This window comes from Lactuca virosa, chromosome 1, assembly GCF_052849685.1.
Source record: "Lactuca virosa cultivar CGN04683 chromosome 1, Lactuca_virosa_CGN04683_v6, whole genome shotgun sequence".
NCBI classification, from domain to species: domain Eukaryota; kingdom Viridiplantae; phylum Streptophyta; class Magnoliopsida; order Asterales; family Asteraceae; genus Lactuca; species Lactuca virosa.
Genome location: NC_136426.1, coordinates 48,815,559 through 48,959,737, shown reverse-complemented (window position 1 = coordinate 48,959,737; position 144,179 = coordinate 48,815,559). Strand labels below are relative to the sequence as shown.

General features: G+C 36.6%; 6 protein-coding genes across 14 annotated transcripts; 1 reads left to right on the top strand and 5 right to left on the bottom strand.

The window, feature by feature from the left end:
• Positions 1–827: 827 nt before the first annotated feature.
• LOC145124339 (serine/threonine/tyrosine-protein kinase HT1-like) lies at positions 828–3,530 on the bottom strand. The gene is made up of 3 exons (XM_079059677.1): positions 2,620–3,530; positions 1,391–1,846; positions 828–1,278 (listed from the first exon to the last, which is right to left on the bottom strand). The coding sequence occupies exons 1-3, from the start codon at positions 2,989–2,991 to the stop codon at positions 1,042–1,044; spliced, it is 1,065 nt and encodes a 354-aa protein (XP_078915803.1). The 5' UTR covers positions 2,992–3,530; the 3' UTR covers positions 828–1,041.
• Positions 3,531–69,717: 66,187 nt separating this feature from the next.
• On the bottom strand, positions 69,718–75,649 carry LOC145124224 (CASP-like protein 4A3). Of its 2 annotated transcripts, none has more exons than XM_079059572.1 (3): positions 75,125–75,649; positions 70,303–70,438; positions 69,718–70,084 (listed from the first exon to the last, which is right to left on the bottom strand). In XM_079059572.1, exons 1-3 carry the CDS (start codon positions 75,598–75,600, stop codon positions 69,890–69,892), a joined length of 807 nt encoding a protein of 268 aa, XP_078915698.1. In that variant the 5' UTR covers positions 75,601–75,649; the 3' UTR covers positions 69,718–69,889. The 2 variants fall into 2 exon arrangements, with proteins under 2 accessions (XP_078915698.1, XP_078915637.1); XM_079059511.1 differs by lacking the exon at positions 75,125–75,649 and adding an exon at positions 71,210–72,003.
• An 8,686-nt stretch (positions 75,650–84,335) lies between these two features.
• On the bottom strand, positions 84,336–88,025 carry EX2 (UvrB/UvrC domain protein (DUF3506)). The gene is made up of 11 exons (XM_079058823.1): positions 87,611–88,025; positions 86,975–87,091; positions 86,831–86,896; positions 86,638–86,744; positions 86,460–86,541; positions 85,685–86,383; positions 85,471–85,597; positions 85,239–85,390; positions 85,087–85,161; positions 84,898–84,990; positions 84,336–84,778 (listed from the first exon to the last, which is right to left on the bottom strand). Exons 1-11 carry the CDS (start codon positions 87,908–87,910, stop codon positions 84,677–84,679), a joined length of 1,920 nt encoding a protein of 639 aa, XP_078914949.1. The 5' UTR covers positions 87,911–88,025; the 3' UTR covers positions 84,336–84,676.
• A 149-nt stretch (positions 88,026–88,174) lies between these two features.
• EMB1687 (ribonuclease P family protein / Rpp14 family protein) lies at positions 88,175–90,392 on the top strand. 8 transcript variants are annotated; one of them, XM_079059347.1, is made up of 5 exons: positions 88,192–88,303; positions 88,492–88,511; positions 89,610–89,810; positions 89,935–90,072; positions 90,158–90,392. In XM_079059347.1, the coding sequence occupies exons 3-5, from the start codon at positions 89,633–89,635 to the stop codon at positions 90,301–90,303; spliced, it is 462 nt and encodes a 153-aa protein (XP_078915473.1). In that variant the 5' UTR covers positions 88,192–88,303; positions 88,492–88,511; positions 89,610–89,632; the 3' UTR covers positions 90,304–90,392. The 8 variants fall into 8 exon arrangements, with proteins under 8 accessions (XP_078915120.1, XP_078915473.1, XP_078915221.1 ...); XM_079059095.1 differs by having other exon boundaries at positions 88,492–88,569; XM_079059051.1 differs by having other exon boundaries at positions 88,200–88,303; positions 88,486–88,569.
• Positions 90,317–93,594, bottom strand: LOC145123685 (E3 ubiquitin-protein ligase SIS3-like). The gene is made up of 10 exons (XM_079058919.1): positions 93,329–93,594; positions 93,196–93,234; positions 92,795–92,861; positions 92,637–92,710; positions 92,334–92,472; positions 92,146–92,238; positions 91,982–92,056; positions 91,647–91,766; positions 91,219–91,332; positions 90,317–90,972 (listed from the first exon to the last, which is right to left on the bottom strand). The coding sequence occupies exons 1-10, from the start codon at positions 93,355–93,357 to the stop codon at positions 90,517–90,519; spliced, it is 1,206 nt and encodes a 401-aa protein (XP_078915045.1). The 5' UTR covers positions 93,358–93,594; the 3' UTR covers positions 90,317–90,516.
• Positions 93,595–95,427: 1,833 nt separating this feature from the next.
• LOC145113668 (uncharacterized) lies at positions 95,428–123,458 on the bottom strand. Its single transcript, XM_079049730.1, has 4 exons — positions 123,378–123,458; positions 103,558–103,618; positions 100,502–100,586; positions 95,428–96,070 (listed from the first exon to the last, which is right to left on the bottom strand). Exons 1-4 carry the CDS (start codon positions 123,456–123,458, stop codon positions 95,428–95,430), a joined length of 870 nt encoding a protein of 289 aa, XP_078905856.1.
• Between the last annotated feature and the right edge of the window lie 20,721 nt (positions 123,459–144,179).

The window sequence follows — 144,179 nt, the reverse complement described above, 5'->3', positions numbered from 1 at the left end:
ATGAAATGTTAATCAGCACTAAACGAGATATACATTTGGCTCTTAGGCAATAACAAAAAAATGAACACAAAAGGTGTTGGTAAATCGAACCTAGCAGGACAATTTTTATAGAAAACCAAAATAATTATCATGCTAAGAGCCAAATGATATTACAAAATGACCATTTTTATAGAAAACCAAAATAATTATCATGCTAAAAAATGGTCATTTTCGAACTCCATTATCATTTTCTAATCATATCATGAAAATCATATTATATTATGGCGGATAAAGATAAATGAGACTTGGCATTGGTAGTTTATTTGCTTCCAACTGTGCACTTTTACCCAAATGAATGTCAATTCATTATGAATCCGAATGGTTTTTGAGTCAAATTTATTAAAGCTATACATAATACACGGTGAAGAAGATGGGCATTGGGAGTTTAGGATAGTGTTATTAGAGAAATCATTAATTTGCAAGATAGAGATGTCAATGTAGCTTCTTTCGTGTGAACGGTGGTTGGTAATTGATCTAATACTCAGTTTTGGAAAAATAAGTGGAGGGGTGACAAACCTTCTTGTGAATTATTTCCTAGACTTGGAGGTTGAGACAATTCAACATTTATTTATTGATTGTCATATGATTAAGACAGTGTGGGATAATTTCCATTACCCGGATTCAATATTCTTCCATCGGTGAGATATTAATTTTTTTTTTTTTGGAGATTTTGAGATGACACTCTCTTCGATTCTATTAAACATAAGAAGGATGTTATTTTTTCAACATCATTTATCCGCACAACATTTAATGGTAAAAGAAGAAAGTGGGCCATAGACAAAATAATGTTACTACTCTCAAACCACAATATTCAAATTGAATAAAGGAGGGAAGGCATTGTATGTCTCCTTGCACATAATAATAAAAATAATACTAAGATAGCTTGCACTCATATATACCGAACAATTTGACCATCTTAAAATAAAGACAATTAAATAATACCTTGCAAATTCTCATCATCACCCATGATTGATGCTAATACTCATAGGAACATCTTAATTATCATCTTGTTGAAGTAGATTTATGGCGCCTCGGGTAGCATGTCAAGAAAGTCCGATCATCACCAGGTTCATATGTTGCAAGGAAGTCAGGATCTTGCTCAACTGATGCTGCATATCCTTCCAACACTTTGACTATTTCATCAAAACCAGGCCTCTTATCTGGTTTACTAGACCAACAACGCCTGATGAGTCCACAAAATGCCTTTGGACATGAAGCAGGCAATGGGGGTCTAGCATTCTGCAGAAAAAGAAGAAAATAAATGTTTGCTAAACAAACCAAACATTTCACAAAATAGGCCTTGATACATACATACATACATGAATATGCTATATATGATGAATAAAGATACCTTTTGGCATACTGCAAATGCAGCCTGTTCAGGAGTCATGTTGTCAAATGGTGTCAAGGCAGTTAAAAGCTCCCACATGACAATGGCAAAACTATAAACATCGATTTTCTTTGTGTGTTTCTTTTCTTTAATCATTTCAGGAGCCATCCATCGATAAGTGCCTGTAAATCCCTTTACACTTCCACACTGAGATTCTAAACAGGAAATACCAAAATCTGCTACTTTTACACACATATCTTCACCAAGAAGTAGATTTTCAGATTTAAGATCTCTGTGAATTATACCCTGTGAATGAAGATATTGCATTCCCCTTGCAATGTCAATCGCCAACTTCAAAACTAAGTTGGGATGCAGTGAATATGGCTCCTGTTGATGAAGATATGCCCTCAGAGAACCACCACAAAGATACTCATTGATTATACAGAACACTGGTGGTTTCTTACAGGCTGCAAAAAACTGCATCACAACAGGAAATTAAATGCTGCTTATCAATTATCAACATAAATGTAATGTTATTATGTTGCTAATTTAGAATACTACAAAATATAAAGGGTTCGTAACTAGAATCAGAATCGAACACTTGTGTTATATATCATCACCCAATGAATTACCTTTGATGTGACGTGTCAACAGACTGAAGGCACACGTTTTGACCTTTGTATTCTCTTATAATGGGGCCCAACTTATGAGAATAAACAGCTGGCACTGTCTAAATTCTATAAGTCTTAATCTTGGATTTAACAAATGGCAAATGCCAACCACTTGAAAATATTATCATTTTAATTTGTTTTATAGAAAAACATGCATTCGTTTTCTTGAAAAGAATAATAATGATTTTGAAAGAATGGTTGGCGATTTCTCTACTAACATATCACCCCAAATTCATAGCCACATGACCACATCAAGTTTACATTCTACTTAACTAATACTTACTTCCATATATTCTCATTCCTGGTAATTACAATTCAAAAATGGTGCGTTTGGTTTTGGTAGCCATAAACCTAATCAGAAAACAAGTGAATCTGTTGGTTATTGATCTTGTTTTAACTGTTTGCAGCAATAAGCTTGCACTAACAATCATAACAGATAATGATTCAAAACCCTTCAAGTTCTTAATCTTAAATATGTTCTTGTGTCCTCAATCCTCATATGATAAAGTCAGAAATAATCAAAAGAACAAGAAACGCAGAGATTTACATAATTACACTACAATGAGAGTATGTACTTACAGTGATGATGTTGGGATGTTTGAGACGAAAAAGCATGTCGACCTCAGAAGTGAATTGTCTTTCTAACATGGAAGCCAAATCGCGATCTTCTTCAGGTTGACTGATAAGCTTAACAGCAACATCATTTTGCTTATAAACTCCTCTGTAAATCCTACTGTGCTTTCCCATGGCGAATTTATTCCCAATAAACAACTGTGACATATCAGCACTCCATTCCAGTTCTTCCTCTTCTTCCCCTTTCGCTTTAATCTCACCTCCAGTCGACACTAGATACTTCGACCATGACACGGCTCTCTTGTATTCCCCAAGGGACAACCTCCTTTCCAACTTCCCATTGTTAGAAATTTGCTTAAACCAGTTAAATCTCTTCATAGCTTAGGTTCATTAAAAACAGATATCAAGCACGTCGTAGTTAAAAGTAACAAATTTTGCAAATTACAACAAATATTACAAGCCACATTTGTAATTTTCTGTTCATCCTCATTACTGGCCAACCGAATTGGCTACCATTCAGGTGGCTGAAAAGTGTTAAATGTGAAGAAAAAAAATCCAACAAAAGCAAAAGACGAAAACAACTGTTGATTTAGATAGCTAAAAAGCTAGGTATGCATCGGTGTGCGTACGAGCTTCGAGATATGAAAAAACTCTCTTTTTCAAGTTGTCTGAAGCTGGATCTTCAGTAACGACAGAATCTACGTAAACGATGAAACGAAGACGAATTACAACGGAAAACATGAATTTATAAACTTTCGGATGGTAAGTAAACAGATTAAGGTCTTGGTAGTGAGTGAAGAGCAGAAAATAAGAGACATAGATAGGGAGAGAGAAGGTGGCGGAGGTGACGGCGGCCACCGGAGAGAAAGAAATCCGGTTGAAGTGTGTCTTTCACTTGGTGGTTTTAACAATCATAACGTGGGAAGATCAACCTCAAAGGAGACAAGAGGGGTATTGCCCATTGATTGTGACGTCTAACTTTTTCTTGAATTTCCTATTTTACCCCTCTTTATTTCAAGATTCCAGATCACCGGTTTCGGTTTTCGTTATGCAATGACCATACTGCCCCTTCTAAGTTCAACTACTCTTTCCATCCAGACTACAATTTTTTTGACACGTATATTATTCTAGGAAAAATGACTTTTAGAAGTGTAATTAAGTTTATATCATTTAAGTTTAATGAAAAATTGTAAATTACGTGGCTTTCATCGTAGGCAGCCCGACCCTGACAGTGGACAATCCGACCGGTCGTCCAGGGCCTATGTCTCTAAGGCAGCGTTTGGCAGTGGGACAATATTGGACTGGATTGGACAGAACTGAATTGAACTGGACAGAACTGAACACAAAAGATTGTATGTCTAACGTTTGGTGAAACTTCGAAAAGAATAGAACAAGATGTTAAAATTACCAAATTACCGTTAATATAAATAATACGAAATGATTAACATTTATTATAAAACTAATAAAATTTAAACTGATTGTTTAAATCATGCCTTTTATTTGTGTCTTTTCGATTGATAATTCAATTTGAGTGTTTCAATAAACTTTTCTCAAATCAAACATAAAAGAAATCCAATGAGACCTGCATTCTAACAAAGAAAAATATACAGCAAACTTTGAGTTGTACATATAAAATCTTTGGATTCAAAGACAAAATTTGCTTAATAACAAATTGTGAGTTGTCAACAAAATACATATATATTAAAAAAATAAGTTATCAACTATATTAAACGGTGAATTATCATTAAAACCTCAAATCCAAATTGAAAAAAAAACGTGTCGCACAATTGCAAAGCCAATGAAAGACTTAACAACAAATCACAGAAAGGTACTAAGGTTTTATCAATAAATCACAAATCGAAGAACTGCAGAAGTAGATAACTGTAAAAAAACCCAATCAGTCTTCTCCTTCTTCTAAATCTATTCCAAAAATTTAATCGCCGTTTTTGAAACCTAATCGACAAGATCAAATGTCAACTTTTTGGAATAATTAATCACAGAAATCTCAAGGAAGAAGAAAATGCTTCACGATTTCCTAGAAAGCAGTTGATGGATTAGCATTTCTATTGTCGTACCAGGTGAACTCGTTTTAGGGTATGTCCGGAGAAGACACGTGTATACTAGACCTAGATGTAGACAAGCAGGATGAAAGGAAATTTATATATATAGCAGACAATGATCGATTGAGAGAGGCAATGTATGAGAATTTGTGGAGGTTTAGGCTCTGCATATGAACGTGAGAGTAGATGATGAGATGGCATTTTAGTCTTTGAAAGGAGTAATTTATTTTGTCCATCTCGGTTCCACCCTTTTGGGTGGGACTAAATTTACCAATTTTAGTCCCATTGACCATATTCTTGTTCCATTGACTTTTTTTCCATCCATACCAAACACTATATTAGCTGGTTTTTTTATGTTCAGTCCTGTTCTGTTCTACCTGCCAAACAGTACCTAAAGGGCCTAAAATTCCTAAAATATATAATATAATTATATAAAGAAACAAAACTAACTTATCTGAAAATGTTAAATATATATTTTTTTAAATTAGTTGTTTTTGTAATGTTTTGATCATATTTGTGTTTTTTAATAGTAATAGTGAATTTTATAACGGTACGTCTATTTTTTATTTAACTTTTATTATATTTATGATTTTGAGGCCCATTTTTTTTCGTCATGGACTCATTATATCTTTGGGTCAGCCCTGATTGTAGGAGAGTAACTAAGTTTTAATTTTGTTTAAAAAACACCACTCAAGTTTAGCCAATACAAAAAATGGCAGCGAAATAAGGTCTTTATACACAAAATATCATCCAAATACACGTTTTGTTTAAATCACATCTTATGGTAACCAGTTGCGTCACATAAGTGGTTGACTTGGCATATATATTGTGTAGTTGGCATATTTAATGCTTAGTTGACACATTAATTGACGTACATGACAATACTTAACATATAACCCTCTTAAATGAAACCAATTACCGTTATACCTATCTTGATTTCTACTTTCTTTTCCGCTTCTTCTTTTGTGGTTTATCCTCTAAATCTATGATCTCTAACTCAAGTACCAACATTTCCATATCAAATGGGACATTGATGATATAAATCCTTGTAAATATGGCTACCTTTCTCAAAATTAAAAATCATCCATGAAGGCTAATCCTTTGTAGAAATTTTAAGGTTTGTCATAACTTTTTAGTGATTGTATCTAAAAGCTTTATCATGTCCTTCTAAAAATTTATTGGTTATGTGAAATGTTTTTTTTAATACGAAGGATCCCAAGAAGAAAAAAATATGATTTTTGGAAATGGGTTAATGAAGAGTCAGTTGGTTCCAAAACTCAGTCCAGTTCCTTTTGATTTGTAAATGTTGGTGCTTGAGTTGGAGATAATAGATTTAGAGGAAGAGGCCATGGAAGAAGAAGTAGAAGTTGTTCATGAGAGGTATGTCCCTAATTCGTTTCATTTAGAGGGGGGGGGGGTATATGTTGATTAATGTCCTACATGTCAATTAATATGCCAAGTAAGCATTAAATATACCAACTAAGCAATATATATGCTAAGTCAGTTACTAAAGAGTTACCATAAGATGTGATTTGAACAAAACGTGCACTTAGATGGTATTATGTGTATATAGCTCTTACTTCATTGATATTTTTTGTATTGGCTAAACTTGAATGTTGTTTCTTGAACAGATTCGAAAACTTAGTTACTATCCTACGTCATTTTCCTTATCAGTCCAAGCCATGCAATTCATAATTTTCTGTAATTTTTTAACCGATAATATTATCCCAATATGTCGATTACCATAAGGTGTAATTTAAACAAAACATGTATTTTGATGGTATTTTGTGTACAAAAACCTTCATTCACATATATTTTTTGTACATGCTAAACTTAAATGATATTTTTTGATTAATTTTGAAACTTAATTACCCTCCTCAATCATTTTCCCGTTATTTAATTATCAAGTGAACATCAAATTTATTCCTTTTTGGACATTCCTTAAAAAAAATCTTCAAATATACTAATGACAAAAATATACATTGATTTATTAAACACGTAATCTAAAAATTGAAAACCAATACAAGTATGACAAACAATACGGATAAAATGATCGAACTTTTATTTTCAACTTTTTATCTAAATAAAGTTAGAAGACTTATGAACGGCATATAAAGAACTTGTGATGAGCCACTAACTAGGTCCCCAAAATCAACTTTTCAAGATTTCGAGTCCTTTTATTTTGTTTTAATTTAATTCATTTTTTCATTTAGATCAAATTTTATGAAAGATATTCATCAATTGTGTTGTAATCTACTCTAAATTTCAATTATTTAGTAATTTATTTTAAACTTTGACACTAAATGTATTTTTTAAGTTTATAAGCAATTATTCACAGTTTGGGTTATAAATGACATGAATTTTATAGATTAATGAAATTCTATCGAATTTACATGAAAAACAATTTCATAAAAAAGTTCAAAAAGGTTTCAAATTCGTAAACCGATTGAGTTTTGAGAATTTTGTAACATTTTTTGTCTCTGGCCTAAAATACAGGCTTATCATTATAGTGATATTAATATTATAATAAGTTGGTTATATGTTCATGTATCAAGACTAACAATTTGCTTGGAACATAGACAAAAACATTAAAGGACTTATTTGATTTAAATAAGGACCAAATTTTCCAAAAAAGAAAATTAACCAAAATTGCAAAAATGTACTATAATATTTTGGGACCATAAATGTAATTTACCTTCATACTCATATTTGGGAATAGAAACAAAAGGAAAAGGGTAGAAACGGAATAAGAACGAGTGAGGGTACAAAGGTAAAAGGGCAAGGAAAGGCGCGTGGGGCAGGGGGTGGGTGTCGGACAGTGCCGTATCCTCATTCCGTATACGGCCTTTCTCTCTCCTGCTTTATTGGGGTTGTAGCCAAATCTTGTACTTCTGTCAATTTGGATTCCAGGTCTTTTTTTTCTTTTTTTCTCTATTTTTATTTTCAACAAATCAGCGACACCAAATATTAGGCCTAACAATTGGGTTGGGTTCGGGTTGGTCACAGGTTGACGGTCAGAAAACATAAATTCAACTCAACCCATATAATATATGAGTTGACGGGTCACGGGTTGATGGGTTGGAAACTTCAACCCAACCCAACCCATATAACCCGTTTAAGTATATAGGTTCGCGGGTTCACAAGTTAATGGGTCAAACCCAACCCATATAACCCGTTTAATAAATAAACAACACATTTTAAAAAATGAGGTTTTTTCAACATAAATTCATAAAATGATTAAAGTAATTAACATAAAAAAAAGGTTTTCAACATAAATTCATAAAGTCAATAACATCTAAATAAAAATAAAAAAGTAAAACATTCATAGAAAGTGGATGTGTTCTTCGTTGAAATAACGACATGTATTTTTTCTTTTTCTGATTAACGAACCGCAAATGCAGATTAGTCGCATACGAATACGGAAGGAATACAATAATACGGAAAATTACGAATAAAGATTGAAATCAAATTTAATTTATATATATATATATATATATATATATATATATATATATACGGGTTGGCGGGTTGACCCGCGAACCCAAATAGATAACCCAACCCAACCCATGAAATAAACGGGTTGGTGGGTTGGCGGGTCAAAAATCTCAACCCAAACCCGTTTATTTTCGGGTTGGGTCGGTGTCGGGTTACGGGTTGGATCGAGAGTTGTCATCCCTACCAAATATATGGTATATTTGATTTAACTAATTTAAATATCTTCATCAAATGTTTCCGGGTTAATTACTTAAAACTCGTTGTATTTATTTATTTAATTTTGATGTTTTCTAAGTTTAGGTGTTATATATATATTTTTGAAAATGATAATTTGTAATTTTAACAAATTTTCATTTGGTTTATATTTAATTATATTTTTATATTATTTACCAGTAAAATTATTTTGGTATTAAAAAAATATCATTACAATTGGTTATTGCAAGTTATACATATATTTTTTAAAGATAAACAATAAATTCACTCATAATTTATGTATACAATCACAAAAGTGTCTAAATATAAATAAATCTAAATAAAAGTAAAATTTTGTTATCTCATTTAATTATATTGCATAATTGATTTTGATTAATATAAAAAACAGATTAAAAATAGACTTACGAATTTTTTTTTATAAAAATGAATATTTATTAATTAATAGAGATTTTCAAAATATTATTTACCAATTTCATTTTTATGAAATCTTTTTCTTATACTGATGAAAAGCAATCAAGCAATTAAATGTGAGTTTTAGTTTTATTAAATTTTTTAATATTATTTAAGTTTTCATAAGAAAAATGATAAGTGGACAGTAAATATCAAACATTTGAGTGAGACACAAATATCTAACAAAGAAAAAAGAATTGTTCTTAAACTTTTTGAGATTTCAACAAAGGGTAGGTATTTTTATGTATAACTCAAATATTGTGACACCCTCAATCTCTAACATCTAATCTATAAGAATTATCAAAATTTTATTTACAAATGCGGAAAATATTCTAGAATTTAAAATTTTTTACTTCCCAGGTTTAATCGATTAAACATCATATAAATTTATATAAATTGAAGAATATAAAAATAGCATCTTACTTAGAGATGTCAGAAAGTCTCATAGGACCCCAAACCCGTGGGGTCTCGATCCCATATGGAGAATATTTGTTAAACAATTGGGGGCAGGGGTGGAGGCAAAGTTAAATCTCGTTTTAATTTCGGGGGTGGGGCGGGGGTAGGTAGTCCTTTCCCGAACACCCCATGGGGGTCCCGGTAATATTATATATATATATATATATATATATATATATATATATATATATATATATATATATATATATATATTATAAATATAATAAATAATAACAACGATTTTAAGCTTCAAAAAGTCAACAAAATTCATGTTTTTAAGTTGTTAGTATAACGTTTTTAAGATGTGATGACATTTTTGTTTTTAACATGTAAAATTATGCTATAAATAACTAGTTTTAACCCACAAAAATAGCTTCTTTATGCCCCAAAACAACTTCTTTTATCCCAATAAAAAATATCCCAAAATTAATCGGGGGTAGGGAAACAGGGGCGGGGGGTAATCCAGGAATTTGGGGGCGGAGCGGGGGTAGGGAGGCTAAATTTTGGAGACGGGGGAATGGGGAAATTTTGGGGGTGGGGGCAGGGGATGCAATCCCCGTCCCATTTGCCCCCGTTGACATCCTTAATCCTACTATCTAAATCTTGATCTTGTGCTCCTGTCATTTCTTCTAGTACCACGACTGCTGAATACCTGAACCTACAAAAACATAAATCTATTCTACATTAGACACTAGGTCTGGTGAGTTATCCTTCTATCTTTTATTACTTTCTTTCTCGTAATTATTACTCGTCCTCACAGACACTCCTCTAGCTCATCTCATACTCTGCGCATATCTTAACTCTATCTCTAACTTTATCTCTTCCCAACTCTGCCTCTCATTCTCTATTCAATCTCATCTATACTCAGCCTAATATACTTTGTTATATATCATTTTTGTTAAGTCTCATTCACTTTATATATCTCTACAAAATCTTATATACTCTTTATATATCTCATTTAGTATATCTCATCTTGGCTCAGTCTCATATGCTCTGTATATCCCGTCTCATACCCAGTCTCGTATACTCTCTCTCTCTCTCTCTCTCTCTATATATATATATATATATATATATATATATATATATATATATATATACTCCATCTCATGCTCAATCTCATATACTCTATATAACTCATCTTATACTCAGTATCATACACTCTGTATATTTCATCTCAATTAGGTCTCGTATACTCTATGTATATCTCATTTCATTCTCACTCCCGATGTAACACCCATAAAATCACAAGAAATTTAAACTTATTAAAACCAACCCAAATTCACAAATTGTTTACAAACATAGTTTTCAAAACATTTCGAACATTAGAGTCTCCCAAAATCATAAGTCATAAACAAGAGGATGTGTACGGTCACGCCTTTGCCTTTCCGCAGTCATCCGAAGTACCTGAAACATAACTCAAAACTGTAAGCCAACGCTTACTAAGATCCCCCAAAGTACCAACACATAAATAGATAGCATATACAATAACAACATGTTGGGTCCAATCAACCATCGGGTTGGAATACCCCCAGACCCAGTCAACCATCGGGTTGGAATGCCAATATACTATGGGTCCACTCAACCATCGGGTTGGAATACCCTAGGCCCAATCAACCATCATGTTGGAATGCCAACCTACAACGGGTCCTGTCATCCTCGGGATGGAATACTGTAACATCCGAGTCACCAGGTATTTCCGTTGAATTATTTAAGTGTTTAAATATGGAAATATTGTGAGAAGGACCGTACGCTGGGGGTACATAGTGTACCCACGGCATACACGAGCGAGGTGCGAAGCGGGGGGGGAAGCCTTGCGTACGCTGGGCGTAACTTGTCCAGTTGCAAACCCTAAAATTTTAGGGTTTGCACCATATATAAAGACATTAACTCCGTCCCAGACCTCATTCCCTCAGCCTCCACTGTCCCTAAAGAGTAAAAATCGAACCCTAGACCTCTTTCATGCTTTGTGAGCTAATTTGGTGCACTTTTGGGTGATTTTTGGTGGTTTTGAAGAGAAAAAAGTTTGAAGAAGGAGCAAGGACATGAACAGAGCTTGTAGATCCAGGGGATTAGTGTAAAACCCTAACCTCGTGATCTATCAATCGATTTCACTATGATGGTGCGGAGTCCCAATCTAGTGAATGATGCAAGATGTAATATGGAATAAGATGTGACAACCCGAAACTTTGTCCGTTTCCGTTACGCGAGTTTCGTTAATAAAATCTCGAATTTGTTAACTTTTCCGTCAAACTTCTTGGTTTTGAAAATAATCTAGTTATGTATACAATTAAATTATTTACGTGTCGGAACCAAAAATTGCGCAGAAATCCGAATATCTCGAAAAAAAATCAAGCATTTGCGGTCTAAATGAGATTACGACCGTAAACGTGTTTACGGCCGTAAACTCGTTTACGGTCGTAAACCTGTTTACGGTCAGTGAAGAGTGGACCCCCCACAACACCCCTATAAATACGATGCCTCCACCTTCATTAGAACATTTCTGGCCAAATACTCTCTCCTTCTCTCTCTCTCTCTAAGAACCTTAACCGTAAACACTCAAAACGCCTTCAAACTTCAGAAATCATCGAGAAACCACGTTTGGGTCGCTTTGGAACGTCTCAGGGCACTCATCTCTTCGAAATCAGCACCCAGCTCTAGTGTTCTTGAGTTTACGGTCAGCCTTCAAAAACCGTAAACTCTGTTCTTGAGTTTACGGTCCGAACCTTCAGAAACCGTAAACTCTGTTCTTGAAGTTTACGGTCCAACCTTCAGAAACCGTAAACTCTGTTCTTGAGTTTACGGTCCAAGCCTTCAAGAACCGTAAACTCCTCTTCGACCGTAAACACCTTTTAAGTGGTGTTTTTGACTGAAAACTCACCTTCTTCGATTCGATCAAGTCCCGGTAACATTCCTCAACTGAATTCTAGTGTACCTCTAACATGTTATCTAACAAAATCGCTAATTTAGATACAGATACATATTTATTTGATAATAGGATTCCGTTAAGTGTCGCGGGCAACAACTCGAGGATCTTCATTTCAGTCAACGATTTCACAACAAGAACTGTGAGTTCATACCCCTACATTTTCCGTATTTTTTTAATGTTTTCAGGGGGGGAATACAAGCTAATCATAAATGTTTTCAAAACTTATGCAAATCTCATATGTTAACCCTTTTGTACTATGTTGAGCATAAGGGACGTTTTCACAAAAATTTGCATAGTTTTCCGGACACGCTATTCACTATACATGCAAACTATAATCGGTATAGTTTGGGATTTTTCTAAACATCACGAGTACAGAAACTTTCACTATTAAACATATGCACGAAGACAGAAATAGTTTACAGTTACATCACCACTTTATCATGGTTTTTCATAACTATAATTATCATTATATACGGTATACATTCGGATTTTCACTACGGTAGAACGCTACTACACTACATGTAAACTAGATTGTACGATATTGTGAGGCGCTACTTCACTACTGTACCCTTAGGTGTACAGGGATAAATCCTACCACTGTATAACCAGAGTCTCCTGGAGGGAGAGCGTGAGATTTGTGAATAGATCTATTCGGGACTGACAATCCCACATCTGGACTGCTAGCTACAGTTAGGCGGGCACGCCTGAGATGTACAAATGTCATTTAACTCGACGCCTGAAGAACGTTGGAAAGGTCTCTAGTCATATCAAGCATGGTTATACGACTCACAATATGTATAAATCACTTTTAGTTTACAACTTAACACTCTTCAACAGTTCTATTTTTTTTACTAAATAGAACTGATACACACTACGTATTCTGGCTAAGGCCAGGGTTTTTCAAACAGAACCGATTATGCAATGGTTTCACATACAAAATACTTACACTTCATGATTAGTTTTAGCTAGTCACATGAGGTAGTATTTTCGCATATCACTACAGTTTTCAGTAACGAACATTCATGGTTTTACCCGAAATCGATAACGCTACCTTTTCACTAAAGAAAATATCGGATTTTCTTGGAAACATACAGATATTCATGGTTTATTACAGAACTGATAACACTACATTTTCACTAAGGAAAATATCGGATTTTCTTGAAACTATACAAATATTTTCTGAACTCATCAACGATTTTCACTACAAACCACCGCTTATGAACTCACCAGCTTTATGCTGATACTCTTTTAAACTGCTTGTATTCTCAGGAAATCAGTAGACAGGTATCTGCTGGGTTTTTGAAGAGTTGAAGCAATAAGAGTTAAATGTTTATATTCATACAAGTTATATGATGTAATTCAATCCAGTTTCAGAATTGATGTAAACATTTTTACTTAAGTATTCACTGTAATGGTTGTGTTGCTATGATTGCTGTTATTCATTGGTTGTGATGCTATAAATGACGTCCTCCGCCCCGGAGCGTTTCCGCCATCCGTTTCGGGGTGTGACAGATTGGTATCAAAGCCCTTGTTTATAGCGAACTAGTATACCGAACCTTACGTGGTATACAACTATAAACACTAAGGGGCCTAAGTGCTCTACGCTAAAAGTATACTTTCAAAATATAAAGTATTTTTATAAAAGTATACGAGCATGCATACATAACAAAATTCGTGTCGTTAGTAGAACAGAACAAAAGTATTTGGATGTTGGAACACTGCGGTTAAACCTGGGCAGTTATGTAATCATGTCTAGGGTGAATATAGCCTGATTAACTATATTCAGTCGAGACATGACCAACATGTGTTTGGGAGTGACTGTGGTGCTACAGCGGGCCTAAAACTTACCAAAATCATCTCACATAAAATACTATAGGAGTATTTTCGCTAGAAACAAACTCAGTATACAGATTCACTCTAAGTGTTGCTACCTCTCCTTCCTTAAGCGATAACTTACTTGTATTAGTAACCTTTCTGCGTTTATCGCTCGGTAGAATACTTTCATTATCAGGATGAGATATATTTTGTTTTTATATCTCGAGGACTTACCATCCTCTTCTTCCTGATTGTTTCTAGAACAAGATGTCTCCTCGACCAAGACCCATCAGAAGGAACGACGACACTCCGCCACCACCACCACCCCCTCAATTCGACCCTGTCATGTTCCAGGCAGCAGTTACAGCCGCCGTGACTGCAGCAATGGCACAAGTGAACGCTGGTGGGACTGGAGGTGGAATCGACCCCCAGAGACAAGATGGAAGTCAGGGACATCAAAAAGAGTGTTCCTACAAGGACTTCATGACTGCGAAACCCAAGTCCTTCGACGGAAATGGAGGTGTTATCGCCCTGACTCGATGGTTCGAGAAGATCGAATCCATCTTCGAAATTTGCGTTTGTTCTGAAGCAAACAAGGTGAAGTTCGCCGCCTGCACCTTCACCGACAGAGCCTTGACCTGGTGGAATGGTCGGGTCAAAACCCTAACCCTGCCAGTGGCTAATGCCATGGGTTGGGAAAGACTGAAGGAACTCATGCTGGCTGAATACTGCCCGAGGGGCGAGGTGCAAAAGTTGGAGCACGAACTTTGGAACTTGAAGATGAAGGGTTCTGACATTGCTGCTTACACTGCTAGATTCTGTGATCTGGCACTTCTCTGTCCGGGAATGGTCACCCCGGAAAGCAAGAAAATCGAGATGTACATTTGGGGACTGACACAACCAACAAAAGGAAATGTCTTGGCTGCGAGGCCGACCACATTTGAAAGCGCCAAGGATCTGGCACAGACTCTGATCGATCATGGAATCGATCTGGATGAAGTGGCAGCTGTCTCTGAACCACAAAAGGAAAGCGGTGGGAAGAAGAAGAAGTTTGGTAACAAACGAAAGGGACAGTCTTCGCAGGAGCCCTCCAAGAAACAACAAATAGTGGCAGTTCATGATGTTACTGCTCCTGCTGCTGCTCCCACTGCCGTTCCAACCACCCAATCCCCTACCGGTGGTTATGCTGGAAAACTACCTCTGTGCAACAAGTGTAACTTCCATCATCACTGACCCTGCCGTGAGCTGAGTTGCAACAACTGTGGAAGGAAGGGACACACAGTTCGATACTGCAAGACACCAGCTCAACCAACCAACCAGGCTCCGGGAGCGGGCGCTGGTCAAACTTGTTATGGATGTGGAGAGGCTGGGCACTTCAGGAGAAACTGCCCCAAGGCAACAACTGGTGGCAATGCAAGGAGAGTTCTAGTGATGGGCCAGGAGGAAGCAGTTGTTGATCCTACCGTTGTTACGGGTACGTTCCTCCTTGACAACTCTTATGCATGCATTCTCTTCGATTCGGGTGCGGAGAGGAGTTTTGTTAGTCATACATTCAAACATCTAATCAAATGTAAATCCCAACCTCTAACCAAAACATTTACCGTCGAGATGGCTAACGGAAAGAAGGAGAGCACTAACGACATATTCATAGGCTGTACTCTTACCCTAGACAATTATTCTTTTCCTATCAATCTTATGCCTGTGTCCATCAAGAGTTTCGACGTCATTATCGGCATGGACTGGCTAAGCTCCAATCGTGCTGATATTCTTTGCTTCGAGAAGGCTATTCGTCTCAATCTTCCCTCTGGCGAAGCTCTCATGATTTACGGAGATAAGCCTAGCTCGAACCTCCGTATCATTTCATGCATCAAAGCTCGGAAGTATCTGCGAAAGGAGTGCCATGCATTTCTAGCTCACGTTATAGACGTGACGCAAGGAGTTAGAGACCTCGAGAGCATCCCCGAAGTCTGTAACTTTCCTGATGTTTTTCCCAAAGATCTCCCAGGAATCCCTCCCGAACGCCAAGTCGAGTTTCGTATCGACTTGATCCCCAGAGCAACTCCCGTAGCTAAGTCTCCTTACCGTTTAGCGCCAGCGGAAATGCAAGAATTATCCAGTCAGCTCAACGAGCTGATCAGCAAAGGATTCATAAGGCCGAGTTCCTCACCCTGGGGAGCTCCGATCTTATTCGTGAAAAAGAAAGATGGATCCTTTCGGATGTGCATTGACTACCGAGAGCTGAATAAGCTGACCATCAAGAACCGATATCCCTTACCCAGAATCGACGATCTTTTCGACCAACTTCAGGGAGCCAGTTATTTCTCAAAGATCGATCTGAGATCAGGGTACCATCAGTTGCGAGTTCATGAGAATGATGTGCCCAAAACAGCATTCCGAACTCGCTATGGATACTACGAGTTTGTAGTAATGCCCTTTGGTCTAACCAACGCACCGGCAGTATTCATGGACCTGATGAATAGGGTGTGCTGCCCTTTCTTAGACAAGTTTGTGATTGTGTTCATCGACGATATACTTGTCTATTCGCGGAGTGAGAATGATCATAAACAGCACATAAGGCAGGTGTTGGAAACATTAAGGGCAGAAAAGGTATACGCGAAATTCTCGAAGTGCGAATTCTGGATCAGGAAGGTGAATTTCCTTGGACACGTGATTAGCAAGGAAGGAATACACGTGGACCCTTCCAAGATCAAGGCGATTGAGAACTGGTCTGCACCAAAGACACCCACAGAAATCCGGCGATTCTTGGGTCTCGCGGGCTATTATCGCAAGTTCATCCAGAACTTCTCCAGAACCGCTAAGCCCTTAACTAGCCTGACGCAAAAAGGGGTAACCTTTAGTTGGGGAGTCAAGCAAGACACTGCGTTTCGAACATTGAAGCAGGCCCTATGCAACGCACCTATCTTGTCCCTGCCCGAAGGGACAGAAGACTTCGTTGTCTACTGTGATGCATCCAATCAGGGCCTAGGGTGTGTGCTCATGCAGAGAGGAAAGGTCATCGCCTATGCCTCGAGGCAGTTGAAAACACACGAAGTCAATTACACAACTCACGATTTAGAGTTGGGAGCAGTGGTCTTTGCGTTAAAGATCTGGAGACACTATCTCTATGGAACCAAGTGCACTATCTTCACCGACCATAAGAGCTTGCAACATATTTTCGATCAAAAGGAGATAAACATGAGACAACGGTGATGGGTAGAGTTACTCAGTGACTACGAATGCGAAATTCGCTATTATCCCGGAAAGGCCAATATGGTAGCAGATGCCCTCAATCGAAAGGAGTATTCAGGACATAAGGTGAAGGCACTAACAATAACCATCCATTCCCATTTAACCGCGCTAATCATAGAGGCTCAGCTGGAAGCCTTAAAACCCGAGAACGTGGCAAATGAGTCACTGCGAGGAATGGACAAGAACTTGGAGGTCAAAGGAGACGGAGCGTACTATTTCATGAACCGGATCTGGACCCCAAAGTTCGGCGGGTACAGAGAGGTTGTCATGAATGAGGCTCACAAGACGAAGTACTCCGTTCATCCAGGTTCGGATAAGATGTACTTGGATCTCAAACAGCTCTATTGGTGGCCAAACATGAAAGCAGAGATCGCTACCTTCGTGGGCAAGTGCCTGACTTACGCCAAGGTGAAGGTCGAATATCAGAAGCCCTCAGGTCTACTTCAACAGCCAGAAATACCTGAGTGGAAGTGGGAAAGGATAACCATGGATTTCATCACCAAGTTACCCAGATCTCCGAGTGGGCACGATGCCATCTGGGTAATTGTCGATCGATTAACGAAGTCCGCCCACTTCCTGCCAATCAAAGAAAACTTCAAGATGGAGAGACTCACCCGAATCTACATTCAAGAGATAGTTCGCCTTCATGGGGTACCTGCATCTATTATCTCCGACCGAGATAGCAGGTTTACCTCGAGATTCTGGCAATCACTACAGAAGGCTCTTGGAACTAAATTGGATATGAGCACGGTTTATCATCCGCAGACTGATGGACAGAGTGAGAGAACAATTCAGACATTGGAAGATATGTTGAGAGCCTGCGTTATCGATTTCGGCGCATCATGGGACGCTCATCTTCCTTTGGTTGAATTTTCCTACAACAACAGCTAACATACCAGCATCAAGGTTGCGCCGTTTGAAGCCCTCTATGGCCGTAAGTGCAGATCCCCTCTGTGCTGGGCTGAGGTGGGTGACACGCAGCTAGCCAGGGGCCAAGCCCCCGACAGTACTCTCACTGGTCCTGAGATCATCCGAGAAACAACTGAGAAAATTATACAAATCCGAGAACGACTGAAAGCCTCACGAGATAGACAAAAGAGCTACGCCGATAAGAGACGAAAACCCTTGGAGTTCCAGGTTGGTGACCGTGTCCTTCTAAAGGTCTCACCCTGGAAAGGCATGATACGTTTTGGGAAACGTGGAAAGCTAAACCCAAGGTACATTGGACCGTTCGAAATCCTTGCTAGGATCGGTCCCGTGGCATACAAACTTCAGTTACCCCGAGAGCTCAGCAACATCCATCCTGTCTTCCATGTGTCGAACCTAAAGAAGTGTCTGTCCGATGAGACACTTGTGATGCCTCTCGACGAGATTGAAATCAACGAGAACCTCAACTTCGTGGAAGAACCTGTCGAAATCATGGATCGGGAAGTCAAACGAACGAAACAAAGTCGCATCCCGATAGTGAAGGTTCGCTGGAATGCCAAACGGGGACCTGAATTCACTTAGGAGCGCGAAGATCAGATGAAACAGAAGTATTCGCATCTTTTTCCTAATCCATGATTTGTATTCTGCGTTCAAATTTCGGGACGAAATTCCCTCTAACGGGGGGATGATGTGACAACCCGAAACTTTGTCCGTTTCCGTTACGCGAGTTTCGTTAATAAAATCTCGAATTTGTTATCTTTTCCGTCAAACTTCTTGGTTTTGAAAATAATCTAGTTATGTATACAATTAAATTATTTACGTGTCAGAACCAAAAATCGCGCAGAAACCCGAATATCTCGAAAAAAAATCAAGCATTTGTGGTCTAAATGAGATTACGACCGTAAACGTGTTTACGGCCGTAAACTCGTTTACGGCCGTAAACCTGTTTACGGTCAGTGAAGAGTGGACCCCCCACAACACCCCTATAAATACGATGCCTCCACCTTCATTAGAACATTTCTGGCCAAATACTCTCTCCTTCTCTCTCTCTCTCTAAGAACCTTAACCGTAAACACTCAAAACGCCTTCAAACTTCAGAAATCATCGAGAAACCACGTTTGGGTCGCTTTGGAACGTCTCAGGGCACTCATCTCTTCGAAATCAGCACCCAGCTCTAGTGTTCTTGAGTTTACGGTCAGCCTTCAAAAACCGTAAACTCTGTTCTTGAGTTTACGGTCCGAACCTTCAGAAACCGTAAACTCTGTTCTTGAAGTTTACGGTCCAACCTTCAGAAACCGTAAACTCTGTTCTTGAGTTTACGGTCCAAGCCTTCAAGAACCGTAAACTCCTCTTCGACCGTAAACACCTTTTAAGTGGTGTTTTTGACTGAAAACTCACCTTCTTCGATTCGATCAAGTCCCGGTAACATTCCTCAACTGAATTCTAGTGTACCTCTAACATGTTATCTAACAAAATCGCTAATTTAGATACAGATACATATTTATTTGATAATAGGATTCCGTTAAGTGTCGCGTGCAACAACTCGAGGATCTTCATTTCAGTCAACGATTTCACAACAAGAACTGTGAGTTCATACCCCTACATTTTCCGTATTTTTTTAATGTTTTCAGGGGGGGAATACAAGCTAATCATAAATGTTTTCAAAACTTATGCAAATCTCATACGTTAACCCTTTTGTACTATGTTGAGCATAAGGGACGTTTTCACAAAAATTTGCATAGTTTTCCGGACACGCTATTCACTATACATGCAAACTATAATCGGTATAGTTTGGGATTTTTCTAAACATCACGAGTACAGAAACTTTCACTATTAAACATATGCACGAAGACAGAAATAGTTTACAGTTACATCACCACTTTATCATGGTTTTTCATAACTATAATTATCATTATATACGGTATACATTCGGATTTTCACTACGGTAGAACGCTACTACACTACATGTAAACTAGATTGTACGATATTGTGAGGCGCTACTTCACTACTGTACCCTTAGGTGTACAGGGATAAATCCTACCACTGTATAACCAGAGTCTCCTGGAGGGAGAGCGTGAGATTTGTGAATAGATCTATTCGGGACTGACAATCCCACATCTGGACTGCTAGCTACAGTTAGGCGGGCACGCCTGAGATGTACAAATGTCATTTAACTCGACGCCTGAAGAACGTTGGAAAGGTCTCTAGTCATATCAAGCATGGTTATACGACTCACAATATGTATAAATCACTTTTAGTTTACAACTTAACACTCTTCAACAGTTCTATTTTTTTTACTAAATAGAACTGATACACACTACGTATTCTGGCTAAGGCCAGGGTTTTTCAAACAGAACCGATTATGCAATGGTTTCACATACAAAATACTTACACTTCATGATTAGTTTTAGCTAGTCACATGAGGTAGTATTTTCGCATATCACTACAGTTTTCAGTAACGAACATTCATGGTTTTACCCGAAATCGATAACGCTACCTTTTCACTAAAGAAAATATCGGATTTTCTTGGAAACATACAGATATTCATGGTTTATTACAGAACTGATAACACTACATTTTCACTAAGGAAAATATCGGATTTTCTTGAAACTATACAAATATTTTCTGAACTCATCAACGATTTTCACTACAAACCACCGCTTATGAACTCACCAGCTTTATGCTGATACTCTTTTAAACTGCTTGTATTCTCAGGAAATCAGTAGACAGGTATCTGCTGGGTTTTTGAAGAGTTGAAGCAATAAGAGTTAAATGTTTATATTCATACAAGTTATATGATGTAATTCAATCCAGTTTCAGAATTGATGTAAACATTTTTACTTAAGTATTCACTATAATGGTTGTGTTGCTATGATTGCTGTTATTCATTGGTTGTGATGCTATAAATGACGTCCTCCGCCCCGGAGCGTTTCCGCCATCCGTTTCGGGGTGTGACATAAGAACACGATGATTAATCTTCAATGCACACTATTATTGATTAATAGTCGGGTACATAAGATTCACAATTACACTCTTGGTGCTCTTTGTCTTTCTAGAACACGATATGTTCCTTGGAATAATGAACTGATCAACCAAACAAACTGACTCATATAACACTATATATACCTAGACCTAAATACAAAGGCCCAACCCAATACCCAAAACCGAAATCATCTTAAGCCCATCGAAATCACATGGTGATTTCGGTCCAAACACATCCGAGATCATGGAGATTTCGGTCCTAAACCGAAAACTATAAAAGCATTGAAAAGCAAAGTATAAACCACAAATTTATGTCCTAACAGTCTTCCCCTTGGTTTATAGCTTTCTTTTCTTTTCAAACTTCCTTGATCTTGACTTTAAGCTATTTCTAGATCTTGACTTTCAACTCTTTCTTGATCTCTTCACGACTTGATAAGAGATGCACATATGAATCTTCTACACGAATAACTCCATCTTTAGTAGTTGGACTTCTTTTGAAATTTGACTTTGAACGCACATTGGGTATAGTGGCTTCTTGTATAGGTTCTTGAAAATCATCACTTTCAGCTTTGAGAAACTTCAGAGATAATAACAGAGAAACCGATTCTTTTGGATCACTTCAGCAAGTTCAGAGATAGCAACAAATTGATTGAGGAGGCTTCAATGCAATTCTTCACATAACTTCAAATACAGCTTCACCTTGCTTATGGGGTTGAAAGATTGTGTGTTGAAAAATAATCTTCACTTCTTGTTCCTTCGAATGAGTGTTCTTTGTCGATCACAGATGCTTCTTGAAAGTAACCACGACTAAAAATCCCCAGTGGATCACAGAGTCATAATGACCCTTCTCACCACAATTGTTCAAGGACCCAGCCTTGGCTCAGATGGAGACTACTCGCAGTATCTGTGTGAACAAGGAGGAACGCACTGCGATTTATTGAGTATCAGAGAACCACTCGTGGCTATTTTTGATGTTAGCCCTTGCATATCCTTGATCAAAGATCTCAATAAAGTTTTTCAAGTTAACAAGTTAACTTGGCCCTTGGCGAGACGTTCATCGATAATCGTGCCTTGCGAGGTGCATCGCCCTAGTGCCTAAACCGTTACTTCCTTTACCTGCGAAGAATGTATCCGAGAATACATTTTAGTCTCCGCAGTTTTGCATGACAAAAGATTGTCAAGACCCTGGGCGGGATGTTCAACGATATCTATTTCCCTGTTGGGTGAATCGCCCTGGTTTCATGACAGTTCTTAGGTAAAGATAACTGACAAGACCAATCTTGACACTCTGTACAGTTTCAGGCTTTTAATTCCTTAAATACGACAGTTCTTTAAAAGATACTGCCTAACTGACAGTTTGTACAGTTTCAAGCCTTCAATTCCTTGTGAAAGCAGTTTGAAGTGTAATGACCGTCAATTCCTTTCCACGTTTCTTCTCCTTGATCAGAAAATTCCGATACAATCTCCGTGTGTCTTTTCTTCCTTTGAATTCTCCTTGAGTCTCTTCTTCCTTTTGAATTCTCTTTTTAAGACAAACAAAATTTTGAGATAAAAACAAAAATAAAAATAAACTTAGCACACAATAAAACAACTAAGAATAAAAATAAAATTAAAATTAAAATACGCTCAAAACTATGTTTTCGGATTTTTTGATTTTTCTGAAGAAAAACAGAAATAAACATATTTTTGGATTTTTGATTTTTATGAAATTTTTTGTTTTTTTGTTTTTTTTTAAATTCACCCCCTAAATTTGTGCATAGAGGAAAAAATATGAACAAATTTAACAAAAACAAAAATAAAATACAAAATGTACAAAACAGAAACTTTTGGGATCAAAAGTTGTCAAGCAATTTAATATCATTTTTCAACACACACCTGCATGAATAGCTCTGGTCAGTCACCAATATTGTGGTCCACTTAAACACAAAGGATATTTGCAATTTGGACAGATTATAAGTGACAAGACATTGCAACTATATTCCTAAATAGACCATTTAGCTGACGACGACCAAAGATATTTTTGTCCACTTAAATTCAACAGCGAGATCTACAGTCAACCTTTAGTCTTGGAGCAATTCAATTTTAAGCGCACTAGAACGTGTTCCCCACTTCACGACATACCCTAGCAATCACAGAATTCCAAAGAACTCTTTACTTTAGGTGAGTGTTCAATTATTTAAGAGAGAAAATAGATATAGAGATGCATATGTTGTATCCCAGGCCGGATCTCTTCCAATCATGCAGAGGGGACAACATATGACTAACATAGATAGAGGGATAGAGAAATAGAAAGATGCATATGTTGTGTCCCAGGTCGGATCTTCCGATCACGCAGATGGGACATCATATGACTGGCATACATAGATAGAAAGATGCATAGAGAGAGAGAGAGATGCGTATAAATAGAGATGCATATGTTGCATCCCAAGTCGGATTTCTTCCAATCACGCAAAGGGGGCAACATATGACTGACATAGAGGAAAAGAAAGAAAGCAATTTCACACAGACCTACTTTATCAGAACCCCCCAGTCAACCTATCAACACCAGAATTAAGGACATAAGTCCGTACGTCGAAGAAGTGTTGAGCCACAGTTCTAGATGATAAGTAACTTTAATGTATCTCGTAGGATCCCCTGTTTATCTCATTGCTCAATTTATCCAAGCGTCATATGGTCAGTCCAAATGTAACTATCTAAGTCCAGATTTGTTAACACTGTCAAGTTCTTTCATTGTCAAAAGTGTCTAGTCCTTTCATTTTGAATCCTTCGTGCCTACCAACACATTGAACACAAAGTCTAAACAATTTAGGTTCAGTGCATTACACGTATTTCAGATTGCTCTTTAACACTAAACTTCATATCACTTCCCAAGAGCACTTACGAAAGAAGACATATTTTGGAATTTTTGATTTTAGAATTTTTTTTTTATTTTTGATTTCTCCCCCTAAATTTGTGCATGGGGAAGAAAAGAAATAAAATAAATGCGCAAATTTAAACAAACAAAAATAAAAAGTTAGTCATTGAAACAAATTATTTTAAGAAAAACTCAGAAGAGTCGAGAGAATTCAAACCGTAATTAAGCAATTTAAGTTGCATCCAGATGACCTGAGAACAGCAAGATAATACAGCAGCATATTCAGCCTCAGTTGTGTTTCAATTTCGGAACGAAGTTAATAAATTCAAGATTCAACATGCCGTTAAATACGATCCCCATTTGTGATCCTTTCTTTCTTCCTTCCCGCAAAGGACACATACCCTCACTTAAAGTTCGGAATGTTGTGCAGTTGAGAGATGTCTCCTATAATGTGTTTGGAACAACTATTATCAACCTACCGAAGTCTAATGATATTCCTCCATAGTTGCTCCAGCGCAGAGAGCAGGATTAGTTGGTCTTTGGAACCCAGTCCATTTTGAAGCTGGGTCTACCATTACTATCTACACAAGATACTCTTTCCCATGACATATCCTGTTTATCAGACACATAAGATGAAGAGATGTTAGAATTATTAGATGAGTTAGGAGTGTGAACTTTTGGTATCCATCTGTAGTCCGGTTTAACCCATTTTTTGTTTGATCGGATGGATGCCTCAACACTCATTTTAGAGCTTGAAACTGATCGCCGATATGACTTCTACCTAACCGATCTTGGTTTAACTGAACAATCTCTTGAATTTGGCATCTTGTCCGACATTCCCTTCTTGTCCTTGGGAGTTTGATTCTTGGCCCTTTTAACATTCCAGTCACCATTGCGTGGATGTGACCTCGATGGCTTTGTTTTGGAAGGTCTCCCCCTAGATGCGTTCTCCCAACCTTGTTGTAGTAGGGAACATACGAACGATGTGGGAAATTTCTAGCGATGTGATCGGGAGTCCCACAGTTAAAACAAGTATGTATTTTCATATAAATAAGGTTGTGAATTGGTCCTTGTCCAAATGAAATTTGTTTCAAGGGACTTCCACAGGAACAAGCACATGAACATTTACTAGACTGTTTAACCGACTTTTGTGGCTTTAATTTTTCAATAGTGGGAGTATCATCATCACAAGATTTTAAATCATTTTTAGCAGAACTAGAATTATTATGGTTCTGCTCATCTCCATCTTGTACAGTGACCTTATCTGCACATGAAGTAGAAGCATTAGAATCGTTCACATTATAATCATCTACTGTCTCAACTATAGCAGGTTTTCCATACTATAGGTGTGCTTCCCATGCCACTTTTTCCTCAGTTAAAGGAGTAAAAATGTAGTTATCATTAAATGGAGGATGAACACTATCATACCCTAGACCCTTTTTGTCATTCCATCTAAGTTGTTTTTCAATCATTGTTTCAACTTTATTCTTGACACATCAAATTTTTTAAAATTAAAATCTGCATTTTCAAACTTAATTTTCAATGTGTCCAGCTCGGCAGTTCGACTAGCAATCTTTTCTTGAGCATAATCATAATGTTCACATTTAATGTTGTATTCCTCCTTAATTCTTTTTAGGTCTTTGGTTTGGGCCTCTAATTTTTCTTTTAAGGGCTTTTGGGCCTTTCTCAGAGTATATCCTTCATATTTGAGGTCCTCAATTTCCCTAATTAATAACTCATTATGTTCACGGTATTTATTTATTTTGTCTTCACAGGATTGAGAACATGAGGTTTCACTTACCTTGGTGATTGAAGAACTCATTATTCACCAAAAAGAGTAATTTACCAAAAAATAGATCTGATTGTGTAGCCAATAAAAATGCCCTTTGACTTGAAACCTTGAAAGTCAAACTTTTTATCCAAAGAATAACCTTGACCGAGAACAAGGCTTCTAGACCGAGAACAAAAATTTCTACACCGAAAACGAGGTTACTGGACCGAATACGTGACTTCTGGACCGAAAACTAGGTTTTAGGCCGAGAATGCGAGGCCGAAGTCGTGGACCGAAGACGCTTCACCGAGAAGGCGAGGTTGGCCGAGAACTTAAAAACCGAGAAGAAGAACTGACCGAAGTCTCACACCGAATACTCAGACCGAAAATGGAAGATCGTACTGAGAACTTGCTTGACCTAACCGAGAACGAGGGCTGCCACCGAGAACTGCGAGGCTGCAGATCGAGAACGAGTAGCTGCTTGAGATCTCGCAAACCCTAACCGAAATCAACTGTTGGCCGCCGAGATCTCGCAACCCTTGACCGAAGACCGAGGCTTGCCGCCGAGAACTTCTAGGGTTTGACCGAAGACTCCCCAAAACTTGCCAAAAACATTTCTAGGGTTTGACCGAAGACTCCCCAAAACTTGCCAAAAACACGAATTTTTTAGATTTTTAATGCCTAAATCGATCTAAACTCTAAAATATTGAAGAACACGAAGAACAAACAGCCAAAATTTCGTCAAAAATAAATCAAAAACACCAGAAACTCCAAGAAATGTTTAAAATCTTTCCAATTCGATTGATATCGATCCAAGCTCTGATACCAATTGTAAAACCCTAACCTCGTGATGTATCAATCGATTTACTATGATGGTGCGGAATCCCAATCTAGTGAATGATGCAAGATGTAATATGGAATAAGAACACGATGATTAATCTTCAATGCACACTATTATTGATTAATAGTCGGGTACATAAGATTCACAATTACACTCTTGGTTCTCTTTGTCTCTCTGGAACACGATATGTTCCTTGGAATGATGAACTGATCAACCAAACAAACTGACTCATATAAAACTATATATACCTAGACCTAAATACAAAGGCCCAGCCCAATACCTAAAACTGAAATCATCTTAAGCCCACCGAAATCACATGGTGATTTCGGTCCAAACACATCCGATATCATCGAGATTTCGGTCCTAAACCGAAAACTATAAAAGCATTGAAAAGCAAAGTATAAACCACAAATTTATGTCCTAACAATTAGCACAATTTCTGACTTATTTGAGGTATCAAGCTTCAAACTTGACCATTGCATGCTTAGTTGTAGTTTTGGGGTGTTTTATTGATTATTTTGACTCCATTGTTGAGGTTTCTTGTGTCTTGGTAGTTCCAGACCATAAGAGATGTCCTTTTGGGCTCTTGGAAGTAATTAAAGTCATAAAAATTGGACCTTGATGGTTAAGCCACAACCATGCAAGTATTTGATGGTCACAAAGTTTGTTTAAGGACTTAAATCATGTTTTAACCCCATCTATGCATGCAAAGACATAAAGTTTGTAACTTTATGGATTAGGACGTATTAAAGGACCTGGATCTATGTTTTAGACGTTAGGACTTAATGGATTAAGTCACAAAAGGATTCTTAAGGAAGTTGGCCAGTACGTTGGGCGTACACCCTGGTACGCTGCCCGTACTGGGTCAACTTCTCGCTTCTGGTCAAGGCCAGCGTACGTTGGGCGTACGTGCCAGGTACGTCGTGCGTACGCATACAGAGTGATGAATATGGGTTTTTGGGCCTTAGAAGTTTGGGCCTGGATTTTTAGGCCTCATGTCCCACTATGGAGTAAAGCCTCTGGGCCTAGAACTGAGATTTATGGTATTGGGCCTTTTGGGCCATAATGGTGATGGGTTTTAAGCACTATAACAATCCTATGGTGCACATACAACCCTAATGCTTTGGATCTAAGTTTTCTCAAGTTATACATGCAATTTTCTTTTATCCAAAGCATGAACCCTAACTAGCATACAATTTTAAGATTTACAACTTAAAACAAGTTAGATGAATACCTCTTTTGTTGTAGCTTGTAGAACTTGGCCTTTCAAGAGCTTAGTACCTCAAATGTGATACCTCAAATAAGTCACAAACACCAAGAATAATGGAGGATTATGAGAGAGAGGCTAGGAGGCACCAAAACGGCTATGGTTTCTTCTTGGAAGTTATGGTCGATTTTGGGAGTGCTAGGGGTTACATTTATAGTGTGGAATTCCTAGGGTTTCAACTTGTAAACCCTAATTCATTCACTTAGGCCTTTAATCCATTAACTCATTTGATAGCCCTTTGGACCAGCTCTTCATGGACTCTCATATAGATTTAGTCCATCCCTAATCAACATGGATCATTAGCCCAAACTATATGTATCACTGATTTACCTAATCAGTCCCCGTTAATTTAATCAGTCTCTTTTGATCACTAAATTAATTCCAAATTAATTCTTGATCAATACCAATTAAATAACATGATTTCTCAATTAATATATTATTCTTATAATATATTAATAAATCACAAAAAAACCTTTTTCTCAAATATACATCCTATCAAATTACTCCGGTGAAGGCAACCCAAAAGCACCATGCTACTATCGGGTCAAGTACATACCAATTATAGTTATGGGCTTAGACACCTAATCCAACAGTCTCCCACTTGGATAAGTCTAATAACTATAACTGCCAATGTAACTTCAAAATCCGATTAACAATCGTAGCTCTCAAAAGCCGTTGTCAAACTCTGATATTATCAGTAACACTTCCTTTAGATAAGGGATCATATATTCCTCCATTCTACAAGATATCGTATGGACATGAGACATGGATTATAATCATTCTCTGTCCATATGTTGTTTCTCGATTTCTGATTTATGACGACTGACAACAGACTACAATTGAACACATCAACTTAGTCTAGGCTTGGCCAAGCGCTTAGGGTGTCATCGCTAAATCATCGAGGGGCCCACAGATATCGCTTTTATCCCACTTTGGTAAAAGGAACGGATAAATTTCAACTCATATACCTGTACTATTTACTCATCAAATCACACACAACAATATGTTTTATAACATCAAGTTACTAATGCGTTTACGTATTATCAATGTGCAACCGACTCGTAAACAACAACTCATATGTCTCCATTTCAAGAATATAAGATATTATCGTCTCACAAACACTCATGATAAAATCCACGAAGTGATTCAAGTGAGCGTGGGTTTAATCCAATACTCAATTTCTTATTTCAGGAGTACTCATGAACACTGCAGCAAACATTTGCTATGTCTAAGCACTTAGACAATCTACAGTCGGATTCATGACAGTTTTACCTCATTAATTACTTCCAAAGTATGATTGACTGTGGATGTTTGAATAATCTTATTATTCGGGAAGTAAAACATGCGAAGTGAAACACAAGAATAATCTAATCCAATATGGTCTCAAAACTTTTGAATATAAATAAAACACTTATTATTTAATCACCATATTAACTAGACCTTATTCATTGTATAATGTTTCGACTAATCAACTTAACACTTAAATTAAAATAATAGTCATCCCATGCTCCAAGCACGCATACTATGTTTATCTATGGTCCTTCCTTTGTGAAATAGACCAATTGAATACATTTCCAATAATGCTCATTCCACAATTTCCTAATCCTTACAAGTGTAAGAATATAAAATTTTTGCCACTAATAGAATGTGTTAGAGTCTTACCTTTCATGCAATGATCTTTTTTTAATGTCGAGGCTCCAAAGTCATAGAGAATTAGCCAACGATATTACAAAGCGTTCCATTGGAGATTGTTACAAGACAATTCCTCGGAAATGAAGTCTCACATTCAAGGTACATTCCTTGAACATCCTTCTTGCATAAAAGTTTCTAACTTACACATAGGTTCTTAACATCCAACACCCATTATGGAAATATTCCCATAATTGCCATATGACTATCCATTCTCAATAGAATCCTATCTATTCAGAATTATATCAATATTGTCCACCCATTAATATACTTCCAACTGTCTGCAAGCAACCAATATTTGGCAAACCTTAGATTGTCCTTTGACGGTTGTTTAACAACCTTAGTCACATTAGGTTCTATTCCTTTTTCCCTCTTAATGCTCTAGGCATTTGGAAAAGTCAAAATAGGCAAATATTATAGCATATGCAATCGATCCTATACCCGAAGCATATGGGATACGATTCATAATGTCTTACATAAAGACATGATACGTAACCAGTCTCTTGCTAAAATATTTCCATATACATAATTTCCTATGTTGAAACATTTCAACATGATATTCATATATGACCATGACTAAGTTTGATTAAAATTTCAATCTAAACTTTTAGATTCGAAACAAAGTATAATTATCCTCTACCTTAGTATAGCAAAACAACTTTTCAAACTCCGCAACTTTGCAAATCAAAACTTTGTTTTCTATAAATAGTATTGCTAACTCGCAACACCTATCATAATGATCATGCTCCCACTAGCACAATAATTATGTCCTTACTAGCATAACACTTATGCTCCCACTAGCTTTGACATGTATCCAGAAATCAGCTGAACTTCTAGAAATCAATACATATTGACTTTCATACCAAAGTCCTGATTTCTGATACACGGTGCTTCGACAAGTCTTTATCTAGACTTCTCAAGCTCATACACCATTCATTAGACAGCACAAGTGTGTGTTTAAACCTTTCAGAACTTAAAGCAATAAGTCTGAATGTTCAAACTATTTGCCATTTCTCACAATTCGAACTATGAAAAGGGATGCCGTAATCATACTCGAATTTGAGAATGCAATTACCACAACTGCTTACTCTAATGATATCCTTCAAAATCTACTAGTGAAAGTGTTTCCTCACAGTCATTTTCATGATGTAGAGAGAAACCTCTTGCCACTTAGATTTTATGGTGTATGTGTTCTTGTCCATGTGAACTTGTCATTTCGAACCACTATCACAAGACAATGTTTATGACAAATTCAAACTCATATGGACTGAACCTGCTTCTTCTTAATTTCTTGCCTTCCGGCAGCACGAGGGCCTACCATTGCTTCCAAGTTGTTGACCAGCTCACCCATACCGATCAATGTGCTTTCACTGATCAAGGTGCTTTACCTTATGCAATCAAATGAGAACTCATAGAACTCACATGCATAGTTAACTTATCTGGAATGAGCACAGAAACAAGAATATGTCTACACGATAGGTTACAAACCTCAAGTCGTGTGCTAGTGACAATTGACAAACAATAGGTTTATTCTTGATTAGTTCTTGAAACTATTCAAGACCATTAAGAATCCCACTGACCTCTTGACATATAAGATTCTCTGTTAAGAAACATTCCTTGACAAACAAATATTCAAGAGTTAGTGTGGGATCTTGTCAAGATAACACTTCAGTTAATTGGTCTTAGTTGGTCTTTGTTTTAACCTAAAACATCACAACTACCAATTACAAATGTGCAAAAGTAAGAAGACATTTCTACTCCACATTTTATGAGGCGTTATAACCTACTTAGAACATATCACTCAAGGTACAACTTGGAGTAACTTAGAGTACAATTCTAAAACTCGAATTTGGAACGAAGTATGATTCATCTTATTGATTTAACCATTTTCAAAAATTCCTGATTCATCTTCTTAGCCATACAAGTGCACTAAGGTGTCCTTAGAGGATCAATTTGTGACATGGTTCCATAATCAATAGTATGATCATAAAACACGATACTAAAGTACTCTCTTTTCCTTTCAGATTGGAGAAACTTTTATCTTTCTGCCTAATTTGATTCTTCTTATTCGTTCAACTATACTTTGAATCTTTTAAATGTATCAGAATTATACTTAATCTTGTAAGCATAATCATATTTACTAAGCTTTCAGTAAATCATGACGAATAAACTTTATCGTACTTTGTGGTGGACCTGACCAGTTCACATCAATGCGTACTAGATCCTTTCATCTTTCACTTGACTTACATATATATGTAAACAAGGAATTAGTCCCAATTTCCCAAGTACCAAGGTTTTCATACATCACATAATTCAAATCATATGATTCCAAGTTTCTGTCCAATTGAAACTTGGGCGATGAGAATATTTCCTTACTTAGAAAATTATGACACTACCACAATCGATATAACTAAGAATCAAACCATTTTCAACATTGCTATTAATAGAAACATACAAACAACAATTTTCATAGATGTCATTGCAAGGAAACATAAAATTAGAGAAAATCAAAATTTTCCTTATTTATAAAATGCGGAAAACTTGTCCTTACAACGCAAATTCATATGAAAACTATGTTACTAGACATTCCTAAGCAATCTATCACAACTCCGAAGCAGCAGCTCAAAAATCTGATCATCGAACCATGCAATTGAAATCCATCTCTTCACGATCAGACTCAGCTCACTCTTCCTTTAAGCTTCCTTTCTTTTCTGTGATCCTACAAAACATCAAAATGCAATCTTATCACATCATGTATTAAGAATCTATAAATTAGGAACTTAATAGAGTTAGATAGTAGACTTACCTGAAGTAGAGTCATGCATTTTGACTTTACCATCCTTTGATCCTTTAGGTAGATACAGCAGCTTCGCATCCAATGCCCCTTCTCTTGGCAATAGAAACAAACAGACTCTTTCAGAGTGGTACATGAGACTGTTTCAGACTCAGCCTTTCTCTTTACCATTTGGTCAAACGGTTTGACCTTGGCCGATCCCTTTCCACTGGGAAGAGAAAACTTTTCTGGACTTCCAATGTTACCATTGTCAATGTCCATGGAAGTTTGGAAGATTGATCTTTCAGTCAAATTTGCTTCACCAGTGCCCCCAAATCATTGTTGATTCAGCAGCAATTAGCAAATATGTCAGATCAATGAGGGTCACGTCGTGATCTGTCATATAGTAATCTTTAACAAACTGACCATATGACTCGGGAAGTGACTGAAGAACCAAGTCAACAGCCAGCTCCCTCGGGAAAATGACACCCAACATTCTCAGTCTGTCAAGGTGAGTCTTCATGTTTAGAACATGTGCACATACAGAGTTTCCATCTTTATGTTTGCATGCCAATAGGGCTTGAGTAACTTTGAACTTTTCAAGTTGACGAAAACGTGGGTTAGGGAGAATTACTGGAGGAGGTGGAGGAAGAGAAGTATGATTTCCAGTTCCACCTTTGCACGAAGAAGGGATTGATCTTTCACCTTGATCGACATGTGGAATATCATCTTCATGAAGAAAGCCTTTTCTAAAGGATTGAGGAAGACCATAGTTGTCAGAACTAGACATCTACAAAAAGGGAGAAATTCAAGTTGGTTAATTTAATCCTTAATATACCACCCAAATGTAATATTAAGGCTAGGACCCAACACAATAATTCACAATTCGGAAGAGGGATGCCGTAATCCAATTGCAAATTATTTGAAGGTAAGTAAACGGCGATTTACCAATTCCACCACGAAAACAAAATTTTTTAAACGAATTCGGTTTTAGATGAAATTCCTAGTTATTTTGAGATTCATTGAACTTTTCAATGGCATGTTTAATCTCGATTATGCCCTTCAAGTTTGTGACTGGGATACCGAGGATCACAAACAAGGTGTGAATAACCATGCGAATTAGCTTGGTACACTCAATGTCATTTATCACTTAATCAATGTGTCGGTTAACCACATATGCTCCATTGATCTATGATAACCTACGAGCTACCCATTGTCATCCTTCATTAGTCCCATATTAGTGTGTCGGTTAACCACACACGCTCCACTAACGACCAATAATGTGCAATGTGCAATTTCATGGGTTAGCATCAAATTCACATTTTTCCTAAAGTAACTAAGATTGAGAATTTATAAAACATTTAGTTACTTTATATTTCATTATACTTTTAATGAGGATTTAAGTGTCCTATCAAACCCGTTCGGCTAACGACCCTCCCCTAGTCAAAGAAGCGGTGGGTGAGAGTGGACACTCATTCAATCGCCATTTTATCTGCAATTTCGTTATACCCCTCTTATAGACCAGCTTCATGAATGAGGCGTACTAACGGTAAGACTGACTTTTTACTTATACATATATAATATATTAGACTTTTAATTTTATATAGTATAAGGGTGTATTTTATACATTTAAAATACTAAGGTTTAATCTTTTAATAAATTAGACTTTTAATTTAATTAAACTTAAACCTATCTATGGACTTATTAATTTTCCTTTAACTAAAACACTTAATTAATTAATTAATAAAATCCATGAGGGTGTATTTTTAAACTTTTAAAAACACTAGGGTTTTAGAATTTAAATATTTCAAAATCAAAACTTTTTAATCAAATTTTAAATTCCAAAACTTGAGGGCAAGTTTTGAAACTTTTCAAAACCTCTTAGATCAAATTTGAAAACAATTAAATTAATCATATAATCTATCTATATCACAAAATTTGACCTAATCTAATTTCAGATAGAAAGATAATTCAAATCAAATTCTACAAATAATTAATTTATCACATAATCAAGTAATTATCTTAAAATTTGACAATTATCCTCCAATTGGATGAGGATAATCATTACCTTATCATAAAAACGAATTTTATCATTCAAAACAGTTTGCGGTAATGATCCTAATCCAATTCTGGCCAAAAAACCCGAAAATCTGCCAACAGATGATCCAACTCGTCGAGTCAGGGAATGGACTCGTCGAGTTCATCATGCAGAGAGCAGATTTCGATTTGCTTCAGCTTTGAACAATTAACCAATGCATCAATATAACATAAAACACCCTAGGCTCTGATACCACTGATGAGTTTTAAGCACTATAACAATCCTATGGTGCACATACAACCCTAATGCTTTGGATCTAAGTCTTCTCAAGTTATACATGCAATTTTCTTTTATCCAAAGCACGAACCCTAACTAGCATACAATTTTGAGATTTACAACTTAAAACAAGTTAGATGAATACCTTTTTTGTTGTAGCTTATAGAACTTGGCCTTTCAAGAGCTTAGTACCTCAAATGTGATACCTCAAATAAGTCACAAACACCAAGAACAATGGAGGATTATGAGAGAGAGGCTAGGAGGCACCAAAAACGGCTAGGGTTTTTCTTGGAAGTCATGGCCAATTTTGGGAGTGCTAGGGGTTACACTTATAGTGTGGAATTCCTAGGGTTTCAACTTGTAAACCCTAATTCATTCACTTAGGCCTTTAATCCAATAACTGATTTGATAGCCCTTTAGACTAACTCTTAATGAACTCTCACATAGATTTAGTCCATCCCTAATCAACATGGATCATTAGCCCAAACTATATGTATCACTGATTTACCTAATCAGTCCCCGTTAATTTAATCAGTCTCTTTTGATCACTAAATTAATTCCTGATCAATACCAACTAAATAATATGATTTCTCAATTAATATATTATTCTTATAATATATTAGTAAATCACAAATAACCTCTTTCTCAAATATCCATCCTATCAATTTGCACCGGTAAAGGCAGCCCAAAAGGACCATGCTACTATCGGGTCAAGTACATACAAATTATAGTTATGGGCTTAGACACCTAATCCAACAAATGGGCCATCAGAAATTATTTATTTTGGGCGAAGAGTATGTTGGGCTTAAGATAAGGCCCAATTTAGAAAATTGGGCCATTGGTGGGCCACTATTGAGCTTGGGAAGGCTATCTAGATTTGGGCCTTTCATGTTATGGTGTTGGGCCTTAGGCATTGGCCAATTTAGATCAGGGGTAAAATGGTCATTTTACCGTAAGAAGGATTATTAGTTTTTGACTAAGTTTTATTGTGGTAATGATAGCTCGGGGAGTCGTCGAAGCAGCTGTTAGAGATTTCTTACCGTGAGATTATGCATTCAGCTTTGCGAGGTGAGTTACCTTCCCGGTAGCAGTGGGTCTGAGTGGGTCAGGCTTGGGAGCCTGGTGAGCATATAGGGTTTTCAACCCACAATAAATAATTATATTTAATTCCACCAACCAACAATAACCCAATTACCCATTCCCGTTATTCTCACTTTACGTCCCTAAGATAACTAACATAAGGGACCTAGTCTAAGAATATTTCATCGGGGGGACAACACATGCATTCGGGGGTTTCCTAGCAATATATGTCAAATAAGGCAACCATGAGGGGGATGGAGTACAGCGAATGAACACCCAAATTCATTAACACCTACAGGTGGTGAGCCTGCTAGCGTTCCACAGGACTGTCTAGAAAAGTCCGTGGTCGTCATCTAAACTCCGCAAGATGACTAAATCAAAAACATCGAGGCCTCTCGTCTTTTCATCACAAGACAACTATCTACGCATGTTCTACCCAACATTTTAGTAGATAAAATATACATTTTTATACATAGTTTAAAACCTGTATAGTATGTTCATTCAAACACATTCCAGATAAAAGATGAGACACATAAACATAACACGTATTTCATAAAGAATAAATCATATCTATGAGATTAGAAGATAACATCGATACACTCACATAACACATATACTTAGTACGTTAAATCGATACTTGTATAAGATCGTGCATTTGAAAGAGATTATGTACCCCCTTCAAATCAACACCAATATATAAACACATAACACATATTTCATAGTAAATACTTTGTATTTATGTATTAGAAGAAAGTAACTACACACTCACTTGTTCAGAAGATGATCGGACAGCACTACGACTTGTAGAAGTAGTATTCTTCAGTGAAACCGGGATCACTTCACACACTGGGCTTCTCGCGGGCAGAGCTTCGGCTCGGAAACTCTTTTCTTCTCGGGATCTTCGGGCTTCGGGACTTGCTTTGGGTCTCGGGATGATATCGGGGCTTCGGGGGTACTTCTTTGCACGTAAATCGAGGTAATATGGGTGAGAGAAGGGTGAATTAGCAACCTTGGCCGGCTGCCCCTTCAAATCTATTTATAGGGCAAATTTCTCATTTTCCACGTCGTGACACTTCTTCCACGTCGTGGGCTTGATCGTCATTGCATTCGTCATCATCCACTTGCTCTGTCAGGCTCCAGAAGGCGTCAGAAGCCATGCCACGTCGTGGGCACTATTTCCACGTCGTGGTCTCTGACAGTTTTGGGGTTTCGCGCCCCGAACTTCAGAAATTAATAACTTTCGCATACGAACTCCGTTTTCGACGTTCTTTATATGCACGCGTAGGTGAGATTATGCTCTACAGCTCTCGTTTAGACTCCATTGGCTAATTTTGACTTTATTTTTAATATATTATAAATATATTACTTTTATATTATTTTTAGTAGGCAGGGACAGGAAACTCCATTTGAAATTCATAACTTCTTCATCCGACGTCCGTTTTCGTCTGTCTTTTTACCGTTGGACTAATATCGACGAGATCTTAGATTCTCGTTTAGATTGTTTCGGCTATAAACCGCTCGATCTCAAATCGAGTATTCGGGCTGCATACCGCTAAGTCGAAACTTCGGAAAATCATAACTTCCTCATACGAAGTCAGATTTGGGCGTTCTTTTTATGCACGCTCTCGATTTAACGAACTCTACAACTTCCGTTTAGATCACTACGGCTTGTAGAAGTAGTATTCTTCGGTGAAACCGGGATCACTTCACACACCGGGCTTCTCGCGGGCAGAGCTTCGGCTCGAAAACTCTTTTCTTCTCGGGATCTTCGGGCTTCGGGACTTGCATCGGGTCTCGGGATTATACCGAGGCTTCGGGGGTACTTCTTTGCACGTAAATCGAGGTAATATGGGTGAGAGAAGGATGAATTAGCAACCTTGGCCGGCTGCCCCTTCAAATCTATTTATAGGGCAAATTTCTCATTTTCCACGTCGTGGGCACTTCTTCCACGTCGTGGGCTTGATCGTCATTACATGCGTCATCATCCACTTGCTCTGTCAGGCTCCAGAAGCCATGCCACGTCGTGGGCACTGTTTCCACGTCGTGGTCTCTGACAGTTTTGGGGTTTCGCGCCCTGAACTTCAGAAATTCATAACTTTCGCATACGAACTCCGTTTTCGCCGTTCTTTATATGCACGCGTAGGTGAGATTATGCTCTACAACTCTCGTTTAGACTCCATTGGCTAATTTTGACTTTATTTTTAATATATTATAAATATATTACTTTTATATTATTTTTAGTAGGCCGGGACAGGAATACTCCATTAGAAATTCATAACTTCTTCATCCGACGTCCGTTTTCGTCTGTCTTTTTACCGTTGGACTACTATCGACGAGATCTTCGATTCTTGTTTAGATTGTTTCGGCTATAAACCGCTCGATCTCAAATCGAGTATTCGGGCTGCATACCGCTAAGTCGAAACTTCGGAAAATCATAACTTCCTCATACGAAGTCAGATTTGGGCGTTCTTTTGATGCACGCTCTCAGTTTAACGAACTCTACAACTTCCGTTTAGATCACTAAGGCTAGATATCGCTCTATCTTAAATTCATATTTTACGTCATTCAGCGTCGTGCCGGTTCTGTCGCGAAACTTCGACAGGTCATAACTTCTTCGTTATAACTCGGATTTCGGCGTTATTTATATCTCCGGAATCCTTGTTTCAACCACTACAACTTTATGTAAAGATATCGGGTTTATCTCACACTTTAATTTTGACGCTTATTTTATTCTTAATTCAATTAAGCCACACAGCTAAGCATAAAACACATAATACTCAAACATTTCATCATTAATACTTCAAAAGAGTTACAAAGGTTAACCAAGACTATTACATAAACAATAATGCCTAGCCTGGAAACGCGGGCGTTACAATTCTCTCCCCCTTAGGATGATTCCGTCCCCGGAATCACACATCAACAAACAAATGCGGATAGCGACTCATCATGTCACTCTCCGTCTCCCAGGTGAGATTTGACCCATTCGTATGTTTCCAACGGACAAGCACTAATTCGACCATCTTGCGTCGTAATTTCTTAGTCTTTCGGTCAACGATTGCCTCAGGTTCTTCAATCAACCTTTTGTTTTCATCGAATCTTAATTCAGAAATTGGAATAATGTCAAGAACTTCTCCCGTGAACTTCCTCAGATAGCACACATGAAAAGTGTTATGAATACCATCTAGTTCTTCGGGCAATTCTAGCTTGTAAGCTTGGTTCCCAATCCTCTGAAGAACTTTAAACGGTCCAATAAACCTTGGACTCAACTTTCCCCTTTTACCAAATCTTATAAGTCCCTTCCACGGCGAGACTTTAAGCAAAACCGAATCTCCAACTTCAAAAGTCATCGGTCTTCGCTTTTTGTCAGCATAGCTCTTTTGACGATCTTGAGCTGCTAACATTCTTTTCCTGATCACTTTCAACTTCTCAGCAGTCTGATGGACCATCTCGGGTCCCATAAACTGCTTTTCTCCAGCCTCAAGCCAACAAGACGGCGTACGACACTTCTGTCCGTACAAAGCTTGATAAGGTGCCATCTTTATGCTCGAGTGGAAACTATTATTGTAGGAAAATTCTACTAAAGGTAAATGTTCATCCCAGTTACCTAGGAATTCCAGGGTACATGCTCTCAGCATATCTTCAAGTGTTTGTATCGTTCTTTCACTCTGACCATCAGTCTGTGGATGGTAAGCTGTACTTAAACACAACTTGGTACCCATTTCTTCTTGTAGACTTTTCCAAAATCGTGACGTGAAACGACTATCACGATCTGATATAATTGTTAGAGGAACACCGTGAAGTCTCACAATTTCCTTCACGTAAGCATTCACAAGCTTATCCATAGACCATTTTTCATTGGCTGCTATGAAGTGTGCACTCTTGGTGAAACGATCCACGACCACCCAAATCATGTCGTGACCGCTCTTTGTCCTGGGCAGTTTAGTGACAAAATCCATTGCGATGTCTTCCCATTTTCCCATGGGTACAGGCAAAGGTTCTAAACTCCTATATGGTTTCTGATGTTGTGCCTTGACCCTCGCACAAGTCACACACTCGGCCACATACTTTGCTATATCAAGCTTCATCGTCGGCCACCAGTAATAGGGCTTCAGGTCCCTATACATTTTAGTGCTACCTGGATGAATCGAGTACATGGTTTTGTGAGCTTCTTCCATAAGAATATCTCTTATTCCTCTTTGGGTCAAAACACTGTTGGATATAGTGTCTAAGTCCATAACTTTATTTGGTATGTACTTGACCCGACCCGGCATGGTCCATTTGGGTTGCATGGCATTGCAATACTTGGATAGACTAAATGAGAGAATAAGGCACTTATGATTATTAATATATTATAAGTCCTAATATATTAATAATAGTATTATTTAATTAGTATTGATCAAGTATTAATCTAGTATTAATTTGGAGATCAAAGTGAGACTAATTAAATATATAGGGTTGATTATGACAATCATCAATTCTTTTATGGTGGATTAATGATCCATGGTTTATGGGTTTGGTTATAACCATATGGAGCTCCATGGATAGTTCATGGGAGTTACAAACCCATGGGTCATGGGAAATCAAGAGTCATGACAATTAAGGGCATTCATGTGTAAACCCTAATTGTGACAACACTATAAAAGGAACCCTATGGCTAGCAAAATCGTGACCTAGTGTTACTAGAGAGGGCATAACCGATTTTGAGGCTAAGTGACATTCTCTCAAGTTATTCCAAGTCTTGTGGTGTTGTGTGAAGCATTTGAGGCACAACATTTGGGGTGCTAGGCTCACAAAGTCTTGAAGGAATCCAAGCAACAACAAGGTATGTATTTCTACTAGTTTTTATGTTTTATGTAATCCCCATGCCATGCTAGTTAGGAAATAACCTTGAAAAAGAAATTTGCATGTATATAGAGAAAACATAGATTCAAGGTTATTAGGGTTGCATGTACACTTAGGAAGTGTTAGAATGCTCAAAAACCCATCAGTGGTATCAGAGCCTAGGATTGTTTTCTGTATATACTTGATGCAAAACTGCTTCAAAATCGAAAATTCTGCACTCTGACAACTGAACTCGCCGAGTCCATGGGGAGGACTCGCCGAGTCCATGAACAAATTCATTCTACTCGCCGAGTAGAATAATGCACTCGGCGAGTAGGAGCGTGCTGGGCAGTTTTTTCGAGTTTTGTTGCTGGAAATGGATTAAGATCATTATCCCAATCTGTTTTGGACTTGTAAAATCTGTTTTTCAAAATGATAATGATTATGTTAACCCATTTTACATGACTTTTATCAATTTTCAATTATTGTATATGTTTATATGATTCTCTTGAAATTGCTTGACATGAATTTGTGTTCATATGAGTTTAGAAGATCATAGGAATTATATGTAACCTCCATGTATGTTTAATTCATGATCTTAATGGCAATGATGGTGTCCATAACTTGTCCTCAAGTTATGGATAACCAAAAGTCACTTCTTTAAATTGTGATTAAAGAACTAAAGAAGTTTCATAAAATGAAGAGTCTTCATTTTATGAACCATTAAAACTCATAAGTTACAAATTGAAGAGACTTGGAATAGTTTCAAATCTTGCCCTCAAGTTTTGGAATTTGAAAAAGTCTTACACTTTAATACTTTAATTCCAAATTAAACCTTATATTTTTAAAAGGTTTAAAAATCAACACTTATACTATTATTATAATTTTATTATATAGATATGTATAAGAATATGTCATTCTTACCGTTAGTAGGCCTCATTCACGAAGCCGGTCTATAAGGGGGGTATAAGGTTGTTGCCTATAAAATGGTAACTTAATGGGTGTCCACTCTCACCCACCGCTTCCATTGATCGGTGGAGGGTCGTTAGCCGAACGGGTAGGATACGACTTTAAATACTCGTTAAAAGTATAATGAATTATAAAGTAACTATATATTATAAATTCTCAATCTTAGTTACTTTAGGAAAATGTGAAATTGGTGCTAGCCCATAAAATTACACTTTGTACCTTACCAAGTCGTTAGTGGAGCGTGTGTGGTTAACCGGCACACTAACATGGACTAGTAAGCGTGGCAAAGGGTAACTTGACCTTATTATAGATCGGTGGAGCGTGTGTGGTTAACCGACACATCGATTAGGTAATATTGTTGAGGGTACCAAGTCAATTTGTATGGTTATTCACACCTTGTTTGTGATCCTCGGCATCCCAGTCACAAACTTGAGAGGGCACAATCGAGATTCAAACATGCCATTGAAAAGTTCAATGTATCTCAAAAGATCTAGGAGTTTCAAAACCAATAAAACCTAATAATAAAATATTTCGTTCTTATGGTGGAAATTGGTAAATCGTCATTTACCTACCTTCAAATATTTTATAGTATGGATTACGGCATCCCTCTTCCAACTATAAATAGTTTGTTGGATCCTAGCCTTAATATTTCATTTGGGTGAATTATTAAGGATTCCTAATCAAATGAAACTTGTCTTTCTTTCCTTTCAGATGTCTTCCAACAATGCTTCTGGCTCAAACCCAACAGGCTCCTTTTCCCTTATGAACTTGTGTGGTAAGGTCATCTTTGATGGATCCAATTTCAATGAGTGGATCAGAAACATCAGAATGATTACCCGCTATGAGGACAAAGAATATGTCCTCGATAGGGAGCTTAAGGTTGTGAGTGAAGCCGCTGCTACTCCTGAAGAGTTTGCGGAGTTTGTTGCACATGAAAAGGATGCTACTAAAGTAGCATGCATCATGATGGCCACCATGACTCCTGAACTTTAAAAATCCTATGAAGATTTCTACCCCTATGAGATGCACCTGGATCTGATGGAAAGGTACCATCAGAGCGCGCGTCAGGAGAGGTATGAAATCATCTCCTCCATGATAACCGCAAGGATGAAGGATGGTGAACCCATCACCGGTCACTTGCAGAAGATGCAAAGGTTCGTTGACCGGTTGCTGAAGCTAAATGTTGACTTTCCTGAGGAAATGGCGATTGACATCATTCTCCATTCCTTACCTCCAAGTTATGATCAGTTTCGTATGACTTATCATATGAACAAGGAGGAAGTCACACTTAGCAAACTTCAAGGACTCTTAAGGACAGCTGAAAATGGCCTTAAGGGTAAAGCGGTTGCTACTTCTACTCCTTCAACAGCCCCTGTTCTGGCTATTGGGCAGGGAAAGGGTAAGAAGAGGAAAAGCCCTTCGAAGGGTACCAAGGGTAAGACTCTTGATGGTTCCTCTTCAAGTGGGACAAAGAAAGGTCCCATTACTCCTTCTTCAAACCCAAAGGAAGCACAGTGCTTCTATTGCCAGGATAAGGGACACTTCAAGCGAAGCTGCCCTAAATATCTGCAAGATGTAAAGGATGGGAAGGTTAAACCCACCCATGCAGGTATTTACACAATATTGTCTAATAACTCATCTAATGCTAATTCTTGGGTGCTTGATACAGGTTGTGGTATTCACATCTGTACTGATTTGCAGGCACTAAGAAGAAGTGAGCAAGTGGAGCACGGGAAGATAAACTTAGTCATGGGCAACAGGAAAGCATCACCTGTTACCAAGATAGGAGTTTATTCTTTATTGCTTAATAATGGGTTAATGTTAGATTTGAATAAGTGTTGTTACTCGCCCGAAATGGCGAGAAATATTATTTCTTTTCATGGCTTGTACAAACAAGGTTTTTCATTTTCATTTGATAATAAAAATGGTGCTATTAACGTTTATTACAATGATGTATTTTACTTTAAAGCATTACCTTGTGATGGTGTATATGAAGCCGTGAATGTTGTAGACAATCTAGGAAATAATGTGTTGTATATTGATTCTTCAGATAGCTTGGATAAAGCATCCTTGTGGCATTGTCGTCTTGGACATGTTAACAAGAAGCGCATAGGCCAACTCCAAAAGGCTGGAGTCTTGGAATCATTTGACCTCAAGTCAGATGATAGTTGCGAGTCTTGTTTGCTTAGAAAAATGACAAAGTCACCCTTCACAGGTACTTGTGATAGGGGTGAAGGTTTGTTGGACCTTGTACACACGGATGTGTGTGGGCCCTTCAGAGTTGCTACAAGGGATGCTAATCGCTATTATGTGACTTTTACTGATGATTACAGTAGATATGGATATATTTACTTAATCAAGCATAAGTCAGAAACCTTTGAAAAGTTCAAAGAGTTTAAGCAAGAAGTGGAGAATCAATTGGGCAGGAACATCAAGATGCTCCGATCCGATCGGGGAGGAGAGTATCTTAGCATTGAGTTCCTTGACTATCTTAAGGAATGTGGGATTGTCTCACAATTGACACCTCCCAGAACACCACAGTTGAATGGTGTAGCTGAGAGGCGCAATCGAACCTTGTTGGATATGGTTCATTCCATGATGATTCGAGCTTCGTTACCAATCTCTTTCTGGGGGTATGCCTTAGAGACTGCCGCCCATATCCTTAATCTAGTCCCTACTAAAAAGGTTGCCAAAACACCTCACGAGATGTGGACTGGGAAAGTTCCCAATTTGGACCACATCAAGATTTGGGGTTGTGAAGCTTTCGTGAGGCGTGAGACTCATGATAAGCTTGAACCTCGAAGTGAGAGGTGTATTTTCATCGGCTACCCACAGAGATCCTTTGGTTACCTCTTCTACAGACCCAGTGATAATGTGGTCTTTGTAGTAAGAAGAGGAGTCTTTCGTGAGAGAGAATTCATAAGCCAAGGGGACAGTGGGAGGCAAATTGACCTTGAAGAGCTTCAAGAGTCAAGTGGTGAAGGAACCTCAAATGCTATCGAACAACCTGAGGAGGAAACTCATGTTGATCCGATAGATGAGTCTGTACCTCCAAGACGTTCCACTAGGGTGAGGAACACACCTGATTTTTATTATGGTTATCACATCACCACTGAAGGTGATACATTTATTAGTGATAGTACACTAATAGATTTGGATGAACCTAATAACTACAGGGAAGCCATGGCAGGCCCTGAGTCTACTAAATGGAAGGAGGCTATGGACAGCGAGATTCAGTTCATGTATGACAATCAAGTTTGGAACTTGGTTGACAATGTACCAGGTCGTAAGACAATTGGGTGCAAATGGATCTTCAAGAAGAAGACCGACATGGATGGGAAGGTACATACTTACAAAGCGCGACTGGTTGCGAAGGGCTTTACTCAAACTCCGGGAGTTGACTATGATGAGACCTTCTCACCAGTAGCTAAGATTAAGTCTATTAGAGTATTGTTAGCCATAGCTGCATTTCATGATTATGAAATATGGCAAATGGATGTCAAAACCGCTTTACTTAATGGAAAGTTGGCTGAGGATGTTTACATGGCTCAACCAGAGGGTTTTGTCGATACAAGATACCCTAATAGAGTGTGTAAGCTTGATAAATCCATTTCTGGATTGAAACAAGCATCTCGCAGATGGAATCTTTGCTTTGATGAGAAAGTCAAAGAGTTTGGCTTTTCTAGGAGTGAGGATGAGTCTTGTGTGTATGTCAGGGCTAGTGGGAGCATAGTTAGCTTCTTGGTGTTGTATGTGGATGACATACTTCTCATAGGAAACGACGTCCCAACCTTGCAGGAGGTTAAGACCTGGCTTGGGAAGTGTTTCGCTATGAAGGACCTTGGAGAAGCTGCCTATATCCTAGGGATAAGGATATTGAGAGATAGGAGTAAGAGACTAATTGGACTTAGTCAAAGTACTTACTTGGATAAGGTGCTAAAAAGGTTCAGCATGCAAGAATCCAAGAAAGGAGAATTACCAATCCAGAGTAATGCCAAGCTGAGTAAGACTCAGAGTCCGAGTACAGAGGCTGAGATAGCTGAAATGAGTCATATACCATATGCTTCCGCTGTGGGCTCGACCATGTATGCTATGACTTGTACTCGCCCTGATGTGGCTTTTGCTTTGAGCATGGTCAGTAGATATCAAGGGAACCCTGGCAAGGCACACTGGACAGCGGTAAAGAACATTCTCAAGTATCTGCGGAGGACTAAGGATTGGGTCCTTACCCTCGGAGGCAGTGATGACTTGAGAGTGGAAGGATATAGCGATGCTAGCTTCCAGACTGATAGGGATAATTTCCGCTCTCAGTCAGGCTGGGTCTTTATCCTAAATGGAGGGGCAATTACTTGGAAAAGTTCCAAGCAGGAGACAGTAGCTGATTCTACTTGTGAATCAGAGTACATAGCAGCAAGTGAAGCAGCTAAGGAGGCAATATGGCTAAAGAACTTCATCAGAGACCTTGGAGTTGTACCAGCTATAAAGGAGCCAATGGAAATTTTCTGTGACAGCGAAAGTGCGGTTGCTTTGGCTAAGGAACCAAGAGATCACGGGAGATCTAGGCACATTGATAGAAAATACCATTTCATCAGACATCGAATAGAAGAAGGACTCCTCGTAGCTAAGAGGGTATCATCAGATGAGAACCCGACAGATCCCCTCACGAAGGGACTGAGCAGGGTTAAGCATTTACAGCATGCGAGGCGCATTGGGCTGAAGGATGATATTAGTTTCAATAATTAGATTCCTGAAACTTGTAAAATGTAATTGACATTTGATGATAAATAAAAGTTGTTATTTATTTATGAGTAAGGTGTTACTATCTTGTGTTCATTGTTTACTATGTTTCAATTTTGCATGTTTTTACTTCCAGAATAATTATGTTATTATTCAAACCATCCACAGTCAGTCAAACTTTGGAAGTAAGTATTGATTTAAGACTGTCATGAATTTGGCTTGTATGATTTGTCTAAAAGTGCTTTGGACAATGCAATGGTTGCTACAACATTCATGAGTACTCATAAGGGCTGAGTATTGGATCCAACCCACGCTCACTTGCATCACTTCATGGAATTTATCTCGAGTGATCGTGAGACGGTAATATCATATAAATCTTCAAACCTAGAGATATGAGTTGTTGACTATGAGTTGGTTATTCATTGATTGCACGAAAACGCATTGGTAACTCGATGTCATAAAACGTGCCTTTGTGAATAATTCAACAAGTAGTTAGTACAAGCATATCAGTCGAAGTTTATCTGTTCCTTCTAGAAATAGAAGCGATATCTGGGCCCCTCGATGATTTGGTTTTGACCTATGTACCGGGCCCGGTCAGAACCTAATTGATGTGTTCAATTTAGTTCTATGTCGAAACAAATCAGAGATCGAGAAACAAATGCTGGACAATAAGTAAGACCATGTTCCATGTGTTTGTCCGGCTGATATCATGAGAACAGAGGATTATATGATCACTTATCTTAAATGACGTATCATCATCATCTCAGTTCCGAGAGACTTTGAAAGAGCTACGATTGCTAGTCGGATTTTGAAGTCATATTTGCAAATATAGTTATTAGACTTATCCAAGTGGGAGACTGTTGGATATAGTGTCTAAGTCCATAACTTTATTTGGTATGTACTTGACCCGACCCGGCATGGTCCATTTGGGTTGCATGGCATTGCAATACTTGGATAGACTAAATGAGAGAATAAGGCACTTATGATTATTAATATATTATAAGTCCTAATATATTAATAATAGTATTATTTAATTAGTATTGATCAAGTATTAATCTAGTATTAATTTGGTGATCAAAGTGAGACTAATTAAATATATAGGGTTGATTATGACAATCATCAATTCTTTTATGGTGGATTAATGATCCATGGTTTATGGGTTTGGTTATAACCATATGGAGCTCCATGGATAGTTCATGGGAGTTACAAACCCATGGGTCATGGGAAATCAAGAGTCATGACAATTAAGGGCATTCATGTGTAAACCCTAATTGTGACAACACTATAAAAGGAACCCTATGGCTAGCAAAATCGTGACCTAGTGTTACTAGAGAGGGCATAACCGATTTTGAGGCTAAGTGACATTCTCTCAAGTTATTCCAAGTCTTGTAGTGTTGTGTGAAGCATTTGAGGCACAACATTTGGGGTGCTAGGCTCACAAAGTCTTGAAGGAATCCAAGCAACAACAAGGTATGTATTTCTACTAGTTTTTATGTTTTATGTAATCCCCATGCCATGCTAGTTAGGAAATAACCTTGAAAAAGAAATTTGCATGTATATAGAGAAAACATAGATTCAAGGTTATTAAGGTTGCATGTACACTTAGGAAGTGTTAGAATGCTCAAAAACCCATCAAACACAACCCAACCCAACACCAGACGCATCGCTATAAACAGCGAAGTCTTCAACTCCATCGTGTAGAGATAAAATCGGTGCCTCACATAGCTTCTTCTTTAGCAACTCGAATGCTTCTCTATGCTTATCACTCCAAGCATAAGCATCTCCTTTGTGGGTCAAAGCTGTTAATGGACTAGCGATCGAAGAAAAGCCTTGGGTAAACCTTCGGTAATATCCGGCTAATCCTAAAAAGCTTCGGATCTCCGTGGGACTTTTTGGTTGTTCCCACTTCATTACAGCCTCAATCTTTGCTGGATCAACCATTATCCCTTCTTGGTTGACCACGTGACCCAAGAATTGGACTTCTCGAATCCAAAAATCACATTTGGAGAACTTTGCATACAACTCCTCCTTCTTCAAAACTTCTAACACTTCTCGCAAGTGTCTGCCATGCTCCTCTTGGCTTTTCGAATAAATCAGAACGTCGTCTATGAACACTATCACAGATTTATCAAGGAATGGATTACAAACCCGATTCATTAAATCCATGAATGCTGCCGGAGCATTGGTTAGTCCAAACGACATAACCAAAAACTCGTAGTGTCCATATCATGTCCTGAATGCAGTTTTCTCGATATCCTGCTCTCTTACTTTCAGCTGATGATATCCTGACCTTAGGTCGATCTTTGAAAAATAACTCGAGCCTTGCAATTGATCAAACAGGTCATCAATCCTTGGCAACGGGTATCTATTCTTTATTGTTGCCTTATTCAGCTCTCTGTAATCGATGCACATTCTCATGCTCCCGTCTTTCTTCTTTACGAATAACACCGGAGCTCCCCAGGGTGATGAACTAGGTCTAATGAAACCTTTGTCCAATAACTCCTGAAGTTGCATCATCAGATCCTTCATCTCCGTTGGTGCTAATTGGTATGGTGCTTTTGCTATTGGCGTGGTTCCTGGTAACAAGTCTATTCTGAACTCCACTTGTCTATCAGGTGGTAATCCAGGAAGATCTTCGGGAAATACTTCCGGATAATCACACACCACTGGAATATTCTGCTTCACCTTCTTTTCCTTCTTATCATCGATCACGAATGCTAAATATGATGTACATCCCTTGGTCAAACACTTTCTGGCTTTCATTAGGGAAATGATTCCAGAATTCACTCTGCGTTTATCCCCATACACCATAAATGACTCTTTCCCTGGCGGGTTTACTTTTACTATCTTCTTCTTGCATAAAATCTCGGCATCATTGGCGCTAAGCCAATCCATTCCCAGAACGATGTCGAAACCATTTAGTTCGATAGGCAATAATTCCTCGTGAAACTTATTCCCATTAAGGTCGATTAAGATGTTTTTCATACGATGGCTAACACGTACAAACTTGCCACTAGCAACTTCGACTAACAAAGCATTATCTAGTCTATCAACAGGCAAAGCTAGTTTTCTACCAAACTCATACGAAATAAAGGAGTAATTGGCTCCAGAATCAAACAAAATTTGAGCAGGTAATTCGTTTACGAGAAAGGTACCTGAAGCGACATCAGCTTCATCCTTCACAGCTTCCAGTGTCATCTGAAAGGCTCTCGCCTTCGGCTTTGGTGGAATGTTGGGCTTAGCTGCCTCCTTCTTCTTCGGACAATCTTTCAAAATGTGCCCCTCTTCATTACAACCAAAACACGTCCTTTTGTTGGACGGACACTCATTGGCAAAATGCCCAAATTTTCCACACTTGTAGCAGGTTACATCCTCACTACATTTCCCAAAGTGCTTTTTCTTACACGTATCACACCATTTCGCTTCGCCTCCTTTTCCTCCAAACTTCTTCGAAGTAGACTTCGAAAATTTACTTTTCTTATTGGAACCTGAAGTTCCTTCAAACTTTCTCTTCTCGCCAACTTCAACCTTGCTGGCGGTTCTTCCCTTGATCATATCCTCAACAGACTTGGCAGCCCAAATAGCTGCCTCTAGAGTAGGTGCCTGACGAACTGGCACTGCGTACTCCCATGTGAGTCCCTTTGCGTACCGGTCAACTTTAGTCAGCTCGTCTGGGACGATGCGCAAAGCAAACTCCATCTTGTCTGTGAAGTTATTAGTGTAATCATCGACTGACATGCTACCTTTTGTCAAGGTCAGAAACTTGTTCTCCAACTCTAGTAGATTTTGGGCCGAGCAGAACTTGCGCTTAAATTGCACTAAGAACTCTGCTCAAGTCAGTTGCAGTGGTTCGTTAGGGCTTAGGGTCTTCCCCAGAGTGTTCCACCAACGAACTGCGCCACTTTTAAACTGACGTACTGCGAAAGTGGTCTGCAACTTGCCTCTGCAGCCACATGTCATGAAGGCTAGCTCCATTTCCGAGATCCAATCCATGACTCCAATCGGATCTTCCTTTCCAGTGAAGGTCGATGGTTTGCAAGTCAAGAAATCTTTGTACTTGCATCCAAGTCCCTCAATTCTTCCCTCCTGGTGGTTTTGTCTAACTAACGGTGGGTTGGCTTGACCAACAACCCCACTGAAGTTTCCTTCATCCGACGAACCTCCGTTCACTTCGGGCTCTTCAACTTGTATTGAAGGTTCTTCACGATTCTGTTGAAGCAGACGTCTAGTTTCTTCCATCTGACGATCCAACATCGTCTGAATCATCAATTATACACCAGCCATTGTCATTGGCTCAGGTGCTGCTGCTACAACAGGTATTTGCTCGATTACAGGTGGTTGATTCCTGTTTTCGTTCACGTTTCCAACTCCGCTTCTTGTTCTTGCCATTGTTGATCTATACACCGAATAAGGTGAATTTAGATCCTTATTCACGATAGATAATTAAATTATCCATATCACTCCGAAACGTTTACATGCTAGTTCTAATTCCGTCATCATACGCTTAGAATCCTAAACACATAAGGTCTCCAGATCCGGTTGGCAACAAACCATAGATCCGAACAAATAATATCATATATGGCAAACATATAACATTTAGCAGATAAAAGCATTTTAGGCAACTTTCCTAAAATAAACTAGTGCTTGTGTCTAAAATATAACAGACACTTATCTCACAATCTCCACTTAGCATTCTAAGTTTAAGTCTAGAAATCCTACAAATTCCTAGTTCGCTTAAACTAATGCTCTGATACCAACTGTGACATCCCCAAAATCACGGCCAGAAAAGACCGGTTTAATTTATGCTTTTAAAATAATTTCAGAGTAATCCTTTGATTAAAAGAGTTGCGGAATTTGTTCCCAAAATGAAATATGATAAAATAAGATTTACCAAAGCATTTCATAAAGAAATGTATTTTCATTGTATAACAAAACTCGGGATGTCATGTTTCGATAAACAGACCAAAAGCATAAACATTACAATACAGACCTTACAACAGTTATATATAACAACAGGTCTATAATCCAAAAATAACTTGACAAGTCATCCAACTTATGCTCTGGCGCCACTACCTGTAATACAAAGAAAACTGAGTGGGTCAGGCTTGGGAGCCTGGTGAGCATATAAGGTTTTCAACCCACAATAAATAATTATATTTAATTCCACCAACCAACAATAACCCAATTACCCATTCCCGTTATTTTCACTTTACGTCCCTAAGACAACTAACATAAGGGACCTAGTCTAAGAATATTTCATCGGGGGGACAACACATGCATTCGGGGGTTTCCCAGCAATATATGTCAAATAAGGCAACCATGAGGGGGATGGAGTACAACGAATGAACACCCAAGTTCATTAACACCTACAGGTGGCGAGCCTGCTAGCGTTCCACAGGACCGTCTAGAAAAGTCCGTGGTCGTCATCTAAACTCCGCTAGATGACTAAATCAAAAACATCGACGCCTCTCGTCTTTTTATCACAAGACAACTATCTACCCATGTTCTACCCAACATTTTAGTAGATAAAATATACATTTTTATACATAGTTTAAAACCTGTATAGTATGTTCATTCAAACACATTCCAGATAAAAGATGAGACACATAAACATAACACATATTTCATAGAGAATAAATCATATCTATTAGATTAGAAGATAACATCGATACACTCACATAACACATATACTTAGTACGTAAAATTGATACTTGTATAAGATCGTGCATTTGAAAGAGATTATGTACCCCCTTCAAATCAACACCAATATATAAACACATAACACATATTTCATAGTAAATACTTCCTATTTATGTATTAGAAGAAAGTAACTGCACACTCACTTGATCAGAAGATGATCGGACAGCACTACGGCTTGTAGAAGTAGTATTCTTCGGTGAAACCGGGATCACTTCACACACCGGGCTTCTCGCGGGCAGAGCTTCGGCTCGAAAACTCTTTTCTTCTCGGGATCTTCGGGCTTCGGGACTTGCATCGGGTCTCAGGATTATACCGAGGCTTCGGGGGTACTTCTTTGCACGTAAATCGAGGTAATATGGGTGAGAGAAGGATGAATTAGCAACCTTGGCCGGCTGCCCCTTCAAATCTATTTATAGGGCAAATTTCTCATTTTCCACGTCGTGGGCACTTCTTCCACGTCGTGGGCTTGATCGTCATTACATGCGTCATCATCCACTTGCTCTGTCAGGCTCCAGAAGCCATGCCACGTCGTGGGCACTGTTTCCACGTCGTGGTCTCTGACAGTTTTGGGGTTTCGCGCCGTGAACTTCAGAAATTCATAACTTTCGCATACGAACTCCGTTTTCGACGTTCTTTATATGCACGCGTAGGTGAGATTATGCTCTACAACTCTCGTTTAGACTCCATTGGCTAATTTTGACTTTATTTTTAATATATTATAAATATATTACTTTTATATTATTTTTAGTAGGCCGGGACAGGAAAACTCCATTAGAAATTCATAACTTCTTCATCCGACGTCCGTTTTCGTCTGTCTTTTTACCGTTGGACTACTATCGACGAGATCTTCGATTCTCGTTTAGATTGTTTCGGCTATAAACCGCTCGATCTCAAATCGAGTATTCGGGCTGCATACCGCTAAGTCGAAACTTCGGAAAATCATAACTTCCTCATACGAAGTCAGATTTGGGCGTTCTTTTGATGCACGCTCTCAGTTTAACGAACTCTACAACTTCCGTTTAGATCACTAAGGCTAGATATCGCTCTATCTTAAATTCATATTTTACGTCATTCAGCGTCGTGCCGGTTCTGTCGCGAAACTTCGACAGGTCATAACTTCTTCGTTATAACTCGGATTTCGGCGTTATTTATATCTCCGGAATCCTTGTTTCAACCACTACAGCTTTATGTAAAGATATCGGGTTTATCTCACACTTTAATTTTGACGCTTATTTTATTCTTAATTCAATTAAGCCACACAGCTAAGCATAAAACACATAATACTCAAACATTTCATCATTAATACTTCAAAAGAGTTACAAAGGTTAACCTAGACTATTACATAAACAATAATGCCTAGCCTGGAAACGCAGGCGTTACAGATTGCACAACTAAACTATTTTATGTTTTCATGGTTTTGGGAAAAAATGGTTTGTTTTATGATTGTTAAACTTAAAAATGAAACTTTCGGGTTGTAATTTAAGGGTGTTACAAATACCCTCGGGCCCAATCAACCATCGGGTTGGTATGCCCCCGGCCTATTGGCTTATGCTCAAAGCAGTAAAGCCTCAACCACCAACCAAATATGTGCACATATAACAAATAAACATATAAACAGTCAACAAACAGTCAGACAGATGATACAGATTACTAAGCATGGCATTAGCCTATACACCAGGATACCGATTCTTATAGATCACTACAGTATGATAACATACTATCACATAACATGATATCTAATCCAATGGGCCGGCCTTGGTGCATTCGACCCGCAAGTACAGTGAGGTAAACTCACCTCGGAAATTGAACACAAGCTGATGAGGTCCCGACTCCGAATCTCAGCTCAACCCGACACCTAATTATAAGAATGACCTAAAATATCCTTAATTCAAACTCGATCAAACTTGTTCAAAGTCAATCCACCTCACGTCGTGGCCAAGCATGGGTCACGTCGTGACAGCGAACCCGACCCGATTCCCACTCGACTCAACCCAACTAGTCAACTCAGTCCAAGAAATTTTCTAAACAGGCATCACGACGTGAGCACCTATTCTCACGTCATGAGCTCCAAGGGTTCTAACAAAAAACGAGGATGCTATAAATCTCACGTCGTGAGATCTTAAATCCCACGTTGTGAGCGTTGTCTGTGGCTAAGGGTCACCATTTTAAGTCCTTATTCCATTAAGTATTCGAGTCCACTTCATCCAGAAGCTAAAGGGGACCCTAAGGTCCATAAAAATGTTTCATTTATGGTCATGCATGCACCAAACATGATCATCCATTTCTAGGTCAAACAAGGGAAGGAATGAGCTTCATTCTTTCATGCATGCCTCAAATCCATACCAACTTCCAGAACTGAACAATGTAATGCTCTAGGGACTCTTAAAACCCATAAAGTTGCCAACTTTATGGATTTACTCCACTCAAGCGTGCAATTACATCAATAAGATGGTCAAAACTCAAGATTTATCCACGATAAGCAATAACGTTGGAGCCTTTTCTACTTACAAGGGTCCAAAAACAGGAAAAGATGATGATGATGCTGATTCTTTGCCTACACCACCACTAGAGCACTTTCTTCTTCTTATTTTCTTCCTCCACAAGCTAGAAATGCATCCAAATGACAAAGGATCTTAAGGGGGGAGTAAGATTAGGGTTTACGGAGGTTTAGAGAGTGAGAGAGGATGAGGGTGAGAAACCCTAGCCCTCTCATTCCCTTAAATACAAAAAACTTAGGGTTTTAGGTCGCTAGCCGCCCTCACGTCGTGAGCACAAAAATTGTCACGTCGTGAGCACAATACTGCTCATGTCGTGAGCCTTAAAATGATGCACGTATCTGGAGCACTCTTCACGACGTGAGAAGGCATTCATCATGTCGCGAGCAGGGAAAATATTGGAACTTTTAACTTTACAATATTAAAGATAATGTGCACCTAATCGGGGTGTTACAATTATCCCCCACTTGAATCATACTTCGTCCTCGAAGTCAACCATTGTGAACAACTCCGGATAATGCTCCCGCATCTCAACCTCCGGATCCCTGGTCCATTCGGAGCCTCTCCGATGCTGCCACTGCACCTTTACCAAATGTATCTCCTTGTTGCGCAGGATCTTCATCTTCCTTTCCAGGATAGCCACCAGTCTCTCAACATAGTTCAGGCGCTCATCAACCTGAATATCATCAAACGATACCACTACCTCGCTGTCCAACACACACTTCCACAACTAAGAGACATGGAAAGTGTTGTGGATCTGAATGAGCTCGCTTGGCAACTCTAACATGTACGCTACCTTGCCAACCCTGGAAATCACCCAAAAAGGTCCAATAAACTGGGGACCCAACTTCCCCCTCTTCCTGAAGTGTATCACACCCTTCCAAGGTGAGACCTTCAGGAGTACCATATCGCCGACCTGAAATTCCAACTCTGATCGGCGTCGGTCAAAATAGCTCTTCTGCCAACTTTGAGCGATCTGCAGTCTCTGCCTGATCCGCTGGATAAGCTCCGTGGTCTAAAGGACTACTTCGGTCCTTCCCATAACCCTGTGACCAACCTCCCCCCAACAAACCGGGGTACGACATCTCCGACCATACAAGAGCTCAAATGGCGGAGCACCAATGCTGGAGTGATAACTATTGTTGTAGGAGAACTCCGTAATAGGTAGGTAGGTATCCCAACTCCCACCAAAATCAATAACACAGTCCCGCAACATATCCTCAAGGGTCTGTATAGTCCGCTCACTCTGGATTTCCGTTTGCGGATGATATACGGTGCTGAAATGCAACCTCGTGCCCAGTTCCTCGTGGAACTTCTACCAGAAACAGGAAGTGAACCGAACATCTCGGTCAAAAACAATGGAAATCGTAACCCCATGGCGAGCAACGATCTCCCAGACATAAACATCGGCTAACTTTTTGGCCGAAGAGCTCTCCCCGATGGCCAAAAAGTGGGAACTCTTGGTCAATCGATCCACGATGACCCATATAACATCAAAACCCTTTGCCGTCTTCGGTAACTTGGTGATAAAATCCATGGTGATCTGCTCCCATTTCCACATGGGAACCTCCAGAGGCTGCAACATGCCATGCGGCCTCTGATGCTTGGCCTTGACCATCCTGCAAGTCAAGCACCTCTCAACATACCAGGCTATCTCCCTCTTCATGCACGGCCACCAGTAACTCAATCTCAAGCCTTGATACATCTTGGTGGCTCTCAGGTGTATAGAAAATCGAGACTTATGAGCCTCCTCTAACACAATCTTCCTGATCCCACGAGAAACTGGAACCCAAACCCGACCACACTGGGTCAATAACCCTCGACTATCCATGACAAATCTGTCAATCTCACCCCTGTTCCTTTCTTGTTTCTAGTTCTCCTTCCGAAGTCCCTCTACCTGAGCCTCTCTGATCAATCCTAAAAGTGGAGAATCAACGGATATCCTCATACACATCTCCCCAACCAAAGATCCAACCGACTTGTGGCTCAAAGCATCCACTACCACATTCGCTTTACCCGGATGGTAAAGGATCTTGCACTCATAATCCTTGACCATGTCCAGCCACCTGCGTTGCCTCATGTCCAGGTTCGGCTGATCCATAAGATATCACAAGCTCTTGTGATCCGTATAGACAGTACAACGGACCCCATATAGATAATGTCTCCAAATCTTGAGGGAAAACACAACTGCCCCCAACTCCAGGTCATGCATGGGATATCGTGTCTCATGCGGCTTCAGCTTCCACGAAGCATAAACAATCACTCGTCCTCTCTGCATGAGGATCGCCCCCAAACCGGTGATGGATGCATCACAGAATACCACAAAATCCGCGACTCCCTACGGGAGGGTCAATATCGGGGCCTCACATAACCTCTGTCGAAGAGTCTCAAATACCGACTGCTGCTCAGGGCACCACTAGAAATCCACCCCTTCCTCATCAGACGAGTGAGGGGTACCACAATCTTGGAGAAGTCCTGAATAAATCTTCGATAGTACCTTGCCATACCCAAGAAAATCCTGATCTCTAAGGGAGATTTCGGAACCACCCACTGCATCACAGCCTCGATCTTGGTCGGATCGAACAAAATCCCATCCTGGTTAACGAGGTGCCCAAGGAACTAGACCTCTCGTAACCAAAACTCACACTTCGAGAACTTGGCATAAAGTTGTTCCTGCCTTAAAACACCCAGAAGCTCTCGAAGGTGCTCCTCATGTTGCTCTATGGTCTTGGAATACACCAAGATATCATCAATAAACACAACGACAGATCGGTCGAGCATCGACCTGCATACCCGATTCATCAAATCCATGAATACACCAGGCGCATTGGTGAGCCCAAATGGCATCACCACAAACTCGTAATGCCCATAATGAGTCTGAAACTCGGTCTTCTCCACGTCCTCCTCTCTCACTCTCACCTAATGATACCCAGACCTCAGATCTATCTTGGAGAACCAAGATGCACCATGCAACTGATCAAAGAGGTCATCAATCCGCGGAAGGGGATAACGGTTCTTCACCGTTAACTTGTTTAACTCCCGGTAATCAATGCACATCCGGTGTAACCATCCATCTTCTTGACGAACGGTATCAGATCTCCCCACAGAGAACTACTCGGTCCGATGAACTGCTTGCCTAGCAGCTTCTGGAGCTGAGATGACAACTCCTGCATCTTAGGCAGTGCCAAGCGGTACGGCGCCTTGGCAATTGAGGCCGCACCTGGCACAAGATCAATCCTGAACTTAACATGCCTCTCAGGAGGCACACCGGGTATGTGACATCCCCATTTTCACGGCCAGAAAAGACTGATTTTGTTTATGCTTTGTTTGAAAATCAGAGTAACATTTTAAATAAAAGTGTTGCAGAAATTGTTCCCAAAATAAAATATGATAAAGATTTATCAAAGCATTTCTGAAGAAATGTATTTCATTAAAAACCTCGGGATGTCATGTTCGATACAGATCAAAAGCATAAACAGTACAATATAAGCCTTACAACATTTATTCATATCTACAGGCCTATAATCCATAATCCCTCATCCAAAACATCACATCTATGCTCGAGTGCCACTACCTGTAATACAAGAAACTGAGTGGGTCAGGCTTGGGAGCCTGGTGAGCACATAGGGTTTTCAACCCACAATAAATAAGTTTATTAACTTTATCAAACCAAACAAACCCGATTACCCGTTCCCGTTATCCTCACTTTACGTCCCTAAAACATCTAACACAAGGGACCTAGTTTAAGGACTTTCATCAGGGTGACAACACTGCTTTCGGGGATTCCTCAGCAATTTATGTCAAATAAGGCAACCATGTGGGGGATGGAGTACTTCTGGTGAACACTAAGTTCAATTAAACACCTACATGTTGCGAGCCTGCTAGCGTTCCACTGGACTGTCTAGAATAGTCCGTGGTTGTCATATACACTCCGCTAGATGACTGGATCATCTTAAAACATCGAGGCCTCTCATCATTTTATTTCATCACTGTAACACCCATAAAATTTAGCTAAATTAAAACATTTTAATTCATTCAAAAACCATTAAGTTCATACATCTCGTTTTCAAAATAGTTTAAACATCAGAGTATCCCCCAGAACCATATCACATAAATCATAAAACATGAGGAGCGGTACGATCACGCCTTCGTCTTGCCATGATCTCCTGAAGTACCTGAAACAATACACTGAAACTGTACGCCTGAAAGCTTAGTGAGTTACCCCCAAAATACCAACCACATATAACCATACTCATATCATATCACAATACAGAACAGCCATGCACATCGGGTCTACTGTGTGCCTGGTCCACCCGCACCGGGCCTTCAGTCCACCTGGTCCACCCTCCAAGTCTAGCCATGTACATCGAGTCTACAGTGTGATTGGTCCGCCCGCACTGGGCCTTCAATCCACCTGGTCCACTCTCTAAGTCTACAGTATGACTGGTCCGCCCACACCGGGCCTTCAGTCGGCCTGGTCCACTCTCCGAGCCTCGGCACGTCTGGTCTGCCCTCTTGGGGCCTTCAGCCTATCCGGACCGCTCGCTGGGCCTTCGGAATATCCGGTCCACCCTTGGTATGTTGGCCTACAGCACAAAGCAGGACCCGCCTCAACCCAACCCCCGTCAAACAACCATGTGCATATAAAACAATTAATCACATAACAGATCCTTAACCAGACAAACAGTCTAACAGATCACGTAGCATATCAACATCCTAACCAGGATTCCGACCTAACCGGTCACTAGCATAACATTAACCTATATACCGGGTACCGACCTTAACCAGGTCGCTAATATAACACCATCCTAAATACCAGGATGCAGATCTAGCAAAGCAATAACATAACAAACAATACCCGGATTTCCATCCGATAAAGGGCCGGCCTTGGTGCCGTAGACCCTGTCGATATAGTGAGGATAACTCACCTGCAACTGCCGACTGAAGAGATAAGACCAAGCTGCTCCGACCACCGACACGAACTTCACCACAGAACACTACCAAAGAACCAATTCCATAAATACCAAAATTACCAAAATACCCTTGGAAGTCAAACTGGTCAACTCTTGATAAAAGTCAAAGTTCTCAGTTAAAGTCAACCTTCCTGGTTGATTCTACTCGCCGAGTCGACCCGTCGACTCGTCGAGTTCCTATACTCAGAAACTCCCATAACACGACTCAACTCGCCGAGTCGCCCCAAGACTCGTCGAGTCCAACGATCTCTGAGTCCCATCCTGCTCAACTCACAGAGTCGTCCCTCGACTCACCGATTCGAGGCTTAATCAGAAGAGGTTAGGGTTCCGCGACCAGACTCGCCGAGTCCAAGGTAATCTTCAACAGACTCGCCGAGTTGTTCTTCCAACTCGCCGAGTCCATGCACATGTTCATACAACTCGTCGATTACACCCATGTGACTCGCCGAGTCTCTCCAGTTCTCAATCCATACAGTGGCTTTTCGAGCCATGCAGGGGCTCCAATCCATAGATCCACTCTTCTACAGCCTAACCCTCACATAAAGTTGCAAACTTTACGTGAAACCAAGGAGATATAAGCCCAAAACACTCTAGGGCTAGGGTTTATGACAAAGGGGCTTCACCAATAACTCTTAGACAGGAGCTTTATTGCATTAAGGACCATCACAAGCTTATATCTGGAGTAGCAACCTCAGATCTAAACTCCAAACCCGAAATAGATCTCAAACAAGCTAAGGAACTCCAAATCAACCACCAAGGATGAACCCAAAAAGGAAATAGCTTAAGATAATGGCTCCTTACCTCTGAGATGTGCCCAAACTGATGTAGATTCCAGATCTACACAAGCCCCTTGATGCTAGCCTCTAATTTCTCAAGCTCCTTCCACTAAATTCCTCTTCCAAGCTCCAATCTCCTTAACAATGAAGTCTCACACGAAATTAGGGTTTTCTGGAACTCAAAAGGGTAGCAAAGAGGCTGAGGGTGGGTTATAATGTGCTTTATATAGGGCACAACCCCCGGAATTAGGGTTTTCTCTCTTCAGCACCAACTAGTCGAGTCCAAGCCGCCGACTCGGCGAGTTGGCCACTTAACCCGCGACAGATTCCCGCTCCGACTCGGCGAGTAAGCAGACCTACTCGTCCAGTCCCTTTCCTAAATTTACACTTTTGGCCCTTCATTGAACAATTGAAATTTGGGGTGTTACAATCACACCCAACTATTATATCTACCCATGTTTTACCCAACACATTTTTGTAGATATAAAATACATATACAGTTTAAATCATTTAAAACATGTATAAAATCTTTCATCCAGCATAGACAGCAAGTATTCAGACAATATGCACACATAGCACGTAATTTATATAAAATACTTCATATCTATGTGTAAGATGAAAGTAACTATGCACTCACCTGTTAAGGTGGTGATTCTGAACTCAGACAGCGCTTCGCTTCTATTAATTTATTTCCTTTCGACGAAACCTAGTATCATTATCACTAGATTTTAGTCTAATATTCATTCCGACTAATTATTAGTCTAGATTCATCATTAACTCAGAGTCTACTTCATGATCTATCAAGTAAGGAACAACCAGATAGGATCATATCGGAGGTAGGGTCCGTTTGGTATACTAAGTATACTGTTTGGAAATCCCACTTTAAACACCTCACTAAATCACAGCCTAGACATCATTCCCATAAGTAGAATGGGTTAGAGAGAGAAAGTAGTGAGAGAGAAGTGAGAAAGGTGTGAAAAATTTGGAACTCTCGCACCCTTTTTATAGCCCCCAGCTTCGGTCTACGTTGGGTGTACCGAAGGTGTACGCTGGGCGTAGTCTCGGATAAGAACAACAGGTGGCAAGGTCTCGGTGGTGGTGCGTGGCATATCTCGGAACCGCACAAGGCTAGTCCGTTGGGCGTACCCAAGCTCGGACACTGGGCGTAGTCGGACGCTGGGCGTTCCTCGGCTACGCTAGGCGTCCGAGGTGCGACGTGTTTCCATCCGAAGTGAGCACCGTGATCAGCAAGCAACGGCTAGGATTCGGCCACGTCATTAAGTCTCGCAAATCCGAGTCTCGAATTCAAAAATTCATAACTCTCGAGGAGATCCGTTTTCGACGTTCTTTATATCCACACGTAGGTGGGATCGTACTCTACAACTTTCGTTTAGACTCCGTCGGCTAACTTTGACTTAATTTTTAAATTTATATTTTTAACAGGCCGGGACATGATTGGTCTGTTAAAAATTCATAACTTCTTCATCCGACGTCCGTTTTCGTCTGTCTTTTTATCGTTACGCTACTATTAACGAGATCTTTGATTCTCGTTTAGATTGTGTCGGCTAAAAACCGTTTGATCTAATATTCGAACTTCGGGCTGTACACTGCTAAGCCGAAACTTCGAAAAATCATAACTTCCTCATACGAAGTCAGATTTGGGCGTTCTTTTTATGGACGCTCTCGGTTTAACGTATTCTATGACTTTCGTTTAGATCGCTAAGGTTAAAAGTCGCTCTATCATAAATTCACTATTTACGTCTCCCGGTGCCGTGCCGGTTCTGTCGCGAAACTTCGACAGGTCGTAACTCCTTCGTTATAACTCGGATTTCGGCGTTCTTTATATGTCCGGAATCCTTGTCACGACCACTATCACTTCATGTATCGATATCGGGTTTATTCAAAACTTAAATTTTGACGCTTATTTTTATCCTTTATTAATTATAACTTTATAAATAAGTAATAAGCATATAAATTCACATAATACTCAAATAATTCATCTTTATTACTTCAAAAAGAGTTACAATAGTTGACCTAGACTATTACATCATCTACTACTGCTTAGCCCAGAAACACGGGCGTTACAGGGTAACTCCTCCGGGAAGACATCAGCAAACTCCCTAACAACTGGAACCTCTGAAATTGAAGTCTGGTCCCCAACCCGAGTATCAACCACATAAGCCAAATAACCTGCACACCCGTGCTGAATATACTGTCGAGCCCTGGCTGTCGAACAAAACCTTGAACCAACCCTGGTGCCCTATCCATAGATAACTAGTTCTCCCCCACTTGGGGTTCGAACTACCACTCGTTGGCCCTCACAATAAATCATGGCACCAAACCTGCTCATCTAGTCCATACCCACTATCACGGATACATCCCCTATGGGGATAGGGATAAGATCAATCGGATAAGGCACTCTGAAGATCTCCAATATACAACCCTGATACATTGCGGATGTAGAAACCCCGTGTTCGTTGGCGATAGAAACCCGCAACGGACACTCTAACTCCTCAATAGGCATATCAAACTCCCTACTGAATGATCGAGATACAAAAGACCGACTCGCGCCCAAGTCAAATAATACAAGGGCAGGCAAAGAGTTCACTTAGAACGTACCTACTTGGAGCATAAACATGAGCATAACATAAAACATAATCAACTGAATAATAAATAGAAACATATCGGTCACGACGTCTGATGCTGACCTGGCCTCCTCTATCGTGAGCTGGAAAGTGCGACCTCGAGCCCTTGGGGGCTCCGCCTTGCCCCGACTCCCATCCATGATCCTCAGATTAGCCTGCACCGGCCTAGAAGCAAGCAAGGGGCACTGGGCCTTCATATGGTCACCCTGATCACAATGAAAAAGCGTTAAACTAATATTGTTTTATTATCTTCCAAAGTAGATCACTATTGTAAGGATACAATATTGTTTCCACTTAATATATTAATTCATCCATATAAAATACAACACATTCACAAATATCGTACAAGTCGGTCACTAAAACTGAAATATTTCTTTTTTTAATATATATATATATATATATATATATATATATATATATATATATATATATATATATTATGACTATAAATCAATTTCTTAAATATAATAATTGCATTACGATTGAAAAAGTCAAGATAAAAATCGAAATTCTAAATATAAATAGTAAACACTGAATTTTTTTAAGGACAATTTTAAATTAAGTGGTAATAATATGATACGTTTTTAGGTATATTTTATGAAAATAAATATTTAAAGACATTATAAATTCATAACCCAAAAAAATATAATAATATATATTGGTTCATTAACAAATAGATTTATGCTAAAAAAAAATTATTCATATTAAGTACATCTGTCTTATTGTAGGACGTTATGTTTTCAATAAATATATTTGGAAATTTAATAAAATAATTGAATAGGAATAAGTTGTTTATATTATATACTAAAGAGGAATAATTGACATCACATGCAGTTCACGTACGTACAATATGAGGTACAAGTCCTCATTATTTTACCACGGCTTTTGTACCTTCCACAGTTTTGTTTAACAACGACTCATCAATTATTTTTTTTAAGATAAGAGTAAATTACAGTTTTGGTCCTTATCGTATACATCTTTCTGTATGTTCGGTTGTATTAAGAGTAAATTACAGTTTTGGTCCCTATGGTTTGGTAGTATTTATAGAAGTTTGATACCATCTATCCTCATGGTTCATGGTTGACTAATCCTTCATTTTTGGTCTTTATACCACTTGACATCACCATTCGGTTAAATATATTATGAAACGACTAAAATGTCCTGAGTGTTTTTTTTTCAGATTTTTTTTTTCTTTTTCGCTTTAGAACTATTATTAGGAAAAATGTTAAATATTACCAACAAACTATTATGTTTGTCCATCTTTAGTCTTTACTTATTTTGTCTAACTTTAAGCAATAAATTTTTCAAAATCGTCTATGTGTAGCTACTCAACTTATTTTTGTCCAAAAAGTAGAATGAGAGATTTTAAAAAATTCGTTACCTAAAAGTCGACAAAAATAAGTTCAATCACTAAGAGTAGATGATTTTAGAAAGTTGATTACCTAAAAATATTAAGTTATAAAAAATGGACAAATGAAATAATTTGCTTGTCATTTTTAACATTTCCACTTTTTTTTGTTGTTGTTATTATTATTATTATTATTATTATTATTATTAACAATGAGTCCTACCATATACCACCGGTCGCCGCCATATACCACCACTACTACCGTGAGGTTTTGCTAATAATATACTTATTTAGGTTTTAGTTTTGACCATCTTATTTTATATTCAAAAGACTAAGAAACAATGTTATTTAACAATACCTACCGTTTTCTTCGTTGATTCAAACAATATTTCGTATCGAAACTTCCAAATGCTCCACCAAGCCGTAATGAACATCGTTATCTTAAGACCATTGAACCATTGAAAGAAAAATACAATATCGACAAAAACTGGCATATCCAAAACTAGGGATGAGCATAGGCGGGTACTCGCCTTATTTGGTGAGAGCCGGAACCAGTCTAGACAGTTCTTAAATTTTTGAAACCAGTCCCGAAACTGACGGTTCCGGTTCCAGGAGCATGTAACCCGGTTACATCTATGTTATTAACTTTTGTCCATGGTTATAGAACTCGTACTCGGTACCTGTTCGGCCGACTACCGAGTAGCGAGTACTCGGGGAGTATTTGGATTCGGTAATTCATGTAGAAATATATTTAGGGAAATTATATATGTCAAAATCATAATTTAAAATCATAAGTTGATTAAATATATAACAAAGTTAGATACATGTGAATACACAAAAAATGAAAAACACACAATGGTCTCACTTCGTGAATAATAACTGAAAATTTAAGATAAATATGTAGTAATAATCACATGTGTGTGTGTTAAATAATAAATCATTAAATATATTATATATATATTAATCATCGAGTTGGCCGAGTTTTACAACACTGCTCGCTTCAGTAAGGGGCTGATCAGTGAGTACTTGGATTTTGTAACTCGCCTCGGTAAGGGGCCGAGTAGGGAGTACTCGGACGAGTAATCGGCCAACTCGGCGAGTTTTACAACACTGCTTTTGTCAATAAAACCGCAATTTAGTTCGGTCCAAATTGAATCAATTCGGATCTAAGACGGACAAAATAAAGCCAATATATTCTAAACTTGTCTAAATAACACACACACACACACATATATATATATATATATATATATATATATATATATATATATATATATATATATAACCAGTTCCGACGGGTACCCAGCGGGTAGCAGTTCCAGAAAAATGAGAACTGGAACCGCTTAAGACGATTCCAGGTCTAGAACCGGCAGTTCCGAGGCGGTTCCGGTTCTGAAAGTGGATACCCAGTTCTGATGCTCATCCCTATCCAAAACCCATAAACAGGCAAGGCAGACTCTGAGGAGGTGGGGGATGTGCAACCATGGGCCTATGTCGTCAAGGGGCTTATTTATTTTTATTTTTTTTACGTATCAGGAAAATTTTGCCGCTAATCTATCGCAAATATGTTTCTAGTTCATCACATATCTGTCTCTAATCCGTTTGAATCATATGGCTTCTGTCACGATTCTGTTGTTAATTACATTTGTTGATTATTTGCGATTGAACAATATTTATATTTTAATCCTACTCACTAATATAATTAGTGACGGTTAATTAGATGTTGAATCTTATGATAGTATTAATGAATTTTTTTCTTACATATAAAAAAGTTCTATCAACTACAGACGTAGTCAACGGTTGATCTGTGACCAAATAGCTATCATGGTTGGGCATCGCAGAAAGATATATTCCACACTTTCCTCCTGATATTACATGTTTCTTTTAGTGTTAGATAGTAATAGATTACACGTCTTCATAACTCCTCACCAACACCTCAATATAAAATAACAATTTTGTGTTTTATAGCAGTTACAATGAGATAGTCGATACATTTTTTTATTGGTTTAGTAAAAATATTAAATTGTTGCTCACAAAACTTTAGAAATTTATTTTAATTTTCTTAAAACTTTAAAGTTTGTCTTAACATTCTTTTCCCGCTTTTCACTTTTAAAGAAAATGTAAACGTAAAATGAAAAATGAAAAATGGAAACGGTATTAGATAAAGGTTAGTAAATGTGTTTATTGTGTAAAATGACCCCTTGAAGATAAACACAATCCTACTACCATACAAATGAACGTCAAATAAGTTGTGCATTTTGTGGATCTAGTTTTTAGAATGTAAGAAGAAAAATATTAAAAATAAATGATCTTAAAAAACTATATCTTCTAGTTCTCCGTTGGAAAAAGCCACAAATCTTTATATCAATAGGATATTTAAAGGTCAGATTTGATTGTCTTAGAGGGTTCAGTATCTTTTGATACCCTATTTACCATTTTTAAACCTAATCTGGGAGATCAATACTCTAGTGATTCAGTATCATTTACAAGACATGCTTATTCTTTCATAGCATCTTTTGGTACCCAGTTTACCCATCTTTTAAACGTTATTCGTTCATATAATTTCTTTTTAGGGATATTCATAATTGATCATTAACAATGGTTGATTTAATCAAAATAACAAGTTTTTTTGTGTTTTGGAAAATGGTAATTTTGTTCAAAATGGGTCATTCCAAGTTTATATCACATTAAAATTAATTTTTCTCACAAAAAAATATATTCCAAACTGATAGTCAAGACTATTCTAGACAAAAAAAAAAATCAAATATTTTAGAATTTCAAGATCAATCCGAAATCCAATGAATAATTTCAGAATTTCAAGAAAACATCTAACGTCACCGTTTTTCAATTAAATGTTACATTTTAAGCTTTTTTATTGTATCTAATTCTCATTTGTTATTTTTTTAACTTGTTCAATTTCAATAAAAAGTTAAACTTGTTCTCGATATTGCATAATTGTTTTTTGGACTTATTTTTGAAATTTCTGAATAATTTTTAATTTGTTCGGAATTTTAGTTTGAAATATAACTTTTGTCAGAAAAATTAATTATAATATGACAAATAACTTTAGTATGAATAACTCTTTTACGATAAAATGATCATTTTTTCAAGAGGTTGACTAAAAAGACATCTAATTTGGCTATTTAGACAACTAATTTTTTTTTGTTGAAAAACACATTAATAATTACATGATGATTTCTAGTTACTTTTAAGTAATTATTATATAATAGTTATTTATTACTTTTTATTTTTTAAATGATTATTTTTTTAAAAAATTAATTTATATTAGATAAACAGTTCTTTTTAATTTATTAATATTAAATAATACATATAAGAAAAAACGATTGAAAAAGAACACTCGATTATAAACACTTTTAATTTATATATAAAAAAATGATAGTAAAAGGATATTAGATATTCAAATGAAAACTAATAATATTATTAATAGAAAATGTAGTGACAGTACATATATCTACAATGACAATTGTTTCATGTATGTGTGCAATTCAAATAGAACAAATATGGTCCAATAAAAGAAATTTAATAAATAATTTCATTAGTTTGAAAGTAAAAAAAAAAATTAATAAATAATTTCATTAGTTTGAAAGTAAAAAAAATGGTTTTTTTAAGTGTTTATTAGGGTGTCTTAATAAATTTCTTTTTATCTATCAAAATTTTAGCAATCAAAAGGGAACGTTTCATATTACTATCTTTTAATCTTTATATATGGAAAACATTATATTAACTTTGTTTTCACTAAATTCATTATATTTTCAAAGTTTTTTTTTATAAAGACCATTTATAACAATATATAGTTATAGCTCACTAACAGGTCACCATCAAATAGGGGTGTTGATCGGGTATTTTTTTCGGGTTTCGGGTAATTCGGGTTTTTCATGTTAAAAAAAATACTCGTTACCCGACCCAAATTAAATTCGGGTATCGGGTCGGGTTTGGGTAATTCGGGTATTACCCGAAAAATATAAATTTTTTTTGAATTTCACCTGAAAATAACTTTAATGAAATAAATACGTCATTCTTTATTAGTCTTGTTTATATAAACAAACGAGACATAAACGAAGTTACTCAAGCTTTGAACATTGATATTTTTTAGTCAATAATACCTGAGATATCAAGTAATTTTTTAACAACTTAATCTAATCTAATAAGATGTTAAAAAAACAAATACTTAAAGATCTTAATTTAAAAGTTTAAAATGTTTAAGATAATTGTAGCCATAAGTTTTGTCATGTTCTGAAGTTTCGTCAAGATAATGAGTTTGTTAGTTGCAATAAAAACTATAATCTAGAAAACAGTTAAGTTTTAAAGAACATGATGATATATAAAAAATTATTTTTAATATTGCTAGTGTCATATTGTCATAATAAAAGAGATTCATGTTTTACAATAATGATAGTTAGTTTAAGCGTGATCAAATACCTGCTACAGAGTACAAGCTCTACGAAAAAAAATTAAAATAATTCGCGTAATTCGGGTATACCCGAAACCCAACAAACATACCATTTACCCGACCTGAAAAAAAACCGGGTTACCAGATTACCCGAAAAAATTTACCCGATACCCGAAAAAATCGGGCGGGTAATTCGGATATCGGGTATTTTCGACAGGGCTACCGTCAAATATAATATTTTCAAAAAAGACCACTAACTTTTGAATTTATTTACGAAAAGAATTATAATTTTAAAATTATTAATAATATTATTATAATAATAATTATTATTATTTACTATTTAGATGAAGTTTAGTTATTTCGATTAAGAATGTTGGCAATGGAAAACACACAATTAAAAATAAATTAAACAAAAAACGGAACAATTCTAGAATCCCAAACATTTGTTTTTAAAAGAAAAACAGGAAAACTAAAAGGTCAAATTATTTAGAGAAGTATATAGAACACACACAACCATAAAACTATAATAATAATAATAATAATCATAATAATAATTAATAAAAATAAAAATAAACAGATCAACAGGAAAAAAAAAATATAACTGAAAAATCAAACCATTTTAGTAAACCAATAAATAACAAAACTGAAAAGAGAAGATTGATAATAACAATTATTATTAAAATCAATAAATAACAAAACTGAAAAGAGAAGATTGATAATAACAATTATTATTAAAATCAATAAATAACAAAACTGAAAAGAGAAGATTGATAATAACAATTAAATAATATTATCGTTTGCCGTTCCAAAAAAAATAAAAAATAATACGGAGTATTAATGATAATAGTGATAAAAATCATAATAATGTTTTCTAAATTACAATGATTTTTACAAAAATAAATTTAAAACATAGTGGTTTTTTTGAAAAAAAAATATATGACATTTATTGATGACCTTCTTTAATAGAAAAAAACTAAAAGTAGGATGTTATAACACACAAATAAATGAAAGTATGTCACTGTTTTTCGATTTAGCCCTAGCATATACAATCAAGAGTGCCTAGAAAATCAGCTCAAGGTTGCATTATTTCATTAAGATAACCATTTTTACAACCTGAAAAGTGAAATAAACTACTCTTTTATAATTTATCACATTGCCTCTTACCTATACAACTTGTTTACAATTTAATTCTCGTGTAAAAACACTGATGATGATAAATATGTTTAGAGAAATTAAAGATCAAAGAGAGCTCTGGGTACAAAGATTATAACCAGATATGAGAGAAGAAAGTGCAAATGCAAGAAAAGCCAAAAAAGAGATTCCTATTGATGCAGTTGCCATTTGTGTGAACTCATCTTTTCCCCAATTTGACACCCAATCATCCACTCTAGTGGCTGCTGAAGATGATGCTGATATCAACAGATAAGCAAGTATCTACAATCATAATATAAATTATGTTTTTTAGTTAATACAAAACAATTGAGCTACAAAACTCACATGACATGACATGACAAAAGATTGAGATATGAGAATAGTCTAACTCCTGTTTCTGCCCCATGAGGCCAAATGCAGTACAATCTGTTATGTTATGTCCTGTCATGTGGGCCTACACAGGTACAACATAAAATACGAGATGAGGTTGAGGTGCTTGCCTGGTCAATTAGGAAGTCAAAGTGAGGGCGAAGAGAGTATGAGATGATATGGTTTCCATTAATTAAGAGGTATGTCATGTCAATTGCTTGAAATGCTGCGTATGCAAACGCAATAGCATTCACACCTACCACATACCTACACAAGCAAATGAGGGAATGGATGATATAACTGAATAATAACAATTATAAAACACTTTAAAGATATTGATTGTAAAAATGGATGCCTAAATAACTTTCTAGGGCTAACTTCCATGAAGAGGACATTCAAGTCTTTTGCACTAACAAGTATTCAAAAACGAATCTTTGTCCCGTCTTTTTAGGTGGAACAACATATTGCAATTTTTGTCTCATTTATATCGGTCTCAATCCCTAAAAGCCGAAAACAGTACAACCTGTTCTGTCCTAATACCCATGACTTAAAATGTAAGATTACCTTAATATAGTAATAGCCATAACTTTTAGAGTTTGTTACAACTAATTATCTAATCATGATTCTTTAACATTGCAAGAATCCCTTTGAGAACATACCCAAGCACCCATTATTCTCCTTTCTTGGAGAACATCCACTAAGGATGCATTCCTTAGGTATACTTGCAAAATTATTGCTCACTTTATTCGTTTGGGAAAAAAAAAAAAGAATAAATCCCTTCTACTTTAGAGCAGAATTGTTCGACCTAGTGAAAACAAAAGGTCAAATTTTCAAATTTAAACCCCCTAGTTTTAGTATGAAATCCTAAAAATTACACATTTAAGTAAACAGAGAGTTATTTTTAGTTCACTCTTTAAACTAGCCATAAGACCAATTTCTTGGTAAATGATCATATAAATAAATAAAAATATAAATAAAAAATTGTTCCAATTGATTTCAAATTCGGGTAATTACCAAGTTTCTTCATACGAATTTTACCTGTACTCCCTGTATCGATCGAAGGAATCACCGCTCCACCCTTGAGTTTTATCAGCTGCCATCACAGAGAACGCAATCAGGCATAATATCAACTCCAATACCCTAAATCCTAACGCTGATCTGTCAACCATCACTTCTCTTTTCGACCTCCTCAATCCCGGCGTCGCTGCCCTAGATCTTCTCTCTCCTCCTGCACCACCGTTTCCCTCTTCAAGACCGCCGGGGCCTACCTTCGTGACGCCAGTCACCGACTCCTCCCTCGCCGATCGGTTATAGGCTACCGTAGGCGACTGAGATTTTTCCGGCGGTTGTAGATTTAAGGTCTGAGGAAGCTTTTGATGGTGCGAAGTAGGAGATCTTGAGGAAGTATAGTACTTGTCGACAGCGACGATGGCTTTAGAAGGGGCATAGGATAATTCGTCGGGTTGAAGAGGTGAAGTACCAGGAGAGTAGTACTCTTCGGTGTCGGAGGTTGATTTGTTGTTTGTGGTGGTGCGGTGGTGGCGTTTGTCATCTTTGTGGTTGTCCATGGCGATTTGCCGCGGTGGTGGGAAGAGAAATGAAAGGAAGTTCCAAGTTTAAAAGGGCCCAGAGGAGACGGAGAGAGAGGGAAAAAGGAGAAAAACCTTTGTGTGGGTTTGGGACCAAATATAAAAAATAATTTAATCATTTGCATATAAATAATTTTTCATTTCAAATTATATTCTTTGGGACGACCCGAGTCGACAGTTTGATGACTTTTTTCTTTAATAAAATAAAAATCATTTTAAATTAATAATATAAAAATATTTGTTATAACTTTATAATAATATAATTTATATAATCATTAGATAAATTTTAAATAAATGTCCCACTACACATATACATAGTAAAAAGTGTTCCAACATTTACTTTGAGAGTAAGCTTTCCCTGACTTATAAAGCCCACACAAACAATGCTGCCCCTTTTATTCTTTTCTTTTCCTTCAACCAATCATATTCTAACATATGCACACACAGCCTTACCAAAATAAGAAGACACCATTTAAATTAATTATGAAAATTATATATATATATATATATATATATATATATATATATATATATATATATATATATATATATATATATATATAAGGCACTAACTGAAAAATATATATTAAACCAGTTATCTAACAATGGAGATATAGACAGTTTTAAATATTTAGACAAAAAATTGTTTCTAATTATTTATGGATCAAATAATAACCTCGTATAATCAATTGCAAATCATTAACAAATAAAAATGATTACTAAATAGCAAAAGCTCATTTCACAAAATAATATTACCTTGCAGAAGATTGTATTTTCACCAGTTCATATATTAGTTTATTAAAATATAAAAATTTACCAAACAGTCAAACTGCTTATTATATTATTATTACAAAAAATATATATATATATATATATATATATATATATATATATATATATATATATATATATAGTCTTTACTGTTTGTATTTTCTTTAGCAAAAGGTACAAAAAAATTTCAACATTAAAAGATAATATTATTTGAAGGTTTCATTGTGTATCGTAGGTGGAGGCAGCTAGAGACAGTGAACAGAGAAAAACAGAGATTGGGACAAAGAGGTGAAGTAGGACATTGAAGTGCTTTTTAGTTTGGGGTGTTGTGGTGACTGGTGAGAGCAGATACAAGTGGCAAGTGGCAGGGAAATACTATTCTCATTACCTCCGTTGGCCTGGGATTTCGATTATCTCCCGCTTTAAAGAATTTCTCCGACCATCTACCCCCGTTTATAATTGTTGCAAACATATGCTATATGTCATATACGTGGTTTTCTCAAACTAAAATTATTTTAGCGTTGTATTTGGGTTTTTTGTAGTTTAAGATAGCACCATTGAAAAAGAACCTTTACCCCTACGAATTTTGATAATAGATAATAATAGATGTGAGATTTATGTGAATCTTTGATAATATATATATATATATATATATATATATATATATATATATATATATAATAATAGATGTGAGATTTATGTGAATCTTTGATAATATATATATATATATATATATATATATATATATATATATATTACGTGTAGAAAATGAGACAACAAGTTTTGGTTACTTTCATGGTTTTCTTCTTCTGTGGGGGTGCAATGAGGTAGAGAAGAAGCAGATGGCGGTAGTATGATGTTCACTAGTGAAGTGAAAACGAAGTTGTGTATTTTAATCTAGAAAAAATATATTAGAAATAATAAAAGACAACGAAAAAAATACGTAAATAAGGATAGATTGATAATTTGTCAAGAACTTAACGGATTCTAGTTAGTGGTGTTAGGTTTAGGAATCAAATCCACAACCAAACCTTTACAAAAATAGGCTATTTTTACAAGTTAAAAGTTTTTTTTTTTTTACTTTATCCACAAAAAGCAAACCATAAGGACCATTCTTAAAGTTCTCTCTAAGTACAAAATCAACAAAACAAGAACATCTCAACGCTATCTCATACAAACTCTTTCAATAAAAGTTAAAAGTAAATTACATGAATGGTCCCTATGGTTTGAAATAATTTATGCACTTAGTTCCTAACTTGTTTTTTTAACTCGAACAGTCCCCATTGTATGTTTTCGTTGAGTTTTTGGCCCTTGCAAGATGTTTAAATACTATTTAGCCCTTCTTTATTATTTTTTTAATTTATTTTATAGTTTAAATTTAAAAGAATTAAAAGATGGTCCGCCACTATCTCTACCCCCACTTTCGTACCCAATGTTTTTTGAAATGGAAACCAGGCAACCCAAAAACACACACCAACACAAAATAACTTCAGGCTCAGCTTTCCGGCTAACCACTTAACCATTTAACCACTAAGTATGTCACTAATGTCGTCACCTGCCACCGGTGCTCGTGCTCGTTAACATCGTGATATATTCCCTACCTTCAAACTTAAGAACCCTAAACGTGGACCACATTATAGGTGACCCCTTCTCATCGATGATTATACTCACAAACTCCATTCACGATTTTGTTTAACAATCGCAACAGTAGGAACAACCGCATACCCGTTTCATCTTGATGCATGTAGTGTGGTGTTTTCCCTATGGACCGATACAGATAAGGCCAAGACAAAGTAGACCACTTCCCTACCTTTTTGGATACCCAAACAACATTTTACGACTAACTTTGATGATGAGGATGAAGAGTTTATTTACGTATGTTGCACATAGACAATTATCCAAAAGTGAAACTATGTCCCTATGTTTTTAAGTGGGACAACAAACAACATATAGCTAAAAAAAATTATTGTTGACATCAGTATCAATCCCTACACGCTAAAGGCAGTGCAACATGTTATGTCCAAAACTCCTAATATTCATGTGTATAAATATAAAAGTACCTTAGCGAAGACAAAATGTCAAATTTTCAAATTGAATATGATACCCTAAAAATTACAAATTTAAGTAAGCACGTATTTATTAAATTTAGACGCCTCTACATACCGGCCTTGAGCCAATTTCTTGGTGAATAATCACAAAAATAAATTATTTGTTCCAATTGAGACTATCCTTAGAGCATCCAAAAGGGTGAATCAAGTCATTCATTCGATTAAAGTCTACCACAATAAACATTCAATGGATTTGAAGTTCAATGGCAATTGAAATGAGAAAAATAAAAGTTTTTAACTCTTAAATATATACTATAAATTAGGTTTTGAAATTTTCTATTCAACATTTTAGCGTTTAATGCATTATAACAAAAAGTTAATAGAATTATATGAATCTTAAAAAATGATGTTGCAATCTGTTAGAACTATATGAAATTTGCCTGTGATGCCTCAATTTCCTCTAAGTGTCCAACTGATTTCAAATTCGGTTAATTATTAGATAAAATGAAAATCTGTAATTACAAGTTTCTTGATAAGAATTATACCTGTACTCCCTGTATCGATCGAACGAGTCACCGCTCCACCCTTGAGTTTTATCAGTTGCCATCACAGAGAACGCAATCAGGCTTAATATCAACTCCAATACCCTAAACCCTAATGCTGATCTGTCAACCATTACTTCTCTTTTCGACCTCCTCAATCCCAGCGTACCCACGCTAGACCTTCTCTCTCTTCCTGCACCACCGTTTCCCTCTTCAACACCGCCGGGGCCTACCTTTCTGACACCAGTCACTGACTCCTCCCTCGCAGATCGGTTATAAGCTACTGTTGACAACTGAGCTTTTGCCGGAGGCTTGTCGAAAGCGACGATGGCTTTAGAAGGAGAAGATGGGAATTCATCCTGTTGAAGAGGCGAACCGCTAGTGGAGTGGAACACGTCGTCCTGGGAGTCGGTGTGGGATATTGATTGGTTGTTAGTGGTGGCACCGTGGTGGCGCTTGGCGTCTTTTTTATTGTTCATGGTAATTTTCCGGTGGTGGGAACTGGGAAGAGAATTGAAAGGAAGTTCCAAGTTTAAAAAGGGCCAGAGGAGATGGAGAGAGAGGGAAAAAAGAAAAAAAAAATTCCAAGACCAAATATAAAAAATAATAATTTAATTATTGGCATATAATTTTTTTGTAATTTTTTTTTAGTTTCAATTTTGTATTATTTGGGACGACCAGAGTCAACAGTTTGATTGACTATTTTCTTATTAGGATTCATGTTCGATTTCAACCATGAATTTCATGATATGTATAAAATATTTATCAAGGTTATATTTAAGAAAATGAATTTGATTTGATTTTAAATGTTAAAACTTACGTAAAATTTGAAGAATTCGACAAAGATTTAAGTTAAATTCTTAAACATACCAGAATTTGACCATTATAGTCGAGTTTTGACAATGTATCATGTTATTTGTACTTTTGGCCAGAACGAAATATAATGTCCTAAAAGGTAAAATAAGAAAATTGTTAGAAAAATTTTAATATTTTTGGAAAAGTTTCATTTTAGTCGTAATTTTTTTCTCGATTATTTGATTTTACACGATAATATATTATTTCCTGTTAAAAGAAAAAAAAATTGTTAATTTAAGCCAAAATGAAATAATCGGAACTTTTATGTTCAAAAAAAATTAAGACTGAAGTAAAACTTTTCCGAAAATACTGAGACTTTTCTTATAATTTTTCCAAATAAGTATAAAAATAACTCATTTTAGTTCGATTTTTTAAAAGAGGAATAATAGTATAACACAATTTCATCCTTTTTTTAGATAATGTAGCATCTTATAAAAATCAACACATATTATAGATTCATTATGTAAAAACTACTCGTTTGAAATGAACAAAAATATACTGTATAACGATGGAAATCTACGTACACTTCAACCTTCTCCCTTGCCGAGCCTTATATACATACCAGTTTTATCTTTTATTTTAACTACTTTGTCATTTGAAATTTAAACACTACAAAGTGGATTGTTCTAGGATTTGAATCCTAAAAGCTTCATTGGTGGCCTTCCTTTAAAAAAAAAGTTATCTTTTTATTTTATGACAATATTAAATACGAACTCTTTATTTAGGTCTACTTATTTAGTTTCACTCACATATGCTAATATATTTATCTTATTAGGTGGTATTGTTAAGTAATATTTCCTTTTGAAAATATGGTATGTATTTAAAAATAACAAAACGAATGAAAATATTTTATATATATATATATATATATATATATATATATATATATATATATATATATATATATATATATAGGCCTAGGTTATTCTATTCAAACTAATTATTGTGTTATTGTATGCATAAATATGGGCCAGTTATTTTACTTATTTTAAGAAAAATGATTAATACATATTATTGAATTAAAAATAATCGAAAAATACCATCGAATTTAACTAGAAGAGTATTTTAGTCAATTAACATAGATTTAATAAAGGAAGTTTGCATATTTTAAGGGATCATAGATTCTATTAATTTTAAAAATCTGATTTTACGAATTATTAGGTTTTTAATTCGGACATGCTGACAGGATATATTTGAATATATTCAAAAATAAAAAAATTCTTGAACCATAAAATAATAAAAATATTCTTGAACATATTTTTCTTGTAGAATAACAAATTCTCGAACCAGCAATTGAAGAATTAAAACAAAAATTATATTAATTCTTATAGAATACATGTAACAATTGCTAAGAATTACATTTATTGTCATAGAATAAAACTAAAAAACTTTCAAATCGGGAAAAAAACATCAAAATCTAACAAATACACTAATTTATTCTAAAAGAATAATGTTTCTAAGAGATGTCGTTCAAATTTCGTGGTCCGTTCTTCAAGCATCAACTTCTGTGGAAACAAATCCAATGAATAAATTAGTGAGAAAAAATATCCATATTCCATTCCAGCATAATTGGAATTCGTGATTCCATTATGATAGATTTGGAATTCATTTACCAATAATTATATTAATTCGGGGCATTCTAACAGAATATGTTCATGATTATCATAAAAAAACATTCTTTTCTGATAGAATACTATAAACGAAGAAATACCATTCAGTTGAAGCATTTTAGCGAGCGCTTGGTGTGCATCAAAACAACTTTTAATTTCGGATGAACAACATACAGAAATTGTTCATACCACACCACCCCCACATCACTACTTCTAAGAAACAGAAGTTGACGCAGCTAGAGGCTGCTAAAACAAAAAAAAACTAATTTCTTCCTTCTTCATTTCCTGTGAATCAACAAACCCTAATTCCCTTCATTTTCATTGATTTCCCAGCAAACGCAAACACCCTAACGATTTCTATCAAACAAACAAACAAAATCCAAAAAGAAATTTTTACATGTGGTTGATTTGGAACTGCCAAAACAAGGAAACATCGTGATCTTCGAGCAAACACCACCGAGGTCCTCACCTGCGACAGATGGTTGCCATCGGACCCCCCTTTCCCCTCGTTTTCTTCCTTCTCTGTTGTTCCCATCGAACACAAAGCCGCAGAGGTTTCACCTTGCCACTGCCGCTCATTGTGAAGCCGGACATCACACCTCGCAGCCGGAAAGAGACGAGCAAAACTCCGTTGTTTCTTCATTTGGCTTCTGTCTACCAGAGCGAGGAGACGCGAAGAAGAGGAGGTGCGATTTTGGGAGGTGTCGATCGGATTTGAGAAGTGAAGAAGGAAAAAACGATACTGGCTTCAATTTAGGGTTTTGAATCTTGATGTCGATTGAATGTTATAAATATATCTATGTTTCTTGCGATTTACTAGGAATACAGCTAAGAAGAGTTAATGGTTACCATAATTATAGGATATTATTTGTGGAAACTAGTTATTAAATTACCTATTTACCCTTATTTATTTATTTATTTATTTATTTTTATTTTAAATTTTGATTGGCCCACATTTATATATACAATAACACAATAATTACTTTAAACACCTGAACCTAACTATATATATATATATATATATATATATATATATAGATTACTTAATTTTGAATATAGTTTTAAAATTATCAACGATTGGCAAGGTTTGTTTTCTAGAACGGGGAATATGTTTTGTAAACTAGCAAGAATATAGAAAGATTTCCAGAGATGGAGAGGTGGGGAAGAACACCAAGAATCCAAGATATCATATCTAAGTTATGTAATGTGGTGCTATTCCTAATCCAAATGTAAGATGTTTTGATGTCCAACATGTCAGAAGCCAAATTCTATTGAAAGCCATATCATTCATGACCTTACACATATTGACAGGATTCATGATAATAAATATATGTTAATTAAATTTATTGAAAATCTAATATGATAAAAAAATTATAAAAAATCAATGATTATAGATATCCTTTTGTTTAATCAAACATTACAATTTACAAGGGGTTTTTCTATGGACCTTTAATCCGTTTTTCCATTAAAATTGCTATATATTAAGTCTAATAATAATAATATTACATAGAACCAAAAACTTTGATTTTTATCAAAATATTCGTGTCACAATCATCCTCAACTTCATCATCCAATATATTTATGACAATAATTCAAATATAGGATTATTCTATTTTGGTTTTGCGTAAGAATATTTCAAATAGCTAATCAATATAAACGATTTTTAAAAGCTAAAATTAAAAACAAATAAAAATATGAAAAACTTACAACTAAAATTATCAATACATGTCATCGATCATTATATGGTTGATATTTGAGTTCATATGATTTTGTACTTTATGATTGATAAGGAGGGTCACATTACTTTCATAGACGTAGTACAAAGTGTTCCTACATTTACTTTGAGATTAAGCTTTGCCTCCCTGAGTTATAAAGCCCACACAAACAACACTTACCCTTTTATTCTTTTCCATTACTTCAACCAACCATACAACCCCCACCAAAACAAGATGACACCATTTTAATGACATTACAATTTAAAACTATTATCTAATTATTATAATTTACATATTGTTTTATATAGTTTTTTTAAGCTTTTAACTAAGAAAAATTATTCGTTATTTCTGCCAAACACTTTGGCGTGTTTGGTATAGACTGTTGGGTGCGTCTAGCGTTTAATAAAAAAAAAAAAAAAAAAGCTCGATTTAAGCAAAAAAAACATAATTTGAGAGTAAAAAGCTTTTAGCTTTTAGTTTTAAAAAAGTTCAAAATCTAAAAGATGTTTCATTTAACGTTTAAAAAAAATTATTGAGTTTTTTAAATTAATTTCTAGAATTGCCCTTTAAAATATATTTATATATTATCTTTTATAAACAATTATCTTTTTATGTAATTTTACACATTTCATAAGCCTCCAGTTATTTTTGTCAAATACTTATATCACAAATAAAAATTACAACTTCAGCTATTAGCTTCCAACTTCTTGCTACCAGTTAGTTTTGTCAAACTCGTCTTAAAATGCTAAAAACGCTCAAAAGCTAGTTGAAATAGTTTTTGGATTCATAGTTTTTTGTTTTGAAATAAAAGCTTAAAGTTTATGATGTCCAATGATTTTTTATAAAAGGTAAAAGTTTTCAAAAGCTCTCAAGAATCTTGTAACGACCCAAAAATTATGATAAAAATTTTCATTCTAAAATAAGAGTTACAATCATCACATTGTTCCAAAACCATCACATAATAACAATGTCAAATCATCAGAGTACAATATCAAAAAGTACGGAAAATAGTGAGGATAGAATGTTGTGCTATCACGCCAGACCCTTCCCCTTAGTATCGGAAGTACCTGAAACCACAAATATAAACTGTAAGCAAAAGCTTAGTGAGTTTCCCCAAGTACCACATACCAAACATAAATAAGTTAGTGTTATGGGCCAAACCATAGTCTTACAAGTAATTTCCTGCCGATGGTCAAATCCCGGTCTTCCATATAGTTGCCAGGGGTCAGACCCTGGTCTTTCATACAGATACCAGGGGCCATATCCTGGTCTTTCATACAGTTGTCAGGGACCAAATCCTGGTCTTCCATATACATATTACATATATAGCTAGCATCCTATATCACAGAGAATAGGTCGGTCTTGGTGCCTTCAACCCATTAATACATTGAGAGAAAACTCACCTCAGTCCGCTGATAAATAACTAAATGCTCGGCTACCGAACCGGAAGATCCCACACTGAATACAAACAAATCACCCTAATCAGAAATAGGTTATAAACTATAATTGTGGCCCTAAATCCCAAATCCATACCCCCTAAGATAAAAATCCATTTTACCCTTCCCATAATGGGCCTAACCAAACTTGGCCCAACAACACAATAATGGACCCCAAGGCCCAAAAAGGCCCAAATCAAGCAACTTAAGGTCCACCAAAAAATCCTGAGGCCCGCCTACTTTAAACAGGCCAAGGCCCAACACCTAACTAAGGCTCAAATGTCCAAAGCCAACCGATAACCAAAAGCCCACTAAGAGGCGTATGCACCGCGTACACAGTGTATGCTTGGCGTACTTCGACCACCAGTACGCGCAGCGTACCTCTTGGTACGCCCAACGTATTGGGATGCTTACCAACTTAAGTCATTTAGTGTTTAATCCCTTCAGCCATTGGGTCCAACTTTCAGATCTTGTCCATTATAAGCTTCTAATACATAAAGTTGGCAACTTTAACCCTTAGCATGTCTTAATGGAACCCAACATCCATTTTTATCCATCAAGGCAAATATTAAGGACTCAAATTCATGCATGGACTCATAACAACCATCAAGATGACATTCTTATGCATCTATAACAACAAAGGGACGGAGATCTAACACCTCTAACTCTTGGAGTTGTCCAAACTCACAAAGAGAAGTCATAGGACCAAGTAAAGATCATAAACAAGCCCTAAACTCTAACTATCCAAATGAATCATCAAGGTAAGAACTTTATATCTTCAAAAGCTCCCTAAGTTGATGAAGACTCTAGATATAGAAGCTCAACCTCAACAAATGTTTGGTCTCCAAGTTCCTTCTTCTTGAAAACACACCAAAATGTCACAAAAATCACTTCAAAGCTCAAGAACACTTGAAGGATGAACTAGGGCTTCAATGGGACGTAATGAACAGTGGAGGCTGATGAGGGTAAGTGTCCAAATGCCATAATGATGTTTAAATAGGGCTCATGCCCTAAAAATTAGGGTTTGGTCTTGGCTGCCGTACGCCCCACGTACACCATGTACGCCCAGCATACGTGGTTAAGTTCCCCGACTCCAAACGTGCATGTACGCTAAGCATACCAAACGTACGCCCATCGCATGAGGGACCATTTTCGCAAAAAATTTCAAACTTAAAGGACCAACAAGAACATACCTGAAATCGAATGTTACGAATCTTGTGAAAAAACATATCCTTAATGTTTTGAAAACAACTTTCCAAAAAAGGAAAATGCTACTGTAGCACAATAAAGTTTGGTCATTTCATATATTTAGTCACTCAAGTATTTTTTTTTTTTTTTTTTTTTTTGCAATTAGTCCCTAAAGTATCATTATACCTGTTATATATGGGAACCACTCCAATATTTACCGGTTTCTAAGTTACTATTCTTAATTGTCACATGTGATATTGAAGTAAGTTGTCAATATAGGTAATTATTTATTTTGAACTTATAAAAAAAAATCCTAGATAATCGCTTTCTTATCATCCCGTCTGCATTCGATTCCCTCTTTTTCTTCATCTTCACTGATCCCTTCTGCTTATCCCCTCCTCTAGCCTCTCTCATGCTTTAATTGTCGTTGGCCCTAGAGTGATCGTCGCCAATCACGAACTTTGGGGTTTTTGGTGTTTGTATAAAATCTGGGTTTTCATAATTGTTTGTGCAAATGTATTTAGGAAGGCTTCCTCTTTGAAGATGTTGAGCGACCTCTGTCGTAACTAGAAGGATTCATGGGTGCAACGCCATGAAAAGTCGAAGTTGGAAGAAAGCTCTGAGATGGTAATGTGGGTTTGCGGACATAAACCATCAAATTTCATCAAATTCGAATTGTGATTAGGTAAGAAATCGGGATCACATCCAAAATCAAACCCAGGTTCATAAAGATAAAAACAAAAAATCATAATGGCATCTTCCTAGCCCTAAGCTAGGTTGTTTATCTTCAAACATCGTTGCAATATGATCACCTATAACCCTTGGCATCTTGTTCACGACCACCCTTCTCTCACCGGAGTTAAAGGTCTTGAGTTAGTGTTTGTTGTTGACTGATACAAAAGTTAGGTGTCCTTAAAGATATAAAGAAATCTAATTTAAAATGTCACATCATAAAAGTAACTGACCCTACATGTATCAGATCATATAGTTGTGCAATTGATAGATAAACTTTAAAAGTAACTAACACTAAATGTATCAGGTCATATAATTGTGCAATTGATAGATAAACTTTAAATTTAATGGTTTATTGTGCAAAAAAAAATACTTGAATGACTAAATAGGTAAAATGACCAAACTTCATTGTGCTACAGTAATAAAAACCCTTCCAAAAACCAATTGAAATAGTTTTTAGATTCAAAGTTTTTTGTTTAAAATAAAAAATAAATTTCATGCTGGCAAAGGAAATTTAGTCTTAAAAGCTAAAAGTTTTGTACCACACACAGCCACACCCAAATGTTTTGAAAACAGCTTTGTTTATAGTTAACTGAAAGTTAGACCTGAAGTAATTATTTAAACTTTTCAAAATCAAAAGCTCAGATAATTGCAAATCATCAGCAATAAAATTGGTTACAAAATAGTAAATCAAAGTTAGACCTGTAGTAATTATTTTAACTTTTGCTCACTTCACAAAAGACATCTTTTTTTTTTCTAAGAAAAGTGTTTTCAAACCATTTTAGTTATTAGTTTAACAATCAAATATATGGTTATTTCGTTATTATTAGTTCAAATAACACAAGAACATCTTGACACTATCCCATTCAGACTGCTTTAATACAATAGATCATTTAATATCATATAATCGGTTTCCAAACATACACCTAAACATCCCATTAACAAAATTTTGCGATTATTAATTAAATACCAACAACTACGACAAATCTCACAAGCTCCTTTAATCATGGTTAATAGACAAGACATCAATTTAAATTGAACTCCATTAACAACTACAACAAATCTCACAATTACTGATAACACTTTATCCAAAAAGTGTGGGTTCACAACCCCTTTATACAGATGACACATATACACAAAGATTATTGCTATTGTTTCCTCCAAAATAATTTGGTTTTAAAAAATTTAAGTCAGTAAAAAAGCAACAAAAAACTTACGAAAAGATAGCATCAAATCAAAAGCATCCCCTTATTCTGTTTCCTAACTACGGTATGTACTATTGTATTATAATTACTTACTCTTATTATTGTTATAATTATTACTGAAAAACAAAATTCCCAGAATTTGTTTTTGTTGTGTCAAGTAAAAAAGATAGCATCAGCATCCACTTATTCTACTTTATCATAAAGATCCATTTGTTCAACAAAACCTGCCCCTTTATCTTTATTGCTTTTAACTCCAAAAGCAAATCAAGTAAGAATACACCACACCTATGGTAGTAAAATAATCACTAATTGGATACATATCAGCATGCAGAATTAGGCAATAAAAAAAACACACCAATGACCCCACCATCTCTCCCTTTCCTTAAAGCTATTTTTCCATAGAAATTACAATTGTGCATGATCATATCAACTTTAAAAAAAAAAAAAAAAAAAAAAAAAAAAAAACCCTCTAATAATGCAACACTCATTGTTAAATAAAATCCGTGGGACCCAGAAATCCCACCAACAATCTCAATCAAACACAAATGTCAAAATATCTAAAGTAAATTTCAGGCCAACAATTATATTCTCTATATGAAATATATATATATATATATATATATATATATATATATATATATATATATATATATATATGCGTTTTAAGATATACTAACACGTATGACTAGAGAAGAAAAAAGAAGTTTTAGTAGCTACATTGTTGATTGGGTGTGGATGGGGGTGGGGTAGGGTGGGTGGGTAGGGTAGGGTAGGGTACCTCTCATCAAAAACTAGCAGCATGAGGCCATGGTGTTTATTCTGGTAGTCTCAAACGGTTAAATAGCACAAGAAAACTTTGCTCAGGGACAACATAGAGGAAACCAAGGTCAGCACCTTTGACATATGGTCCCATACCCTGACAAAAAGTAATAAATTTCTTGATTTATGTAATGTAAATATATTTTGGGAGAAAATGAAATTCAACTTTTTCACTTATTTTATTTCATGTTTGGTGTCAGAAAATATGATATTCACCTTGCCATTGAGTTGGAGAAGTTCGCCCTCGACCCATCTTGGATTTCTAAAGCCAAACTCAGCAATCCTACCTTGACCTTTGTAGCTTCCAACCTAAAAACAAGATACCATTTGAACCAATTAACTTGACTTTTTTTTTTTGTTTTGACTTAATGTGATTAAAATTCAGAAATGTATATGCACAATTACCACTCCCAATTCATCTGGATACATCCCACGGTTTGAAAAGTGGCTCCCTTTTGCAAGTTTGGCACGGAATGTCACCTAAGGTCAAAACGGTCAATTACAGAACAAAAAGATATATAAAAAAGTTAGTCAAGAATAATATAAAAATTACAAACCTGGCCAGCAGGAACATTTAAATCGCCTGTCACCTTCACAGCTTCAACATATTCAAAAAACTCAACATCATTTGCACCACTCCAGTTGCCATATTTACGCCTTAATTGCACAACCTCAGTACCATATGGCCCAAATGCACCAACATAAAGACCTATTTATATAAAAACCAATCCGTTTTAACAAAAGGGTATTTTAGACATTTTTGAAAGATAGAAAGAGACTCTGACTCACCATCAAATGGATCTAGATCCCCTCTGGATGTGGTGATCCGACTGAAATTTGTATACTCTGACAATTTTTCACGCTTCTTTGCTTGATTAACCGCAAACTTGACAATTTCACGAACATCCCTTGACACCTACACTTTTATATCAATCTACTTCTCTTTGAAATGTAAGGGTAAAATGGTCATTTAGTCTCATTCAGTAATCTATTCTAGGCTTACCTTTCTAGAAACTTTATCAGAACTCCATAAAGCCTTGGCCACATCAGGAGGCATAAGTTCAGAAACACCTTGACTGGCGATAGCAGCCATTTTGACTTTAGATGCAATGCTTTCTTCGCTATCAGAATCATGACTTTTAACAGGGACATGAAGGACAAATGAGTCTTTTTCCATTTCTTCTATTTCAGCAGGAACGCGCACAAATTCATCTTTCGAGGGCGTATCCTCTCTATTGTGTAAAACACCACCAACAAAAAGTTTCATGTCTAAACTTTGACCATCTTCTGCTGCATCATTGTTTGTTCCCACATCAAGATCAAGATCGCTTGTTTCAGATTCGTCTTCAGAGTCTTCTTCTTCTTCATCTGAAGTTGTTTTCTCATCATCTTCTTGTAATAACTGATTCACAGTATCATCATCATCATCTGCCATTACTTCTTCAACATCCACTTTCATAACCTTTAAATCTTTTATTTTTAATTCGGGAATTTTGTCTTTAAGAAAATTTAACACGCTTCTTATCCCTTCCTCGGTGTCTCCCTCAAAATTTATACTTTTTCCATCATTTTTACCAGGCTTCTCTTCATTCACTTTCACATCGATTACAGACGAATTCTCGATATCTGCCATTGATGTCCCTTTCATGGATGTAGCTGTGGCTTTTGAGTTGTTTGATTTGGCTCGTTGCATGAACACTACCTACGAAAAGGAAAAGAATATTAATTATAAAAGAGATGATAAATCAAGATAATGTTATGATTTGTAAGTTACCTACCTGCATGCTGTATGTTTCATCAGTCTCTTTGACCACAAAAATTTCAAAAAGTGGAGTTCCAGGAGATGCAGACACCAATTGTCTATAATATACAAACATCACCACTGTAGTTTGTAGATATTATGTGAATTGAATGCAGAAAAATACTGTGTTTTTTTTAACATTCTTATAATTATACCTTGGGTTATAACTTCTGCCAATAAATCTGCCTACACCTGGTGTTATGCGTATAAGTCTTCCAAATGGGTCATCAGAATCTTTGGAGTAGCCAACCCACCAACCAACCTGAAAGTGTTAGTGATCATTTATTAATTATGATATAAACTAATCTTAATTAGTGGCCTTAATTAAGATGAGCTGAATAATATTACCAGCCCACTTCCTGTATTTTTACACAACTTTGAAGCATCATGATAACGTTCTTCATGGATTGCAGTCTGCAAAGAAATAGACCAGTGAGGACCAGAGATTTGTACATATTCATAACTTTCTTACTCATTTGACTCTGGTCTGACCTTCAACTCAGACATAATTTCTGCAACACTGTCCTTGGATGTTGCTTCTGCTATAGCTCTTTTCAACTTTGAAGCTTCCTGGAAATCTTCTTTCTCTATTGCTTCTTCAAGTTGAAACTGCAAACCATGGAAATTTGTTTACAATTAGATGAATGAGTAAAACATCAAACTTTTGACCATGCATTTTCTTGTAACATACCAACAATTGAAATCATTAATCCTTTTAAGTTTTAAATTTAACCATACTTGATGAAAGAAAAATGCTAACTTGAAACAGACACAGTTAAGAACCAAAAGATCATATGACATGTAGTATGCTACCATGGTCAAATGCAAGCTCCAGAAAAGCTAAAACTAACATATACTTCTATATCACACAGAAACACCCAAATCATAGGACTATCAGAGGGAACTAATAAATGAGCATGGGAGTTAACAAACAATGAACTAGAAAGTATAATTTCCAAATCCTTAGCCATATGAGATGACCTTTCCGAACTAAAACATCACATGATAGTTTTAATCTTCAGTTAATCAAATCCACATACAACAAAATATTGACAATTCAACAACGATAAGCAAGTGTAACGGGCATAGGGCGGATAACCAACAGCAAAAGTATACATATCAACACACCTGAAGAAGAGAAACAGAACGCTCAGCAAGCTCGATTTCGGAGAAATGACGAGTCCACGTATTCCAATCCCAATCCGAAGAGGTGGCACTGGCATGATCGGAATTAGTGCTGGTGCTGCTACAATGGCAACGGGTATGAATTGGCGAAGATTTTAGAGCATTACACGAACCCGATACGAACCTCAGACTGAAAGATTTCTTGGCAACAGACAAATCGAAACAAGAAAATATAGGAGGTCTGATTTGGGGGATATTTGGGACTAAAGTTCCTGTAGCCCAATAAGCATTCGCAACCGCCATATCTTCCTCGCACTTGTGCACTGTCTTCTCTTCTTCTTTTTCTACTGCTTCTGGGAGAAATTTCTAGGGTTTGTGGAGAATGGGAGTCAGGGGGTGTGTGGATAAAATCGCCGGATAATATACAAAACTGATCACTCTCACAAATTCAACATGCCCACCGTGGGCTCCCCTTTGATCATATATATCACAATCGACCCCTATAGTTTTGTGTCTTCCAGAATAACCCCTTTATGACATGATTTTGATTGGGAGGGAAAAGCATAAAAAGACGAGTTTACTCTTGCCCTTGCATCTCCAGCAAATAACGTTTTGCGACTTCTGAATCATCTCAACGACTGCCTCCGATTTTTCCAGCATATGCGATTTCACCTTCTCACCATCACCAGGTACAAGGTATTATCGATTTCTCCTTCTTTTCTGTCATTTTTTTTTTCATCTTTCCAGCAAATTTTTTATTTTTTATTATTTATTTATTTATTTATTTTTTAAATTGCTACTGCGATTTCATTTTTGTTTTTTTGGATTGATTCTTTTTGAGTTTTGACATTAGCAAATCGTGATTTTCATTGTTTTAGTATCAGTGATTCAACCAGGTAACAAGGTATCCTTTCACCATACAGACGTTGCATTGCATATTAGGTGTTCGAGAAAATTCCTAAGTGAGTTCGTTGCAATTCTATTATGTTTTGCATCTGTGTTGTCTGTATTTATAGATTTGTTCTAGTCTTTCAAGACGCATGAGTAATCCTCTTGCTTTGATGAGTGTTTGAGCTTACTTACTGAAATTAGACTGTTTTAGACCATCATAAAGATTGCCACGAGCAAACCTGTGGCTTTGATCCTGAAGAACAGATTAGAGTAGGTAAAGTAACAGAAAGTGAATAGTGTTATCTACTGGAATTGGATTGTAAGTAAAGGTGCAAATTCAGGTAAAAAAAGCCTAAATATGTTGATAAAAAAATTGACAGTTCATTAAACTTTAGGACAGGTGTTACAAGTAGAGAATGTTTCTGGTGAGATTTGTTTCATACTAAATGTCCCTTTTATGTTCAAGAACGTTTAATCTTTAGGTCATATCCACATTTGTTTATATTGTAAGTAATGTCAAGTAATTGGGAGTTTGGGACTAGGACTAAAATAGCTTCTTTTTTGTTTGGATAAATGATGTTTACATTAGCTTGATTAATAGTTTAATATTTTTTTAGTTTTGACATTAACTTGACATTTATGCATGTATGTCATCTGTTGATGTGTTAATCCATAAACCATAACTAATTCATCTCAAGTTTTATGTTTTATGTATGCATGCCACATGTTAATGAATGAGTTTTATGCCACAATGTAGCACAAATGAATTTCATATGTTGCCAATTATCAATTTATAGCACAAATCAATTTCATATTTTGCTATTTGCTGTTGCATCTATGTTTCCTGTTTCTGAATTTATCATACCCAAGCAAAGCATGCCAACTGTTTGTAGTCATGCCTCTATGCTGATTTGTTCATATTTGTTTACAAACAATTTAACGAGTTCAATATTTTAGCTATGCATCATCTGTTCTTGGATGAACGTAGCAAATCCTTTCTGAACATTTACGACTTTGTATGTAACTATTTGTTTTCTGTGTGGTTGCAAAAAACCACTGTTAGTTTGAACTTTGAACTGAAGTTGTGGTTAAACTTGGTTTGATTTTGTAGGTTTAAGAAGCTGAGAAATCATCATGGTGGGATTTAAAAATAGGTACATGGTGATGGAGGTGTCTGTGGATCCAAATAAAGATATTTCAAAAGATGATCCCATCATTCTTAGCCAACATAATGTTTCAAAAGCAATCAAAGACAGCATTCTCCTCAACTTTGGCGAGTGTGGTCTTGCCTCTTCACTAGGATCATTACAAGGTATGAGGAGGGCGTTCACGTCTTTTGTCCCCTTGTTATCAGACTTAGTTCAATGCATAACAACTTGTTATGTAACAAAAAGCAACATTTTATATATTGTTTAAATTCGTGTATTTGTATGCAGTTAAATATGTGAATCCGATCACGAAAGTGTGCATTATAAGAGCTTCAAGGGATGAACATCAAAAAGTTTTGGCTGCAATTACAATGGTCAGGAGTGTTGGAAATTGCCCTGTGGTTTTCAATCTACTGGATCTTAGTGGTGAGTCATTTAATCATTTGATGAGCTTCAGTTGTCTCATGATGTATTAATAGTAACATTTCTTATTATGGTTTTCCTGAATCAGGAAATATCAGGGCCTGTAAATCTGCAGCTTTAAAGTGTGAAGATTTGATATTTGAAAAAGTGAAGATCATCTGTGGGATTCCCAGAACAGAAGATGTGAACAAACATATGCAAAATCTTGAGAGAATTAAGATGTTAGAGCACTGAAAGAACGACTTAATAGAGAAAGTCAAGGAAAGACTATGTATTTGATTTACAAAAACTATGATTAAATTAACGATGTATACTTTTAAATTGGCGACATGTTTCCTTTATAGCTAAATTTATTAAGTTTAACCGTTGGGTTATTTAGTAATTAAAAACATACCTTTGAAAAAATTGTTTCTAAAATTGCAACTCTATAAGGACTACCCAAAAAGGTCATTGTACACGCTCTTTACTAGCGTCTACATCATGCCTTTCGGATGATTGGCCTCCATTTTCAGCGATTTCCAAAGCAACATCGGAATCATTACTGATTCCAGGGTCGGAATTGGTTTCGGATGCTTCATTCCCACAATGGATTTCCAAAGCAACATCGGAATCATTACTGATTCTAGGGCCGGAATTGGTGGTGGTGGAGGAGGATGTTGCATTTCCGGAACGGATTGGCATGAGAAAGCTCTGCATTCTGGAAAGGTAGCTTTGGCTGATAGGTTGAGTTTGTGAATGATAAGTTGTTGATGAACGGTTGGGATCGGGTGGTATATTTGGCAGATCATGAAGTTGGAGGTTGGGAAAAACTGAACACCGACATCGAGGGCATTTTATGTTTAAACTAAGCCATTTATCAATGCATGCCACATGGAAGTTGTGAGCACAAGGCAACCCACGAACCTGAAATTCATGTTAGAAAAAACATGTTAAAAAATGTAAGGATAAATTCAAAAATAGCATCCTACTTTCATTTCTTTATATTCGATTTGCAATAATGAAATTGCTTTGTCTTTGGATGACATTGAATTGGATAGAAGTGTCAAAGTGTAAGATTGTAATAGAAAGAAATGAAAGTAGGATTATGAAATAAACAAATCAATGAAAGTGTGTTGCTCATTTAATCCCAAATATAAGAAGGGATGCTACCTCATCCCCGACATGGAACTCTTCCAAACAAATTGGACAATCGCTGCAGTCAGTTGGAACAGCTTTCAAAGAGAATAGTGGAAGTTCCTGAATTAATATCTCCACTGCTTGCCTCTACATGACAAAAAGGAGATATGGATATTTCGTGAGCCACTCTAAAAGACAAAACAAAATAAGACCTAATTCAAGAAATAGGAATGTACTTTCATATATGGGGTTTATTTTAGTCATTTTACAAGTACAATGCCATAATAGGAAGACATGAAAGTAAGATGACAAATCAATGAAGGCACGTTGCTATTTCTTGAATTTAACACAAAAACTAATGCAGATTGTGTAGAATCTTCCAAACTCATTTGATACATGATTGCAGTCCAAATAAGATGATGGGATTAAAATAAGGTTTTTTGTTCTAGATTATTTGTAACCTGAGCATCAGATAAGTAAATTCCTGGATGATGTGGAGTGGCATCTTGTTCCATGACTGTCATTTCTTGAGCAGCACTTTCAAATACCCAATCTGGTAGACGAATCATATCCACCAACACCTGGAAAGATATACATTTGGTATTTAAGGGTTGACCGGGTCAAAAAAAAAACAAAGAAACGTAGGATAAATATCTTACTATAAGATTTTGAACATAATATCCTAATAGTTTAACGACCCAATTTATTTAGACAAGAACATACCAAGAAAAAGAATCTAGCACAATCAATTATATAGATATTAACAAGACAATATAAAAAGAACAACAGAGGTTACCCCATATTCTGAAACACCGGATATAGGGATCCCTTGTTGAGCACGTTCCAAATGAGCTTTTCTCCTTGTTAACCACTGCACAAGAGGTCCGAGAATTTATAAAAAAAAAATGGAAGTTTTATTAAAATAAAATCAATCACAAACAATAGGAGTTTAGATTATACCTTATTTACTGAATAGACAGCAAGACAGACAAGTCCACAGTAGCTGAAAATCAACCACACAAGAAAGCCCCATTTCTGATTCTTTTCAGGTAGCTGAAAGAATTTTTAAAAAACAACCATTAAAAGTTTTATTTACAACAACATGGATCCTACTGGTTAATTACAAGAAACAAAAACAACGCACATACACAGGCGTGTGCATAATTGAACCATATAGATCCTGTAACACTCCATGCCCAAAGAAACGGATACAGCACTACATACAGAATTGATAGAACTACTACTCTTCCATAAAAACAAACATCTCTTTGCCTTCGACCAAAATCCCTATATCATTTAAAAAAAGAATTGAAATATCAACTATAAGATTGAGAAATTTGATTTTAAGCTGTGTTATCCTTAATGCATAGCATTGAGATATCAAATTTTACAGTTATCACTGTTGAGTAATTTAGAAATAATATTATTTGCTGAGAGTTAGAAGGACTTACAATCCCATTCCAGCTGCAAGACCATTATCTACAAACATTAACAGGCGAAAAACAAAGACAGCACTATAATCAACCTAATCCAAATAAACAAAGACATTAATCAGGCTCTAGAATTGCAATTAAGCAAGATTTAACTAAACAATATCAAGTTTACCCACCACTATCCACAGATGCAATGGAAATTTACAAAGATAGTAGCGCCTCCAACTCAATAGAACCATAACTCTGTTTGATTACAGTCGCAAAGAAAACAACAAAATATCCTTGAAAAAGTATATTAATCATCACATAACTAATCAATACAGTTGTCTAAAAGTTTTTAGCCTTAAATCATTCCTTAAGTATAACCAATTTGTAAATTTATTGTGCACCGCAGATTAAATGCAAGTGTTTGCGTCTACTAAACTACCAGTGGAATGAAGATTACATGTTCGAATCCGCACGGAGGATAAACAGAAATCAATACTCAATCACTCCTTCCGATGTAACCTTCGAACATATTATACGTCGATAAAAATAACATTTCACTCCGAATTTCATTTAAGATACAAAAGGATACATACTAAACGCAAGCATTATTAGGAAGAATCCATCGTACCTGAAAATTTAACAAATTAACCAGACTCTTTTCCAGAAAACAAAACAACAAAATGCAGAATGTGTATGATGAAATTTACTATAGGATTACGTACCACTTGAAGTGTACGCCTCTGATCGCCATGGAAGAAGATAATCTAGCGGCAAGACCTAGGCTTCACTGCCAGAAATTGAATAAAAAACCTCATTTGTAAGGTATAAAGAAGTGAATCTAAGAAATGAATCAGTGGATTGGAAGACAATCGAGCTAGAAAAAAGTTTATCGCGACTGAAATTCCCAAGAATTGACGATCAAAGCTGAGCATAGAGAAAGCTGGGGAATATGCTTCGGGTTAAAAGGTTAATGGAGAGAAATAGGCAACGTATTTCACTGAAATTCTTTTATTATCGGCTATTTATGTGATTATATTCGACATTTTTATTAAAATATAAAGCCAATAAGATAAAACTTACTGGTTAATATCCGATTTTATTATTATATTTTTTTAGAAAGCCATTTATATTTTCAAAAAATTCCATGGAGATTATTATTCGATTTTTCTTTTCAATTTTTAGAGTTAATTTTTATAATAAAAAAAAACAATGTATCTATATTTATATGCTAGCCGTATGCCCATACAAAACAATAGCAATGAATATTTTCTGAGTAGTAATTATTTTATTTCGATAAATAATTTTTTTGCGGTTATCAGATCAAACCATTGTAATTGCCTTGAAATGGTATTGTAGTTGTGTCTTGGACATTTATGCCCATGAGATGATTTTTATGAATGACATATCTAAGCTACTCATATTGGCATGTAATCTTTCGTTTTCCTTTTTTATTTTCTCCTATTTTTCATTCTATCTTTTCTTTGTTTCATTTCCCTTTTCTAGCTCCTTGCTAGTGGGGTCTAGACTCCTGTTTTATTTTTATTATTAATATATAGACCGGTTCCAAAAAAAAACATATCTAACCTACTCATAAACTATTTATTAATCCACCAATGTCGCAAATGAGATTTGAACTCTTGACTTCAAGAAGGGAGGACAACATCTAATACCGTTAGACAAGAAGCCATTTAATATACCCATGAGATGATGACAGGAGAAATTGTCGAGCGGCAAATTAAATGATGTTATTGGTGGAAACTACAACCTCGGTACCTCCCTCAACATCTCTAATTCACCCTTGGAGTCTTCAATATAAATCACTATTGTCGACTACCTTGCAATATATGTCAAAATCTAAGTTGGCATTGATTATATCTACATCATTTAGACTACCCTCATTCGCAATCTAACCCAACCCAAATATCTATTAAAAAACTATTTTCTCTATCTTCTACATACACAACCTAACTAAGGTCATCCGTTATACACACTACTAACCACTATAGTGGTGGGTGCCACATCATCACCGTACTCACAACCATTAACCATGGGATACCTACCACTAAACACACCACTCCACCTTGTTTTTTAATTAAATTTAATTCAAAAATACAATAAAATACAACTTTTAAATACAAAAAAAAACATAGAAAATTTATAATTAGTTTTTCATTCAATAAAGAAACATTACATTAATTTAAAAAACTACATTACTTAAAAAACTAGAATTAAAAAAAAACATAAAAAAATCATTAAAAAAAAACTAATATTCGTTCATGTTGAGTTCGTACAAATGATCCGCGACATCTTCTCGAAGATTGAAACATGATTCACTGTTACGAATTTCAACAACTCGTGCTAAAAATTCAGTCGTTCCAGGTGTAAACTCTTTAATCGGGATGACTATGTCGCCCGGGTCATACGTGCAAATCGATCGACCTTGATCTTCAATGATCATATTATGCATTATAATACATGCTTTGACCATTCGTTTATCCTTATCCCAAAGTCATGTAGCGTATTTCACTACATGTCATATCTGCTTGAGGACTCCAAATGCCCTATCGATATCCTTTCTCGCTGGTTCCTGCCTTTTTGTGAACAACTTTGTCTTTTCACTTCGAGGAACCGAGTATGCCTTCATAAATGTAGAATAATCAGGGTATATCCCATCACAAAGATAGTAACCATATTTGTACGAATGCTCGTTCACCGTGAACGACATATCAGGTGCTTTGCCGGTCCAAATATTGTTGAAAATGGGAGACGGGCCAAGAACGTTAATGTCGTTGTTAGACCCCGCAACTCTAAAAAACGAATGTCATATCCACAAATCTTGAGATGCAACAACTTCTAGGATTATATTTGGTTCACTTATATCTCCTCGAGTGAATTGACCACGCCATGCAGTTGGACATTTTTCCCAAGCCACATGCGTACAATCTAGACTGCCAAGGATACCCAGAAATTCATGCCTCTGTTCATGAGCCGAATATAATCTCTCAATATCACTTAAAGTAGGTTTACGCAAATATTGTCGGTGAAAAACCGCATACACACATGCACAAAACCAATCTACACAATCAATTGCGGTCCTCTCAGATACTTTCAAGTACTCGTCGGATGCATCAAATGTTATATCGTATCCTAAATACCTAAGCGCAGCCTCACATTTTTGTATACTACTAAAACTCATTATTCCTCTAGCATCGGGTTTTTGTTTGAAAAATTCATAACGGGCCTCTAAAGCGTTACTAATATGTAAAAATATAGCCTTATTTAGACGGAAATGACGTTCGAATGAGTCATCATTGTAAAGACAATTATCGGCAAGGTAATCACGTACCAATAAGTCGTGTGCGACTTGGCGATCACGATTGACGACCGCGCTTGAACGAACAGCATTCGAACTTTCTTCATCGTGAATGTGTTGCACAATGTTGAAGAATGTCGAGATGAAGTCTCTGTCATCATCCGAGTCAAAAATTCTTAAAGAAATACATGTATTTTTGTTTTAGAGATAGAAAGTATAGAGAATGGTTTGAGTGTATAGATTGTTAAATTGTTGTGTTTATATATAAGTAATGTTTTATTTTAAAAAAAATTGAAACAATTGACCGTTGAACAGTAACATATTGAAACTCAAACCCAATTGGTCGCTTACATTCGTTGTCCGCACCACATTTGAGCATGACCACGCCCAACCACGAATGGAAGGGATGGTGTGCACGAGGATCTTCTGTGGCCACGTAGACCACGAGTCTGCTCGTCCACTGTATATCGGACAGTCTAATCATAAACTTTTATCCACATTAGCAACTCAACCCAATCCACTATTTTATTTTTAAAAAAATTTCAAAAAAATATATCAACATTAGTCTCATTTTTTAAGATAATTCTTTTCTATATATTTCAATATATTTTATTTAATTTTAAAATTACTATCACATCTATTTTTTTATAAAATGAATGAAAAAAGGGAAGAAGAGAGAAGAGAGAGAGAGAGAGAGAGGTTGTGGTGACTAGGGGTGGAATTGGTACGGTAGCAATTCGTTTTTACTTGAACTGTGTATCGTACCAGTTATAATTGGTATAAAAAATTTGCTACCAGTACCGTACCAAGTATACTTGGTACCAATATATTTTGTTACCAACAAGTTTGGTTGGTACAAATTGGTAATGGTATATACCGACTTCTTTTAATAGTCTATTGTAAGATTTAAAATAAGCAAATACATCGGGTATTTGACGTTTAGTAAAGAAATTAGTTATGTAGTTCTTTTAATTTACAAAAGAATTCTATTGAAGGTAACGCTAAAGTAATGTTTTAATTTTATGGTTTAACGTGGTGATAAATATTGACTAATGCGACCAAATAACTTATATAACGTTCTTAAATATGAAAACACTAAACACAATTAACAATTGAATTTTACGATTTCGTTTATATATATACTAGTTTATAACCCGTGAGAATCACAGTTATAAAATTAATTAAACTTTCATATCAAAAAATGAAAATTATTAATTAATTATTTTAAATAAATTATTACTTAAGAGATATTTTTATTTACATAAAATTTTAATCGTTGATTTAAATAAATACGTGAAGTTATATCATTTTATAATATGTATTAATTTTTTTTTATTTTTCAATCAAATGATATTAATTTAATATAATTAGAGTGAAAAAATTAAAATTTAAAATTTAAAATTAAGAATCAATTATTAATTTAATGTAATTAGAGTGAGAAAATTTAAAATTTGAAATTTGAAATAAATAATCAATTATTAATTTAATTTAATTAGAGTGGAAATTTAAAATTGAAAATTTGAAATGAATAATTAATAGGTTGACAAGTAGCATGATAAGTGATATATAACATTAATAAGGAGTTCTAATTGTATGACACTTATCAATAGGAGATTAAACTTATTTTTTTTATTAGAATATGGATATATATATATATATATATATATATATATATATATATATATATATATATATATATATGAATTGGTTGGTAAATATTATCCTGGTATTCAAACTTTTGTACTATTACCGTACCAAGATTGTTTAATTGGTACGGTACTACCAATCAAACATGTTGGCTATCAAATATACTGGCTACCAACTTTTTTGGTTCGGTTGATAGCATGTTGGTTGGTTTTCCATGGTACAATTTTGACGAGTGGTGACAATTCACTCCCATCATTTCTTTTCTTTTTTATTTCTTTTTATTTTTATTTTTTGAGATGAGTTATGATGAGATGCTCACTAATGGGGATTGACTTAGGAATTTCATCTGTTAAATTTTCTTTTTCCGTTAAAAAAGTAAATAATAATACTAATTGAAATCACGTCGCACGAGGATAGGTGAATCACATTACAACCCGAAAAGAAATATGTCTTTTAACTTAATCAATTTTGACGGCCATGTAGCACTACATATAATCAGTATTCAATACTTTTCCTGAACTCAACAATTCTTCCATCAAAAAATAAAATAAGAATTACAGCTTTACTTTTTTTTTTTTTTGTCACGTTAATATAATGTTTAGTTGTTTACGTGTTAATGGAAAATCAAAAATATCATCTAATAGTTACTGTAGATCTATAGATACAATGCATTAATGTCATGTTGACATGAAAATGAATTTTAATTTTTTTTAATGGTGTTTGCTATTTTAAAGCCCACTCAAGATAAAATCATAACTAGACAATGAAAGTAATCCAAGTTTGATAAAAGAAAAGATCACGCTTTAGAAAATAACTACAACTACAAAATTAAATTTAACTATAACACTGATCATTATTTTATTAGGATGAGACTAAACACACAACAATGTCTAATATTTTTTTTCGAATGACCTATGTCTAATATAATCGACAATAAAAATCCAAAGTCCTTATATAACATAAGTAAGTATATTTTTCCTTGGGAACAAAACTAAAAACAACCTTAATCCAAGTGTAAAGGCAAAACAATCTCCACTTTAGCCTTAAACGCATGATTTTTAACTAATCAAAATAATAATCCTATGATGTCCTTTCCTTGAGTAGACTTCAATCTTTAAATATATTTTGCTATCTTTATGCATGTTCTTTACCCACATGAAGATTTACCATATTACTTTTCTTTTTCTAAATTCTCATTGAAACATTGATTTCATCTCGTCTATACGTGTCATACCAAAATATCATACAAATGTTAATAAATAATAAATTGTTTTAGGACTACTCGATATGACCGTATATATAATCAAAATGACAATCATGTCATTGGGGTTGGTCATTATGCCCCAACACATGGTGTGGTCAGTACATGAGAGGCAATCACAAAGAGCCGACGATCGTTCTAGAGACTATCGCATCACATGATCTTTGGATATGACATGCATATTTTGGTCCAGCTGGAGCAAACAATGACATCAAGGTACTAGACCAGTCGTCAGTATTCAACGATATCTACCTTGGAAAGTCGCACGATGTACATTTTCAAGCAAATGGGGTAGCATATAAGTATGGATACTATCTTACTAACGGTATATATCCTCCCTTGTCTGTTTTTGTGAAATCGTTTACATGTCCTAACGACCCGAAAAGGAAAAAGTTTAAAGAGGCGCAAGAGTCAGCTAGGAAGGATGTGGAGCGAACATTTGGTGTACTTAAGAGACATTGGCAAGTACTAGCAGCCGATGCAAGGTCATATGAAGTGAAAAGGTTACAGCATGTAATGTATGCATGTATCATATTGCATAATATGATTCTTGAAGACGAAGGAAGAGCGATATGTCGGTACAACGAAAATGAAGTTTTGCCAAATGTCGAAGGAGTAGCCGTTGGTACACAAGAGTATAGGGCAAATAGAAGAGAAGTACACAATCGCGACATTCATCACGCCCTTCGTGCTGATTTGGTGGAACAGGTTTATAGGACTCATATTTAGCCGCCGATAGAGTTTTCTCACGATGATTTGTTTGACGAATCAGACGAGGATTCTGATATGTTCATCGAGAGCGAAGATTCTGATGACGAGAGTGACATTTGGGAGAATGATGAAGACGATGAGGTCAATGACGAGGACAATGATTTTGAGTGACGTATTTTGGTTTTTTTCAAATTAGGATATCAATTATGTTTTCTATGTTGGTTTGTTTGATTTTTTGTTTGCATTTTTTTTAATTTTCTACTTATTTAAATATTAGGTTTAATGTAATTTTTATTTTAATTAATGAAATATTTTTTATTTTTAATTAAATTTTATGTTTATTATTAATTTAAAAATTATAAATCATAAAAAAGAATTAATTTTATTTAAAAAAAACAAAAAACAAAATAGTGAGGGAAGCTTTTCACCCATTCCTTGGGTTTAGGTGAGGGAAAGGAAAGTGATGGAAAGGGTGATGTGGCCCACAAAAAGTGAGGGAAGTTTCTCTCTCACTCCCTCTAGTCTAAGTGAAGCCATCAAAGCATTTCAAAAACTCTACAATAGTAACAATCAAATACAACATTTGCGTATGAGTTACGATTACATATAAAATACTTCATTTTAGATCATTGTGGTTTAAAATCGAATCAATCTTTTTTCATAAACAAAACATGCTTGATAGATGATAAATCCAATGTACATAAACAGTAAAGGACAACCAAATGAAAATTTGACACTATTTCTAGCCAATCAATTTAATCTGCATAATGCTATTTCTACAAAGTATAAAACTTGTTAAGGGGATGAAACATTCACTTATAATATTCAAGATGAAAAATAAATTATATAGAGCCAAGAAAATGCATCCATGTCTCATGTGTATTCCATAGTGTACTGCCATTTTATCCTTTAATTGTTAACCACACCTCCAAGTCTCCAATCCTTTATCATTCACTTGCAAACCTTGTTTCTAGCAACATGGTAACTTTTTCCACCCACAAAGTGCATGAAAGTAAATTGGTACTTCTTGGATTTAGTCCCATGATTCCTTTAAAACAAAAGAGAAAAAAAATAAATTGATAAATCATATGATCAAAGGATTTATCACTAATTACATACTCCAAATAGATATTCTCACATACAAGCACATTTCAACATAAACATTTTCATAAATGTTGAATTTTAAAATCTATCTATTTTACAATGGTAGACTTTCTTCATACTATATTGTATTATCAGTTAATTATCATTTATGGTACAAACATAAGAAGCATTTAAGGAGAATAACAATTGTAAGGGTTAAAATCCCCAACTAAGTAGTTATCATTCCCTTAAGAGAAGGTCTCAAGCATCAATATTCTATCTCCATAATCCAAGAACTACTCAAAACAATTGAAAACAACCAAAAAATAGACTAAACAAAGTTAGAAAAACCAATCGAAAATGGCAAGATAAGAAAAATACTAGGTTAAGAGATGAGAGTAGTGAACTTGGGTCATAATTTCTTTGAGACATTACATCGTGCAAGTTTTGTAAATCCGTAAAAAAAACCAGCAAACTTGTAACGTCCTAAAAATTAAAGTAAAATTTTCACTTTTTTAAAACCAATCCAACGACCACAATAGTTACAAAACATTGTTATAGTCACAGTCAGAGTATCCTAAAATCCAAAATCATAAAAACCAAGAGGATGTGCACGATCATGTCTTCGCTTTTCCACGATCGTCTGAAGTACCTGAAACAATAAACTGAAATTATAAGTCAACGCTTAGTGTGTTCCCCCAAAGTACCACACACAACATATATAACATATATAACCATGCTTGCTAGGTCCAATCAGTCATCAGACTAGAATACCTTCAGGTCCACAGCCATCGGGCTGGATTACCCCCGGCCCAATCAGTCATCAGATTGGAATACCACTATACAGCGGATTCAATCAGTCATCGCATTGGTATACCATCAGATCCACATCCATCAGGTTGGATTACCCCCGGTCTGTTGGCTCACACACATAGCAGTAAAGCCTCAACCCCAAGCCATACTATGTCGACATATGCAACAGATAAACATATGAATAATCAACAGACAACAGGAAGATCTACAGATCACTACTGCATTGCACATCCTATATACCAGAATACAGATCTAATAGATCACTAAAGCATAACAACATCCTATATACCAGGATACAGATCTAACATATCACTACAACATAACAACACCATGCATACCAGGGCAAATAACCTAGTGGACTGACATTGGTGCCTTCGACCCACAAGTACAGTGAGGAAAACTCACCTCTCAGTATGAAAAGATAGTTGAACAGGACACTGATCTGAATATCAGCTCTACCGGTCACCTATACATTGAAAAATAACTAAACTCAACTACAATTCAAAATACCCCAATGTCAAACTTGGTAAAAATATGTTCAAAGTTAAAAGTCAAAAAGTCGGCCGAGTTGACTCAGCCGAGTACACTCAACATACTCATCTTGTACGCTTAGCATACTCAAAATACAGGATCGGAGCTCCTATCGCATATGTCCAACGTGCGTTGGATGAATGTGTTCCTTCCATTTAAGGGCTTATTCCATAAAGTCCCTTCGACCAAAAGCAGATCTAGTCCCAAAATAACATCTTAAGTCATAAAGTTTCCAACTTTATGACTTAAGATGGCTAGGAAGTGCTCAATACTAAAAAATTTAACTTCTTAACTCATTAAGACATTGTAACCCATGCATGGAAGGAAATTAATGACCAAGATTGCATTTTTATGACCTTAGACACTCCAAAACGTCTGAAAAGGCAGTCCATTTGGTCTACATCATGCCATACTCAATAACATCATTGTTTGGGGACAAAAGCACATAATAACATCATATAAGCTAGATCTAACCAAATAATCATCAAGGTATAAACTTTATACCTTTTAGAGATGGAGGAGGGTGCAAAACTTCCAGATCCAAGGTTGCTTTAATCTTCCAAGATGTTATCCTTTTCTTCTCCTTCCTCTATGAACACCAAAACACACACTAATGGATCAAGGATGCTCAAAAATGGATTAGGGTTAGCTAGGGTCAAATATGGAGGTGGGGGATGAAGAATGAAGAGGTATCAATGAGTTAAGGATGTTTAAATAGGGTCCAAACCCTAAAAATTAGGGTTTAAGTCTCTGTCACGTACGCCCAGCATACCAAGCATACGCCCAGCGTACGTGATCGAGTCCGAATTTCCATTTAAATACCACATGGGACCAACTTTGCAAATAACTCTCATGACAAGGGTCAAAATGTTAATACCTGGAATTTGAGGTGTTATAATTCTCCCCCACTTGAATCAAACTTCGTCCTCGAAGTCCGCTGCTGTGAACAACTCAGGGTAATGCTCCTGCATCTCTGCCTCGGGTTCCCAAGTCCATTCGGAACCCTTCCAATGTTGCCAGTAGACCTTGAACAAAGATACCACCTTGTTGCGAAAGGTCTTCGTCTTCCTATCCAAAACCTCCACTAGTCTCTCAACATAATTCAGGCGATCATCAACCTGAATATCATCCAGAGGAACAACCGTTGAATCATCAGTCACACACTTCCGAAGCCGAGAAACATGGAAGGTGTTGTGAATCTGACTGAGCTCCTCAGGCAAATCCAACCAATAAGCTCATTCTGCCAACCCTGGCAATCACTTGAAACGGACGAATATACCGGGGGTCCCAACCTTCCGGTTGGAATGCCCCGGTTTGTTGACTGAAAACACAAAGCAGTACAATCTCAACCCCACCATGTCATGTTGACATATACATAATAAATAACATATATCCATCAACATATAATCATATAACCAATCAATAGACAAACAGACATGTCTACAGATCACTGCATCATAAAACATCCTATATACCAGGACACAGATCTAACAGCTCACTACAACATAACAACATCCTCTAAACAAGGATACATAACTCAGTGGGTCGGTATTGGTGCCTTCGACCGACAAGTACAGTGAGGAAAAACTCACCTCTCAGTCTGAAAAGATTGTTGAATAGTACATTGCTCATAATATCAGCTCTATCGGTCACCTATTCATTGGAACATGATCAAACTTAAATTATAATCAAAATACCAAATTACCCCTAGGTCAAATCCTGGTCAAAGTCAAAAAGTCAAAAAGTCAACCGAGTCAACTCATCTCAGTACGCCCAACGTACTTAGCTTGTACACTTAGCATACTCAAGTCTTGACCAGAAACGGGGTCGATGACCTCATACGTGCACCATACCTGGGGTACGCCTAGCATACACAACCGCCTCATTTTCTTTCTATTAAGAGCTTAATTCCATAAGCTCTTTCATCCAAAATCCAAATCTAGTCCTCAAATGATGTTCTTAACTATGAGTTTTCCAACTTTATGGTCTTGCATGGCTATTAAGTGCTCAATACCAAAAACCTTAACTTCTTAACTCATTAAGACATCCTAGTTCATGCATGGAAGGAAACTAAAGACCAAGATTACATTTTTATGCTTCTAAACACTCAAAAACGTCTGAAAGGACAACTCATATGAACTAGAGTAATCCATACTCATAATACCAAGCTTATGGGACCAAAAAGATCACAAATCCATGGCTAAACAAGATCTAAGTAAAACTTCATCAAGATCAAAGCTTTTTACCTCCAAATGGTGTCAAATGATGATGTGATTATGGATTCAAAGTGCTCTACTCTTCTAGGATGGTTTCCTCTTCCTTCTTTCTCCTTCAAGAACACCAAAATGCACACTCAATGTTAAGATTGCTTCACTCATGATATTAGGGTTTGAAAGGGTCGAAATGGGGCTGGAGGCTGATGAAAGAAGGGTGAATTGAGAGTTAAGGATGTCTAAATAGGGTCCAAACCCTAAACATTAGGGTTTGGGACTATGCCACGTACGCCTAACGTACACTCAGCATACTCATGCATTCTCCAAAATTACAAAAATGCCACTAAGGACCAATTTGCAAACAATTTTCAAACCAAGGGCATAAATGGAATACTTGGAAATCAAGATGTTACAATTCTCCCCCACTAGAACTAGAATTCATCCTCGAAGTCCGCTTCCATGAAAAAATCAGGGTAGTGCTCTCGCATCTCCGTCTCGGGTTCCCAAGTCCATTCGGAACCTTGCTGATGCTGCCACTAAACCTTGACCAAAGACACCACCTTGTTGCGCAAGGCCTTCGTCTTCCGATACAAGATCGTCACTGGTCTCTCAACATAATTCAAGTGATCATCAACCTGAATATCATCCAGAGGAATAACTGCTGAATCATCAGCCATACACTTCCGAAGCTGAGAAACATGAAAGGTGTCATGAATCTTCCTGAGCTCCTCAAGCAAATCCAGCCTATAAGTTACCTTGCCAACAATGGAAATCACTCGAAATGGTCCAATATAACGAGGCCCCAACTTTCCCCTCTTCCTGAAGCGTATTACACCCTTTCAGGGTGATACTTTCAGCAAAACCATGTCGCCTACCTGGAACTCCAACTCAAATCGACGCTTGTCGACATAACTCTTCTACCGACTCTGAGTTGTCTGTAGTCTCTGTATAATCTGTTGAATAAGCTTTGCCGTCTAAAGGACTACCTCAGTCCATCCCATGACTCTATGACCAATCTCTCCCCCAACAAATTGGGGTACGACACTTCCTCCCATAGATGAGCTCGAATGGCGGCACACCAATACCGAAGTGGTAGTTGTTGTTGTAGGAAAACTCAGCTAAGGGAAGGTAGGAGTCCCAACTCCCACCGAAATCTCTGACACAAGCTCTCAACATGTCCTTAAGTGTCTGAATGGTCCGCTCACTCTGACCGTAACTTTGCGGATGATAAGTAGTGTTGAGATGCAACCTCATATCCAGTTCCTCATGGAAATTCTGCCAAAATCGAGAAGTGAACCGAACATCTCGATCGGATACAATGGAGACTGGAATACCATGTCGAGCAACAATCTCGCGCACATATTAATCGGCATATTTCTCGGTCGATGAGCTCTCTTGAGTGGCTAGAAAGTGGGCGCTCTTGGTCAGACGATCCACTATAACCCATATCACGTCGAATCCCTTAGCCGTCCGAGGTAACTTGGTGATGAAGTCCATGGTAATATGTTCCCATTTCTATATGGGAACCTCCAGTGGTTGCAGCTTGCCATGCGGCCTCTGGTGCTCAGCCTAGACCATCCGACAGGTCATGCACCTCTCGACATACCAGACTATCTCTCTCTTCATGCATGGCCACCAGTAACTAAGTCTAAAATCCCTATAGATCTTGGTGGCTCTAGGGTTTATCGAAAACCTGTACCTGTGTGCTTCCTCCAGCACAGTTTTCCTAATCCCACCAAAGTCTGGCACCCAAACCCGACCACACCGGGTCAATAATCCACGAATGTCGATAGAAAATCTGCCAATCTCATCCCTGATTCGCTCCTACTTCCAGTTCTCTTTCTTGACTCCCTCCGCCTGAGCCTTCCTAATCAAATCCAGCAATAGTGAATCAATCGAAATACTCATACATAAACTCCCAACCGAGTAACTAATCGACTTGCGGCTCAAAGCATCAACGACCACATTTGCTTTTCTTGGGTGGTACAAAATCTCTCTGTAATAACCAGTTATTTAGAGTCAATAAAAGTCAATGAAAGTCAAATAAAAGTCAATTGTTATAACAAAAATCAAATAGTTAAAATTTAATAATAAATTATACCCCACTATAAGGGTTTTTGGTTTTGGGAATCAAATCCCATGGCTAGGTCGAAATCACTTCTTAAGCCTAAACCGAAATCCCATTTGGCCGAAGTCAACCTCACTTGGACCGAGAACCATGCGAGACCGAGAACCTCTAGACCGAAGACCCTAGGTTCTCGGTTGGACTTGTGACCAAAATCATGGGTTCTCGGTTGGAAGATAAGCCAAAATCAACAATTATAAGCGGTGGCACACCTTCCAATGTAATGGAATACATATTCTAACGCATATGTCAAATCACATTTACCCCCCTTATATATATATATATATATATATATATATATATATATATATATATATATATATATATATATATATTCAACCGAAATCACCATTCATAATCTCATTTTCACCTCCAAAGTTACGTTATTTTGCTCTCAAAATTCATAAGACTCCTTCCAATCTTCAAACCATATTCAAGACCATCTTCAAACCTTCAACATACTTACCCAGAACATCCTCAAGAACACTTCACATCTTCAACAAATTCCTAGGAAAAACAAATCTTTTAATTAAATCTTAGGAATTAATTGGTAAGTTTTCCTATTATCACCTAGTGTTTATATAACACTTTATTGTTAGTTATCTAATTTGCACCTATATTACGTGTTTAAAATAAATTAGGATACGACTATATTCACGAGTTCTAACTCGAAGAACATCACCACTCACATCGTAATCCGGCCAAAAACACACCCGAGGTGAGTTCATACCCCTACAGTTTTCACAATTTTTATATGTTTTAGGGGGGAATACAAGTATAACACAAGAAAAATTTTGTTAATATACAAACCGTTACATTTATATCTTTTATAAAATATAAATATACATATGGGTACAAATTTGATTACGATAAAACTTTGACCCTTTTGTAACATGTCGAACAAAAAGGGTATAATTATATAAATATACATATATAATTATTTCATTTCATATTATTATCATGGTAAATTGATAATAGCATACAAATGTGTTGGATTAGGTGTCTAAGCCCATAACTATTTTGGTATGTACTTGACCCGATTGTGAGCATGGTCCTTTTGGGTTGCCTTCACCATAGCAACTGATAGGATGAACTAAGGAGAAAGAGGATTAATTATGATTTATTAATATATTATATGAATAATATATTAAAAGAGAAATCATATTGTTTAATTAATATTAGTCAAGAATTAATAAGAATTAATTTTGTGGCTAAAAGAGATTAATTAAATAAAGGGGACTGATATTGCAATTATATGATAGTTGCAATTGGGCTATGGATTCCTAATGGAAAGGGGATTGGACAAAATCTATGGGAAGCCCATATGGATTTCGTCCAAGGGCTTTCTAGGGGACTCCATGGGCTGCTTAGGGCCTAAGCAGTCATATTAGGGTTTCCTGGTTAAAAACCCTAATAGCCTAAGTATAAAAGGAACCCTTAGCAAGCCAAAAAAACTCCCATAACCTTCTAAGAGAAACCCTAGGACGTTTTTGGTGCCTCCTCCCTCTCTTCTTGTTCATCTTGTTGCATATGGTGTTTGTGACTCCATTAGAGGTGCAACATTTGCGGCACTAAGCTTTCAGAAGCCAAGATCATGAAGGTTTTGAGATTGTTATTGCTATATAACAATCAAGGTAAGATCTAAACCCTATTCTTATGTTAATATCGTTTATCATATGCTAGATCTAGGGTTCATGAGCTTTGGATGATTATTGCATGTATATTAGACAAACTAGATCCAAAGCTTTAGGGTTTGCATGTACACCATAGGATTGATGTAGTGCTCAAAACCCATCAGTGGTATCAGAGCCTAGGCTGTTTGTTTAATGTATTTGATGCTTAATTGTTCATTGCTTGCTTGAAATCGTGTTTTTTGGCTCTATGACTGACAGACTCGGCGAGTCCCCAGGGGTACTCGGCGAGTCCTTTGAGTGACTCGGCGAGTCGGAGTGTCAGACAGAGGGAAAGTCGAGATTTTGGCTGTTTTTTATGTTAGATAATTACCATAAACGTTTTTTATTAGTAGAATCCGAATTTTATTGATATTATGTGATTATCTTTGCCAAAATAGTAGATAATTGTCAATTAATTAGATAATCATTGCCTTATATGATAAACTTGATTTATTTGAATTATTTGATTGAATTATCTTGCCATAAAATTGAATTAGGTCAAATTTAGATAATCACCAATTATTTGATTAATTGAATTATTTGTAATTTGATCTAGATAGTTTTGAAAAGTTTCAAAACTTGCCCTCAAGTTTTGGAATTTAAAATTTTGATTAAAAGTTTAATTTTGAAATATTAAATTCTAAAACCCTAGTTTTTGAAAAGTTCAATTACACCCTTATGGTTTTATTAAGTTAATTAAGTGAATAATTAAAAGAGAGTTAATAAATCCATAATGATTTGGTTTATATTTAATTAGATTAAAAGTATAATTTATTAAATTAGACCACATAGTATTTTAAAAGTATCAAATACACCTTATACTATATAACATTTAAAAGTTTAACATATTATGTATGTATGAGTAAAGAGTCAGTCTTACCGTTAGTAGGCCTCATTCATGAAGCTGGTCTCTAAGGGTTGTTTAAGGAAACTGCCTATAAAATGGCGATTGAATGGGTATCCACTCTTACCCATCGTACTCTTGACTATTGGAGGGTCGTTAGCCGAACGGGTAGGATAGGACACAACCTTCCATTATAAGTATAATGAAATACGAAGTAACTAAACACTCTTTATAAATCCCCAAATCTTAGTTAGTTTAGGCAAAATGTGAAAATGATGCTATTCTATGGAATTACACTTGTACCCTTGCCGAGACAATTAGTGGAGCGTGTGTGGTTAACCGGCACACTAAGTTGGGATTGGGATTGGTAGCGAAGGGTGACTCGATGTTTGTCATAGATCAGTGGAGCGTGTGTGGCTAACCGGCACATTGATTAGGTGATAATGACATTGAGTGCACCACGTACATTCGCATGGTTATTCACACCTTATTTGTGATCCTCGGCATCCCAGTCACAAATGAAGGGCATAATCGAGATTAAACATGCCATTGAAAAGTTCAATGAATCTCAAAAGATCTAGGAGTTTCAATTCATTTAAAACTTAAACCTTCAATTTTCGTTTTTCATGGTGGAAATTGGTAAATCGTCATTTACCTACCTTCAAATGTTCTGCAATTTGGATTACGACATCCCTCTTCCAAGTTGTAGAATATTGTGTTGGGTCCTAGCCTTAATATCTCATTTGGGTGTTTTATTAAGGACCCAATCAACTAACTTGAATTTCTCCCGTTTTGTAGATATCAAAGTCTGACAACTATGGTCTTCCTGAATCCGTTGGAAAATGTTTTCAACATGAAGATGATGTTCCACGATTGGATTGTGGAAATGGAAATCATGCTTCACTTCCTCCACCTCCTCCAATAATTCTCCCTGACCCACGTGCTCGAAGACTTGAAAAGTTCAAGGCCACTCAAGCCCTATTGGCAAAAAGACACAAAGATGGAAAGTCTGTATGTGCTCTTGTCTTGGATATGAAGTTACATATTGATAAATTGGGAATGTTGGGTGTTGATGTCTCAAGGAAGTTGGCTGTTGACTTGGTTCTTCAGTCACTTCCCGAATAATATAGTGAGTTCAATAGATAGTACTATATGATGGACCACGACGTGACCCTCATTGATTTGACTTGTTTGCTTATTGCTACTGAATCAGAAATGATTTGGCGCACTAGTCGAGCAAATTTGTCTAGAATCAATATCCCAACCTTCTATGGACAATGGCAACATTGGAAGTCCAGAAAAGTTTTCTCTATGCAAGAGAAAGGCTAAGTCTGAGATAGTCCCTTGTGCCATTCCCAAAGAATCTGTGTGTTTCTACTGCCAATAGAAGGGGCATTGGTTGCGAAGCTGCCCTGACTACCTGATAGGTCTAAGAGATGGGAGAGTCAAGATGTATGACTCTACTTCAGGTAAAATCCACTATCTAACTTCCTTTTTAGATTCTTAATACATGACGTGATAAGATTACATTTGGTGTTTTGTAGGATCGAAGAAAAAGGAAGCATAAAAGAAAGAAGTGAGCTGAATCTGGTCATGAAGAAATGGATTTCGATCGCATGATTCAAATATCGGATTTTTTAGCTGCTACTTTGAGTTAGGACAAACTGCTAAATAATATTTACATAGTTTTCATTTGTAATCGCATTGTAAGGACAAGATTTTTCCGCAATAAAATAAATTTTGTTTTATCTTATTTATGTTTCCTTGCGATGGATTTTATGAAAATTGGTGTTTAAATATATTTCTATTGTTAGCAATATTGTGAATGGATTTGATTCTTAGTTATGTTATTTGTGGTAATGTAAGAAATTTACCAAATAAGGAAAGATTCTCATCGCCCAAGTTTCAATTGGACAGAAACTTGGAATCATGCAATTGGTATTGTATGATGAATGAGAAACTTCGTATTTGGGAAATTAAGACTAATTCCTTTTTCACATAAGTATGTGAGTCAAGTGATGGACTAGGAGATTTAGCACGCATTGTTATGCACTAGGTCAAGTCCACCACAAAGAACGATAAAATATTCGTCATGATTTGCTAAAAGATTAGTAAATATGGTTATACTTAAAAGATTAAGTATAATTCTGAATCGTTGAAAAGGTTTCAATAAATAGAAGAACGAATAAGAAGAATCAATTAGGCAGAAAGATAAAAGTTTCTCCAATCTGAAAAGATGAGAGAGTACTTAAGTATCTATTTTATGATTAACTTAGTGATTTTGAAACCGTATCACAATTGATCATCTAAGGACACCTTAGTACACTATTATGGCTAAGAAGAGGAATCGGAAATTGTTGAAATGGTTAAATCAGAAGGATGAGTCATACTTCGTTCCAAAATCAAGTCTTAGAGTCATACTCCAAGATTGTGACGTGAGTGACACATTTTAATAAGTTTTAACACACTCATCAAATGTGAAGTAGAAAAATGTTTTCTTACTCTTGCACGTTTGAAAATTGGTAAGTTGTGATGTCTTGGATAAGACAAAGACCAACTTATACCAATTGTGTGTAGTGTTTGTCTTGATAAGAATCCGCACTAACTCTTGAATAATTGTATGTCAAGAAATGTTTATTGACAAGAGAATCTTATATGTCAAGAGGCGAGTGGGAGTCTAAATGATCTTGAAAATATTCAAGAACTAATCAAGGGCAAACCTATTGTTAAACACTAGCACACGACTTGAGGTTTGTAACCTATCGTGTTGACACATTTTTGTTTCTGTGCCATTCCAGTTTGAGTCAACTATGCATATGAGTTCTATGAGTTCTCAATTGATTTCATAGAGGCAACACATCCTGATCAATGGAAATTACATTGATAGGTAGGGGTGAGCTACTCGAAGACTTGGAAGCAATGGTGGGACCCTTGATGGCAAGAAATAAAGAATGAACAAGTTTTGTCCATAAGAGTTTGGATTTGTCACAAACATTATCTTATGATTATGGTTATGACAAATTTACATGGATAGGAACACATACACCATAAAATCTAAGTGTCATAAGGTTTCTCTCATTCATGAAAATGATTGTGAGGAAACGCTTTCACTAGGAAGATTTTAATGAGATATCGATTATGTAAATTGCATTCTCAAATTCGATTATGACTACGGCATCCCTCTTCATAGTTCGAATTGTAAGATTTGGCAATTAGTTTGAACATTCGAGACTTATTGATATAAGTTATAGAATTGTTTAGACACACATGTGAGCTATCTAAGGAAAGGTGTATGAGTTGTTTTCTAGAAGCTTAGATAAAAGATTGTCGAAGTGTATCGTATTAGAAATATGATCTTTGGAAAGCAATAAGTATTGTTTTCTAGAAGTTTAACAGATTTCTGAATACATGTCAAAGCTAGTGGGAGCATAAGTGTTATGTTGATAAGGATATAATCATCATGTTAGTGGGAGCATGATTATTATTTTAAGTATTGCAAGTTAGCAATATTAATTATAGAAAACAAAAGTTTCACTTTGCAAAGTTGCAGGGGTTGAAAAGTTGTTTTGCTATAATTAAGGGAGAGAATATTATACTTAGTTTCAAAATCTAAAGGCTTAGATCGAGAAATTTTAATTAAATTTAGTCAAAGGACATATATGGATGTTATGTTGAAAAGATTCAACATATGGGAATCCTATATATGGCAATATTATATCAAGAAACTAGTAAAGTATCACGTTTTATTTATTATGAATCGTGTCCCATACGCTTCGGGTATAGGTTCAATTGCATATGCTGTAATATTTGACTGTTCTAAAATTTTCCAAATGCCTAGGGCATCAAGAGGGAAAAAGGACTAGAACCGAATTTGACCAAAATAATTAAACAACTGTCAAGTACAATCTAAGGTTTGCCAAGGATTGGTCACTTGTGGGCGGTTGGAAGTATAGTAACGAATGGACCATAATGACATTATTATGATTAGATATGATTTTATTAATAACGAGTTGTCGTATGGAAAATATGGAAATGTTTCGATATTGGGAGTTGGATATCGAGAATCTATATCTAGATTATAAACTTTTATGCAAGAAGGATGTTCAAAGGAATGTACTTTGAATGTGAGACTTCACATCTATGGAATTGTCTTGTAACAATCCCCAATAGAGCACTTTGTAATTTCATTGGCAAAGTCTTGGTGACTTTTGTGCAATAAGATTACAAAAGGATAATTGCATAAAATGTTAGAATCTAACATATTCTAGTAGTGGCGAGAATTTGGTATTCTTACACTTATGACAAGGATTAGGAGTTGTGAAATGAGTATCATTGGAAATATCTTCAATTGATCTATTTCACAAAGTATGGATCATAGGAAAACAGAATGTGAATGCTTGGAGCATGGGACAACTGTTGTTATAATTCAAGTAATAAGTTGATTATCCGAAACATTATGCAATGAATAATGTGTGATCAATATGGTGACTAAATAAAAGGATTTTTATTTATACTCAAAAGTTTGGGGCCATATTGGATTCGATTATTCTTATGTTTCACTTTGCATGTTTTGACTTCCTGAATAATAAGATTATTCGAACGTTCCACAGTCGCTCATACTTTGGGAGTAGGTATGAAAGAAGATTGTCGTGAATTGGCTTGTAGAATGTCTAAAGTGTATTAGACATAGCAAAAGTTTGCTACAACGTTCATGAGTGCTTATGAATTAAGATTTGAGCATTGGATTAAACCCACACTCACTTGGATCGCTTCATGGATTTTATCACGAGTGATTGGTGAGACGATAATATCTTATATTCTTAAAACCAAGACATGTGAGTTGTAATTTACAAGTCGGTTACACATTGATAATATGTAAACGCACCAATAACTTGGTTGTTGTGTGTGATTTGATGAGTAGGTACAAGCGAGCATTGAGTCGAAGTTTATCTGTTCCTTTTACCCAAAGTGGGATAAAAGCGATATCTGTGGGCCCCTCGATGATTTAGTGATGACACCCTAAGCGCTTGGCCAAGCCAGGACTAAGTTGATGTGTTCAATTGTTGTCTGTTGTCAGTCGTCATAAATCGGAAACCGGGAAACAACACATGAACAGAGAGTATGATTTAAATCCATGTCTCAGTTCATACGATATCTAGAATGGAGGAATATATGATCCCTTATCTAAAGGACATGTTTCTGATAAGATCAGAGTTCGATAGCGGCTTTTGAATGTTACGATTGTTGATCAGGTTTCGAAGTCATATGCAATATAGTTATTAGACTTATCCAAGTGGGAGACTGTTGGATTAGGTGTCTAAGCCCATAACTATTTTGGTATGTACTTGACCCGATTGTGAGCATGGTCATTTTGGGTTGCCTTCACCATAGCAACTGATAGGATGAACTAAGGAGAAAGAGGATTAATTATGATTTATTAATATATTATATGAATAATATATTAAAAGAGAAATCATATTGTTTAATTAATATTAGTCAAGAATTAATAAGAATTAGTTTTGTGGCTAAAAGAGATTAATTAAATAAAGGGGACTGATATTGCAATTATATGATAGTTGCAATTGGGCTATGGATTCCTAATGGAAAGGGGATTGGACGAAATCTACGGGAAGCCCATATGGATTTTGTCCAAGGGCTTTCTAGGGGACTCCATGGGCTGCTTAGGGCCTAAGCAGTCAGATTAGGGTTTCCTGGTTGAAAACCCTAATAGCCTAAGTATAAAAGGAACCCTTGGCAAGCCAAAAAAACGCCCCTAACCTTCTAAGAGAAACCCTAGGACATTTTTGGTGCTTCCTCCCTCTCTTCTTGTTCATCTTGTTGCATATGGTGTTTGTGACTCCATTAGAGGTGCAACATTTTAGGCACTAAGCTTTCAGAAGTCAAGGTCATGAAGGTTTTGAGATTGTTATTGCTTTATAACAATCAAGATAAGATCTAAACCCTATTCTTATGTTAATATCATTTATCATATGCTAGATCTAGGGTTTATGAGCTTTGGATGATTATTGCATGTATATTCGACAAACTAGATCCAACGCTTTAGGGTTTGCATGTACACCATATGATTGATGTAGTGCTCAAAACCCATCAAAAAGATTCATCATTTCAGTGAAACATTTTTATAAACTATAATAGGTATAGTTTATGGCACATACACTCTATTTTACCAAGTCGGGATACAATACGAAAAATAATTATTTAAATGAATAATTATTTTTACACTACGTAACTACTAAGGAATGATAATACTTTTACATTACAAAATGGCTTTTCATTATTACTACACGTAAACTTTTAATGCGGCTTTGTGAGACATTCTGTAACGCTCGTATTTCTAGGATAGGCATTAATATTGACATAATGGTCTAGGTTAACCTTTGTAACTCATTTAGAAGAAATGAAAAGGAATTATGTGAATTTTATGTGAATTATGTGTTTTATGCTTAATTATTAGGATTTAATTAATTAAGAATAAAAATGAGCGTCAAAAATTAAATTTTAGATAAAGCCGATATCTATTAAGAAACTTATAGTGGGCGTGACAAGGATTACAGATATATAAAGAATGCCGAAATCCGAGTTATAACGAAGAAGTTATGACCTATCGAAGTTTCACGATAAACCGGCACGGTGCCGAATGTCGTAAAAAGTGAGTTTTTGATAAACTACTTTTTAGCCTTAGTAATCTAAATGAAACTCGTAGTATTCGTTAAACCGAGAAGTTCGATAAAAAGAACGCCCAAATCTGACTTCGTATGAGGAAGTTATGACTTTTCGAAGTTTCAGCTTAGCAGTAGACAGCTAAAAACTCGAATTTTAGATCGAGTGATTTTTAGCCGACACAACCTAAACGAGAATCGAAGGTCTCGTAAATAGTAGCACAACGGTAAAAAGTCTGACGAAAACGGACGTCGGATGAAGAAGTTATGAATTTTTAACGGATTTCCTGTCTAGGTCTGTTAAAAATAATAATATAAAAATTAAAATCAAAATTAGCCGACGAAGTCTAAACGGAAGTTGTAGAGCGTAATTTTACCTACGCGTGCATATAAAGAACGTCAAAAACAGAGCTCGTATACGAAAGTTATGGATTTTAGAAGTTTTGGCGCGAAAATCGAGGAATAATGCCAAAACCGGGAATTTTCGCACACGTGGACTTCGGCCACGTGTCCTCGCTTCGCAATCCGACGCGTGTCCGGAACCTGCTGAGTCACCGAAGCCACCTGGCGAGGCGTGTCATGCTCTTTGCGAGTCCGAGGTTCGGTCCAATAGGAGGCTGCCCCGTGTCCGATCTCGGTGTGTCATCAGCAGCGTGTCCGAACCATAGAGCGGTCCGAAGTGGTCCAATCAGAAGCCTCCAGCAGACCCTTCGCACATGCAGTCACGTGCGAGCCATCCCCCTGCGAGCCTTCGGATCTGCGACGCGTGGCTCCTTCTCAACCATCGGATCAGGAGGCTCGCCCCTATAAATAGGAGGGTGCGAGACCTCCCGGGTATACTTTGAAAATTTGTCATTTTTAGCCCTTTTTCAATATTTCTTTCATTCTAACTTCCCCCAAAGCCCCGGTATCAATTATAAGCCCCGGAATACGCCACGAAGTGCCCGAGAAGCCAGGAAAATTTATCTTTTCGGTTTTGAAGCCCGACCCTTCGTAGAGAGCCCGGTTTCTCAATAAAACTTCCGGTTTTATTAGAAACGATCGTTTTAGGAAACGAATTGCTGCCCGATTTTCATTAAATCAGGTGAGTGTGTAGTTACTTTCACCTTACACATAGATATGAAGTATTTTACATAAAATACGTGCTGTGTGAATATTTATTGTTTGTTTATTTGAGTTGGATGTTGAAGGTGTGATTTATACATGTTTTTAAATAATTTAAACTGTATATGTATTTTTATCTACAAAAATGTTGGGTAAAACATGGGTAGATGAAATAATGGGTGTGTAATGAAAGGTGAGTTGGATAAAAGAGATGATCAGTAATATTGATCATGAGTTGAGGGTGAGTGGTGAAATTTGAGAGAATCACTTACCCAAAATGTTGGCCCCCGTCATTCAGCAGAGTAGGGATGACAACCATGGACTATTCTAGATGGTCTGTGGAACACTAGCAGGCCCGCAACCTGTAGGTGTAATGAACTATATGTTCATTTGATGTACTCTAAAAACCCATTGACATGTATTGCAAGGGGGGAATACCTGTAAATAATACTGTCGATAAATGAGAGCTATGGATTTAGCACATGTTGAATAAACCTTGGCAGCTATGGACTTAGTGCCTGTTGTATAAACCCTGGTGATGGTGTGACCTTGTGCCTATTCCTTAGGATGAATCCTTAGGAAGGAGTGATAGTTGATTCTTAGGTTAAACCCTTAAGAAATAAATAAGATAATGGGGTTGGGGTAATTTGGTTGATTGTTTGATGTTTAAGTACAATAAATTTATTTATTGTGGGTTGAAAACCCTATATGCTCACCAGGCTTCCAAGCCTGACCCACTCAGCTTTTTATATTACAGGTAGTGGACCCCGAGCATAGTCGGATGATGATGAGGAGTGATTTATGGATTATAGGCCAGTAGTTATGAATAACTGTTGTAAGGCTTATAATGTCTTGTTTATGCTTTTGATCTGTATCGGAACATGACATCCCGAGGTTTTAATATAAAAAGGAAATTATATATTTCTTAAAGAAAGGTTTTGATAAACTTTTATCATATGTTGTTTTGGGGACCAATTCCGCAACATCTTTTAAAAAGATTCTCTGATTTTATTTTAAAAAGCATAAATTAAATCGGTCTTTTCTGGCCGAGAAATTAGGGGATGTCAGAGTTGGTATCAGAGCATTAGTTTAAGCGAACTAGGAAATTTGTAGGATGTCTAGACTTAAACTTAGAATGCTAAGCGATGATTGTGAGTTGAGTGTGTCTATTATATTTTAGGTAGTAAACCTAAATTGACACGAGCACTAGTTTATTTTAGGAAAGATGCCTAAAATGCTTTTATGTGCTAAATGATATATGTTTGTCATATATGCCATTATTTGTTCGGATCTATGGTCTGTTGCCGACCGGATCTGGAAACCTTATGTGTGTAGGATTCTAAACGTATGACTACGATATTAGAACTAACATGTAAACGTTTCGGAGTAATAACGAAGATTTAACACCTATCGAAAATAAAGATCTAAATTCACCTACGATTGGTGTATAGATCGAAATGGCGAGTACTCAAAGTGGATTCGGAAACGATAATCCACAGCCTGAGCCAATCACGATGGCTGGGGTGCAGGCAATGGTGCGTACGATGTTGGATCAATAGATGGAAGAAACAAAACATTTACTTCAACAAAGTAAGGATGAACTTACTGTGCCAGTACGTCAGGCACTTACTTTGGAGGCAGCTATTTGGGCTGCCAAGTCTGTTGAAGATATGATCAATGACAGGACCGCCAACAAGATTGAAGTTGGCAAGAAGAGGAAATTTGAGGGGTCTTCAAGGCCCAACAAGAGCAACATATCCTCAAAGTCTGGCAAAAGAGGAGGTAAAGGAAAATGGTGCGAGAAGTGCAAAAATAAACACTCTGGGGATTGTGACAGGAAGGTGAAGTGCTTTAGGTGTGGAGAAATAGGGCATTACGCCAATAAGTGTACGATTCCCAAGGAGGTGTGTTATGTATGTAAGGAAGAAGGCCATATTTCTAAGGACTGTCCGAAGAAAAATGAAGTAGCAAGGCCAAGTGCACCATCAACGCCAAAGGAATTTCAGGATATCCTTGACGAAGCAATTAATAATGCTAGGAAGTAGAAGTAAAGACTTGATACCCGAAGATCAAGTTACGAAGTAGTAATGTGAATAGTAACAGGTGGTTTAGCCTATTAGAGGCATATTATAGGGTAAACTTGAACTTTTGTGTAATCGTTTCAAGGAAATGATATAAAACCTGGTTTTGTCATCTGATGAATGGAATGGTTGGTGTAATTTTTGAAGTTGTCCCAATCGTCTGGAATTTCCATCACCAACCAAGTTGAAGTAGAATTGATGACTGAAGATACGCATGGAAGAAGTCCTAGTAGAGTCTAGGAAAATTTTATGATTAATTGGACACATTCGTATGTGTTAAATTGTTTTGTGATTTTAGGACTTGGGGACTGCGAGACAGTACTTGGGACGAGTATGAGTAGGTGTGAATAGTAGTAGAGATCTATACTACTGGAAGCACATGACTCACACTTGGATCAGGGAAAGTCACAAGGTTACCAAGAAACTAGTAATTGATTCCGTCTTATTCTAGTCTGTCGTTACCATCGTTTCGGTAATGACTAAGAAGATGATTGTTATTCCGACCTTAGAGGTCATATCGAATCGAGTCCGACTAAGATGAGTTTATTATGTGGTTCAGAGAACCAAGTTCGATGTAGTATTTGACTTAAGCCAGAAGATTGAAGTGAGAAATGATCAAAGCGATCAATAGAAGTATCGCACTCATTGTTAAAGAAGTAGGTAGTTAGAAATGATACATGTTGAACTGTGATTGTATCACATTAGAACATGAAGGAAGGTATAGTTTGCTCTGAAATTTGTCCCTATGAGATCTGAGTCTAAGTAGTGCAGTATACAATGAGAGATCATTAGAACATGACCCATCGGTCTGTTACAATAAACGAAGGAAAATACTTATTCTAAGAAGAAGAAGGAGTCCTCAATAAGGATTTATTTTGTAACTCGAAGGTTACGATTGAAAGTCCTATGGAGATCTGAAGCTTTTTAGGATTAGCTGGATATTATCGCTAATTTATCCAAGGCTTTTCTTCGATCGCGACTCCATTGACAACTTTGACCCACAAAGGAGCCGTCTATACTTGGAATAAGAAGCATAGGAAGCTTTGAGAAGTCAAAGAAGAAGTTGTGTGAAGCACCGATTCTTTCGTTACCTGAAGGAGTTGATGACTTCACATTTTATAGTAATGCCTATGGAGTTGGGTTAGGTTGTGTTCTGACCCAAAGGGATAAAATGATAGCGTATGCATCGAGGCAATTGAAAGAGCATGAAAAGAACTACCCCACTCATGGTCTGGAGTTGGCAGTGGTAGTATTCGCCTTAAAGGTATGGAGAAGGAATTGAACATGAGGCAACGGCGCTGGCTAAAGTTACTCAAGGACTACGACTGTGAGATACTTTACCACCCTGGTAAAGCAAATGTTGTTGCTAATGCTCTCAGTCGGAAGGTAAATCTTGAAAAGAAAAGGCCAAGAGCGTCGAGAATTGAAGTTGTCTAGACAGTTGTGGAAAGTATAAAGAAAGCTCAAGAGGAAGCTTTAGAGAGAAATGACCGAAAGGAGGAACGTTTGGGCAAAACGTTGGTGTTTGATACAAACGGTCAAGGACTGAAGGTATTCAAAGATAGGATTTGGGTACCTAAGGCGGGAGGAGTAAGAGGTCTTCTGATGGAAGAAGCTCACAAAACCATGTACTCGATTCATCCCGGCAGTACGAAAATGTATAGGGATCTAAAACCCTATTACTGGTGGCCGACGATGAAGCTCGATGTTGCAAAGTATGTGGTCGAGTGTGTAACTTGTGCTAGGGTTAAGGCACAACATCAGAAACCGTATGGGAGTTTAGAACCTCTGCCTATACCCATGGGCAAATGGGAAGACATCACTATGGATTTTGTGACTAAACTACCCAGAACAAGGAACAGTCACGACATAATTTAGGTGGTCGTTGATCGCTTCACTAAGAGTGTGCATTTCATAGTAGCCAACGGGAAATGGTCTATGGATAAACTTGCAAATTCTTATGTGAAAGAAATTGTGATGCTTCACGGTGTTCCGTTAACGATTGTATCCGATCATAACAGCCGTTTTACCTCAAGGTGTTGGAGGAGTCTGTAAGAGGAATTGGGTACCAAGTTGTGTTTGAATACGGCTTACCATCTGAAAACCGATGGTCAGAGCGAATGAACGATTCAAACGTTAAAGGATATGCTGAGAGCATGTACCCTGGAATTCCAAGGTAACTGGGATGAACATTTACCATTAGTAGAATTTTCCTATAATAAAAGTTTCCACTCGAACATCTAGATGGCACCTTATCACGCTTTGTATGGAGAAAAGTGTCGAACGCCATGATGTTGACTGGAAGCTGGGAAAAAGTAGTTTATGGGACTTGAAATAGTCCATCAGACTGCTGAAAAGTTGAAAGTGATTAGGGAAAGGATGTTAGCTGCTCAAGAGAGCCATGCTGGCAATAAAAGACAACCGATATCATTCGAAGTTGGAGATTCGGTTTTTTTTACTTGAAGTCTTGTCGTGGAAGGGACTTATAAGGTTTGGTAGAAGGGGAAAGTTGATTCCAAGGTTTATTGGACCATTTAAAGTTCTTCGGAGGATCGGGAATCAAGCTTACAAGCTAGAATTACCGGAAGAACTGGAGGGTATTCATAACACATTTTATGTGTGTTATTTGAGAAAGTTCACGGGAGGTGTGCCCGACATAATTCCCATTTCTGAATTAAGGTTGGATCAGAGCAAGAGGTTAATTAGAGAACCTGAGGCAATCGTTGACCGCAAGACTAAGAAGTTGTAACGTAAGATAGTCGATTTAGTTCTTGTGCGTTGGAAACATATAAATGGGCCAAATCCCACCTGGGAAACGGAGAGTGACATGGTGCGTCGCTACCCGTAGTTGTTTGTCGTTGTGTGATTCCGGGGACGGAATCATCCTAAGGAGGGAGAGTTGTAACGCCCGTGTTTCTAGGCTAGGCATTAATATTGACATAATGGTCTAGGTTAACCTTTGTAACTCATTTAGAAGAAATGAAAAGGAATTATGTGAATTTTATGTGAATTATGTGTTTTATGCTTAATTATTAGGATTTAATTAATTAAGAATAAAAATGAGCGTCAAAAATTAAATTTTAGATAAAGCCGATATCTATTAAGAAACTTGTAGTGGGCGTGACAAGGATTACGGATATATAAAGAATGCCGAAATCCGAGTTATAACGAAGAAGTTATGACCTGTCGAAGTTTCACGATAAACAGGCACGGTGCCGAATGTCGTAAAAAGTGAGTTTTTTATAAACTACTTTTTATCCTTAGTAATCTAAATGAAACTCGTAGTATTCGTTAAACCGAGAAGTTCGATAAAAAGAACGCCCAAATCTGACTTCGTATGAGGAAGTTATGACTTTTCGAAGTTTCAGCTTAGCAGTAGACAGCTAAAAACTCGAATTTTAGATCGAGTGATTTTTAGCCGACACAACCTAAACAAGAATCGAAGGTCTCGTAAATAGTAGCACAACGGTAAAAAGTCTGACGAAAACGGACGTCGGATGAAGAAGTTATGAATATGTAACGGATTTCCTGTCCCGGTCTGTTAAAAATAATAATATAAAAATTAAAATCAAAATTAGCCGACAAAGTCTAAACGGAAGTTGTAGAGCGTAATTTTACCTACGCGTGCATATAAAGAACGTCAAAAACGGAGCTCGTATGCGAAAGTTATGGATTTTAGAAGTTTTGGCGCGAAAGTCGAGGAATAATGCCAAAACCGGGAATTTTCGCACACGTGGACTTCGGCCACGTGTCCTCGCTTCGCAATCCGACGCGTGTCCGGAACCTGCTGAGTCACCGAAGCCACCTGGCGAGGCGTGTCATGCTCTTCGCGAGTCCGAGGTTCGGTCCAATAGGAGGCTGCCCCGTGTCCGATCTCGGTGTGTCATCAGCAGCGTGTCCGAACCATAGAGCGGTCCGAAGTGGTCCAATCAGAAGCCTCCAGCAGACCCTTCGCACATGCAGTCACGTGCGAGCCATCCCCCTGCGAGCCTTCGGATCTGCGACGCGTGGCTCCTTCTCAACCATCGGATCAGGAGGCTCGCCCCTATAAATAGGAGGGTGCGAGACCTCCCGGGTATACTTTGAAAATTTGTCATTTGCCCCTTTTCAATATTTCTTTCATTCTAACTTCCCCCAAAGCCCCGGTATCAATTATAAGCCCCGGAATACGCCACGAAGTGCCCGAGAAGCCCGAAAAATTTATCTTTTCGGTTTTGAAGCCCGACCCTTCGTAGAGCCCGGTTAAAATATAAGTATTTTATACATATCAGAAACAGTATCATAGTAAGAACCATATAAAAGTATTTAGATAAGTTGGGCGCTACGGTTAAGCCTAGATAGTGATGTAATTATATCTGGGCTAAATATAGCCTGATCAACTATATTTATTTGAGATACGACCAACATGTGTTTGGGAATAGTCGTGGTGAACAATGAGTTTAAAACTTACCAACCCTATATACTAAGAAACGTTAAAAATCAAACACTAAGTATAAAATACTATAGGAGTATTTTATGACACTATAGAACTATAAAATACTATAGGATTATTTTATGAGACTAAATAGTTAAGACACTCTGTAATGCTCGATTCATAGCCATTATCAAAGACTTATCATTATTCCACTCTTAAACCTTATGGCAGAAAGATGCCACCACGTAAATCTATCAGACATTTCAACAACACATCACCAACTCCACCACCGCCACCACCCCACAGATGGACACTGCAGTTTTCCAAGCTGCAGTAACATCAGCTGTGGAAGCCGTCATGGCGCAAATCAGCACGAATGGCGCCAGTGGGTCAGGAAGCGGTACCAATAACGCTAGCCAGGGAGATAGTCAGGGACACCCGAGGGAATGTTCCTACAAAGACTTCACCAATTGCAAACCAAAGTCTTTTGATGGCACTGGAGGTGTCATTGCTCTAACAAGATGGTTTGAGAAAACAGGGTCGGTGTTTGAAATCTGCGCATGCCCAGAGTCTAGCAAAGTGAAATTTGCAGCATGCACATTCATGGATAGAGCCTTCTCATGGTGGAACGGTTATGTCAAATCATTGACTCTCCCAGTAGCCAATGCCATGAGCTGGGAAGACTTGAAGATTCTAATGCTAGCAGAATATTGCCCGAGAGGTGAAGTACAAAAATTAGAGCAAGAGCTCTGGAACCTGACGATGAAGGACTCTGACATTTCAGCTTACACTGCCAGATTTAGCGATCTAGCAGTACTATGTCCCGGGATGGTTACCCCGGAGAGTAAAAAGGTGGAGCGGTACATCTGGGGACTATCTCCCCAGATCCAAGGAAACGTGATATCTGCAAATCCACTTACTTTTGACAGTGCCAAGCGCCTGGCACAAACACTTGTGGATCATGGAGTCCGCCAGGGCTTTATGACAACCATTCCCGAACAACCCAAAGAAAGTGGTAACAAAAAGAAATTTTGGAACAAAAGGAAGGGCCAGTCGTCACAAGAGCCCACAAAGAAGCATGAAACTGTGGCAGTTCACGCTGCTACTATTCCTGCCGCTCCAGCACCCGCCAAACCATGTGCTGGAACCCTCCCAAAATGCAACAAGTGCAACTTTCATCATTATGGAGTCTGTCGAGAGATGAACTGCAATAATTGCAACAGAAAGGGGCACACTGCCCGCTTCTGCAAGGCACCGACGCAACAAACCACCCAAACTGCTAATGCAGGAGTGAGCCAGGCTTGCTATGGATGCAGTGAAACAGGGCATTTCAAGAGGGATTGCCCAAAAGTGAGGAATGTTGGAGGTGTAGGAAGAGCCTTAACGATGGGGCATGAAGAGGCCGTGAATGATCCTACCTTGGTTACCGGTACGTTCCTCCTCAACAATTCATATACATGCATACTTTTCGATAGTGGTGTGGAGAAAAGTTTCGTGAGCCATAAATTTAAACACTTACTTAAACAAAATCCCCAATCACTAAAAGACACATTCACCATAGAAATGGCAAACGGAAAGGCAGAGAGCACTAATGATATGCATAGGATGTACCCTCACTCTAAACAACTATTCTTTCCAAATCGATCTAATTCCGGTCACCATAAAAAGTTTCGAAGTCATCATTGGCATGGATTGGCTAAGTCCTCACCTTGCCGATATCCTGTGACACGAAAAATACATTCGCCTTAATCTACCAAGTAACGAAACCCTCGTCATTTATGGCGATAAACCTGACACAAACCTTCAAATCATTTCCAGCGTCAAGGCTCAAAAGTATCTTCGCAAAGAATACTATGCCTTTCTATCCCACGTGGTAGATAAGAAACAAGAGGTAAAAGACATCAAAGATATCCCCGAAGTCTATAACTTCCCCGACATATTTCCCAAATATCTCCCAGGAGTACCACCCGAATGCCAAGTCGAGTTCAGAATCAACTTGATTCCCGGAGCTACCCCCGTAGCCAAATCCCCATACCGCTTAGCACCGGCAAAAATGCAGGAATTGTCCAGTCAACTAAACAAACTGCTAAGCAAAGGATTCATTAGACCAAGCTTCTCGCCTTGGGGAGCACAAGTCTTGTTCGTGAAGAATAAGGATGGGTCATTCCGCATGTACATAGACTATCGGGAACTAAATAAACTCACCATCAAAAATCGATATCCTTTACCTCGAATCGACGACCTCTTTTACCAATTGCAAGGAGCAAGTTACTTCTCAAAAATAGACCTAAGATTTGGATACCATCAGCTGCGAGTCCAGGAAGAAGATATCCCCAAGACCGCATTTAGAACTCGCTACAGTCACTATGAATTCTTAGTAATGCCCTTCGGATTAACGAATGCACCCGCGGTGTTCATGGACCTGATGAACCATGTATGTCGACCTTACTTAGATAAATTTGTAATAGTTTTCATCGACGGCATATTAGTCTACTCTCAAAGTAAGGAAGAACATGTCAACACCTGCGACAAGTCCTGGAAAGATTAAGGGCAGAGAAGTTGAAGTTCTCGAAATGCGAATTCTGGATTCGAAAGGTGGATTTCCTAGGTCATGTGGTCAGCGAGGAAGGAATACATGTAGATCCCTCCAAAATCAAATCAATCGAAAGTTGGGCGACACCAAGAACTCCAACTCAAATTCGTCAATTCTTAGGCCTCGCGGGCTACTACAGAAGGTTCATTAAAAACTTCTCCAAGATCGTGAAGCCACTCACCACCTTGAATCATAAGGGTGTAACCTTCAACTGGGAGAAGAAACAAGAAACTGTGTTCCAAACACTAAAGCAAGCCCTATGCAGCGCCCCAATCTTGTCCCTCCCAGAGGGGATAGAAGATTCTGTGGTTTACTGCGACGCGTCCAAGCAAGGGCTAGGCTGTGTACTTATGCAACGAGGAAAATTTATTTCCTATGCCTCGAGACAACTTAAGAACCACGAAGTTAACTATACCACAAATGACCTCAAGCTGGGAGCAGTAGTATTCGCTATGAAGATCTGGAGGCACTACCTTTACGGTATGAAGTGCACAATCTTCACAGATCATAAGAGTCTTCAGCACATCTTCAATAAGAAAGAACTCAACATGAGGCAACGACGATGGGTAGAACTACTCAATGATTACGAATGCGTGATTCGCTATCATCCAGACAAGGCCAATGTAGTAGAAGATGCCCTTAGTCGAAAGGAGTACTCGGGCCGTCGAGTAAAGTCATTAACCATGACCATCCATTCACACTTGTCCACGCCGATCAAAGAGGCTCAGCTGGAAGCCTTGAAACATGAGAATGTGGCAGGTGAAGCCTTAAGAGGAATGGATAAAAACCTGGAAGTTAAGGATGACGGAGTTCGTTACCTCATGAATCAGATATGGACACCAAAGTTGTTGTGTTTTGAGCATTCTAACACTCCTATGGTGTACAACCCTATAAACCTTGGATCTATGTTTTCTCTATTATACATGCAAATATTCTGTTCCAAGGTTTCATCCTAACTAGCATATTATGAAGCACCTATACTACAAAGTTCCAGTTAGATGACATACCTTTTGATGTAGCTTGATGTCTTCAAGCTTTAAGTGCTTAGCCCCAATAGTGTGGAAGCCTCAAATGGAATCACAAATCACCAAAACACCTTGGAAGAACTTGAGAGAATATGTATGCACACTAAAATCGGCCCACTCTTATTTTCACACACTTGTGCCAATTTTGTGAGCCAAGGACCCCTTTATATATTATGGAGGATTAGGGTTACATCCATGTAAACCCTAATACCCATGACCTTTCATTTACATAGGATCCATGGGTTAAAAGCTCCATGGACCATCCATGAAAGCTTAGCCCAACCTAAATGAACTTGGCCCATTCCATATATATAAGAGTCCATATTTAATTAGTTCTTTTTTATCACTTAATTAATTCTAAATTAATTCTTGATCAATACTAATTAAATAATATGATTCCATATTAATATATTAGAACTTATAATTTATTAATATAAATCATAAATATACTATTCTCAAAAGACTATCCATATAAATTGTGCAGGTGAAGTGCAACCCAAATGGACCATGCCAGGTCGGGTCAAGTACATACCAAATATAGTTATGGACTTAGACATTAATCCAACAGTCTCCCACTTGGATAAGTCTAAAACTATTATTGAGTATGACTTCAAAACCTAACTGGCAATCGTAGCTCTTAAAGCCGCTGTCGAACTCTGACCTTGCCGATGAACTCTGACCTTTGTCAATGACTTGTCCATTAGATAAGGGATCATATATTCCTCCATTCTAGATATCATATGGACTGAGACATGGATTATCAATCATTCTCTCTGTCCATTTGTTGTTTCCCGATTTCCGATTTATGATGACTGACTGATTGAACAAATCAAATCAGTCTTGGCTTGGCCAAGCACTCACATGTGTCATCGCTAAATCATCGAGGGGCCCACAGATATCGCTTTTATCCCGAAGGTAAAAGGAATGGATAAACTTCGTATCATATGGCTTGTTCTACTACTTGTTGAATCATACACAAAGGCACGTTTTATAACATCGAGTTACCAATGAGTTTTCATGCAATCAATGTATAACCAACTCATAGTAACAACTCATATCTCTAGGTTTGAAGAATATAAGATATTATCGTCTCATGATCACTCGTGATAAAATCCATGAAGTGATTCAAATGAGCGTGGGTTGAATCTAATACTCAGAACTTATGAGCACTCATGAGTGTTGTAGCACCACTTTGTCCATCATCTTAGACCTCTACAAGCCAACCCATGACAGTCTTGATTCATATCTACTTCCAACATATGACCGACTGTGGATAGTTTGAATAACTTAGTCATTCAGGAAGAATGACCTGGTTTATTCTGGAAGTCAAAACATGCAAATTGAAACACAAGAATAATTGAATCTAATATGGTATCAAAACCTATGAATATAAATAAGACACTTTTATTTATCACCATACTGATTACTCATTATTCATTGTTTCGGTTTCATCAACTTTATACTTGAATTAAAAACACTAGTTGTCCCATGCTCCAAGCAAGTACACTATGTTTTTCAAAACAATAGCTTTGCCATACACCGAGTATGTACTCTATGTTTTTCTATGATCCTTTGTGAAATAAACCAATTGAACATAATTTCAATGATTCTAATTTCACACTTCCAAATCCTTATTGAAAAATGTGAGAATTTCAAATTCCTATCATTTATCGAAACTTGTTTAGATTTTAAACTTATATGCACTGACCCTCCTGTAATGAATATGTACAAAGTCACAAAGACTTGTCAACAGTCATTATAAGGTATTCCAATAGAGTTCAACTCCATGGATACTAAGTCTCATATTCAAAGTACATTGCTTTGAACATGCTTCTTGCATTAGGTTTTCTAATTTTACACAGATAATTTCCACCTATGGAGACAACTCCATATTCTCATTTTGACTATCACTTCTGAACAAGAGATGCCTCTTTTCAGAATATGTCAATATGGTCCTTCCAAAATTAGCACTATACTTCCAACTGTCCCTGAGCAACCAATCTTTGGTAAACCTTAGATTGTCCTCGACAATTGCTTAATCATTTTAGTCATATCCAATTCTAGACCTTTTCCCTTCTTAATGCCTCTGGGCATTTGGAAAAATTTAGAAATGACAAATATTATAGCACATGCAATTGATCCTGTACCCAAAGCAAATGGTACACGATTCATGATGTCTCACATAAAGACATGATTCTAGACCAGTCTTTTGCTACAATATTTTTATTTTCCATGTTTTCAAAATTTGACTATGAAGAGGGATGTCGTAATCATAATCGAATTTTGAGAACGCAAAATATAGAATTTCCTTAAGTTGAACCAATCCAACATGAAATTCATATATATATATATATATATATATATATATATATATATATATATATATATATATTCTTGACTAAAGATGATTAAGGTCTTAATCTAAGCCTTTAGAACTGAAATGAAGTATATCCTCTCCCTTAATTATAGCAAAACAACTTTTTCAATCCCTGCAGCCTAACGAATTGAAACTTTTGTTTTCTATAATTAACATTGCTAACTTGCAACACTAACAATAATTATCATGCTTGATGATTATTAGCATAACACTTATGCTCCCACTAGCTTTGACATGTACTCAGAAATCAGCTGGACTTCTAGAAATCAATACTTTATTGACTTTCTTACCAAAGTTCAGATTTCTGATACGAGATGCTTTGATAAAACTTTATCAAAATCATACACCTTTCCTTAGATAGCATGCATGTGTGTCTAAACAATTTCAGAACTATGAAAAGGGATGCCGTAATCATAGTCTCAATTGTTTAGACCTTTTGCCATCTGCTTCAAATCTACTTGGTGGAAGTGTTTCCTCACCATCATTTTCATGAATCGGAGAGAAACCTTATGACCCTTAGATTTTATGGTGTATGTGTTCTTATCCATGTGAATCATCAAAACCATAGTCACAAGACAAGGATAATGACAAATCCAAACTCATATGGACTGAACTTATGCAATCTTAACTTCTTGCCACCTGGCAGTACAGGGCCTGCCATTGCTTCCAAGTTGTTATGCAACTAATTGAGAACTTTCAGAACTCCTATGCAAAGCCAACTTTAACTGGAATGGGCACAGAATATGTCAACACGATAGGTTATAAACCTCAAGTCGTGTGCTAGTGAAGAACCTCAGGTTTTATTCTTGATTAGTTCTTGAAATTCTTTTTAGGATCTTTAAGACTCCCACTATCCTCTTGACATATAAGACTATCTTGCCAAATATTCAAGAGATAGTGCGGATTCTTTATCAAGACAAACACTTCACACAATTGGCCTCAGTTGGTCTTTGTTTTATCCAAAACATCACAACTTACCAATTTCAAATGTACAAGAGTAGGACACTTTTACTCTTACATTTGACAAGTGTTTTAAACCTTTCTTTAAGATATGTCACTCAAGTTACAATCTTGGAGTATGACTCTAAGAATTGTTTTGGAACGAAGTATGACTCATCTTCCTGATCTAACCATTTCAACAATTCATGACTCCTCTTCTTAGTCATAAGAATGCACTAACATGACCTTTAGAGGACTAACTGTGATATGATTTCTAAATCATTAAGATGATCACAAACATGATACTAAAGTACTCTCCCATCTTTTCAGATTTGAGAAACTTTTATCTTTCTGCCTAATTTGATTCTTCCCATTCGTTCTGCCATACATTGAGACTTTTCCAATGTTTCAGAATTATACTTAAACTTGTAATTATAACCATATTTATTAAACTTTAGTAAATCAAATAGTCTTAACGAGCTTTGTGGTGGACATGACCAGTGCACAAGAATGGGAACTCAATCCCTTTAGTCCTTCACTTGACTCACACATCCATGTGAACAAGTAATTAGTCTTGATTTTCCAATGCTTGAAAGTTCTCATTCATCATACTATTCAACTTGCATGATTCCAAGTTTCGGTCCAATTGAAACTTGGGTGATGAGGAACTTTCCTGATTTGGTAAATTTAGACACTACCACAAATGAAAGAATCAAATCCATTTTCCAATATTGCTGTCAGTGGAATCATATAAGCAACAATTTTCCACAAATGACATTGTAAGGATACTTCAAATAAATAAAATTAAACAATTTTCTTTTATTTTAAAACTTTGCGGAAAAACTTATCCATACAATCCACATGGAAAATTGTTGTTATCTATTCCTTAGCAATATATCATAACTTCTTAAGCAACTGTTCAAAATTCTGATGCGATCGAAATCCACCTTCGCGATCAGAATCAACATATACTTCCTTTAAGATTTCTCTCTATTCTTTGATTCTTAAAACATCAACATGTGACCCAGTCACATCATGTAATGAGGATCTCAGAATAGAACTTAACAGAGTTAGATAATGGGCTCTACCTGATGTAGAGTCAAACTTATTGACTTTAACATCCTTAGGTAAATTTGGCAGCTTTGCAATCAACGCCCCTTCCTTTGGCAAAATAAACATATGGACCCTTTGGTAATGGGACTATCTCAGACTTAGCCTTTCTCTTTACCATTTGGTCAACCGGGTTGACTATGGCCAATCCCTTTCCATTGGGAAGAGAATGCTTTTTCTGGATTTCCAGTGTCACCATTGTCACTGTCCATAAAGTTTTTGGGAAGTTGATCTTCTAATCAAATTTGCTTTACTATCGCTCCAAATCATTGCTGATTCAGCAGCACCAAGCAAATATATATGATCATTAAGGTTCATGTCATAGTCTGTTTCATAGTAGTCCCAAAGGAACTCACTATGTGACTTAGAAAGTGATTGAACATCCAACTTTCTCAAGACTTTGACACCCAACTCTCCCGGCTTGTCAATATGTGACTTCATCTCTAAGATGTGATCACACATAGACCTTGCTTGCCATTAGGGCTTGAGTGACCTTGAACTTGTGGGTTAGGGAGAATAATTGGAGGATGTGGAGGAAGAGAAGTATGACTTCCATGAGCCAAACTCGGGAAGTCATATTCATTAGGAAAGCTTGGTTTGGGAAGATCATTGTTGTCTAAACTAGACATCAACAATGGGAGAAATTCACGTAAAGTTGATTTAAGTCCTTAATATAACACCCAATATGATATATTAAGGCTAGGACCCAACAAACTATTTTATAACTTGGAAGAGGGATGCCGTAATCCAAGCTATAAAATATTTGAAGGTAGGTGAATGACGATTCACCAATTTCCACCAAGATAAACGAAATGTATTATTAGGTTTTAATTGGTTTTGAAACTCCTAGATTCTTTTGAGATTCATTGAACTTTTCAATGGCATGTTTCAATCTCGAGTGTGCCCTTCAGGTTTTGTGACTGGGATGCCGAGGATCACAAAACAAGGTGTGAAGTAACCATGCAAATATACTTGGTACCCTTAATATTTACCCCTCAATCGATGTGCCGGTTAACCACACACGCTCCAATGATACTATGATAAACATTAAGTTACCCTTTGCCTACCTTGTTAAGTCCAGGTTAGTGTGCCGGTTAACCACACACGCTCCACTAACAGCTTAAACAAAGTGCAAAGTGTAATTTCATGGATTAGCACCTTATTCACATTTTCCTAAGTAACTAAGATTGGGAATTTATAAGTGTTTAGTTACTTAGTATTTATCATTATACTTATAATGAAGGGAGAATTATAGTCCTTGTCCTACCTGTTCGGCTAACGACCCTCCACCGGTCAAGGAAGCGGTGAGTGAGAGTGGACACCCATTAAACTGCCATTTTATAGGCAGTAACCTTATACCCCCCTTATAGACCGGCTTCGTGAATGAGGCCTACTAATGGTAAGACGACTTGCTCTTATACATATAATATATTAAACTTTTAATATTATAATAGTATAAGGGTGTATTTTAGACATTTAAAATACTTGGTGGTTTAATCTATTAATTAAACTAGACTTTTAATTTAATTAAACTCAAACCATATATTTATGGATTTAATAATACTCTTTTAATTAAACGCTTTAATTAACTATTAATAAAGTCCATAAGAGTTAATTTGAACTATTCAACAAAACATCATAATTCCAATTATTAAACTCAAAATTAAAACGATTTAATTAATTGTTTAAGTTATGAACCCAAGAGTTTTAGAATTCAATTCTTTTTTTTCATAAAAAACTTTTCTCAAATTCCAAAACTTGAGGGCAAGTTTTGTAATTCTTGAAAACCTTTGGATTCCATAACTTATGGAATTAATGGTGTTTTATGATGAAACTTTTCATGTTCCATAACTTAAGAACAAGTTATGGAATTCTTTAAAACATTAACACCAAATTTTGTAACTCCATAAAAACTTTGAATCAAATTTTTTTTTAAAAAAAAAACTTTCATATCCATAACTTATGGAAGTTTCAAAAACCCTTAAGATCACAACTTTAAAAAAAAACTTTTGAGCTCCAAAATTTTATGACAAAATTTGTAACTCCTTAAAACATTTAGATCAAACTTTTAAAACTAATAAAATAATCATATCATTTTATCTTTTACTAAATTTGACCTAATTCAACTCATATAACAAATGATTCAAATTTTACAAATAATTCGTTTTTCACAAAACAAGTAATTATCTTAAAATTTGACAAACGTCATGTTTTTTTTCCCTTTTTTTTCCAACTTGAAAATAAAACATTTGCATCAATATAACAGAAAACAACCCATGGCTCTGATACCACTGTTGGGTTTTGAGCATTCTAACACTTCTATGGTGTACATGCAACCCTATAAACCTTGGATCTATGTTTTCTCTATTATACATGCAAATATTAACTATTCCAAGGTTTCATCCTAACTAGCATATTATGAAGCACCTATACTACAAAGTTCTAGTTAGATGACATACCTTTTGATGTAGCTTGATGTCTTCAAGCTTTAAGAGCTTAGCCCCAATAGTGTGGAAGCCTCAAATGGAATCACAAATCACCAAAACACCTTGGAAGAACTTGAGAGAATATGTATGCACACTAAAATCGGCCCACTCTTATTTTCACACACTTGTGCCAATTTTGTGAGCCAATGACCCCTTTATATATTATGGAGGATTAGGGTTACATCCATGTAAACCCTAATACCCATGACCTTTCATTTACATAGGATCCATGGGTTAAAAGCTCCATGAACCATCCATGAAAGCTTAGCCCAACCTAAATGAACTTGGCTCATTCCATATATATAAGAGTCCATATTTAATTAGTTCTTTTTGATCACTTAATTAATTCTAAATTAATTTTTGATCAATACTAATTAAATAATATGATTCCATATTAATATATTAGAACTTATAATATATTAATATAAATCATAAATATACTATTCTCAAAAGACTATCCATATAAATTGTGCAGGTGAAGTGCAACCCAAATGGACCATGCCAGGTCGGGTCAAGTACATACCAAATATAGTTATGGACTTAGACATTAACCCAACAAAAGTTTGGTGGGTACAGAGACGTTGTCATGAACGAAGCTCACAAGATCAGATACTCCGTTCATCCCGGTTCATATAAGATGTACCTGGACCTCAAGAAACATTATTGGTGGCCAAACATGAAAGCAAAAATTGCTACCTATGCAAGTGCCTGAGTTGCGCCAAGGTCAAGGTAGAATACCAGAAGCCTTCGGGTTTACTACAACAACCAAAAATACCCGTGTGGAAGTGGGAGCGGATAACCACGGATTTCATAACCAAGTTGCCCAAGACAATGGGTGGTCATGACACCATTTGGGTAATCGTTGACAGATTAACCAAATCTGTGCACTTCCTGCCAATAAAAGAAACCAACAAGATGGAGAAGTTAACAAGGATGTACATTAAAGAGATCATATGATTGCATGGTGTGCCAATATCCATTATATCCGATAGGGATTGTAGATTTACCTCACAGTTTTGGCAATCACTGCAAAAGTCCTTGGGAACCAAAATCGACTTTAGTACAACGTACCATCCCCAGACTGATGGGCAAAGTGAGAGAACCATTCAGACGCTGGAAGATATGTTGAAAGCTTCTGTGATAGACTTTGGTAAAGCCTGGGATACCCATTTACCACTCGTCGAATTCTCATACAACAATAGTTATCACACTAGCATCAATGTTGCTCCATTCGATGCCCTCTATGGCCGTAAGTGCAGATCCCCTCTGTGTTGGGCTGAAGTGGGTGACACACAACTAGCAAAGAAGAAAGTTCCTGACAATACTCTCACCGGCCCTGAGATCATAAGGGAGGCAACAGAAAAGATCGTCCAAATTCGAGAACGACTGAAAGCATCTAGAGACCGACAAAAGAGTTATGCGGATAAACGACGAAAACCCTAGGAATTCCAGGTTGGTGACTGTGTCTTGTTAAAGGTCTCACCCTGGAAAGGAATGATACGTTTCAGAAAACCTGGAAAAATAAATCCAAGGTATATCAGGCCATTTGAGATTCTTGCTAGAATTGGCCGGTGGCTTACAAACTTCAACTACCGCAGGAAATCAGTACCATACATCCCACTTTCCACGTGTGTAATCTAAAGAAGTGTATGTCCGGCGAAACTCTTGTAATCCCACTCGATGAAATGGAGACAAACGAGAGTCTTCACTTCGTAGAGGAAACTGTGGAAATCATGGACATGGAAATCAAGAGAACAAAACAAGGTCGTATACCAATAGTGAAGGTCCGTTGGAATGCCAAGCGAGGACCGGAATTCACTTGGGAACGAGAAGACTAGATGAAACAAAAATACCCGCATCTCTTCCCTAGTTCATGATTACTCACCTTAGAAATAATTTCAGGACGAAATTCCTTCTAACGGGAGGATAATGTAATAGCCGATTATTTCGGGTCAATAAAAGTCAAAGAAAGTCAAATAAAAGTCAACCGTTATAACAAAAATGAAATAGTTAAAATTTAATAATAAATTATACCCCACCATAAGGGTTTTCGGTTTTGGGAATCAAATCCCATGGTTAGGCCGAAATCACTTCTTAAGCCTAGACCGAAATCCAATTTGGCCGAAGTCAACCTCACTTGGACCGAGAACCATGCGAGACCGAGAACCTCTAGACCGAAGACCCTAGGTTCTCGGTTGGACTTGTGACCGAAATCATGGGTTCTCGGTTGGAAGATAAGCCGAAATCAACAATTATAAGTGGTTGCACACCTTCCAATGTGATAGAATACACATTCCAATGCATATGTCAAATCACATTTACCCCCTTATATAGATATATATATATATATATATATATATATATATATATTCAACCGAAATCACCATTCATAATCTCATTTTCACCTCCAAAGTTACGTTATTTTGCTCTCAAAATTCATAAGACTCCTTCCAATCTTCAAACCATAATCAAGATCATCTTCAAACCTTCAACATACTTACCCAGAACATTCTCAAAAAGACTTCACATCTTCAACAAAATCCCAGGAAAAACAAATCTTTTAATTAATTCTTAGGAATTAATTGGTAAGTTCTCCTATTATCACCTAGTGTTTATATAACACTTTATTGTTAGTTATCTAATTTGCACCTATATTACGTGTTTAAAATAAATTAAGATACGACTATATTCACGAGTTCTAACTCGAAGAACATCACCACTCACATCGTAATCCGGCAAGAACACACCCGAGGTGAGTTCATACCCCTACAATTTTCACGGTTTTTATATGTTTTAGGGGGGGGGGGGGAATACAAGTATAACACAAGAAAATTTGTGTTAATATACAAACCGTTACATTTATATCTTTTATAAAATATAAATATACATATGGGTACAAATTTGATTACGATAAAACTTTAACCCTTTTGTAACATGTAGAGCAAAAATGGTATAATTATATAAATATACATATATAATTATTTCATTCCATATTATTATCATGGTAAATTGATAATAGCATATAAAGGATTCATCATTTCAGTGAATCATTTTTATAAACTATAATATGTATAGTTTATGGGACATACACTCTATTTTACCAAGTCGGGATACAATACAAAAAATAATTATTTAAAGGAATAATTATTTTTACACTACGTAACTACTAAGGAATGATAATACTTTTACATTACAAAATGGCTTTTCATTATTATTACACGTAAACTTTTAATGCGGCTTTGTGAGACATTCCTTCACCGTACTTACCACAGTACATACTAAAGTCCTTGTATTATAACCAGAGTCTCCTGGAGGGAGAGCGTGAAACTTGTGTATAGATCTATACGGGACTAACAATCCCGCACCTAAACTGTTAGCAACAGTTAGACCGGCAGGTCTGGGGTGACAAATGCCATACCATTCCGACGCCTGAAGAACGTCGTAGCAGGCCATCTAGGTCATTAGCATGGTTATAATAACTCACAAGGGATATTAACAATAAGTTTGGTTTACGAATACATACATTTCTTCAAATAGTTTTATTTATATAAAACTACATTACCTTATTATCCAGTTCAATACAGTTTACATTATTAGAATCATACATACAAAGGGTTTTACACATAAACGATTACAATACGTTATTATCCAGTGCAATATAGTTCACACTTCTGGAAATATGCATATAAATGGTTTTATAAAGATATAAAACTACATTATACTATTTCAGAGTACAACAATACTTATACATTTTCAATCTTAGAGTGTTTAAGACTACATTACATTTAAAAGAAAATATTGAATTTTCTAGAGGAACACACTGTCATTTTCAAGGAACAAAGACATATATTTCTCATACAAAATACTTATGAACTCACCAACTTAATTGTTGACACTTTTTTTTTTCAAAACCACTTGTATTCTCAGGAGATCAGTAGACAGGTATCCATACAGGTTTTGGTGAAGACGGAGCTTAATATTGTTACGTCTTATCTTTTTGTTGTATGCTTTTGGAGTCAAACAATGATTCAAATACAATGTAAATATTAAATTATCAATACAATGTTTGGAATGCTTTGATCTCTATTATGCAATTGTTATGATATTGTAGATGATGTCATCCGTCCCCGGACGTTTTTGCCGTTTACTCGGTTCGGGGGTGTGACACTCGCAGTCATAATCCTTGACCACGTCAAGCCACCTACGTTGTCTCATGTTCAGATTCGGCCGATCCATGAGATATCTCAAACTCTTTTGATCTATGTATCGGACCCCATACAAATAATGCAGCCAAAATCTTGAGAGAAAACACCACTTCTTCCAACTCCAAATTTTGAGTTGGATAACAAACCTCATGCGGCTTCAGCTGTCTAGAAGCATAAGCAATAACGCTCCCTCGCTGCATAAGGACTGCCCCCAGGCTGATGATGGATGCATCACAAAATACAACAAAATCCTTAATACCCTCAGGGAGGGTCAACACTAGGGCCTCACATAATTTCTGTCTCAGAGTCTCGAATGCAGCTTGCTGCTCAGTCCCTCAGCAAAAATCCACGCCCTTCCTCGTCAGACGAATGGAGGGGACAACACTTGGAGAAGTCCTGATTAAATCTCCCATAAAACCTTGTTAATCCCAATAAACTCCTGATCTATGAGGAAGACTTCGGAACCTCTCACTACATCACGACCATAATCTTGGTCGGGCCGACCAAAATCACATTCTGGTTAACGAGATATCCCGAGAACTGGACCTCTCGTAACCAAAACTGACACTTTGAGAACTTGGCATACAACCCTTCTCGCCTTAAAACTCCCAGAAACTCTCGAAGGTGCTCCTCATGATGCCACCTGGTCTTGGAATAGACCAGGATATTATCAATGAAAACAATGACTGAACGATCGAGCATCGGTCTGCATACTTGATTCATCAAGTCCATAAATGCCACAGGCACATTGGTGAGCCCAAATGGCATCACAACGAACTCATAATAACCATAACGAGTCTAAAACGTGGTCTTATCCACTTCCTCCTCTTTAACCCTCATCTGATGATACCCTAACCTCAAATTGATCTTGGAGAACCAAGATGCACCCTGCAACTAATCGAAGAGGTTATCAATCCGAGAAAGTGGGTAACGGTTCTTCACCGTTAACTTGCTCAACTCCCGGTAATCAATGCACATCCGGTGTGAACCATCCTTCTTCTTGACAAACAAAATAGATGCTCCCCACGATGAACTACTCGGCCTAATAAAATGATTGCCCAACAGCTCCTGAAGCTGTAAGGACAACTCCTGCATCTCAGGTGGTGCCAATTGGTACGACTGTTGGATTAGGTGTCTAAGCCCATAACTATTATTGGTATGTATTTGATCCGAGAGTAGCATGGTCCATTTGGGTTGCATATCATCAGGACAATTTGTTAGGATGGACTTTTGAGAGAAGGTTATTTATGGTTTATTAATATATTATAAGTTATAATATATTAATATAAAATCATATGTTTTAATTAGTATTGATCAAGAATTAATTTGGAATTAATTTAGTGGTTAAAAGAGACTAATTAAATCTATGGGGACTAATTATGGTAATTAGTTATATTTATATGTGTTGGGCTTATGATCCATGTTGGACCAAGTTTATGTATGGATACATAAAGAGTTGGGCCACATGAACCATGGATCATAAAACCCATGGATATGGGTTTGGGTTATACCCATGGCTCTTAGAATTCAACACATATAAATACATATGTTATGACCTAAAAACCGCGACCCTAGAGTGTGTGCATGTTCTTGGAGTTCATGAAGGTTTTAGAGTGCATGGAGATTCTCTCTCAAGTCCTACCTTTTTCCTTGATGTGTTGTGACTTCATTTGAGGCTTCCACACTATTGGGGCTAAGTTCTTAAGGCCAAATACATCAAGACTTCCAGCCACACAAAAGGTATGTTACAATATCTAGTATTTTATGTAGTTTGTATGACAATTGCATGCTAGCTATAGGTTCAATACCTTGGAAACCATTTGCATGTATAATTAGTGAAAACATAGATCCAAGGTATTTAGGGTTGTATGTGCACCATAGGATGTTGTATTATACCAAAACCCAACAGTGGTATCAGAGCCAAGGCTTGTTTTCATGTTATACTTGCTGAAATGGCTGAAAAATCGAAAATTTTGGCTGTCTGAGTGCTGGACTCGCCGAGTCCATGAAGAAATTCATCCAACTCGTCGAGTTGGTTCGTGCACTCGACGAGTAGGACCCCCTGACAACATATTTTCGACTTTTAAGGCTGGAATTGGACTAGAAACATTACCCTAAGCTGTTTTTGGTCTTATAAACCTGTTTTTGATGTGGTAATGTTCATGCTAAACCAATTTCAAAGATAATTGTCAATAGATTCATGTTTTGTATTAGTTTAATGGTTAGGCTAATTTCATGAAAAAGTTTGATTTGAATTGTCTTGTTCTTATGAGTTAGTCTAGATTAATAGAAAAGTTATGTGATAATTTGTTTTCAATCCATATTAATCTTAAAGTTGCTCATAAAATGTGTTTTTGTAACTTGTCCTCAAGTTATATGAAAAGTCACATTTATGATTCTTTAAAACTCATAATATTTCCATAAGTTAGGAAAAATGAAGAGTCTTATTTTCTTGAATGATTTTAAAGTCTTCCATAACTTGTCCTCAAATTATGGAACTTGAAGAGTTTAGTCATTAAACTACTTTAAACTCATAGGTTATGAAAATGAAGAGTTTATTTTTCCTTAAATGTTTTTTTAAAGTCTTCCATAATTTGTCCTCAAGTTATGGAACTTGAAGAGTTTTCATTAAAACTACTTTAAATTCATAAGTTATGGAATTGAAAAAAGGTTTTTGAATTGTTCAAAACTTGCCCTCAAGTTTTGGAATTTGTAAAGTTTCCCCCCATGAATACTTTAGTTCCAAGTTAAACCCTTAGAATTTTAATAGTTTAAAATTCAACCCTTATACTATTATAATATTATAGGTTTAATATTTATATATATATGTATAAGAGTAAAAGTCAGTCTTACCGTTAGTAGGCCTCATTCACGAAGCCGGTCTATAAGGGGGGTATAAGGTTACTGCCTATAAAATGGCAGTTTAATGGGTGTCCACTCTCACGCACCGCTTCCTTGACTGGTGGAGGGTCGTTAGCGGAACGGGTTTGACAAGACTATAATTCTCCCTTCATTAAAAGTATTAATGATAAATACTAAGTAACTAAACACTTATAAATTCTCAATCTTAGTTACTTAGGAAAATGTGAATTTGGTGCTAACCCATGAAATTTACACTTTGTACCTTACCAAGTCGTTAGTGGAGCGTGTGTGGTTAACCGGCACACTAACATGGACTAGTAAGAGTGGCGAAGGGTAACTTAATGTTTATCATAGATCGGTGGAGCGTGTGTGGTTAACCGGCACATCGATTAGGTGATAATATTAAGGGAACCAAGTGAATTTGCATGGTTATTCACACCTTGTTTTGTGATCCTCGGCATCCCAGTCACAAAATCTGAGAGGGCACAATTGAGATTGAAACATGCCATTGAAAAGTTCAATGAATCTCAAAAGATCTAGGAGTTTCAAAACCAATTAAAACCTAATAAATTATTTCGTTTTACATGGTGGAAATTGGTGAATCGTCATTCGCCTACCTTCAAATATTTTATAGCTTGGATTACGACATCCCTCTTCCAAGTTGTAAAATATTGTGTTGGGTCCTAGCCTTAATATTTCATATCGGGTGTTATATTAAGGACTTAAAAAATCAACTAACTTGAAGATCTCCCATTGTAGATGTCTAGTTTATACATCTATGATCTTCCCAAATCTCTTGGAATTTCACTTCCTCCACCCCCTCCAATTATTCTCCCTAACCCACAAGTTCAAGGTCACTCAGGCCCTATTGGCAAGCAAAGTCTATGTGTGCTCACATCTTGGAGATGAAGTCACATATTTACAAGCCGGGAGAGTTGGGTGTCAAGGTCTTGAGGAATTTGATTGTTAACTTGTTTCTTTAATCACTTTCTAAGTCACATAGTGAGTTCCTTTAGAGCTACTATATGACAGACCATGACATGACCCTTAATGATCTTACCTATTTGCTTGGTGCTGCTGAGTAAGCAATGATTTTGAGCACTGGTAAAAGCAAATTTGATTAGAAGATCGACTTCCCAAACCTTCTATTGCCAAAGGAAGGGGCATTGGTTGCGAAGCTGCCAAATTTACCTGAAAGGTCATTAGGATGGTAAAGTCAATAAGTTTGACTCTACTTCAGGTAAAGTCCACTATCTAACTCTATTAAGTTCCTATTTGGAGATTCTTATTACATGATGTGACTGGGTCACATGTTGATGTTGAAAAGAATCAAAGAAAAGAGAGGAAGCTTAAAGGAAGAATTTTGAGCTGTTACTTAAAGAGTTGTGATAGATTGCTTAGGAATACATAACAACATAGTTTTTCACATGCATTTGCATTGTAAGGATAAGGTTTTCCGCAAAGTTCTAAAATAAAAGAAAAGTTCTTATTTTATATCCTTACAGTGGCATTTGTGAGAAATTGTTGTTTATATGTTTCCATTGATAGCAATATTGGAAAATGGATTTGATTCTTTCGACTGTGGTAGTGTCATAATTTACCAAATAAGGAAAGATTCTCATCACCCAAGTTTCAGTTGGGTAGAAACTTGGAATCATGCAAGTTGTATGGAGAATGAGAATTTTCATCTTTGGAAAATTAAGACTAATTCCTTGTTTACATGTATATGTGAGTCAAGTGAAGGACTAAGGGATCGAGTACACATTCTTGTGCACTGGTCAAGTCCACCACAAAGATCGATAAGCTTATTCGTCATGATTTACTAAGGTTTAGTAAATATGGTTATACTTACAAGTTTAAGTATAATTCTGAAACATTGCAAAAGTTTCAATGTATGGCATAACGAATGAGAAGAATCAAATTAGGCAGAGAGATAAAAGTTTCTCGATCTAAAAAGATGGGAGATTACTTTAGTATCATGTTTATGATTATCTTAGTGATTATGAAACCATATCACAATTGATTCTCTAAGGACATCTTAGTGCATTTGTTTGACTAAGAAGAGGAATCGTGAATTGTTGAAATCGTTAAATCAAAAAGATAAGTCATACTTCGTTCTAAAATTGAGTCATGGAGTAATACTCCAAGATTGTAACTTGAGTGACACATATTAAAGAAGGTTTAATAACACTTGTCAAGTGTAAGAGTAAAATGTGTCTCTACTCTTGTACATTTGAAATTGGTAAGTTGTGATGTTTTGGGTTAAACATAGACCAACTAAGGCCAATTATGTGAAGTGTTAGTCTTGATAAGAATCTGCACTGACCCTTGATAAGAAATGGTTCTTGACAAGAGAGTCTTATATGTCAAGAGGACAGTGGGAGTCTTAAAGCTCTTGAAAGTTCCAAGAACTAATCAAGAATAAAAACCTGAAGTTCTTCACTAGCACACGACTTGAGGTTTATAACCTATCGTGTTGACATTTTTGTGCCTATTCCAGTTAAAGTTGGCTTTGCATAGGAGTTCTGAGAGTTCTCAATTGGTTGCATAACAACTTAGAAGCAATGACAGGCCCTTGTGCTGCCAGTTGGCAAAAAGTTAAGATTGCACAAGTTCAATCCATATGAGTTTGGATTTGTCACTAACCTTGTCTTGTGATTGTGGTTTGACAAATTCACATGGATAGGGACTCATTCACCATAAAATCTAAGTGTCATAAGGTTTCTCTCCGATTCATGAAAATGATGGTGAGGAAACGCTTTCACTAAGTAGATTTTAAGTAGATAGCAATTGTGTTATTTGCATTCTCAAAGTCGTTAGTGGAGCGTGTGTGGTTAACCGGCACACTAACATGGACTTGTGAGAAGTGGCAAAGGTCTAAACAATTGAGACTATGATTACGGCATCCCTTTTCATAGTTCTAAAATTGTTTAGACACACATATGAGCTATCTAAGGAAAGGAGTATGATTTTGATAAAGTTTTATCAAAGCATCTTGTATCAGAAGTCTGAACTTTGGTAAGAAAGTCAATAAAGTATTGATTTCTAGAAGTCCAACTGATTTCTGGATACATGTCAAAGCTAGTGGGAGCATAAGTGATATGCTAATAATATCATGTAAGTGGGAGCATGATCATTATATTAAGTGTTAATTATAGAAAACAACAGGTTTCAATAGGGAAAAGTTGTTTTGCTATAATTAAGGGAGAGGAAAGTATACTTCATTTCAATTCTAAAAGCTTAGATTGAGATTTTGATCATCTTTAATTATAATTCATTTCAATTCTAAAAGCTTAGATTGAGATTTTGATTATCTTTAGTCAAGGATATATATATGAATTTTATGTTGGAATGGTCAAACATAAGGAAACTCTATATATATTGCGCTCTCAAAATTCGATTATGATTACGACATTCCTCTTCATAGTCAAATTTTGAGAACATGGAAAATAAAAAAAATATATATATATTGTAGCAAAAGAC

Bases quoted from the DNA above. Each gene is read 5' to 3' on its own strand.
- LOC145124339 (XM_079059677.1), bottom strand. From the start codon at position 2,991: ATGAAGAGATTTAACTGGTTTAAGCAAATTTCTAACAATGGGAAGTTG. The intron at 1,847-2,619 runs GTAAGTACATAC...GTTGTGATGCAG, and splicing joins AACATCCCAACATCATCACT to TTTTTTGCAGCCTGTAAGAA. The intron at 1,279-1,390 runs GTATCTTTATTC...CTTTTTCTGCAG, and splicing joins CATTTGCAGTATGCCAAAAG to AATGCTAGACCCCCATTGCC.
- LOC145124224 (XM_079059511.1), bottom strand. From the start codon at position 71,739: ATGGACAACCACAAAGATGACAAACGCCACCACCGCACCACCACAAAC. The intron at 70,439-71,209 runs GTAAAATTCGTA...TTGCTTGTGTAG, and splicing joins GATCGATACAGGGAGTACAG to GTATGTGGTAGGTGTGAATG. The intron at 70,085-70,302 runs GCAAGCACCTCA...TTATGATTGTAG, and splicing joins TTGACTTCCTAATTGACCAG to ATACTTGCTTATCTGTTGAT.
- EX2 (XM_079058823.1), bottom strand. From the start codon at position 87,910: ATGGCGGTTGCGAATGCTTATTGGGCTACAGGAACTTTAGTCCCAAAT. The intron at 85,162-85,238 runs GTTTGTAATTTT...TTTTGACCTTAG, and splicing joins TAAATGTTCCTGCTGGCCAG to GTGACATTCCGTGCCAAACT. The intron at 84,991-85,086 runs GTAATTGTGCAT...TCTTGTTTTTAG, and splicing joins ATCCAGATGAATTGGGAGTG to GTTGGAAGCTACAAAGGTCA.
- EMB1687 (XM_079058994.1), top strand. From the start codon at position 89,633: ATGGTGGGATTTAAAAATAGGTACATGGTGATGGAGGTGTCTGTGGAT. The intron at 89,811-89,934 runs GTATGAGGAGGG...ATTTGTATGCAG, and splicing joins TTCACTAGGATCATTACAAG to TTAAATATGTGAATCCGATC. The intron at 90,073-90,157 runs GTGAGTCATTTA...TTCCTGAATCAG, and splicing joins CAATCTACTGGATCTTAGTG to GAAATATCAGGGCCTGTAAA.
- LOC145123685 (XM_079058919.1), bottom strand. From the start codon at position 93,357: ATGGCGATCAGAGGCGTACACTTCAAGTG. The intron at 93,235-93,328 runs GTACGTAATCCT...TTAAATTTTCAG, and splicing joins AGAGGCGTACACTTCAAGTG to GTACGATGGATTCTTCCTAA. The intron at 92,473-92,636 runs GTAAGTCCTTCT...TAAATGATATAG, and splicing joins CTTGCAGCTGGAATGGGATT to GGATTTTGGTCGAAGGCAAA.
- LOC145113668 (XM_079049730.1), bottom strand. From the start codon at position 123,458: ATGACGGCTTCCACAGCTGATGTTACTGCAGCTTGGAAAACTGCAGTG. The intron at 103,619-123,377 runs GTGATGTGTTGT...TCCAATGAATAG, and splicing joins TGGTGGCGGTGGTGGAGTTG to GTGACCGATAGAGCTGATAT. The intron at 96,071-100,501 runs GTTTGCAAGTGA...GGATGATGACAG, and splicing joins ACCATGTTGCTAGAAACAAG to AGACTTCATCTCGACATTCT.